The 144179-nt window shown below is 38.5% G+C and overlaps 1 protein-coding gene across 1 annotated transcript; it reads left to right on the plus strand.

The window, feature by feature from the left end:
* Positions 1-17547: 17547 nt before the first annotated feature.
* OTOL1 (otolin 1) lies at positions 17548-76674 on the plus strand. The gene is made up of 6 exons (XM_003358658.3): positions 17548-17687; positions 23314-23382; positions 67306-67677; positions 71620-71709; positions 74880-74951; positions 75631-76674. Exons 3-6 carry the CDS (start codon positions 67314-67316, stop codon positions 76527-76529), a joined length of 1425 nt encoding a protein of 474 aa, XP_003358706.2. The 5' UTR covers positions 17548-17687; positions 23314-23382; positions 67306-67313; the 3' UTR covers positions 76530-76674.
* The last annotated feature ends 67505 nt before the right edge of the window (positions 76675-144179 follow it).

Raw genomic sequence — 144179 nt, forward strand, 5'->3', positions numbered from 1 at the left:
TGTTTTTCCATTTATGGCCTCTTAGAGCACAGAAACAAGGGTATTTTACTATAGTCGCAATTTATCCCAGGGACTCCAAAGTCTACTCTCTTCCCCTGGGGGTGGGGGAGGGGCCCACATGGGTATCCTGAAATGCTGACAGTGAGGTTACTTAGATGTGGACTGAGCAGTCTCAGGGCACCTTATTTCAGTCTTGGCAGAAGCTGTTGAGTAGGCTATTTCATAGGTCAACTGTGAAAGGAACCAGCAGGATTTCAACTCTGACTGGTGAGACATAAAAAGAGACTTTGGGTTCAAAGATGGATGTTCATTTACCTGTAGGACTGAAACGCATCCTCTTCTAAAATCTTGGAAGGTAAGATTTGTGGGGCTGGGTGGGGGAATTATAAGAGCCAGAGAGAGCCCATCATTAAGTTGCAGCAGGCAGTGGCAGACCCTCCTGTGATGGTGAAGGAGCAGTCTGGAGAAGATAATGTGAAATGTCATTAATAAAGAAATTTCTGATAACCCTGGTGACACCTAGAGTGGCAGAGGGCAGTGCAAGCTCCTTGCATGGCTTTAATAAGGGAGGAAGAGAAGAGGCAATGCAAAAGAGACTAGGAATGTGTACAACCATCATCTTCCTAAAATCTTAAGGTCAAAATTTCATTTGCTTGGAGTTCCTGTCCTGGTTCAGTGGTAAAAAACCTGACTAGTTTGATTGGATATTAAGACTAGTGTTCTTTCCCTGGCCTTGCCTTGCTCAGTGGATTAAGGATATGGCATTGCCGTGAGCTGTGGCATGGCTTGGATCCTGCATGGCCGTGGCTATGGTGTAGGCTTGCAGCCGAAGCTCCAATGTGACCCTCAGGCTGGGAACTTTCATATGCCATGGGTGAGGCCCTAAAAAGATAAAAAAAAAATTTTCATCTGCTACTAATAATCAAGGTATGTTAGTATTTTATAAATGGAAACAAAGGTTATTTTATTCTTTTTGATATGATGGTAAGTGGGATTGTTAATGTCTCTTCCTGATGGTTCATTATTAGGGTATAGAAATAACAGATTTCTGTATATTAATTTTGTATCTTGCAATTTTACCAAATTCAATGATGAGCTTCAATAGCTTTTGGTGGCTTCTTTAGGATTTTCTATGTATAGTATCATGTCATCTGCAAACAGTGACAGTTTTACCTCTTCCTTTCCAATTTAGATTCCTTTTGTTTCTTTTTCGTATCTGATTGCTGTGAAGAGGACTTCAAATACTATGTGGAATAAAAGTGGAGAGTGGAATCCTTGTCCATTTCTTGATCCTGGAAGAAATTCTTTCCATTTTCACCATTGAGAATGATGTTAGTTATGGGTTTGTCACATATGACCTTTATTATGTTGAGGTATGCTGCCTCTATACCAACTTTGTTGAGCTTTTTTGTCAAATGTGTGTTGAGTTTTGTCAAATATTTTTCTGCATCTACTGAGGTGGTCATGTGGTTTTGATTCTTCAGTTAGTTAATGTGGTGTATCACATTGATTGATTTATGGATACTGAACCACTCTTGCATCCATGGGATAAATCCCACTTGATCATGGTGTATGATCTCTTTAATGTATTGTTGAATTTGGTTTGATAGTATTTTGTTGAGGGTTTTTGCATTTATGTTCATCAGTAATATTGGCCTACAATTTTCTTTTTTCCTGTGATATCTGGGTGTGGTTTTACAATCAAGATGATGGTAGCCTCATAGAACAAGTTTGGAAACATTTCTTCCTCTGCAATTTTTTGGAATAGTTTGAGAAGGATAAGTGTTAACTCATCTTCAAATGTTTGGTAAAATTCATTTGTGAATCCATCTTGCCCTGGACTTTCGTTTGTTGTTGTTTTAATATTTATTTATTTATTTATATCACTTATTTATTTATTTATTTTGTCTTTTTAGGGCTGTACCTGCAGCATAAGGAGGTTCCCAGGCTAGGGGTAAAATCAGAGCTGTAGCTGCCGGCCTACACCACAGCCACAGCAAAGCAAGATCTGAGTCACGTCTGCAACCTACACCACAGCTCACAGCAATGCCAGATCCTTAACCCACTGAGCAAGGCCAGGGATCAAACCTGCATCCTCATGGATACTAGTCAGATTCCTTTCTGCTGAGCTACCATGGGAACTCCTTGTTTTTTTTTTGTTTTTTTAATTACTGATTCAGTTTCATTACTAGTAATTGCTCTGTTCATTTTTCTATATCTTTCTAGTTTAGTCTTGGCAGATTATACATTTCTAGCAATTTGTCAGTTTCTTCTAGCTTATCCACCTTATTGATATATACTTGTAGTAATCTCTTATGATCCTTTGTATATCTGTGTTGTCAATTGTAAGCTCTTTTAAAAAATATTTTATTTTAATAATGATTTTTATTTTTTCCATTATAGCTGGTTTACAGTGTTCTGTCAATTTTCTACTGTACAGCAGGGTGGCCAAGTTACACATGCATGTTTACATTCTTTTTTCTCACATTATCATGCTCAATCATGAGTGACTAGACATAGTTCCCAGTGCTATACAGCAGAATATCATTGCTTATCCATTCCAAAGGCAATAGTTTGCATCTATTAACCCCCAAATCCCAGTCCATCCCACACCCTCCCCTCCCCTTTGGCAACCACAAGTCTGTTCTACAAGTCCATGATTTTCTTTTCTGTGGAAAGGTTCATTTGTGCCATATATTAGATTCCAGATATGAGTGACATCATATGGTATTTGTCTTTCTCTTTCTGACTTACTTCACTCAGGATGAGAATCTCTAGTTCCATCCATGTTGCTGCAAATGGTATTATGTTGTTCTTTTTTATGAATGAGTAGTATTCCATTGTGTATATGTACCACATCTTAATCCAATCATCTGTCCATGGACATTTGGGTTGTTTCCATGTCTTGGTGATTGTGAATAGTGCTGCAATGTGGGTACATGTGTCTTTTTTAAGGAAAGTTTTGTCCAGATATATGCCCAAGGGTGGGATTGCTGGGTCATGTGGTAGTTCCTATGTTTAGTGTTCTAAGGTACCTCCATACTGTTTTCCATAGTGGTTGTACCAATTTACATTCCCACCAGCAGTGCAGGAGGGTTCCCTTTTCTCCACACCCCCTCTAGTATTTGTTATTTGTGGACTTATTAATGATGGCCATTCTGACTGGTGTGAGGTGGTACCTCATAGCAGTTTTGATCTGCATTTCTCTAATAATCAGTGATGTTGAGGCATTTTTTCATGTGTTTGTTGGCTATCTCTTTTTTATTTCTGATTGTACTGATTTGGGCCCTCTCTCTTTTTTTCTTGATGAGTCTGTCTAAAGGTTTATCAATTTTATTTTTCTTCTCAAAGAACCAGCTCTTAGTTTCATTGGTCTTTTCTATATTTTAGTCTTTATTTCATTTATTTCTGCTCTGATATTTGTAAATTATTTTCTTCTACTAATTTTGGGCTTCTTTTTCTAGTTCCTTTAGTTATAAGTTTAGGTTGTTTATTTGAGATTTTCCTTGTTTCCTGAGGAAAGTTTGTATTGCTATAAACTTCTCTCTTAGAACTGCCTTTGCTGTGACTTATAGATTTTTTTATTTTTTACTTTTTTTTTTTTTTGTCTTTTTAGGGCTATACCCATGGCATATGGAGGTTCCCATGCTACAGGTCAAATTGGAGCTGTAGCTGCCAGCCTATACCACAGCCACAGCAAAGCGGGATCCAAGCTACAACTGCAACCTATACCACAACTCACAGCAATGCCAGATCCTTAACCCACCGAGCAAAGCCAGGGATCAAACCTGCATCCTCATAGATCCTAGTCAGATTTGTTTCCACTGAGCCATGACAGGAACTCCTGACTTATAGATTTTTTTGACTCAAGCTATTTTTTTTTTTTATTTCTTCAGTGATCCATTCGTTAATGCCATATTCTTTAACCTCCACATGTTTGTGTTTTTGCAGTTTTTTCTCTTGTAGTTTATTTCTAGCCTTATAGAGTTGCAGTTGGAGAAGATGCTTGATATGATTTCAATTTTCTTATATTTATCAAGGCTTGTTTTGTAACTTAGCGTGTGATCTTCCCTAGAGAATCTTCCATGTCTGCTTGAAAATAATATGTTTTCTGCTGCTTCTGGATAGAATGTTCTATGTATATCTATCAAGTTCATCTGGTGCTTGAAGGCCACTGTTTCCTTGTTGATTTTTTTGTCAGGATGATCTGTCCATTGATGTAAGTGTGGTGTTAAAGTTTTCTATTGCTATTGCGTTACTATCAGGATCTCCCTTTATATCTGTTGGTATTTACTTTATTTAAGTGCTCCTATGTTGGATGCATATATATTTAAAATTGTTAAGTCTTCTTGGATTGATCCCTTGCTCACTATGTAATGTCTATCTTTGTTCTTGAAACAATCTTTGTTTTAAAGTCGATTTTGTTTGATATAAATATTGCTACCTTAGTTTCTTTTGATTTCCATTTGCATATAATACCTTTTTCCATCCTTTCACTTTCAGTCTCTGTGTCTTTAGATCTAAAGTGAATCTCTTGTAGGCAGCATATATATAGGTCTTACTTTTATACCCATTTAGCTGTTATATGTCTTTTGATTGAAGCATTTAGTCCATTTATATTTAAAGTAATTATTGATATGTATGTACCTATTGCCATTTTATTACTTGTTTTGAGGTTATTTTGCAGTTCTTTTCAGTTATTTTTCTTCTTTTTCTGTTTTCTTCCCTTGTGATTTGATTAATCTTGCTAGTGTTAGGTTTATATTCCTTTTTCTTTTTTGTATGTGTATGTATTCCAGATTTTTGGTTTGTGATGGTTTATATATAGCAATGTGTATATATATGTGATTGTTTTAAGTTGCTGATCTCTCAATTTCAAATGTATTTTCACAGCCCTGCATTTTTATTCTCCTCCTCTCATGATTACTGCATTTGATATCATATTTTACATTTGTCTTATGTATCTCTTAAATGCTTATTGTGGATATTGATGATTTCACTACTTTTGTCTTTTAACCTTCCTACCAGCTTTGTATGTGGTTGATTAACTACCTTTACTGTAGGTTTGCCTTTACTGATGAGCTTTTTTCCTTTCATAATTTTTATGTTTCTAGTTGTGGTCTTTTTTGATTAGAGGGGTCCCTTTAACATTTCTTATAAAGCTGGTTTGGTGGTACTGAATGATTTTAACTTTTGCCTCTCTGTAAAACTTTTGATCTCTCTGTCAAATATAGATGAGAGCCTTGCAGGAGTAGAGTGTTCTTGGCTATAAGTTTTCCCCTTTTATCACTTTAAATATATTGTGCCACTCCCTTCTGGCCTGCACAGTTTCTGCTGAAAAGTCAACTGATAGTCTTATAAGACTTGCCTTGTAGGTAACTTATTGCTTTTCCCTTTCTGCTTTTAAGATTCTCTCTTTAATTTTTGCCATTTTAGTTATAATATGTCTTGATATGTTCCTCTTAGGGTTGATCCTGTTTAGGACTCTGTGTTTTTTGAACTTGGATGTCTATTTTCTTTTTCAGATTAGAAAAGTTTTCAGCTATTATGTTTCCAAATATGACTTCTGCCCCTGTCTCTTTTCTCCTCATATCCCTGTAATGTGAATGTTATTGTTCCAAAAGTCTCTTAAACTGTCCTCATTTCTTTTTATTCTTTTCTTTTTTATGCTAATCTTCAGTGATTTACACTACTCTATCTTCAACTCACTGATTAATTCCCGTATATCATTCAGTCTATTGTTGATTCCTTCTAGTGTATTTTTCATTTCAGTTATTGTATTTTTCATCTCTGTTTTTTTCTTTATATTTTCTAACTCTTTGTTAAAAAGTTTTAAATTCTCACTCTGTTCATCCAAAGTTATTTGATTATCTTTATGATTATTACCTTGAACTCTTCCTCAAGTCAGTTGCCTAACTCCACTTCACTTAGTTCTTCTGGGATTTTTATCTTGTTCCTTCATTTGTAAAATAGTCCTCTGACACCTCATTCTGCCTAACTTGGTGGTTTTATTTTATGTATCTGATAGGTTTGTTACATCTCTTGATCTTGGAGAAGCTGCCTTTTGTAGGAGTCATCCTATAACCGTAGCAGTGCTCTCTCCTCTGGTCACCAGAGCTGTGTTCTCTACGTGTGCCCAGTATGTAGGCTCTGTGGGTCCTTCTGTTTTGGTGGACTGACTACTGTGGGCAGTCTGGTATGCATGCCTAGGCTGGTTGGTTGCCAGGTCTTGCCTTGTGTGGAGGCTGCAGGCCACTGGTAGGTGCTGGGTCATGGAGTGGCTGGCTGCAGAGCCCTGAGGGGCCTTAGACTGGTATTGTCTCCCTGGTGGGCAGAGCTGGGGTCCAGGAGATCCCGGGGCTTGTGTCTTCCCTCTGGTAGGTGATGCCAGGTCCTGGGGCTAGTGCTAGTCCACTGGCAGGCAGAGTCAGGTTCTGGGGTCTGGTTTCAGGACCCAGGGGTCCCAGAGCTGTTGTTGGACTGCTGGGAAATGGGACCAATTCACCATACTGGGCCCAGTTTCTGCCACAGCTGGCTTTGGGTTTTGGGTTGTCCTGAAGCTTGTATTGGCCTATTGGTAGGCAGGGCTCGGCCCAGCTAGTCCCAAAATGGTGCTAGCCATTGGTGTGTTGTCTAGGTTCTGTTATGAGGCTACATTTGTCCTGGGTATGCTGTCTGCCTGTTGGTTGGTCAGGCTGGTTCTGATGCTAGTGCAGATTTATTGGTGGGTGGGTGTGGGACCCAAGGGGTTCTGGGACTGGTGCCTGACCCTTGGTGGATGAAGCTGGGTCCCAAGGTCTCTGGCTGCAGGACCCTTGGTGGATGAAGCTGGGTCCCAAGGTCTCTGGGGGTTTCATGTCTAGTGCCTGTGCACAGGTGTGTGGGGACAGCCTCACTAGAGGCTGGGCCCTCTATTGGGTATGGCCATGTTTAGGAGCAAATGTGGTCTCAGGGGTTCTTGTTGCAACCTGTCTGCTGGTGGATAGGTCTGTGTCACTTCCCAGTTAGTTGCTTAGCCTGTGGCATCCCAGTTTTGATGCCTGCAGGCTGGTGGGAGGGATCGGAGCTAGGTTCTCAGGCTAGTAAGCTAGAAGAAGGATTCCAAAATGGCAGTTGCCAGCACTATTATCCATGTGGTAGAATGAGCTACCCCAAATGGCTGCTTCCAGTGTCTACGTCCCCAGGGTGAGCTCCAGTTGCTTCTCGCCACTCTGGGAGACTCCAAGATCAATACATGGGTCTGACCCAGGCTCTTTTCAAATTAGTTCTTCTGACTGGGTCCTGGAGCGCATGGTATGTTGTGCACACCCTTTAGGAGTGGAGTTTCTGTTTTTTGGTTTTTTTTTGTCTTTTTTCTTTTCTCTTTTTAGGGCCACACCCACGGCACATGGAGGTTCCCAGGCTAGGGGTTGAATCAGAACTGTAGCCGCTGGACTACACCACAGACACAATAATGCTGGATCCAAGCTGTGCATGTGATCTACACCTCAGCTCAAAACAATGCTGGATCCTTAACCCACTAAGCAAGGCCAGGGATCAAACCCAGATCCTTATGGATACTAATTGGGTTTGTTAACCACTGAGCCATGACGGGAACTCCTGGAGTCTCTGTTTTCCTCAGCCCTCTGGGGCTCCAGAAAGCCCCACCGGCTTTCAAAGCCAAATGTTCTAAGGGTTCATTTTTCACATGACCTCAGGTGGGGCATCCCAGTGTGGGGCTTGGACCCCTATTCCTTGGGGAGAACTTCTGCAATTATAATTATTCTCCTGTTTTTGAGTTGCCTAACTACCTTGTGTAGGTCTTGATTATACTGTAACTCTGCCTCTCTTACTCATCTTTTTGTTGTTCCATCTTTGTTTCTTTAGTTGTAGAAGATCTTTTCTGATAGACTCAGATCTTTTTCTTTGATGGTTGTTTTGTAAATCATAATTCTGGTGTGAGAGGAGGTGAGCTCAGGGTCTTTCTACTCCATCATTTTCCAATTACAATGATTTTAAGTGGTGTATTTTTAGAGTATTTCCTTGACTACCTTATCTGATTATACCTTTGCTTCTCTTGTAGTTCTGTTTATCTCCTTTCCAGCATCTCTCAAAATCTGTAATTTTTGTATCTACACATTTTTTTCCTTGCTTTCTATCTGTCTGTTCCATTGGAATATAATCCTTATGAGGGCAAAGATCTTGTCTTTTTTGTTCAACTTTGTCTTTAGTTCTTATCAAAGTGCTTGAACTTGGAATTTATGAAGAGAAGAATTGTCAATTGATGAACAAATGTAAATCTGGTATATTTATACATTTAGTGGTGTTATAAATGTTGGAAGGAAATTATTGAAAAGTTACCATTGTCTCAGTGGTTTCAAGAAACCGACCTCTTGATGCAAAATTCTTAGAGAGATTCTAACATTATTCTACTGGTGTACTTCCTTTCCAAATGAATTAGTCAATAGAAGAAACCTCACTTAGGTCCAGACATTTTATTATCTTTCCTCCTTGAGAACTAATAATTAAAAAAAGATAGTAGTCTGTTTTAATGTTTGTCACCCAAGTAATTTTTAACATTGATCTGTTTATTTGGCTGAATGGGAGGGTAGCTGCTTACTTAGTAAAGGAGCAACTTTCACAGGTGAAGGAAATTTTTCTTTGGTTACAGGTAGTGGTTTCCTAATACTTTTCCTAGTGTTGTTTCAAAAATCTATTGGTTGGGGGAAGAGGCAAGATGGTGGAAGAGTAGGGGACGTGCTCACCCTCTCCCACAAACACAACCAAAAAAACACATCTACACCTTAAACAATTTGCACAGAACAGCAACTGAATACTGGCAGAAGAACTTAAACCTCCAAAAATGGAAAGAATCTCTTGACACACCTGGGTAAAACAAGAGAAAAGAGGATAGAGAGAGAGAGAAGGCAAATCAGGACCGGACTGGTGCTCCCTAGAGGTAACTGTGAAGGAGAAAGGGAACCCACACCCTAGAAAGTCACCTAACCAATGGAAAGATCAACCAAGTCGGAGGGATCCCCAGACGCCAAGAAAAGTGCAGCAGTAAGTGTGAGATCTGAAAGGCAGAGTGAGAACTGCACAGATCATCTAAACCACTGGCTGGGGTTGGTGGGGTGCAGACAGCCTTAGGGACTAGGAAACGGTGTGTCATGGATGGAGGGAGATATATGATAAGGGCTGGGGAGTGGAAAACCACAACAGGGGGAACCTGGGAGAAGATCTGGACCCACAGGAGAGACAAGGCACCAGTGTTGGGGAGGGGAGAGGAGGAGGGGTGGGCCACCATAGAATACTCCTTGCACCCCAGTGAGCATGCTTTCCCACCAGCTAGCAGATAGCAGAGCTTCCTAGTGCATTCCCCCTCCCCCACCCCATGTGTGCCTGGCCAGAAGCTGCCTGCTATCCCAGCAGACTGGCCTCACCACCTGTGGGAAGCCAACTACCTCCATGGCTTTCCCCGGCCTGGCCTGCCCACACTTGGGAGGGGCTGCACTCCTGTGGAGCAGCCGCTCAGTGCCGCCTGCCCTCAGGAAGAGCTCTGTGGCCCAGGAGCACTGGGGCAAGTCCTGCCCAGCCACAGGAAGTGCGCCTCTACCGTCATGCGGACCTGCCAGTCCTGCCCACCCTCAGGAAGTGCTCTTTGGCCTCAGAGTGAGCTGGCTACCCCACTTGCCCTTGGGAAACACCCCATTGCCTTAAAGAAGGCCTGCCAATGCCACCAGCCCTTCGGAAGCACTCTGCAGCAGCACCAGGGCAAACACTGCCTGGCCATGGGGAGTTCATCTCCACCACAAAAAAGAAAAACACAAGCAAGATGAAGAAGCTCAGAAACCATTCCCAGTTATATAAACAGGAAAACTCACCTAAAGCAGTCAACAATGAAACAGACCTCTGCAGTTTGACAGACTTGGAGTTCAAAAGGGAGATAGTGAAATACTGAAGGAATTAAGAGATGCTATGAACAGTAATGCGGACTCCCTCAGAAAGGAACTAGAAAATATAAGGAGGAGCTAAGAAAAACTAGAAAATTCATTTGCAGAAATACAAACTGAGCTAAGGGTAGTAAAAACCAGAATGAATAATGCAGAGGGACATATTAGTGATGTGGAAGATAGAATAATGGAAATCACCCAAACAGAACAGCAGACAGAAAACCAAATGAAGAAACATGAAAGCAATATAAGAGACCTATGGGATAATATAAAATGGGCCAATCTATGCATAATAGGAATTCCAGAAGGAGAAGAAAAAGAAAAGGGGATTGAACATGTATCTGAAGAAATTATCACTGGAAACATTCCAAATCTAAAGGATACAGATTTCAAGATACAGGAAGCACAGAGGGCCCCAAAAAATTTGAACCCAAATAGACCCACACCAAGACATATTATAATAAAAATGGCAAAAGTTAATGATAGAAGATTCTAAAGGCAGCAAGAGAAAAGCAAAGTGTCAATTATAAGGGAAACTTCATAAGGCTATCAGCTGATTTCTCTACAGAAACACTACAGGCCAGAAGGGAGTTGCAAGATATATTTAAAGTGCTGAAATGGAAAAATATGAAACCTAGAATACTCTAGCGAGCAAGAATATCATTTAAAATAGAAGGGGAAATAAAAAATTTTTCCAACAAACAAAAACTAAAAAAATGCAGCAATACAAAACCCATTCTAAAAGAAATATTGAAAGGGCTTCTCTAAATAAAAAAAAAAAAAAAAAAAAAAGAGGAAGAACTAGGATGGAGGAAACCACAATCAGAGAGCCATCACTCAAATAATCCAGCATACAGATCTAATCATGAAGATGTTTAAAATAAAATAAAATTAAAAAAAAGAGACATCAAAATCATAAAATGTGGGCAAGGGAAGTAAGGAAATAAGTAGATTCTTTTTTTTAAACTTTATTATGGTAATGAAGTGTTTGAACCTTCAGGACTATCAGGCTAAAACACACAATTATAGGAAGGGGTTAACATACTTAAAAAATAGGGCAAGTGCAAATCAAAACTTAACATTACATTCACAAAAAGTACTCAAGCAGAAAATAATTGGAGACCATCCAACCAAAGAAACAAAGGAAGAAAAGAGACTCATAGAATCTACTGGAAAATGAGGATTAAAATGGCAATAAATAATCGCCTATCAATTATCACCTTAAATGTCAATGGACTGAATGCTCCAATCAAAAGACAGAGTGGTGGATTGGATAAAAAAACAAAAACCTTCAATCTGCTGCCTACAAGAAACTCACCTTAGAACAAAGGACACATATAGATTGAAAGTGAGGAGGTGGGTAAAGATATTTCATGCCAATGGATAAGACAGGAAAGCAGGAGATGCAATACTCATATCAGACAAAATAGACTTTAAAATGAAGGCCATAAAGAAAAAGAAGGGGAGTTCCCGTCGTGGTGCAGTGGTTAACGAATCCGACTAGGAACTATGAGGTTGCGGGTTCGGTCCCTGCCCTTGCTCAGTGGGTTAAGGATCCAGCATTGCCGTGAGCTGTGGTGTAGGTTGCAGACGCGGCTCGGATCCCGCGTTGCTGTGGCTCTGGCATAGGCCAGTGGCTACAGCTCCAATTCGACCCCTAGCCTGGGAACCTCCATATGCCACGGAGCGGCCCAAGAAATAGCAAAAAGCCAAAAAGCCAAAAAAAAAAAGAAAAAGAAGGACACTATTTAATGGTTAAAGGATCCATTCAAGAAGAGGATATTACAATCATCAAAATATATGCCCCAAATATAGGAGCACCCCGATACATATAACAAATATTAACAGATATAAAAGGAGAAATTGATGGGAATACAATCATAGTAGGAGACTTCAATACCCCACTCACATCAATGGGCAGATCCTCTAGACAGAAAACCAACAAAGCAACAAAGATCCTAAAGGAAACAATAGAAAAGTTAGACCTTATTGACATTTTCAGGACACTACATCCAAAAAAATCAGAACACACATTCTTCTCAAGTGCACATGGAACATTCTCAAGAATTGATCACATATTGAGGCACAAAGCTGACCTCAACAAATTTAAGAATATAGAAATTATTTCAAGTATCTTCTCTGACCACAATGGCATGAAACTAGAAATCAACCACAGGAAAAGAAATGAGAAAAAACTTACTACATGGAGACCAAACAATATGCTACTAAAAAGACAATGAGTCAATGAGGAAATCAAGAAGGAAATCAAAAAATACCTTGAGACAAATGATAACGAAGACAGAAACACTCAAAATCCATGGGACAAAAGCAGTGCTCAGAGGGAAATTCATAGCAATACAGGCCTTCCTCAAAAAAGAAGAAAAAAATCTCAAATTGACAACTTAACCCACCACCTAAATGAATTAGAAAAAGAAGAACAAGAAAACCTAAAGGCAGCAGAAGGAAGGAAATCATAAAGATCAAAGAGGAAATCAATAAAATAGAGATTCAAAAAAGAATAGAAAATATTAATAAAACCAAGAGCTGGTTCTTTGAAAAGGTAAACAAAATTGACAGACCTCTGGCTAGACTCACTAGGAAGAGGAGAGAAAGAACCCAAATAAACAAAATTGGAAATGAAAAAGGAGAAATCACAGCAGATACTGCAGAAATACAAAAAAAATGTGAGAATATTATGAACAATGATATGCCAACAAATTTGACAATCTGGAAGAGGTGGACAACTTTCTAGAATCTTATAGCCTGCCAAAACTGAAAACAGACCAAGTGAACACACCGATCACTAGAAATGAAATTGAATACATCATAAAAACACTTCCTACAAAAAAAAAAGTCCAGAACCAGATGGCTTCACAGGTGAATTCTACCAAACATACAAAGAGGATCTGGTGCACACATCTTCCTTAAACTTTTCCAAAATGTTGAAGAAGAAGGAACACTCCCCAAAACCTTCTATGATGCCACCATCACCCTAATTCCAAAACCAGACAAAGATATCACCAAAAGGAGTTCCTGTCATGGCAGTGGTTAACGAATCCGACTAAGAACCATGAGGTTGCGGGTTCGATCCTTGGCCTTGCTCAGTGGGTTAAGGATCTGGTGTTGCCGTGAGCTGTAGTGTAGGTTGCAGATGCAGCTCGGATCTCATGTTGCTGTGGCTCTGGCGTAGGCTGGTGGCTACAGCTCCGATTCAACCCCTAGCCTGGGAATCTCCACATGCCATGGGAGCTGGCCAAGAAATGGCAAAAAAAAAAAAAAAAGATAACACCAAAAAAGAAAACTCTCGGCCAATATCTTTGATGAATATACATGCAAAAATTCTCAACAGAATTTTAGCCAACCAAATCCAACAACGTATCAAAAAGATCGTACACCATGACCAGGCGGGATTCATCCCAGGTTCACAAGGATGGTTCAACATACACAAATCAATGTCATATAGCACATTAACAAAAGAAAAGTCAAAAACCACATGATCATCTCAATAGATGCAGAAAAAGCACTTGACAAAGTCCAACATCCATTTATGATAAAAACTCTCACCAAAGTGGGTGTAGAGGGAACATTCCTTAACATAATCAAAGCCATTTATGGCAAACCTACAGCAGATATAATACTTAATGGAGAAAAGCTGAAAGCCTTTCCACTAAAAACTGGAGCAAGACAGGGATGCCCACATTCACCACTGCTATTCAACATAGTATTGGAAGTCCTAGCCACAGCAATTAGACAATAGAAGAAATTAGACAATTAGAAATAGAAGGCATCCAAATAGGAAGAGAAGAGATAAAACTGTCACTGTATGTAGATGACATGATTCCATACATAGAAAATCCTAAGGACTCAACCCAAAAACTACTTGAATTGATCAACAAATTTAGCAAAGTAGCAGGATGTAAGATTAACATTCAGAAATCAGTCGCATTTCTGTATACTAACAATGAAATATTAGAAAAGGAATACAAAAATACAATACCTTTTAAAATTTCACCACAAAAAAATCAAATACCTGGGAATACACCTGACCAAGGAGGTAAAGGATTTATATGCTGAGAACTATAAAACATTAATCAAGGAAGTTAAAGAAGATGTACAGAAATGGAAAGATATTCCATGCTCCTGGATTGGAAAAATTAATATTGTAAAAATGGCCATAATACCCAAAGCAATCTACATGGTCAATGCAATCCCTATCAAATTACCCATGACATTTTTCACAGAACTAGAACAAACAATCCAAAAATTTATATGGAACCACAAAAGACCCAGAATCACCAAAGCAATCCTGAGAAAGAAAAACCGAGCAGGAGGCATAACTCTTCCAGACTTCAGACAATATTACAGAGCCACAATCATCAAGACAGTGTGGTACTGGTACCAAAATAGACATACAGACCAATGGAACAGAATAGAGAACCTGGAAATAAACCCTGACACCTATAGTCAATTAATCTTTGACAAAGGAGGCAAGAGCATAAAATGGGAAAAAGACAGTATTTTCAGCAAGCATTTCTGGGATACCTGGACAGCTGCATGCAAATCAATGAAACTAGAACACACCCTCACACCATGCATGAAAATAAACTCAAAATGGCTTAAAGACATATATAAGACAGGACACCATCAAACTCCTGGAAGAGAACATAGGCAAAACATTCTCTGACATCAACCTTATGAATATTTTCTAAGGTCAGTCTCCCAAAGCAACAGAAATAAGAACAAAAATACACCAATGGGACTGAATCAAACTGACAAGCTTTTGCACAGCAAAGGAAACCCAAAAGAAAACAAAAAGACAACTTACAGAATGGGAGAAAATAGTTTCAAATAATACAACCAACAAGGGCTTAATCTCTAGAATATACCAGCAACTTATACAACTCAACAGCAAAAAAGCCAACAACCCAATGGAAAAATAGGCAAGAGACCTGAATAGACTGTTCTCCAAGGAAGATATACAGATGGGCAACAAGCACATGAAAAAATGCTCAACATCACTGATTATTAGAGAAATGCAAATCAAAACTGCTATGAGATACCACCTCACACCAGTCAGAATGGCCATCATTAATAAGTCCACAAATAACAAATGCTGGAGGGTGTGTGGGGGAAAGGGAACTCTCCTGCACTGTTGGTGGGAATGTAAGCTGGTACAGCCACTATGGAGAACAATGTGGAGGTACCTTAGAAATCTATACATAGAACTACCATATGACTCAGCAGTCCCACTCTTGGGCATATATCCAGACAAAACTTTCCTTAAAAAAGACACATGCACCCACATGTCCATTGCAGCTCTATTCACAATAGCTAAGACGTGGAAACAACTCAAATGTCCATCAACAGATGAATGGAGTAAGAATTTGTGGTATGTATACACAATAGAATACTATTCAGCCATAAAAAAGAACAATATAATGCCATTTGCAGCAACATGGATGGAACTAGAGACTCTCATCCTGAGTGAAGTAAGTCAGAAAGAGAAAGACAAATACCACATGATGTCACTCATATCTGGAATCTAATATATAGCACAAATGAACCTTTCCACAGAAAAGAAAATCATGGACTTGGAGAACAGACTTGTGGTTGCCTGGGGGGAGGGAGTGGGATGGACTGGGATTTGGGGGTTAATGGAAGCAAACTATTGCTCTTGGAATGGATTTACAATGAGATCCTGCTGTGTAGCACTGAGAACTATGTCTATATAATTTACAGCACGACAATGGGAGAAAAAATTATGTATGCATGTATGTGTAACTGGATCCCTATGTTGTACAGTGGAAAAAAAATTAAAAAATCTATTGGTTGACATTGTGAGAGATAATTCCTCATGGATATCTTGATTTCTGCCTGATTTGCATCAGTTTTTGTTCCCAACTATTTCTTCAAGAATATTTTATGGCAAGTCATTTTGGATTATAACAATAGTGTCTATCATGGGGTACATGGCAGATTTTTTTTTTTTTTCTTTTTATGATAATAAAGATAATATCTCCCTCTGGAGCAATGGGCAGATTTGCTAGCAGTTCCCTTTGAAAGTTTGGTATTTTCTAAGCTTGGGGCTCCTAAACTGGGACACAAACTCATTGTGTGCATGGCATCCAACATGGGCCATTAGGAGCTTGGGAGGGGGGGTTGCAGTACAGAGAACAGAGGTAAACATGAACATCATACTTCCTGCTGTGCTATGAGTAATAAAGTCCTTTATTTTTGATGCATGGGACTTATATCTTATTATCTGGCTATATTCACTTCTGTACTTGTCTTATCCTATTGAGGAGAAAGCTTGGGAACTACATTTTCTAGCTTGACAGCTGGTTTCCAGTTAGGTTCTTCCAATGGGAGGGACTCTGCTGTGATAAGAAGGTGGAGGTAAGCAGAAGCCCTTTGACATCTGGCTTTAGCATGATGGGTAACTTGCAGCTGTGAGTGCCTGCACGGTGTCAGTGGCAGCAGTAGTGTATGCATCAGCCCCTGTGAATGTGGTCCCACTGCATAGAGAAGACTAGCATTGCTTCCTGTAGGTCCTAATCTCTGCATACCTCCTTCTCCTCTGGTTTCCTCTAGGCCTTCCATTGATGTAGCCTAATTCCCTGAATTTATTTCTTTTGTTTTAAGTGACTATAATGCTTTATTTTTTTCTGACTGAACCCTTGTCTGATTCCCCCCACCCCCGCAACCCCATTTAAAGCCCTTCTGGCAAGCTCAGTGAGAGGACAGGAGAGCCCTCAAGGCCAGAAGGTTTTAATAAGCTTTTTAAAAAACTAAGATAGGTAGGTCTGAGGAGAAGATTTTGAGCAGACTTATCTTCCCAGCTTCAGGAGTTGCTACTGGAACATGGAAAATGTTGTGGATTTACTCCAAAGAGTCAGAACCACATCCATGTACTAATGAGAAATGAAATGGAAGTGAAATACTCAGAACATGGCTGCAAGGCTCAAAGAAAAGGCTACTTCATCTGCTAATAATATGTGAGCCAATGGATAATCCTTAATTCTCTTCCCCTCCTTGTGGGAGGAAGGGGTAAGGGGAGTGGATGGAGCACCCAGACTGCATGGGGAGCTGGACACATCTGCTGCTGCTGCAGTGTGGTGGACCCCTGCTCCCCCCACAAAATTTGACTCACTTGTATGAGAAGGAGAGACTCATGTTTTGTAACTGAGACACTCACATGGGTAAAATGATGAGATGTCTCTTTCACTTCTTTCTCCTTTTTATCTCCAACACAAAAGCTGGTGTGCTTCTTGTGTGGCTGAATTTTGCCAATGAGATCCTGGAAAAACCAGAGGATACTTCATGTCTCTCCGTTTGAAAACTCATAGGAACATCTCAGGGAAAAGTCTTGATTTGAAAAGATTATATTTTATGAACACTTGGATTTGACCCCAAACAAAATTCTTGAATCTCACTAGAATGCTGATTGCATGAGAAAAGGAAAGATGCTATGTACATCCAGAGAGGAGTTAATGAAACCAAGGAATGGTTAAGTTGGGAGGAGCTTGGAGCCGGGGAGGGTAACTGAAGTAGCATCTGTCCTGAATTATGTGACTCACCATGTAACTGTTGACATTTCTCCTGATATTTCACAGCTGATCATGGATCTGCCACCACTAGTTTCTTCAACAAAACGAGTGATGTTTTTCAGTGAAGACAGCTCCTGTTTTCCATCTGTTACGTGGATGCTGATGCCATCAAAGAAAAAGTCCAACTTCTTTTTTGGAAACTGAAAAGGTTGTTAACAGCTTCAAAATGGTGCAGTGTATCTTAGCCAAGCAAAACTTTGCCTGAAAGAAAAATCATGATATCCTGTGTACAGATGGGGTCCCTGGATGCTTTGGCACTGCACTTGACTTTCCTGCCTGGTGACATGTTGCAGTGATTCACTGTCTTTGACACAATGTGTGTTGGCATCAAAACCTCATCAGAAGTCCTGAAAGAAGTCCTGCTTACTGCTCTGAGGAGTGTTAAATTTATAACTAGCACATTTCAAGAGATTTTGTCAAAAAATGGGAGCCAGTTACAGAGTTCTTCTCTACTACACAATTTACTGGTTTCCCAAGAACAAATCTTGAAACAAGTGGTTGGATGTCAGATGGAAATTTCTTTTATTTGAGAGAAAAAGAAAGTAAATCTACTCAGTTTTGGCATAAGAGCAGCTCATTCACAGCCTGACTTACCTGGCAAATATTTTTGGTCACATACTTGAGTAAATCTTTTGATTCAAGGTTCTGCAGTGATAATTATGGGTTCCATTGAAAAATTATAAGCTCTTTGACCAAGCTGCCACTAGAGGTGGTCAAGTATGTGAATTTTCTGGTACTGGATGAAATACTTTTGTATTCTTAAGATGGGGATGCTCAGAAGGTAGCATTGTATGTAGACTCATGGCAATAAAGTAGGGTTTGTTTGAAAGTTATTTTGCTCAGATAACCTTAAAATAGGAGTATGGATTAGAATTCCTTCCTTATTGACAAAGATAGCACCAAAGATTCAGACTTTTCTAAAGATACGGTGATGGTTAATTTTATGATTCAACTTGATTAGACCATGGGGTGCCCAGATATTTGATCAAGTATTCTGAGTGTTTGGTCAAATATTCCAAGGGTGTTTTTTTTTTTTTTTTTTTTTTTTTTTTTTTTGCTTTTTTGCCTTTTTGCCCTTTCTAGGGCCGCTCCTGCGGCATATGGAGGTTCCCAGGCTAGGGGTCGAATTGGAGCTGTAGATGCCATTCTACACCACAGCCACAGCAATGTGGGATCCGAGCCACGTCTGCGACCTATGTCACAGCTCACGGCAACACTGGATCCTTAACCCACTGAGCAAGGCCAGGGATCGAACCCGCAACCTCATGGTTCCTAGTTGGATTTGTTAACCACTGAGCCAGGACGGGAACTCTCAAGGGTGTTTTTTGATGAGTTTAATACAACAGGTACATAGCAAGGTGGTTCAGCTACACACACTCACACACACCCACACACTTTTTCAGATTATTTTTCTGTATAGGTTATTACAAAATATTGAATGTAATCCCCTGTGCTATATAGTAGGTCCTTGTTGGTTATCTATTTTATATTTAGTAGTGTGTATATTTTAATCCCAAACTCCCAATTTATCCCTCCCCCATTCCCCCTTTAGTAATCATAAATTTGTATTCTTTGTCTGTGATTCTATTTCTAGATTCACATTTATCTCATTTGTATCACTTTCTAAGATTCCACATATAAACAATGTTATATGATATTTGTCTTTCTTGGACATATATCCTGAGAAAGCCATAATTCGAAAAGATACATGCACCCCAGTGTTCATTACAGCACTATTCACAATAGCCGAGACAGAGAAATAAGTGGTACAAATATACAATGGACTACTACTCAGCCATAGAAAAGGATGAAACAATGCCATTTGCAGCAACATGGATGGAACTAGAGATTATCTTACTAAGTGAAGTAAGCCAGACTGGAATGAGTTTCCATTTAAATTAATAGGTTGAGTAAAGCAGATTTCCCTCCCTAATGTGGGTGGACTTCAGCTAATCACGTGAAAGTCTGAATAGAACAAAAATTCGACTTTTTTTTTTTTTGCTTTTTAGAGTTTCACTCACAGCACATGGAGGTTCCCAGGCTAGGGGTCCAATCGGCGCTACAGCTGCTGGCCAATGCCACAGCCACAGCAACGCAGGGTTTGAGCTGCATCTGCAACCTACACCACAGCCTATGAAAATGACAGATCCCCAACCCACTGGGCAATGCCAGGGATTGAGCCCGCAACCTCATGGTTCCTAGTTGGATTTGTTTCCACTGCTCCATGATGGGAATTCCAAGGTTGACCCTTTTTGGAGTAAGACAAAATTATTTCTGCTTTTGATCTGGGATATTGAGTTTTTCGTCTTGCCTTTGAACACAAATTGAACCACTGTTTTTTCCTGGGTCTTAAACCTGCTAGCCTTTAGATTGGAACTACATGGTTGGACCTCCTGGGACTTGCAAGCCTCCATAATCATGTGAGCCAATTTCTTATTATCTCTGTATCATCTATACCTGTGTATCTATATATATATATATCTATGTCTATATCCTCTTGGTGCATTCCTTTGGAGAATCCTGACTATTACGAGATACCATCTTTGATGTGAGGTCAAAAGAGGTGACGATTTATGATTAGTTCAGAGAACTGGAGAATCCTAGTGTTGCTTGACACAAGAGTATTTTAATCTGGCAAATCAAGTGATGGTATTTTTTAGTTGCATTTACTGCAGAGAAATTGTTGTCCCTTAAGAGTTGTCCCCCAAATTCCTCCTTGAGAGAACAGTCTATGTTGGAAACCATACTCTGTTACATGTGTAACTGGGTTAGATTTTGTCACTGCTCAGTTTTGCCCCAATTCTGGAACTGGTCAGTTGTCCCTCTAGACCTCTAACTCCCTCTCCAGGGGACTTTTGCAAATCTTGGACTTTTGAGAAATGGAATGCTATATGATACATTTTGTAGAGTCCAGATAAGTGTGTCCTTCTGGTGGATAATCCATGAGTGAAAAACCCTCCCCCATCAGCAATGGAAAGAAAATTATCATAGCCCTTCAGTCAGTTACTGAGCTGTGACTCTCACTGAAGTGGCCATGGGCATTGGCTCAGTTTCCATCAGGCTCCTTGCAGAAGATATTTTAGGAGTCTGGCTGTCCTTGGTGGTGACTCTACTCTTTCATTTGCTGCTCCCCACCCCCATCTTTGTGACTTAGCTCTTCCTTCCCCCTCCCCTCAGGTGATGAACTCTTCTCCCCATCACCTCCGTGCCCAGATAACCCTCACTTAGGTCCCATGGAGATTTGAGGGTGAAACTATCTGCCTCTCCTTTAATTTTCTTTCTAATAAATTATGATGATTAAATTCCATGCCCTGTTTCCCTCAAGACCTTCTTTTCTATTTGCCCCTTAACAGCCCATTGTAGATGTAAAACTGAAATCAAAAGGTGAATAAAGCCTAGAAATCCAACAAAACCCTACACTTACGTCTTTGGTTTTTGTATGCCTCCATTTACAATTCCAGTCCTTTTCAAGGCCTCTTACAGACTGGAGAAGGGCAGTACAAAGAAATGGTACAAGAACAACAAAAAGAAGATATACCGTTCTCACTGGGTAAACACCATTATCACTTCGTGTCTGGGTATCAGTGAGCACCAAAGCTTCAGAGAATGGCCACAATGCTTTGTCTAATAGAAATAAATATTTAGAGTCAGTAAAATGGTACATTACTTGGTGTGACCCACCTCTCCCCAAAAGAGATTCATTCAAATCTATCAGTATCACCAAAGCTTGTATGGGAGAAGGGGCTGAGATAGAGTCAGTGTTGGATGGAATAAGGCAAGATGTAAGGACATCAGAGCTTAGAAGTGAGGCTGGGCAAATGCCAGTTGTTGCAGGATTAGCAGAAACCTTGGGATGGAGCTTTGGATTCCATGAGCCGTGAAATTACTGAGTACAAGAAAATTTTACCTAAAGATCAAGGAGGCAGCGAGGCCTCTGACTGTCTTGAAGGTTATGATAATTTACATCTTTGTGATTAAGCACTTATTAGAAACCACAAATGGAAATAAGTTGGATATTAAGGCTGACAAGTATGTTATGTCAAAGATCACTGTAATTTAACTTCTCATTCTTGCCAAATAATGTCAGAATTCTCATTTCTGAGCAGTCATCAAGCTAATTTTCATTTCATTTGAATAATTTGATTTATTTCACATTTCCAGGAAGTTGCCGCTACTTTCTGCAAGGGCAAAAATGTACCAGTCAGGGTCGATAAAGCAGAAAAGTGTTTTATTGAAAGAATAAGGGACTTCTTCCAGAGTTTCAGGGAGGGCTGGCAGACGAGCCTTGTGAAGCCAGCAGGAGCAGTGGCAGATGAGATAGCCAGAGCCATGGCCAGAGGAACCAAACTCGGGGAGGCACATAGATGCCTCTAGAGGGCCCTGGACACCTCACTTTTCACCACTGTTGCCAAGGCACTGAACATCACACCCAGCTGCTGCTGGCCCTGCCACCGTAATGGATTTTGTGCTATTCCTGCTTCTTATTCCAAATTGAGAATGCCAAGTTTCTGTATTTAACTGGCCACATCTAAAATGTCAGGGGTGTTGGGGAATAAATATCTGGGTTTTGTGGCTTCCATGATGGGAAGTAAACTTGAACAGTGAATGAGGTTAATATGGAGATAATATGTGAGGAAGTCATAAGAAAGATAGAAATTATAATCATACAATATCGAGGGAAATTTTTTTGTAATAAAAAGTGTTTCTTTTTCTATATCACCTATGTAAAAGTAACAAATACTTAAAGCAATAATATAAATTGTGTATAAAGATGACTGTGGGTATTTTTAGATAAAATTATTTTGGGGAACAGATCCATAGATTTCATGAACTTTTAAAAAAATCAGTGCCTCTTATATTTTCCCTAGTGCCAAATTTTCTTTCTTATCTCAATCATCTAAAGAGTTTGAATGCGTTACACTCAAAGCTCATTAAGAACATCTCTTAATCATGTGAAAAAATGCTTAAATTCTCTCATAATAAGAAAAATACGAATTTAAATTATAGTAAGATACCATTTGTTACCAATTAGATTGGCAAAACCAAAAAGTTGGACATCATACTCTCTTAGTGAAGCTGACATTTTCTTACATTGCTGATCGAAATGCAAAGTTGTCTAACTCCTATGGAGGAAACTTTGGCCATACAGAAAAAAATTACATATTCATAATCTTTCTTCTAGGAATCCATCTCAAAGATATACTGGGAAAAATGCAAAATAATATATGCACAGAGCTTTTCATTGAGGGTGTATTTGTAATGCTAAATGTGGTAGACAGAATTCTAAGACCCATCTCTTCTCAAGTACCCCTTCTCCCCCAGTGCATATTTTGTATAGTTCTCTCCTCTTAAGTGCAGACAGAAGCTATGAATACAATAGGATAGCTCTCTCAGATTAGGCTACATTATATGACAAAGGTAAAGGAATTTTTCAGAAGTAATTAGTGTCCCTAATCAGTTGACTTTGAGTTACTCAAAAGGAGGATTATACTGAGTGGGTCTGACCTAATCAGGTGAGTCATTGAAACAGAGATTCTCTTGATGGCTTTGGAAAATAAAACTCCACGTGTGAGAGGACCTCTGGAGGGGGTCCTGTGGTTAGAACCTGAGGGAGGCTTCTAGGTTCTGAGAGTCATCCCAGAGGATAGTAGCAAAGAAAATGGGGATTTCACTTTATAAATATAAGGAATTGACTTCTGACAATACTAGCGAACTTGAAAGGGGACTCCAAGCTTCACAATGAGACAAAAACTTTGGCCAATATTTGTTTTCAGCCTGGTGGGATGCTGAGCAGAGAGCCCAGAAAACCTGTGTGCAGACTCCTGACCCGCAGAAACTGTGAGGTAATGTATTTGTGTTGTTTTAAGTTATTAAATTTGTGGTAATTTGTTATATAGTAGTAGAAAACTAATATACTGACAAATAAAATATTACCAAAATGTTCATCAAGAGGGGACAGATTGAATAGACTGGTATATTCACACAATTGAGTACTTTGTAGCTGTAAAAAGGATAACAAAGATCTAGCTGGGCAATGATACTCTCCTGTGTAACCTTTGTGTAAGAAAATTGAACATATACACCAATGCTTCTATTTACAAAAAGAAACAGTGGCATGATTAGCCAAAATAAATAACTATGGTTACTTGGAGGGGGAGTTGGGGACCAAGGAGGAGGGGATGGGACTCATGAGAAGCTTTTGCAAATATACCTTATTGTATTTTTGACCTTGTTACTTTGCTTTACATAGTTAAAAACAAAGTTAAAGAATAAAGAGGAGCTATTAAACATTAAAAACTAACAGAAATAACCAAATCTAGCTGCATATCAACTTGGTAGCACACACATAAATGAATTGTTTAAAGTAACTCTAAAGCACAGTGTTTTGACTGTTACTTCTAAGGATAGATTTATATTTTATGCTCTAGGAAGCCACTCACCTTGTCCAGGATGGTAAACACGAGGGGTCCGTACTTAGTAAAGGGGTCCATACTTACTTATAGTAAAAAGAGGAAAAGCCAAAGACAAAGAGAAAATCTCAAAAGGAGTGACAGAAAATTGACTCTTCACAAACAAGGGAACTTCATTAAGATTAATAGATGACTTCTTATCCAAAACAATGTAGGCCAGAAGATAGTGGGATGACATATTCAAAGATCTGAAAGAAAAAATTGTCAATTAAGAATCTTAAATTCTGCAAAAAAGGTGAAATAGAGACATTCCCATATAAACAAAAATGGAGAGAATTAATTGCTAGGAGATCACCTTATCTGATATACTAAAGAATTATTCAGGCTAAAAGCAAGGACCCCCAGACTTTAATTCAACTGCACACTCCAAACCAAAAAGTAGTGGTAAAAGTAATTACATAATTACAAAAGATGCATAATTCTTCTCTAAACTACAATTTAAAAACAATTGTATGAAATTATGTATATAAACAAATTTTTGGTCCTATAACACATAGCAATGCAACATATTTGAGCAGCACCAAGGAAGTAGATAGGAGCAAAGCTAGACTGGAGTAAGGAAATGACACCAGATGGTAACCTGAATCTGTGGGAATGAAGGGAGGGAACCAGAAATAGTAATTAAGGAAGTTAATTTAACAAGCTAAAGATACATAACTTCTGTAAAAGACAAAATTATATAAATTAATAATTAGAACAATGTATTATTGGGTTTGTAACATATATAGATGTAATAATATATATTACAATTATAGATCAAAAAAAGGAGAAAAAATAGAGCTATACCTAAAAAATTGAAAACATTTCATTCACACAAAAACTCATACACAAATGTTCACAGCAGCATTATTTCATAACACCCCCAAATTGGAATCAACTCAAATGTCCATCAGCTAGTCAATGGACAAATGAAATGTTGTATAGCTGTACAGTAGAATATTGTTCTGCCATTAAAAGGAATAAAGTACTGATAAATGTTGCAATAGGGATGGACCTTGAAAACATGTTAAGTGAAAGAAGGCAGACAGAAAAGACTTCATACTGTATGATTCCATTTATATAAAATGTCCTTGAAGACAGTTCTATAGATTCAGGAAGTAGATTAGAAATTGTCTAGGGCAGGGGTTGGACTGGGGGGTGGGAGAAATAGGGAGTTACTACTGATAGATGTGGAATTTCTTTGTAGGGGAATGAAATGTTCTAAAATTCATTTTAGTGATGATTGTACAATTTTGTGAACAAACTAAAAACAATTGATTTATGTACCTTAAATGGGTGAATTATGTTTTAATAAAACTATTAAAAATGTCTAATAAAGTCATGCCAACAGTGCAGAGCAGCTAAGAGAAAAAGAGCTTGCGGTGCACAGGACATTTGAGCATCAAAAAGACTGGGAGTTCCCATTGTGGTGCAGTGGTTAATGGATCTGACTAGGAACCACGAGGTTGCAGATTCGATCCCCAGCCTTGCTCAGTGGGTTAAGGATCCGGCATTGCTGTGAGCTGTGGTGTAGGTTGCAGACACGGGCTTGGATCCCACGTTGCTGTGGCTCAGGTGTATGCTGGTGGCTGCAGCTCTGATTAGACCCCCTAGCCTGGGAACCTCCATGTTTCGTGAGAGTGGCCCTAGAAAAGCCAAAAAAAAAAAAAAAAAAAAAAAGAAGAAAAGAAATACTGGCTGCCATCGGGGAGGAGGGATGGAGTGGAAGGACAAGGAGTTTGGGGTTGGTAGATGCAAACTATTACACATAGAATGGATAAGCAGTGGGATCCCTGTGAATAGCACAGGGAACTATGTCCAATCTCTTGGGTTAGAAAATGATGGTATGATAGAATAGTATAAAAAAAAAAAGGATGTATGTATATGTATGACTAGGTCACTTTGCTGCACAGTAGAAATTGAAGGAACATTGTAAATCAACTATACTTTAATAAAAAATTAATAAAACATTAATAACAACAAAAAAGACTGCATTGAATCAAAACATAGTGTGTGCTATATGTATGTAACTTATAGGTATGTAAATTTGTAGATAGCAAAACAAAGGAAATATCTCACCATTTACCACTGAAGGTTGCAAAAACACCAGTCATTTCTGTGAAAATCTGCAAAAGGAAAAGAACCAAGCTTATCTTGCCTTACCTATATGAATTATATATTTATGTAACTGAAGAGCTGATGCAGGAAAATTCTTTAAAAAATTTCAGCTAGAAGGTGCAGAGAGAATGATAGAAAATCACTCTTTTGCAATTTCTAATGAAATAATGTTTATGGGCAACAATCAAGTATAAATGATAAAGACATGAGGTAAAAAGTTGATGGGGGAATCTTACAATGGAGGGGTCACAGCAATATAACCTGAACCCTCTGATTTCATCCTTTCAGAAAAAAATAACAGAAATAATCAACATATAATAAAATTCACCCTTTAAAGTATACATTTTTTTTTGTTGTTGTTGTTGCTTTTTAGGGCAGTTTTGAGTATGGTCAGAGTGATGCATCTAGCATCACTATCTAATTCCAACATTTTTTTTTAACATTTCTAACAGAAATATGATGCCTATTAGCAATAATTCCCCCCTCCTCCTCCCACCAGTCTTTGGCAAGCACAATGGAATTGCTTATTCTGGACATTTCATTTAAACAGAATCATATAATATGGGTTTTTTGCTCACCATAATGTTTTTATGGTCACCTATGTAATAGCATGTATCAATATTTTGTTCCTTTTTTTTTTCTTTTTTTTTTAGATTTTTATTTGTTTTATTCATTAATGTATATCCCCCAAATCTAACAGTTCGAGTATAAAGAATGTGGTTAATAAATATTTCAGAATAAACTTATCCTAATTTATTTCTGGTTGTGTTCAGTGAAATCAAGAGTAAAAGTGCCAATTGGTTCCAACATTAAAATTAACTGGGGAATTCCCATCATGGCTCAGTGGTTAATGAACCTGACTAGCATCCATGAAGACGCGGGTTTGATCCCTGGCCTCACTCAGTGGGTTAAGGATCTGGTGTTGCCGTGAGCTATGGTGTAGGTCACAGACGTGGCTCAGATCCTATGTTGCTGTGGCTGTGGCGTGAGCCAGCAGCTACAGCTCCAATTCAACCCCTAGCCTGGGAACCTCCATGTGCCATGGGTGCAGCCCTAAAACGACCAAAAAAAAAAAAATGCATAGATGGTTAGTATATTTTTTGCTAAATCTTGTCAAGAAATTTCTGAACCATTAGAATTTTTTTTCCTTATTTTTGAATTTACCATAATGAAAAGCCTAGTATGTTGAACAATTAAACCCTACAGTTGTATATATACCAAACTGCTATAATTTAAAACAATTAAAAGAAGGAAAGAAACATGTATATTTTGTGCTGATAACCAAGATAAGTATCACAGAAATTTAAAATAAATTCTTTGCGGTTATTACAGGAATCATGACTTTTTTAGATAACAGATCAATCATAAGTGCTTAAGTATATGACTACAGACTGTTACAGAACAGTGGAACAAATTATTACAAATTATTGCTAGTGGTGTGCATTCAATTCTATCAATCAGCATAGGTATGGGTGTGTGTCATATATTCCTTACCAAGCATAATAAATGATACAGAGACCATAACTAAAGCAGCATATCCAGATAACTGCACAATATTGTTTCAGAATACCACAATTGCCTTTAAAACCAGGGCTGCTTCTTATAAAGTGTTTTCTCTTTCTCTCTTAAAAAATTTTTTTTATTTAGTTGATTTACATTGTTCTGTCAATTTTTGCCATATGGCAAGGTGACCCAGTCATACATCTATTTACACTCTCTTTCTCATATTATCTTTCATCATGTTTCATCACAAGTGATTGGACATAGTTCCCTGGGCTCTACATAAGGACCTCATTGTCTATCCATTCTAAATGTAACAGCATCTATTAATGTGAACTCCCAGTCCACCACACTCCCTCCACCTCCCCCCTGGCAACCACAAATCTGTTCTCCATGTCTGTGAGTCTGTTTCTGTTCTATAGATAGGTTCATTTGTGCCATATTTTAGATTCCATATATAAGTGATATCATAAGGTATCTTTGTCCTTCTGACCTCCTTCACTTAGTATGAGAATCTCTAGTTTCATCCATGTTGCTGCAAATGGCATTATTTTGTTCTTTTTTATGGCTGAGAGTATTCCATTGTGTATATGTACCACATTTAATCCATTCATCTGTTGTTGGACATTTGGGTTGCTTCCATGTCTTGGCTATTGTGAACAGTGCTGCAATGAACATAGGGGTGTGTGTATTTTTTCCAATGAAAATTTTGTCTGGGTATATGCCCAGGCGTGGGATTGCTGGGTCATGTGGTAGTTCTATATTTAGTTTTCTTAGGAACCTCCATATTGTTTTACATAGTGGTTATATCAATTTTCATTCCCACCAACTGTGTAGGAGGGTTCTCTTTTCTCCACACCCTCTCCGGCATTTATTTGTAGTCTTATTAATGATAGCCACTCTGACTGGTGTGAGGTGGTACATCATTGTAGTTTTCATTTGATTTTCTCTAATATTTAGTAATGTTGAGCATTTTTTCATGTGCCTGTTAGCCATCTGTATGTCTTCATTGGAGAAATGTCTCTTTAGGTCTTCTGCCCATTTTTCAATTGGTTTGTTTATTTTTTTTGCTGTTGAGTTGTATGAGTTATTTGTATATTTTAGAGATTAAACCCTTGTTGGTTGCATCTTTTGCAACTATTTTCTCCCACTCCATAGGTTGTATTTCCCTTTTTTAAAAAAATGGTTTCCTTTACTGTGCAAAAGCTTGTAAGTTTGCTTAGGTCCTATTGGTTTATTTTTATTTTTACTTCTATTGCCTTGGGTGGTTGGCCTAAGAAAACATTCATAGGGTTGATGTCAGAGAATGTTTTGCCTATATTCTCTCCTAGGAATTTTATGGTGTCTTGTCTTACATTTAAGTCTTTAAGCCATATTGAGTTTAATTTTGTGCATGGTGAGAGGGTGTGTTTTAGTGTCATTGATAGTACTTTGTTCCTTTTAATTGTTGAATAGTTTTTCTTTTTTGTCTTTTTGCCATTTCTTGGGCCGCTCCTGCGGCATATGGAGGTTCCCAGGCTAGGGGTCTAATCGGAGCTGTAGCCGCCGGCCTACGCCAAAGCCACAGCAACGCGGGATCCGAGCCACGTCTGCAACCTACACCACAGCTCACGGCAATGCCGGATCCTTAACCCGCTGAGCAAGGGCAGGGATTGAACCCGCAACCTCATGGTTCCTAGTTGGATTCGTTAACTGCTGCAACACGACGGGAACTCCTTGAATAGTTTTTCATTGTATGGATGTACCACATTTATTTAGTTATTCATTAGTTCATTAAAATTAGGTTGTTTCTACTTCTGGCTGTTGTGAGTAAGATTGCTAAGAGCATTTATGTACAAGTCTTTGGACTACATTTTCAGTTCATTTCTTTATATACCTAGGATTAAAATTGCTGGGTCATATGGTCACTTATGTTTAACTTTTTGAGGTGGTTCCATCTTATCACTAAAAGTAGGAGCATAAAGTACTATGTGCCTCATAACATGATGCAAAAAATTACACAACATACATATAGAGTATTCTGATCTAAACAATTCAATCTAAATATAATCACACATTCAGATCAGGAATATATAAATTTTTCTATAAAGGGGCAAGACGGTAAATATTTTAGGCTTTGTGGACCTACAATCTCTGTCACAGCTTCTCAACTCTACTCGTGTAGCACAAAAGGTGATACAGACAATATGTAAATAAATCATATGGCTTTGTTCCAATAAAAATTTACTTCAGAGCTGGCAGCAGGTCACATTTGACTTACGAGCTGTAATTATAGTTTGAGGTTTTATAGAAGACTTGGCAGAGATAGAAACCCATTAAACTAGCCAAACCTGGGACTGAGATAAGTGACTTGGTTTTTTTTTTTTTTTTTTTTTTTTTTTTTTTTTTTTTTTTTAAACTAATGGCATGAAAAAGGCTTACATTCTATTTTTTCCCATAAATATTCTCTTTTGATCTCATGCCACATGTTTCTTGAGTGAGTAATAACAAGAAGCATGGATGTGTGGGAAAGAGCTCACTGGCTTATGGTGTATCTTCCAGTGACTTTATTGCGCTGCTCCACTTGTAGTTGGTAAAAGACCCCTCTGTTTGGACTAACTATAATTCTTCATTCCTGTGGTGACAATCATCTCTCCAAGATGTGAACATTTAATCTAAGGCAGACCAGTCAGGAATTTCCCCTCAATCTTTATCTTTTCAAAGTGAGGCTGGGAGAGAAGAGCTATCTCTTCTCTTTGGTTGTGAGAGTACAAGGATGCAAACCCCAAGATGACTCTAGTCAGAGTTTCAGGTTTGAGTAGCCATTGATATTTAGGGAATGAAACCATCCTGAAAGGAGCAGGAAAAGTGTGTGTGTGTGTGTGTGTGTGTGTGTGTGTGTGTGTGTGTGTGTGATAGAGAGAGAGAGAGACAGAGGCAGAGACGGGAAGAGAGAGAATGACATGGGAGGGAGAGACTTATTTGCAATCAAAGAATTCTGTTTAATACACTCATCCTAAAAGATTTTCAAGAGGATTAGTCATAATATCTGTAAAATTGCTTACACAGTAGACCTTTATAAATGGCACAATTTTTAAGAACTAAATCTCACTCTTCTTGTATATTCCACATTATTATTTAACTTCCTATATTTATATGCCTTGTCTCACAACCAGCTTATCAGTTCCATGAAGGGAGGAAAGGTGTATTATACTTCCTTGCTTTCCAAAGGGTCTAACATGAGCTAAGTTGATTTCTGTAAAAAAGATATGCTTCATTGATAAATAAGAATATGAAATTGTATAATTTGGTTATTGCAGTAGAATGACCTTCATATCTTTCAATGAAGGTTGACTTGTTTTCTGTGAATCTGTCCCAGGTTAGAAGTGGAATTTTAATGGAAGTGTCTTCTCAGGTGTATTACTGTTTTTTTTTCAGGTAGTAGAAGAAGTATGGTTAGTTGGTTAAATTATAAAAAAATTTTTTCTTGGAAATTCATGGATGAGATGTTATTGCTCATGTAATTTAGGTTTTAATGTTGAGTATTTAAGGCACATTTTACCTTTATTGATGGGAAGGAATATCACCACACAGGTTGAAATAGTTTTAAAATACAGAAAGACTTAAAATTATGGTAAACATGTCATTTGGAATAATTGGCATCCTAAACAAAGTCTGAAAGAAGTCATTAGAAGTATTCAGAGAAATTAGCTGATGGTTCTTAAAAGACTCATATAAGTTGAATCTATTTACCTTATATATTTAAAGGCTTTACATATATACTCTTAAAATCGTTGTCCTAGTTTTTAAATAAGTGAAATTCTTTTATTTTTTCTAAAAACAAAATCATTTAGAACCCTGAAATTGTCTGTTGCTGTGGTGAATACAAAGCTTTCTAACCAAATATGATGTCAGTCCCACATTTCAAAAATTTTAAATAAATATGAATATGTTCTAGTTATAATGTCTAGGTGAGGCATATCCTATAGCTTCCATTTTGAAGCTAATGGTAATTCTTAACAACTTTCTCATTCTCAGGAAATAGTAGAGTTAAGAGTTTGTCATTTCAATGATAATAGATATTTCTTTATTTATGCTTACATATGAAATTTCTTTTCAAAAACTATTGTCCTGAGATAATATTTTCCTCTTGTGGTTCATGTAACATATGAGCAAATTTGATTTACAAAAGTTATAGGAAAAAATAAACTGTGATACTTTCACTTGAGATTGAATCAATATTTGATTTTATATAAACAAATATTTAAAAATTGCATTTTTGGAGTTCCCATCATGGCACAGCGGAAATGAATCTGACTAGGAACCAAGAAGTGGTAGGTTCAATCTCTGGCCTCGCTCATTGGGGTAAGGTGTTGCTGTGAGCTGTGGTGTAGGTCGCAGATGTGGCTTGGATCCAGCATTGCTGTGCCTCTGGTATAGGCCACCGGCTACAGCTCTGATTCAACCCCTAGCCTGGGAACACCCATATGCCCTGGGTGCAGCCCTAAAAAGACTAAATAAATAAATATTAAAAATTGCATTCATGATTGCCATTTCTGCCCAGGATTAGCAGGCACAGTATTTATTGTAAACAACTAAATAACCACACACAGCATGTGAAACAATGGTTTTCAGATATTGGAAAACAGGCAGTACCTGAGAATGATCTCTCAGAAAAGGGAACAAACAAGGGGAGCACTATGCTTGCTCAAGCTACAGGCTAAAGAGATTTGTGGGTTCAGTGCATGGTGGGGGAGTCCATGCAGAACTTGGCAGTCTCCCTTAGTTGAGAGACAGAATGCAGTGTTCATGGGGGCCAAGATGCTTATGATGGAAAGAGCACAGCTAGAGAGTTCCGAGTCCTGGCCCTCAAATGTTTATACTAGTTTGTGTTTCTAGCAGCTAGCATGGAAAGGCCTCTCTCTGTTCATAGGGCATTGAGAAGAGAGTCAAATAGCCCTGGATGAAGGGTAGAAAACTATGAAATGTAGGTCACATCTGGCCTTTTTTGGGTATAACTCACAAGCTAGGAATGGTTTTTATTATATTATTTTAAAGTTTTTTGCTCTTTATGGCTGTACCTGTGGCATATGGATGTTCCCAGGCTAGGGGTTGAATTGGAGATATAGCTACCAGCCTAGACCACAGCCAGAGCAATGTAGGATCCAAGCTATGTCTGCCACCTATACCACAGCTCATGGCAACATGAGATCCTTAACTCACTGACCAAGGCCAGTGATTGAACCTGCAAACTCATGGTTCCTAGTAAGATTCATTTCTGCTGCACCACAACAGGAACTCCTGGTTTTTATATTTTTAAAGGGTTAGTGAAAGCAAATAAAGAAGAGTATGCAATAGATTATATGTGGCCCATATGCAATAGATTATATGTGGCCCATAAAGCCTAACTAGTAACTATCTAGTCCTTTACAAAAAAAGTTTGCTGAGCCCTACCCTTGACTAACTGCTGTTCAAAACATGCCTAATAAAAGTTAAAAACAAATCTCAAATGAATCTGATTCCAAGAAATTTAAAAACATTCTAAAACATAGCCTAAAATATTTAAAGGGAAAACGTTAGTATCCATTTCCAAGAAAATTTCTGCATCCCTGAACAATGTCCTAAAATATTTAAAGGACTATAAAGCACTCAGCATCTAGCAATTTAAAAATCACAGTGTCTGGGGAATTCCCATTTTGGTGCAGTGGAAATGAATCCAACTAGTATCCATGAGGATGCAGTTTCGATCCCTGTCTTGCTCAGCGGGTTAAAGATCTGGCATTGCTGTGAGCTGTGGTGCACATTGCAGAAGCAGCTTGGATCCTGCATTGCTGTGCTTGTGTCATAGGCTGGGAGCTACAGCTCCAATTTGACCTCTAGCCTCCTAACTTGCATATGCCATGGGTGCAGCCCTGAAAAAAAAAATCACAATGTCTGGCATCTAGTAAAAAATTACCAGGTTCAAAGAGGCAGTAAAATATGACCCATATGAAGAAAGAAAAGTCAATTAATAGAAATAAATGACATTGATAGTAGAATTAGTAAGAAAGGACAATAAATCAGCTATTAGAAGCATGATGAAGAGAGAAATGGAAGGTAAAACTGACACCTAAACTGAGTTTGTAGGGATGAAACATATGAAGTTTGAGATAAAAAATGCTGAATGAAATTAATAGGCTATTAGACACTATAGGAGGAAAGATTGGTGAATTTGCAGACATAGTAATGGACACTATCTTAAATGAAACAAAAAAGACGACAGAAAAATTAATGGAGCATCCGTGCACTGTGGGAAACCTTCACGTATCCTCATATACATGCCACAGGAATCTGAGAAGGAGTGGAGAAAGATGGGATGAGGGCAGAAAAAATATCTGAAGAAATAATGGGTGAAATATTACCACATTTGATGAAGACTATAAATCACAAAGATATAAGAAGCTCAACAAACCCCAGTCAGAAGACATAAGAATAAAACAGCACGAGGCAAATAAACAAATTGCTTATAAGCCAGAATACAGAGAAAGTAATTAAATCAGTCAAAGGAAAATGACACATTACATACAGAATAAAGATAAGAATGACAAAAAAGAATGCAAGCTAGAATATAGTAGAGCAACAGAGTTAAAGTACCAAAAGACATAATACCCCACCATTCTAGAAATCTATACCCAGCTAAATAAATTTATAAAATTAGGGTGAAATAAAGATTTTTTAAAAGACATACAAAAGCTCATTGAATTTATTACCAGCAGAGCAGTGCAACAAGAAATGCCATAGAAATTCTTTCAAGGAAGAAGAAAATAATATCAGATGGAAATTTGTACCTACTTGAAGAAATGAGGAGAGTCAGTAGAAAAACTATTTGTGTCAAAATAAGAGATTGTTCCTTATCTTAAAAAAAAAAACTTGTTAAAGGATAATTGGCTGTTTAAAGCAAAAATAGTAACAATGTATTGCACAGTTTTTAACATAACTTTATGACAAAAGTAGCACTAGATCCAGGATGGTGAAGTGGAAGTAGATTGCTATGGGGGTTTAATGCTGTATGTAAAGTGGTGTAATATTTGTTGAAGGTAGACTGTTATAACTTAAATATTTATACTGTCATCCTAGAGCAAATCCTACAGATGTTAAAAGGACATTTATTATTAATATACTATGAACAACTTTATGCTAATTCATTCAGTAATGCTGATAAACAAACTCTTTGAAAGATACAAACTGCTGAAGCTCAACTAAAAAGAAATAGATCACTTGAGTAGCTTATGTCTATTAAAGAAATTGAATTTGTAGTTACGAATCTCCCCACAAAGAAAATTCCAGGCCCAGAAGTTTTCATGGTGACTTCTACCACATATTGGAGGAAGAAATATCAATTTTACACATTTTTTTTTCTAGAAAATAGGTGAGGAGAGAAAAATTTCCAATTCATTTTAGGACTACAGAATATTCCTGATCAAAGCTAGAGAGAAACATGGCAAGAAAACTAGAGACTAATATCTCTAAAATAAACATGAATGCAAAAATTCATTAAGAAATTAGCAATTTGAATCTAGCAATAGAGTAAAAGGATAGTATATCAAGACCAAGTGGTGTTTGTCCCAGGAATGCAAATTTGGTTTAACTTTCTAAAAAATCAATCATGTAATTTTAATATTAACAGAGTAAAAAAAGGAAAACATGATTTTCTTGTAAGATACGAAAAAGCATTTGACAAAATTCAACATTGAATCCTGATAAAATAGAAATAAAAGGGAATTTTCCCAACCTAGTAAAGAGCATCTATGAAAAACTTACAGCTAATATTATATTTAAGGATGAAAGGCTGAGTGATTTCCCTTTAACATTGGCAATAAGGCAAGAGTGTTTACTCTCTTTAATTCTATATGGCATTATAATGAAGGTTTTAGCCAGCACAAAAAGGCAAGTAAAATAAATAAAAGTCAAACAGACTGGAATGAAAAATAAACATGTCTTTATTCACAGAAAACATGACATTCTATGGAGAGAATTCCAAGGAATCTGTAAAAAGCAACTAGAAGTAATAAATGAATAGAAAGGGATGAAGGGAGAAACTGATTAGGCTAGAACTCAAAGATGTAAAAATTTTTCAGTTGTGAAATAAGACAATACTTAAGCACATTTTAAAATGTTAAGCCAAAGATTGTTCAATTGGATTGCTTTCTAATTTGAGCTAATCTATTTTACTTACTAAGAATTTGGATGGTATATATTTAATTATGGTGTGTTACGTAATGAAGAAGAAAGTACTGGTAATTCTGAATATTTTTAACATATATCTATTTAGCAAAATTTTTGAGGTGAAATCAACTGCTCCGTAAATTTATATATAATATGTAAATTGTTTATGTAATTCTAACCACCCCCAAAAACTTTAGGTAAAAATGTAAAAATTTCTGGGGTTGGGAGTTCCCGTCGTGGCGCAGTGGTTAACGAATCCGACTAGGAACCATGAGGTTGCAGGTTCGGTCCCTGACCTTGCTCAGTGGGTTAACAATCCGGCGTTGCTGTGAGCTGTGGTGTAGGTTGCAGACGTGGCTTGGATCCAGCGTTGCTGTGGCTCTGGCGTAGGCTGGTGGCTGCAGCTCCGTTCCTAGCCTGGGAACCTCCATATGCCGCGGAGGTTTATTTTTATTATTTTTATTCTCTTATTTATTATTTTCTTTTTTAACAACTCACTGAAAGATAGTTGACATATGGACAAAGTGCACATATTTAAAGTGTATAATTTGAGGGGTTTTAACATATGGATATACCCATAAAGTCATCACCACACTCAAGATAATAACATTTTCTCCCAAAAGTTTCCTTACATCCTTTTATAATTCCCCACTCCAGCAGAGTGAAAAGATAATTTATGGAATGGGAGAAAATATTTGCAAATCATGTATCTGATAAGGGGTTCAATAATCAAAATATGTAAGTCCCAAAACTCAATAGCAAAAATAAACAACCCAATTAAGAAATGGGTAAATGACTTAAGTAGACATTTCTCCAAAGACATACAGATGGCCCGCAAATATATGAAAAGATGCTCAACTTCACTAATCATGAGAGAAATGCAAACAAAAACTACACTGAGTTATCATCTCACATCTGTCAAGGTGACTATTATCCAGAAAAAAACATAAGAAAATAAGTGAGGCAGAGGATGTGAAGAAATTGGAACCCTTGTACATTGCTGGCAGGGATATAAAATGGAGCAACCACTACGGAAAATAATATGCATATTCCAAAAAGAAAGTTCAAAAATAGAATTACCATATGATCGAGAAATTCTTCTTATGGTTATTTATCTAAACGGATTGAAATCAGGCTCTCAAAGAGATATTTACACACCTACGTTCAATACAGCATTATTCACAATAGCCAAGAGGTAGAAGCAACCTAAATGGGCATCAATAAATACATAAAATGTGGTATATGTAGACAAAAGCAAACAGTGGAATATTATTCAAGCATAAAGAAGAAAGAAGTCCTGTCATATGCTACAATAAGGATGAACCTTAAGGACATCAAGCTAAACGAAACAAGCCAGTTAAAAAAGGACAAATTATGTGTGAGGTATCTAAAGTAGTCAAACTCACAGAAACAGAAAGAAAAACGATAGTTTCCAGAGGCCAGAGGGTGGGGAAAATGCAGAATGGCTCTTCAATAGGTATAGACTGCATGCAGGTCATGCCAAATGGAAAATTTCTAGCCATACGACGTGTGCTTAGGGTTAGCAGTACTCTGCTGTACATTTAAAAATTTGTGAAGAAGAAAGATTTCATGTTATCTGATTTTTTTTAGCCACAGTAAAAATAATTCAATGGGGAGAGATAGATAATTATCAAATAAATATCTGAAATGTCAGAAAAGGATGAATGCTATGGAAAAGAATAAAACCGGGGCAAAAGGATAAAAAAAAATCCAATTGCACATGTTTGGGTGGATCTGCTTCCAGACTCTCCATTCTGTTCTGCTGGGTTATGGATAACTAGCAGGGTTGCAGGATACTAAGTCAATATGTAAAATACAAAAATTTAAATTAAACAATTAATACATTAGCGCTAGCATATGAAATATTTAGTAAAGTATTTGACAATAAAGTTCAAAAACTGTATACTAAATATTACAAAACATTTTTGAGAAAATTTAAAGGAGACATAAATAAATGGAGGGATAAACCAGGTTCATAGGTTGGAAGAGTCTATATTAAAGTGTCAATTCTATCCCAACTGATTTATATTTAACATAGTTCCCAAATCCCTGAAGACATTTTTAGTAGAAATTGATAAGCTGATTCTAAAATTTATGTGGACATGCAATGACCCTAGATAGGCAAAACAATTTTGAATAAAGCTTTTTTACACTATTAGATTTCAAGTGTTTCTATATGCCTACTATAGTCAAATAGTGTCTAATCCTGTCTTGTTAATTATAGCCACTATGTTGTAAGGTAGACCTCTAGAATTTATTCAATTTGCAGAACTGCAACTTTGTATTCTTTCCCAAATACCTCTTTTCCACTTCCTTCCTGGCCCTGGCAACCACAGGGCCTGCTATGTGTTTGCTTTTATTCTCTATTCTCTGTTATTGTATTCTCAGCTTCTATGAGTTTGATTGTTTCAGATTCCTCATATAGTTAACAATATTACAGAATTAAATTTTTGCAAAGAGGATAGATATTATGTTGTGTTCTTATTACTCACACACAAATAAAGTGGGTGGGATAAGACTTTTATAGATGATGGATATGTTTTTAAAATTATTTGTAGATGAGATGTTTATAGCATAGATTGTGGTGATGGTTTAATGGATGTACACTTATCTCTAAATTCATCGAGTTGTATACATAAAATATGCACAGATTTTTTTGTCCAAATACCATTCTTCTTATTTTTCATTGAATTCTTCAATTACTGTTTTTTTTCCCTCCAACTTTATTGAGGTATGGCTGATAAATAAAATTGTAAGATATTTAAAGTGAAATACATGTAGATTTTTGTATAAAAAATGGCTAAAAAGAGACAGTGTCATATTGACATAATGATAGATACATAACCCAGCGGAACAGAATGGAGAGTCTGGAAGCAGATCCACCCAAACATGTGCAATTGGATTTTTTTTTATCCTTTTGCCCCGGTTTTATTCTTTTCCATAGCATTCATCCTTTTCTGACATTTCAGATATTTATTTGATAATTATCTATCTCTCCCCATTGAATTATTTTTACTGTGGCTAAAAAAAATCAGATAACATGAAATCTTTCTTCTTCACAAATTTTTAAATGTACAGCAGAGTACTGCTAACCCTAAGCACACGTCGTATGGCTAGAAATTTTCCATTTGGCATGACCTGCATGCAGTCTATACCTATTGAAGAGCCATTCTGCATTTTCCCCACCCTCTGGCCTCTGGAAACTATCGTTTTTCTTTCTGTTTCTGTGAGTTTGACTACTTTAGATACCTCACACATAATTTGTCCTTTTTTAACTGGCTTGTTTCGTTTAGCTTGATGTCCTTAAGGTTCATCCTTATTGTAGCATATGACAGGACTTCTTTCTTCTTTATGCTTGAATAATATTCCACTGTTTGCTTTTGTCTACATATACCACATTTTATGTATTTATTGATGCCCATTTAGGTTGCTTCTACCTCTTGGCTATTGTGAATAATGCTGTATTGAACGTAGGTGTGTAAATATCTCTTTGAGAGCCTGATTTCAATCCGTTTAGATAAATAACCATAAGAAGAATTTCTCGATCATATGGTAATTCTATTTTTGAACTTTCTTTTTGGAATATGCATATTATTTTCCGTAGTGGTTGCTCCATTTTATATCCCTGCCAGCAATGTACAAGGGTTCCAATTTCTTCACATCCTCTGCCTCACTTATTTTCTTATGTTTTTTTCTGGATAATAGTCACCTTGACAGATGTGAGATGATAACTCAGTGTAGTTTTTGTTTGCATTTCTCTCATGATTAGTGAAGTTGAGCATCTTTTCATATATTTGCGGGCCATCTGTATGTCTTTGGAGAAATGTCTACTTAAGTCATTTACCCATTTCTTAATTGGGTTGTTTATTTTTGCTATTGAGTTTTGGGACTTACATATTTTGATTATTGAACCCCTTATCAGATACATGATTTGCAAATATTTTCTCCCATTCCATAAATTATCTTTTCACTCTGCTGGAGTGGGGAATTATAAAAGGATATAAGGAAACTTTTGGGAGAAAATGTTATTATCTTGAGTGTTGTGATGACTTTATGGGTATATCCATATGTTAAAACCCCTCAAATTATACACTTTAAATATGTGCACTTTGTCCATATGTCAACTATCTTTCAGTGAGTTGTTAAAAAAGAAAATAATAAATAAGAGAATAAAAATAATAAAAATAAACCAACCCCAGGAATTTTTACATTTTTACCTAAAGTTTTTGGGGGTGGTTAGAATTACATAAACAATTTACATATTATATATAAATTTACGGAGCAGTTGATTTCACCTCAAAAATTTTGCTAAATAGATATATGTTAAAAATATTCAGAATTACCAGTACTTTCTTTTTCATTACGTAATACACCATAATTAAATATATACCATCCAAATTCTTAGTAAGTAAAATAGATTAGCTCAAATTAGAAAGCAATCCAATTGAACAATCTTTGGCTTAACATTTTAAAATGTGCTTAAGTATTGTCTGATTTCACAACTGAAAAATTTTTACATCTTTGAGTTCTAGCCTAATCAGTTTCTCCCTTCATCCCTTTATGAAAGGAGATTGAATGCCTTGGGAAGGCTGGCTATGAGCAGAGAGGAGCCAGTCTGCTTTATGCAGAGGAAACCAGGCTCTGAGACTTTAGTATTCTGACTCCTACCATAAACCCCAATTTGGAAGTAAAGGACCAGTATAGACATTGGAAGATAACCAGCAAAAGCAATGTACATAATACTTGCTATTGGCAAATACTAAAAAGATAAAGCAACTAATAGGAGAAATAGCTAATGCTTATCTCACTAGTTTTATTTTTTAATTTTTTAATGGTTTTTTGCTATTTCTTGGGCCGCTCCCACGGCAAATGGAGGTTCCCAGGCTAGGGCTCCAATCGGAGCTGTAGCCACCCCGGCCTACGCCAGAGCCACAGCAACGCGGGATCCGAGCCGCATCTGCAACCTACACCACAGCTCACAGCAACGCCGGATCGTTAACCCACTGAGCAAGGGCAGGGACCGAACCCGCAACCTCAGAGTTCCTAGTCGGATTCGTTAACCACTGCGCCACGACGGGAACTCCGTCACTAGTTTTAAAAATTCCTTCTCATATGTTATTTCCTTTAATGGACACCAGTCATGGTTCCTGGAATAAAGCAAGTGCTCAATAAAAGCTTGGTGTATGAATGGACTGAAATTCCTACCAGTGCAGATTGTAGGCACTGTATATTTGGAGATAATTCCCCATAATATCTTGTATCTACACATCTTGAGAGTGGAGGAACTGACTACCTTTGTTATGAACTGTCTTTTAGAGGATATTTATGTAGTAAATAGCCTTGAAAGATGGAGATAGTATCTTTCTCCAGTCCCTCCAGAGCAATGGGCAGGTTTATTACTGTCCAGTATAATAAAGTCGTCTTTCTTTTTTTTTTTTTTTTTTTTTTTTTTACCAAAATTAAGACAATTTACTTCCCATTATAGAAGGTTTAGGATCCTTATGCAGAAGGTTCCTCTCCTATAATACATCATACTTCATATACAAGTATCATTTCATCTTCTGGATGTCACATTGTGGGAACTGAGGCTTGGGGACTGGCACAAATGATGGTGTTCTGGCTGTTGCTATTGTTCTGAGGGATAAACTCATTTGTCTCTGACCCATGAATCTCATGTTTTCTACTAACTTCTGTTGGACTGTGGGGGGCTAAATTAGTTTTCAATTTGGTTAAAATCTCAAGCCCTTCATAGTTCTTGACACTTTGCATGCCTTTTGCACTAACTTGTATAATCTCAGGAAAGCTTAAAAACAAACCAGAATAAGTAGCCAACTGCATTGGATAAAGAAAACAAATAAGAAAGCAAAAATGTAACCATAAATATGATTTTTCCACTTTGCAGAACAAAGCTGCTATTAAGGGGCAAAACAGCCACCATCTTGCACTGGGGAAGAATCAGTGAAAGAGCTATTTGATGATATGGTTAAAACAATTGTATGGGCCAGATAGTACAGAAGTTGGAACACGATGGAATTATAATGTATGGAAAGTTGAAAATCAAGGAGAAGTTGACTCAGGAAGCTTCCAATAGGTGTTATGCCATTATGCTAGCATCAATTCTTCTGCAACATCTAGCAAGAATAAAAAAAATATTGCTAAGAGTGGTTGTTTCTGAAAGGCCAAAGAAGGCAGGAGAGGGATCTAATTTGTGTATTTTGAATTTTGTACCATCTTCACGTAGCACTTATTTAGGTAAGAAAGTACCAATAATTTTTAAGAAAAAACTCAATTTAAACAGCAGGTAGTTTACTTTTTAAAATATTTACTGTGGAAACTTTTTTTTTTTTTTTTCTCTTCAGGTTGTGGGGCAATTTGGTTTTATAGAGATAAAAATGTCTTTACCTTTGGAACACTACCTTTGTTAAGGAAATTCTTCAGAATAGGCACTTTCATTCTAGGTTTGTAAGAAAAAAAATAGGCACTCATTGCTCTCAAATACGGTATGAGGTTACCTTGCATCTAACAATGCACACATTGTGTTCTATTTAGTAATGCCAATTAGATGTACATATTTTAGTTCTGAAAGAGGGAATAGAAATAGTTTTTCTAAAAGATCTTCAGTTGGGACTATTAGTGCCTTGTGTTTGGGTTTTTTAAGGACTGAAAAGCTAAGAATTTGAGATGGGCTCTTTAGGAGCATAGAGCTTGCTTTTTAGCTGTTCTTCTGGGAAGTCAAGAGGGTGTATTGACCCAGCTTGGAGCAATTGCGAGAGAGGCTGCTTTTGGCCTCAAAGTGTTGTTCCTGCTTGAACTTCTCTGGCCCAGCACCAACAGGACAACTTCAGTAGCAATGGCAGATGGGGCACTTGTCTGGGTGACTCCACTGTCATTGGCAGAAAGTGCGGGGGATGCTGGGTTGTCTAAGGAGGCTCAAATAGCTATAATTAGGAATCTGCTCTTTAGATTAAGTAAACAATGCTGGAGGTCCTTGGACATATCTCAGGAACAGACCCCTGGGATAAAGATGGGGTCTCTTGCAAATTGTAGAATAGGGCATGGAATTATACTAGTTGTGAAAAGACCTCCTTTACTCTAAAGTGTTGAAATGGAGATTATTTTTTATTTTTATTTTTTTGCTTTTTAGGGCCACACTTGTGGCATATAGAAGTTCCAGGCTAGGGGTCGAATTGGAGCAGTAGTTGCTAACTTATGCCATAACCACAGCAATGTAGGATCCGAGCTGCATCTGCAACCTACACCACAGCTCATGGCAATGCCCAATCCTTAACCCACTGAGTGAGGCCAGGGATTGAACTTGCATCCTCATGGATACTAGTCAGATACTTTTCTGCTGTGTCACAATGGGAACTCCTGAAATGGAGAATTTTGATTTGATTATTTACTTAAACATGCTTAGGTATATGCAATCTTTAATAATTTAATCATCCAAAATATTCATAAAGCAGGAACTCCAGCTTGGGTCTAAGTGGGATTTGCCTAGATTGAAATTAAGTGTTGGGCCCACTGCACACCTATTTGCAGGAGGCCTGGGGAATCTTATTTGGGGAAGAATGAACCAGTTTTGCTGAAAACACCCCATGAAAAAAACTTATTCATCAGTCAGGAGAACATACGCTATGTGTAGTTGCCATTGGATTTACGCTTGAATCCCATTTACTTCAGAAAGGCTGTGAGAAATGTAGAAAAAGTGGTTTCACTGAAAGCTTCATATAACATTGAGGCCAATACCAGGAGTGCTTTGGAATCCTGCTAACAAAGGCAAACAGCAAGGAGAGACTCTGTCTCACTTTGCCATGGATCCCTGCGTAGATTAAGTCTCTGAGAAGCTGGGCAGCTTTTTCACTAAGCCTCACCAACAAGTTGGATTGTGTTCAGAGTCTCCCTCCTCAAGTTGCTCACTTCCAAACTGAAGCCTTGCTGAATGCACCTTATTGGTAGTGTCTAGGTCACATATCTGAATTTCCTGGGTTCTACCTTGAAGGTGCAGGACACTTGAGCTTGAAAATTTGCCTCCCCCCCAAAAAAAAGTGAGAGAGAAGCTTGTCAGAAAACCTGCAATTGTCCAATACAGCATGTGCCTCCAAAATTAAGCTATGAAATTTGGATATTCCTATTTTAATATGCAAATAGAAAGTTTTGAAAATGTTTTTGTGATAGCTACACATTACTTTAGACATAGATAATCACCTGAACTGGGGTCTTAAATTTAAAATGAGATCAAGATATTTTGGGGATTGTGTGGAAAATGTTGAGCTAGCATTAAGGAATTGGAAAGCTGATAAGTGTAAGGATTAAGAACTCTCCTGGGGGAGGAATTTATTCTTGAGATATATTTTGTCATTGATCATATGTCCAGAGTAAACTCTAATTCAAAAAGATACATGCACCCCAATGTTCACTGAAGCACTATTTATGATAGCCAAGACATGGAAGCAACCTAAATGTCTATTGACAGATGAATGGATTAAGAAGTTGTGGGGTATGTGTGTGTGTGTGTTTGTGTGTGTATACTACTCAGCCATAAGAAAGAATGAAATAATGCCATTTGCAGAAACACAGATAGACTTAGAGATTATCATATTAAGTGAAGTAAGTCAGACAAAGACAAGTATCATATGATATCACTTATAAGTGGAATAATCTAAAAAAGTGATAAAAATGAACTTACAAAACAGAAATAGACTCACAGACAGAAAATAAACACAGTTACCAAAGGAAGAAGCACAAGGAGGTGGGGGGACATGAAATAGGAGTTTGGGATTAATATATACATACTACAAAATATAAAATAGATAAGAACAAGGACCTACTGTATAGCCCAGGGAACTATACTCAATATCTTTAAAAAATTTTATTGAGGTGTAATTGATTCACGCTCGATATCTTGTAATAACCTATAATGGAAAAGAATCTGAAAGAGAATATGTTTATATGTATAACTGAATCACTGTGCTATACAACTGAAATTAGCACAACACTGTAAATTAACTTTACTTCAATAAAAAAGAAATAGTTGCCACAGAGAAAGGAGAATTCTAATGCAACCTATCCATGTTATTTAGATTTATCCCCGAGGCTAGCCCTCTTTGATTTCATGTTTTAGTTCTTTGTGAAGCAGTAGAGAGAAAGAGGAAATGGTTTCTACTTACATCTATCCAAGACATCAAGAGAATAAGCCAATATCCAAGTGGGGGCTACACAGCGTGGAGTAGTATCTCCCTAGCCTCACAGTGCATGTCAGCCCCATTGCTGCAGGAGGAGAAGAGGTGGGGTCCCAGAGAGCCTTGGGGAGGGTGGGGTGCATTGTAGGGCCTGGGGGGCCACCTGGCAAGATACCCATGAGGAATCTTAGAAATACTTACCAGAGGGCCTTGGAACATAGGTGTGGAAGTAAGTAAAATACGAGTAGTTTTTTTCTTTGGTCTTTTTGCCATTTCTTGGGCCGCTCCCGCGGCATATGGAGGTTCCCAGGCTAGGAGTCTAATCAGAGCTATAGCCACCGGCCTAGGCCAGAGCCACAGCAACGCGGGATAGCCACCGGCCTACGCCAGAGCCACAGCAACGCGGGATCCAATCTGCGTCTGCAACCTACGCCACAGCTCACGGCAATGCCGGATCGTTAACCCACTGAGCAAGGACAGGGACCGAACCCGCAACCTCATGGTTCCTAGTCGGATTCGTTAACCACTGTGCCACGACAGGAACTCCATGAGTAGTTACTTTTTAGGCAACCTGAAGCTGGAGAAAAATTGGGTTGTATAAGTATTTCATTTTTGATTCACTGGTACAATGTTGGGGTTGTTTTGTGGTTGACCAAGACTGTGTTCATATGCAGAGAGTCACTGCTCTGATGGAATACAAATAATGGAAAAAAGTTTTGATTTTAATTGTCACCTTATCATGTATTTATTTATTTTGATTTTGTTTTTGCTTTTGGTCACACCCACGGTATATGAAAGTTTCTGGGCCAGGAACTGAACCTGCGTCATAGCAGCAACCCAAGCCACTGCAGTAACAGTGCTGGACCTTAACCCACTGCACTACAAGAGAACTTATTTCCTTATATTTCCTTATATTTAAAAATGAAATAAAATAAAATAAACACTTAGGGAATTCCTATCGTAGCTCAATGGAAACAAATCCGACTACTATCCATGAAGACATGGGTTTGATCCCCGGCCCTGCTCAGTGGGTTAAGGATCCAGCATTGCTGTAGCTGTGGTGTAGGCTGGCAGCTGTAGCTCTGATTCTATCTGTAGCCTGGGAATTTCTGTATGCCTTGGGCATGGCCCTAAAAAAAATGAAATAAACACAGATATTAATGTAAATTAGTGATGGATGCATATTAGCAAACATTAATTGGTCTATAGAAGGAAAGTATGTATCCGTCAGACCTTAAGAATTTATATGATATAAAAGAAACTATTTTTAGTGTTTAAATTGATTGCTGGTGTATTGCAATATTTCAAAAGTCCCTGGTGAGAGATTTGCCTATATTCTTGAACTCTACTTTATTGAAAAAAATTCCAGTGTTATAAAACTTGAATATTTTCAAGAAGTAAAAAGCATTTTCAAATGTAAGTTGTTCAAGGAACATTAGACCTCTTATTGCTTGAATCAATGGGAAAGAAGCTAAATGGTGTTAGAAAAAGGTTTGAAGCAACCAAAAGATAATCTTTCTTTTTTCCTGGTAGTCAATTTGAATGATTAACAAGTGTAGGGAAATGTCTAGCTGTTAAAGTTTGACTTTATTTACACATTAAATTACAAAATAGAAGGAAGCTTTCTGCCATTTACATTTTCCACTATAAAGTTTATAATTTTACCAGAGTTTAAAATAAATTAATATTTTTGCAATGAGATTTTTAATAAGAGGGAGGGTGAAACAAAACTTCATAGCAATGAATATCTTATTAAGTATAAAATTAATTTTAACTTGTTGGGTACTTTCAGAGCTCCATGCTACAGATGGAATTTTAATTTTTAAATAGGTAAGTTTAAGGGAAAATTATGTTATTAAAGAAGGCTCTGAAATAGGGAGATTTTTTTGCTGTCCACTTACCAAGGTGAGCTTTCTCCTTGAACTCCTTTCTCTTTTGTGTTCTATCAAAGGAGTAGGGTGAAGTGTACAGACCTGTTACATGAGATACACATCTGAGAAGTAAAGGTCAGTGAGAGATGCAGTGAGTTAAGCCGAGAGGCTTTCTGGACTGAAGCCCAACAGGGCCAGTTTACTTGGAAAGAAAGAAAGCTGACAAGCTCCTTCAGGACAGGATTGGGAATATAATCTACTTGGTGATGTAGCTGTTTTACAAAAGGAGCTTTATTCTAGATCTTCATTGTTTTCCTCCTAATAAAATATCTTGAGTACAAATGTACCCTGAAGAGGAACATAAAACATTTTATGAAGTCATTTGGTTTTATGTATACCTATCTATAATGCCTATATTATAAAAATGTATGATGATATGTATTTTATACAGGTGTGTATGTGCAACATACAAGTATATTTATATATTTTCCTATTGCTCAGAATGTAAATTTCACCTTGACACAATTTCTTTTTTAAAATTTAATACATGAAAAGTGTCCTTTAGGTGACTATGACTGCCATTAAAGAGAAGGTGGTATTTAGAGACTAGTATGAGTGTAAAATTGCCAATTCTTAAGTTAAGATGCTTGGTTACAGGGAAAGTACAGTTTACTGTGAAATAGGTCAGAAGTCAAAGGCACAGCTCAGGGCTGAAATTTATCCCTGCGTTCCTCATGGGTATCTGACTGCAGGGATGGTGACTAGACTTTGAATGGCTGGAAAGCTGGTGGTATTCAAGGAGACACCTCCTTGTGAAATTCATCTACTTCACTAACATATCCAGCATCAAGCACAGTGAAAAAGTGTTTATACATCTTTTTGCCTCCATGTGCTTCATAACATGATTTATTCAATGAGGCTTCCTTTGATTACTTACATTGACTTTGAAAAATTGACTGTATGTTGTGTTGGATATAAATACTTTTCTTATCTTCCTCTGATGTTTGTCCCCATAAACCCTTTTGATATTGATGAAATGTTTCCCCTGTGATAGACTGTATCATCAACAATTCTTCCCCCCCCTCCCCCACTCGCTATGTTCACTGTGGGAATAACATGCTTTATCAACCTACAGATGTTGAGCTTGACCATGTGCGTTGCTCTAGCTGGTGGAATATAGGAGGAAATAACTGTATTGATTCCAGTCTGAAGAGACATTGTAGGTTTCTCTTGCCCTCTTGGACTCTGCTGACTGCTGCAAGATGAGCACAGACCGCCTAGCAACTGGTCTCAGTATAAGGAATAAGTAGAGCAGAAATAAACCTGACCTACAGCTTGAAGCAGAGCTGCCTAGCCCATTTGTAAACCTGTGAATGATAAATACATTAAATAATAAATTAATATGTATTTATTAAATAAATTTTTGTTGTAAGCCCTTGAGATTTTAGGTAGGTTTGCTATATAACAGTATCACAGCTGAATCTTAGTATACCTTCAGCTTTCTATTTTTCAAAATTTGAAAATGACATAACAATGAAAGAAAGAAAGGTAGAATGAGTACTGTAGTATACCTGCAGCTTTCTATTTTTCAAAATTTGAAAATGACATAACAATGAAAGAAAGAAAGGTAGAATGAGTACTGTATGTTCATCACTTAGACTCAACAACTGTTAACATTTTATCATTTTTGTTTTATCTTTCTACAAGTTTTTGGGGACCATGGAAAGTTATAGTCATCATGATACTTCACTAGAGCTAAACACTTAAACTTAGAGCTCTAAGAATAAGGACATTCTTGCCTTCAACTAAGTTTGAACTAGGTTATAAATGACTAAAAAATCTTATTAATTTTATCTTAAAAGAAATGCAAAAAAATGACCTAAAGTAATCCAATACTATTGTCTTGGTCAGTTTGGACTGCCATAACAAAATATGACATAGCTTAAACAACAGAAATTAAATTTTCTCACAGTTCTGGAGGCTGAAAGTTGAGGGTGTCCGAGGATGGCAGGGTTCTGGGGAGAGCTCTTTCCTTGATTTGTAGATAGTTGCCCTCTTTCTGGGTCTTCATGGGGCAGAAGAGAGTAAGCTCTAAGGGTGTTTTTTCTTATACAGGCTCTAGTCCCATCATGAGGGCCCTACCTTCATGACCTTATGTGACCTAATTACTTCCCAAAAGTCTTGTCCTCAAATATCATTACGTTGAGGGGTAGGGCTTCAGTATAGGAATTTTGTGGGGAGGAGCATAATTAAGTTCACAGTAACTACACAAAAGGTGATAAGAATATAGAGATATGGTGCCTACAACACAATCACAACCAATCCATAATGAGTTGAAGCTGTCCAACAACTTCTTGGAAAATGTTATGTTCAATTTTTAAAATGTAAGTAAATGTAATGATTTATAAATGCAGCTACATATATTTTATCAGCACTCCTGAGGGCTTAGGCAATGAAGTATTTTAAGCTACCTACATTTAGTGGTACATAAATCCATCCGGTGCCAGCATGTCAGAGAAGGCAAAGAATTATAGGCTGGCATGAATTCCTAATGTGACTCGGCATAATGTGTGATGCCTGCTGAATACTTTCAAATGAATTGATGAAGTTTATGTGGTCCATGCTCTTTTAAACTTCATGCTCAAGGTTGTTTCTTCTACTTCAATAATGATGTTCTATGTAAATACCCAAAAAGAGGAAGGAAAAAATTCACAGACACATGGGGACTAGACATGGAAAATAGTATAAAAGAGGCTTATGAGCTGGGTTCTGGCACCAGACAGACTTGGGTTTGAATGCTGGGTCTGCCTCTCCCTGGTTAGTTCTCTTGAGCACATGTCTTATCTTCTCTGTACTCAGTTTTCTCATATACAAAATGGGGGTATAAGAAATATTTCACAAAGTTTGTTATTAGTATGCTAATAATTAAATACAATTATCAATATAGTATAATTGCAGCTTTCTGCAATTACATTTGCAGCTTTCTGTTAATATTCGCAGCTTTCTCTGTAACTTTTTTAACCACAATGAATGTGGGTAAATTTTAATAGACAAAAATCTGGATTGGAATCTGGATTTAACTGCAGCCCAGCTCTAGACCATGGGAGTTATGATTCAACAGGAAGCATGTGTAAAGCTCTTAATGCAGTGTCTTATACATAGAGGTGGTTGCTAGATGGACATTTCAGTATATTTTTAGAAATCTGAGAGCCACCTATGCTACTAGTTCTTTAACTTCACTCTGAAAACCACCTAAAGTGGTTGTATAAAACATAGGTCCTGGCTCCCATACCCAAGGTTTCTGGCTCAAGGTCTGAGGTAGGACCAAGAAAGCTGCCTTCTTCTTTCAGTCTTCTGCATTTCTTTATTTTTACTAAACATACCTATGATCCAGGTGGTCTATAGACTGTGGCATGAACCCAGGCCCAGATGCTGTCATTTGGTAGTTCCCCTTCCTGAAGCCCTTATATACCCTCTTTTATATGCACAATGAAGAACGTACAAGGACATTTTTGTGAAATTTTGTAGAGGTTAAAAATTGGAATAAGTCTAAGTAGCCCCTAGCTGATGAATAGTGCAGCAAAGTGTATCATACTCATATAATGGAATGTTATGCAGCAATTAAAGAGACTAAAGGAGAGCCATGTGTTCTCATGTGGAAAAATCTAAGTTTACATTTACTTCACTTATTTTGTGAAGAAAATATCTATTTCTTTTTCTGTCTAGGAGAGCTAAACAAAACTGTTACAATTTTGTTAGGCAAAGATATTTTTAACTCCAAGCAGCATAATGGTTTTAGGTATTTTTAGAGAGAAAAATAAATGTAGGTAATCTGAGAAATGACTTTGTGAAGGTCATGGAACCCTTACTTTGACTTTAAACCATCTACCCCTGTTATTCACACACTGCCTGTGAAGATGAGTCCAACTGCAAGATATATTGCTTGATGAAAGCAAGTTACAGAGAAAGATGTACCATGTGGAAGTAGGCATTAAACATAAAGCAAATGATACTATTCTGTATGGGTGGATATATATATATATGTATATAGAAGATGGAGATGCTTAAAAAGGTTTGGAAGGATGCATAGGTGGTAACAATGCTTGTCTTGGGATGGTGGGAATAGCAGACAGCAACTGGAGTGCTGTTCCTTGTAATGTTTTATACATTTACAGGGCAAATGTATTTATATATTACTTGTGTATTTAAAAATTTTGAAAAAAACCTGGAGTAGACCAACTCTTCCATCTTACAGAGAAGAAACATAATTTGCTTGCCAAGGATCTCAGAGAGCATAGTAAATTCAAAGGGAGACGTCAATGTGCTTGATTGCTTATTTCATGGGAATAGCTTTCTTCATCATGCCCAGCTGAGCTCATCAGGCATTTTAGATGATGTGGTAGACAGAGACATATATTCCTCAGCACCAGGAGGCAGTGGCTACTAAGGAAAGGCCAGCTGGGGCTGAGCTGGGATTCTCTAGGTTGTGACTTGATTAAACTTGCCATTGCCAATGTCCAGTTATCATTAGGATCTCAGAAACACGAAAATGAGGAGGAGACAGGTAGCTTTCAGACTTATTTTATAAGGAGAAATATAACTACATGGGCTGGAGGTTAAGGACCCCAAAGTAGTCTCTATGAGGTTGTGGGTTCAATCCCTGGCCTCACTCAGTGGGTTAAGGATCTGGCATTGCTGCAAGCTGCGGCATAGGTCACAGATGTGCATAGGATCTGGCATTGCTATGGGTGGCATAGGCCTGCAGCTGCAGCTCTGATTCCACCCCTAGCCTGGGAACTTCCATATGCTGTGGGTGTGGCTGTAAAAAGAAAAAAGAAAAGAGAAAAAACAAAACAAAACAAAACAAAAAAACAACCAACAACACATGGGCTACTCTGTTTGTATCAGCTTGACCACAGCATCCTCTCTAAGCCAGCAAGGTACAGGGGAAGCCAAATGTTAAATAGATACCCACTTTGGAACTTACTGCAAGCAATAACCATGTCGAATTGGTTGAAGTGTTATGATCAGCACATTCTCTCTGAGGGCAGAATGGGGAAGCACTTGGTGAGTGTGAAATCAGAACAAGAGGATTTACATTAATCAAACAGTCCATGGCTTCTGGGTAGGTTAATTAGCTGCATCCAACTCACAATGGGGATCAGGTTACTTTTGGGACTGGAATATTGTAGTCCCATTGGCTCAGGCTCCTTGGGCCTGTCTGGTTGGCTTCTAATCCTTCTTGTACCTCACAAACTCCTTTTTCTTTTTTCTTTTTTTCTTTTTGTCCTTTTTAGGGCCACACCTGTGGCATATGGAAGTTCCCAGGCTAGGGGTCTAATTGGAGCTGTAGCCCCCAGCCTATGCAACACCCACAGCAATGCCAGATCAGAGCTGTGTCGGCGACTTACACCACAGCTCACGTAAATGCTGGATCCTTAAACCCATTAAGCAAGGCCAGGGATGGAACCCCCAACCTCATGTTTCCTAGTCGGATTCGTTAACCATTGAGCCACAACAGGAACTCCTACAAACTCCTTTTTCTATGTTCTGATGGTTGATTAGTCCTCTTCTAGAGCTCCTGTCTTAGATATGTTAATATATTCAATCATATTACCATTTTTCTAGACTGAGATTTGGTTTGGTCTTCTTTGTATTTCTATACTGATTGATTTTATGTTGCTCCTACTGTCTAATGCTTGTTGCCATCTCAGAGTCTCTGCACTTGGGATGCTCTTGCATTATCCTTAGATTTCCTCCTTTTTCATAGTTCCTTTGTCATTCAAATTGCAGCAGCTTAACTGTCAGCTCCTTAGAAGGGCCGTCCCTGAGCACCCAATCTCAAGACCCACCCATCACTTCACTTTATTATAATTTTTGTGTGATGCTCATTAGATTATTAATATTGATGTTTACTGTGTGCATCTTTGTGTTTTAAGTCTTTGTTGTTTCTCCCATTAAACTCCATGAAAGTAGGGATCTTATCAATTTTTCTCCTGTTCTATTCCCAGCATCTAGAATAGGGTGTGACACTGGATAGGTTCTCATGAGGGGCTGCTTGCTTGTTTGCTAAATGAATGAATGCTCTATCCAAAAACCAGTAGTGCTTTTGTAATTTGTAAGTTTTGAGGGAGCATCTTATTGAAGTCCCAGAAAATTTAACAAAGCTACTTTCTTAGAAATGAACTTGGCCAAGAATCTCTAATTCCTGGTCAATCCTCAGTGGATGTCAGACTCATGCAGTAAAGGGGAAGGTGAGGGGGAATGTGTTTGTTCAGAAATGTCACCCAAGTGACCTTGTCCTGCAGTGAGGGCTTCACTCAACAGCAGAAGCAGATGCCTCTGGATCCTGAAATGCTGCCTGAATAACACACTCCAGTGGCGATCATCCAGAAAGCTATGGCATCTATTTTTTTTTTTTTTGTCTTTTTAGGGCCGCACCCATGACAAATGGAGGTTCCCAGGCTAGAGGTCAAATCAGACCTGCAGCTGCCAGCCTAGACCACAGCCGTAGCAACACGGGATCCCAGGTGCATCTTTGACCTACACCACAGCTCACGGCGATGCTGGATCCTTAACCTGCTGAGCAAGGCAAGGGATCAAACTTACATCCTCATGGATGCTAGTCAGATTCGTTTCCGCTGTGCCACAATGGAAATTCCACATGGCATCTGTTAAACAGGAAAATTGTTTCAAACATTGGTGCCATGACCTCAAAAGTATCAGGATGAAAGATAATCCTGTAAACCAAGGGGAATGGCAGACCAGTGAAGAGCTAAGGCTTTAATATTCCCAAGATATTTGCATTTCATCAGATTTCAGAGCCTTTCTTTAGAATCAGAAAAAGTCACCACTCCCCTCATCACAGGATACTCACCTCTCATTGGGTAGGGCCAGACCTGGAAAGGCATAAAGCAGACCCCTGTCTAATGGTGAATGAGATTAAATTTTCCAATGTGCCATCTAGGAGAGGGATTACTGCTAAGGAAACATCCATAAGGTAGGTGACGATTACAAACACTGATTTATTTTACCTTCCATCAGGCTTTTTACAGTAAGATCTCAGGCTTAAAAAAGTCCTGTTGATGTAATTTGCCTCAAGGAAATAAGAATATAAATAGACATGATAAAAGCAGGAAATTGATAGAGGGCAGCCTTCCCTCTGTTGTATTAAATCTGTGTTTTTGTACTGATTTTTGAAATGTGGAATGTTGTGGCATGGAATATAGAATTTTCTGAAAGTCACTAAGTTAATGAATACCTGTGAGATAAGTAGAATAAATAAATTCTAAAGGGAGATGATAATATATTGATACTACTGGGATGGAGCTACATATTTTCAAAGATGAAGGTTTTAAAAACCAGGCTTTGTTTAGATTATAATACTGTGGTGTGTCTTCAGTTAAGATGATGCAGGTAGTTGTATAAAAAATGTGGTTTCTATCATAATAATATCTGTTAAGGAGGAAAGATAGTTTGCTTTTAAAAATGTTATGCCTGTGGTATTTTAGGGAAAAATTGTGAATAATAATAAAAATTTAATATGCATTTAGCTTCTTCTGAGAGAATCAGTGGCACATTATAGTTATAGATCTAATGGTCATTTTATTTTCCCTTTCTTCTATAAAGGATTTATAATTCATGACTAAAAATTAATGGCTGGCTTAAACTTGAATTGAGGGCTTTTAGGATAGAAACTCATTTTTATATATTATGTTCTTTTACCAGTGTTTAGGGCAAATCATTGTGGCCATCTATCTGGATGCTAAATATTATTTGCACTTTTGAAATTTCATAAAGAATTTTGTCATCTATTTTTCCGTTTTGAGGGAGTCAGTTTTTCTAATGACATAGCCACACTTAAAGGAAATGGTGTGCTTCTGTGAAAATGAAGTCAGGCTGCTCATTAAACAGAAGAAATCTTATCTAAAGATATTTCTAAGAAATAATTTTCTTTCTGAAATTCACATTTTATTCATTCCTCTTCTCTTCTTCCTCCTAAATTCCATTGGCAGAAATACAAAATGAAATTGTTATATATTTTTAATCTTTAAAAAAACCAATTAACTAGAGGAATTCCCATTGTGGTGCAGTGGAAACAAATCCAACTAGTATTCATGAGGATGCAGGTTCAATCCCTTACCCCACTCAGTGGGTTGAGGATCTGGTCACTGATCTGGTGAGCTGTGGTGTATGTCGCAAATGCAGCTTGGATCTTGTGTTGCTGCTGTGACTAAGGTGTAGCCTGACAGCTATAACTCCGATTCAATCTCTAGCCTGGGAACTAGAGTGCAGGTGCAGCACTAAAGAGCAAAAAATAAAGAAAGAAAAGAAAAGAAACAATTAACTAAAAATATGTAAAATGTTACTTAGAAATTAATTAGAAATATACAAAATAATACTTAATATACCTTAATTAGGTGAAAAGTAGGAAAGAAGATATGCAATTAAAAATAACATCATTTATCCCATAACCTTAATTGTCAAATGAAAACTAGACACTTGGCTGTTTTTTTTTCAATTCCTGGGATGGATGAGATGTTGAGTCCAAACTAGAAAAGAAAGTTTATTTTCATTTATGTGATACCTATTAGAGTGATATGACATTTACTATAATTTAGTCTTATTGGGTAGTTTATAAGATTTGAAATCTAAGGGCTTTGCATAATCTCCTTCCAAGTGTTTTAATTGACATTCTGCTATAATGAACCCCACAGACCATTACCTGGCTAATTGCTTGAGTTACAGTGCTTATACAATGCCATTCTTTGTCCTTGGTCTTTTGGGGTATTAAATAGCTCAGTTGTCCTGAAGGAGGAAGTGACTGCTGGTTGTCATGTGAAGCATTAACCTCTTGGTAGCTTTTTCAAAATGACAGACTCCCTTCTGTTCTTCTCTAGGCTGATACCAAACCTGATGCTTATCAGAGATCTCTGTTATTCTGGGATTCTCAGCTCTCCCTGGGAGAACCCTTGACCTCTAAAGGCTCTTTCCAGAGCCACTGCCACAAACAGCTTTCCATGACCTGATTCTCAAAGAAAGAATGAGGCCCCAGAGCAGGTGACAGAATGAGGGCATAACAATATTTAATTCTCGAGGGGTATGATTAGCGAGGATTTGTTGGGAAAATAACCTTCATACTTTAGAATTAGAGAAGGGTCTATTGCTGGCTCATCTGGTCCAGAATCCCTGTTTTTAATGTAAAGACATTAAACCCTCGTGGTGATCTGATCTGCCCAGGTCTCTTGCAGCTGTTGGTGACCCAGGCTCTTCGTTCCCTTTTTATGCACTTACCAGAAGCCAGATCATGATGAAATCTTGGAAACTAATGCCAAATTATAGAGCAAAGCAGGAAGGTGCTAGAATCAGCATGTCACTAAACCCCGAAAAATACAGCATGGCTGATATCCTTGTTTATTGCCTTTTTTTCTTTGTTTGATCAATGGTATGGGTCAGAGACAGTGGCCTTACTAGTGATGATGAGTAATTAAGGGTTCTTCAAGAATTTTTTGAACTGTTTTAGGGGCAGTGTAGGAGCCAACTCCATTGCCTGTAGCCCTAGATTGATTTCTCTTGATAACTTGTGATTGAAATGTTTCTATGGGGTCTGCTCTAGCCTTGATCTAAGATGCTAAAGAGCTCTGATGTTAGTTCAGATTCCAGTGGGCAGGATAAGGACTGATATCTTTTGGGATATAGGTAACATCTGTTGACATCCTCAAACTTCTGACTTTCTTAATGTTTGTTTTTAAGACATTCAGAGCACAGGAATAGGTTTGGAACTAGATTTTACAAAAGGGAGTTCTTAAAACACTGCAGTGATTGAAGACACATGGAGGTTTGGTAACTGGAAATTTTTTTTTATAATAAAGCATTTATTTCATGCCATACCTTTAGTAGCTTTGCTTCATACCTGAGTTGCTTAGGTATGCAGGGTAAGCTCATAAAATGATCAATACAAATCTTTCAACACTGAGAAGCAAGGATCTTAACAGAAGATAAACTGCTAGTGATGAAAACTGTCATCTATCATGTTATCTGAAAAATACCTTTTGCTTCACAAACTTCTTTTCTTTATTATTTTTATTTTTATTTTATTGAAGGATAGTTGATTTACAAAGTTGTGTTAGTTTCAGTTATATAGCAAAGTGCTTCAGTTATATGTACTTACACGTTATTTTCCAGATTCTTTTCTGTTATAGGTTATTACAAACTTCTCTTCTTTAAAACCCTCCATTTGCTTGAGTCTGTATTCTGAAGCTTCTCTAGAACCTCCCCAACAGGGAACCTCTGACTAACTTCTGGGTCGACCCGGTGGAGCAGGAGGTAGCTGGCTCTTACTCCTATCCATAATAATTCCCTACAGAGGAACATCCCACGTCAGGCATTCTGCCTGGTCTCTAGAAAGATGAAACAATTTGTTTAGGTTTAGTTATATTTATTTTGATGGATATATAAATAATTTATTCAAGGAAGTTGAAAAGTTCAGTGAAATCTCTGCTTTGTGAAGACAGTTTCTAACATGGAACCCAATTTGGCTCTACCATAAATTTTTGTTAATATGCCAACACTTAACAAAAATGTATTATGGTATAGATATATTTCTTCTTTTCTTTTTTTCTTTTTAGCATGACACCTGAAGCATATTGAAGTTCCCAGGTTAGGGGTTGAATCAGAGCTACAGCTGCTGGCCTACACCACAGCCACAGCAACAGTGGATCTGAGCTATATTTGCAACCTATGCAGCAGCTTGTGGCCATGACACCAGATCTTTAATGCACTGACTGAGGCCAGGGATAGAACCCACATCCTCATAGATATTATTTGGGTTCTTATCCCTCTGAGCCATAATGGGAACTCCTAAGTAGAGGTAAAATTTAAACTCAATTTTTTAACAGCAACTTTGATAGATTATTAACTGCCACCAGGACCAACTAATAAACAAGTAAGTGAACAAATCAATTATGCTAGGACACCATTGCTTTTTTCTTTTTTTAATCAATGGACTTTATGTCCATTTTAGAGGAGTTTTAGCTTTATAGGAAATTGAGCAGAAAGTACATGTCCCATGTAACCCCATCCCCCACCTCTCATACACAGTTACTCTCTGCCTTTTACAATCAGTGGAAGGTATCAGCCTGCAAAGCTGGTTCCTTGTCCACCTACTCATTCACACTGTCCCTTTTCCCACTTCCTCTCTCCCTCCCCCTGAAATAGGAAACTGCTACAGAAGACATACTTGGAATCTCTGTGAGGGAAATAAAGATGAAACAGACTAGCAAGAATTTCATTCTTGCCTTTGCCTAATCCCATCCTTAAAGGTTTCTTTTAGGTTATGCAGATGTAGAGCCAGGGCTTCTTTTCACGCGTAAATTTAATGTACATTTATAACTGCTCTACTTAACCCATCTGTGTGGGTGAGTTTGCTTTCCCACCAACCAGTCACCTGAGTGATTATTTTGTCCTGCCTTAGCTTGATTGCTCCCAGCTCTTCTGAATGCGATTCCTTCTTGGCACCCAATTCTGTGCTGGGGGCCTTACCTGCCACTCTGCTTCCTGTCACACTACCTGGATTTAAGACAGAGTAGGAGGAAGAGAGAGGGGTAAAAAAGAGATGGCATGCACAGAGGGGAAAAAAGTATCCACATTGGCTGCTGGACTTTTCTTCTTTTTTTTAAAATGGTGTTAAACTGAACCAAAGCTAATCCCTTTTATCCAACTGAAAAATGCTGAGAATATGTTTTTATTTTACTGCATACTTATTAAATACAAGAAGCATTTAACTTGGTACAATGTAATGTTATATTCAATGTGCTTAATAAAATTGTAATGGATTCACTTATTTTGACACTCTGGGAGAAATAGCCTCCCCCTGGATAATGGAAATTATGATGCTTTTGCTGCATCTCTCAACACAAAGGGATGAGTGAGGCTTATCAGAGCTGATTATAGTCCCTCTGGAGTTGCCCTTAAAAACTGAAGTGGATAATAGGAATCTGTATTTACAAAGTTTCTCCTCCTTCCTTTTGATGGGGTTATATTTGCATACAAACTCCAACTCTGAGCTTGAGAACGTTTTTCTGAGTTTGCTAGAAGCATCAGGACAGGGGAAAACAGCTTCTCAGAAATTCTCCTTAATTCACCCTCATGAGTGAATAGCACTGAGAGTTCAACACCAGGTACTTTGTAAAGTAAAACAGGGGATTGTTTGATGGATGTGGCCCTCGGGGAAGGAGAAGGAAGTGGCAGCAACTGGCCCTCCCCATTTCCCTTTTCCTGACATCTTTATATATTATGGTCCTTCTACCTTGGGGTAAACATGCCTAAAATGAGTGTGATGTTAGTCATCCTTCTTGCCTGCCACTCCTGACTCTCACCTCCATTCTTGGTTACTTGTTTAAGTGGGAAGGTCAAAGGGGACATCTTGAGAAAAAGCCCTGGAGTCATCCCGTCTGGGGCTCAGCCCTCTTATAACACTTGCTCTTTTCTTCTATTCCTCAATGCAGGGGAAGCCCCTCAGACCAACTTCTCAAGCTATTATATCTGATGTTGGGTCTGAGATCTTGCTTTGCTCAGCAAATCCATTCCGAGAAGCTGGAGATTACTTTGGTCTTAGGGTGACAAAATTTAACAAGCATCATTTCCACGAAAACACATCTTGTCTAGGTTGTGCTAAGTATATGCAAACTTATTTCTGATTAGTTATATATTTTAAACTCAAACCTTGACCAATAACTAAACCTCACCTGGTATTTCTAAAGGAAAATAATAATGATAATTATTTTTTGTCTTTTATCTTTTCTAGGGCCACGTCCACAGCATATGGAGGTTCCAAGGCTAGGAGTCCAATCGGAGCTGTAGCTGCCTGCCTATGCCAGAGCCACAGCAACGCCAGATCCGAGCCTCATCTGTGACCTACATCACAGCTCATGACAATGCCGGATCCTTAACCCACTGAGCGAGGCCAGGGATCGAACCCGCAACCCTATGTTCCTAGTCAGATTCATTAACCACCAAGCCACAATGGGAACTCCCGGAAAATAATTATTAATGGTATTCTTCAGGGGTTTACCCTCACAGAGGTTGAGCCTCCGATTGCTTTCTTCTTATCCTCATTTTCTCAAAATGGTGTTTTAAAACCACAATGCTAAGAAACCTCCTCGAGTCAAAATATGAAGTTAAATTCTAATTGAACTAAGTTGAAGATGTACTTTTCAGAGAGAAAGTAAAGTAGCGATTGTCTTCCAGAAGGAATTGATCTTTTTGTTGTGAGTTAATGTCAGCCAGCTCTTGTAAGCCACCCTCATGCCTTATTGCCTGGACCAGAGCAGCTCCTGTGTCCTTTCACTGCCTATTCTGACACACCTGCAGCCACCTCTATACCATGGCCAGGGACTCTCCTCTGCTTTCACTTTCAGTGACTTCTTATGGCTTGTAAATAAACCCCACATCTTCACAAAGGTCCACATCACCATGCAGATTGCATCATGGGTGATCATACTAGTCTCTCTCTCTCAGCCCCTACAGTTAGGGTCTCCTGGCTTCCTTCTTTCTCTTGTACAAAGGCTCCTGCTGCCTGGAAAGCTCTTCTCCTTGCTCTTCCTGACACTGGCTGCTCTGATTTGTCAGTGTTCCTTCCTTAGGCCTTTCTGTTGGCTTAAGTACCACTTTCACCAGCCACCTGTCTGAAACAATCTTTCTATGTCACTCTTTATCAACTACCCCATTTATTTTCTCCACAGACTTATTACAGTCTGAAATGCTGATTTTTCTTTTTTACCCTCAGATGTTTGCTACTCCCAATAGAATGTAAGTTATATGACAGCAGATATTTTGTTCTATAAGTCCTGCACATGATATTATGTCTACACGGAATGGTGTTTAATAAGCATTTGTTGACTGAATGAAAGAACAAATGAATGTGAAACATGGGTACAAGAAGGGGCACCACATGGAATATTGGTCATAATGAAATATGAGAAATTAGAATTAACTATTTGCATTGGAAAGGAATGCTATATATGTAAAAATTCATCTTATGATCTTACATAACTATACAAGTGTCAGAGTGGGAGAATGCTCTACACAAGGTCAAAGAAGTGCATCACGGTTGCAGCCCAACAACATATCCACACTTAATCCATGTGCTTTCAGTTGTTTCAAAAGTCTCTATACTAGTATTAGCATTCAGAAATGAAACTGGGCTATAAGACTGGGGTGGATGATTTACTTGCAGGCTCAGAATACTGTGGGAGGATTTTTTTGACAAAACTTTTTGGTATATTATTGGATCCAGCTAGTTTCTAAGAGATTACAATGCTGTGGCTAGATGAGGGTTAAGAAAAAAGAGAATGTAGGATTGGATATAAGACAGGCTAAAGCAGGCAGCCTGGAGTTTACAATAAGATAAGTGGAAGTAAAAGTAAATGGAGAAGAAGGATTTAGCAAGATTTAGTCTGGGACCACTGTAGGTATGTCAGGAAGAAAGGGATTGATACAGGTAATTGAGTGCTTATGCAGTCATTGAAGGGAAAGGAGCCCATGGCAGAAAGTGCTATCACTAGCCGTCAGATATGCCACCAGCCTTTAGAGAATCTGGATTTTGCTGCTGATGGTCACAGCCACCTACACAAGAAAGGCAGGAAATCATGTTGTTGTGCCAGAGAACATTGCAAAACTTTTAATCTGCCAAAGTCCAGGCAGTCACCATCTGCTTCTCACAGAACTAAAATGGCTTCTGCTTTCTTTCTGTCTTCAATATCCCATGCAACTGTTTCTTACCAGCAGAAACTAAACTGGAGCCCTGATGGCAAGAGATTCTGGGAAAAGTAGTTCTTAGGCTTTGAGTCTGTAGGATGAAGGGGACAGAATTACAAAGGATGGAAATTGTGCCAAATGCCAATCTGACACAATATGAAAACAGGAAATACTTGTTACTGCTTTAAAATACTATTTTTTGGCTAGTTAATTTCATTAGCTCTAATCCTTACTAAAAATAATAGCCAGCAGTTACTAACAGCTTTTCATGCATTATATCATTAAATTTCACAACCCTACAAATGTATCTACTATGATTACCTCCATTTTAGAACTAAGGGACCAAGACTTTGAGAGGTAACTTGCTCCTAAACAAATCACTCATAAATAGAAGATCTGAATCTTGTACTTGGGACTCACTTTCTACAAAGCCAGTGGCTTTTAGTTCTAATACTATATTATTTGCTAGTCAGTTATTAAATTTATTTATGATCCATGGCCCTGGCCTCAATATAAAACTTGCCAGTCATCTGACAAATATACATTATTATATCTCACTTTTTTGGGGAAAAGAACCAGTAATTCTTTAAAGAACATTATCTTAAGCAGGGGAACTAACTTAATGAGAGAGAAGAGTACAGAATTAGAAGAAATATAATGTGTCCAGTATTTAGAATGTGATTTTAGGGTATGAACTCATTTACATATATTGATAAAATATTGGCTGTTATAAAACCACATTGTAGACTTTCAACATTAGAAGGGCCATTCAAGTTTGAAGAATCTTCAAGATCTTTTATAATAGCATCTCAAGAAGGGGTGGCCCAGTTTCTGCTTAAGGACTTACAGTGAGTGCAACTTCCAGGACTTTGGGGGCCTGATGGATGAGGGGGAGGGGCACTTAGAGTGCTCTTGCTGCAGGGTAAAGATAAGACTGGGGTGCCTGGAGTCTCCTTAGTCATTTTGGTGTCAATGGCAGCAGATACAGTGTTAGGATAGATGCTGGAACTATTTATTGCTAATAGTTAGCTTTTGCTGCCTAATATTTCCCAAACTCACTCCATGACTTACAAACTATAGTTTGAGTGTCTGTAGTGGATTCAAGATGGCCGAAGAGTATTGGGATCTTCTTCCATTGAAAGATGGAGTGTGTACCCCTTCTCTTGGAGCCTGGCTGGACTCTGTGACTGCTGTAGCTAATGGAATTTAATAAACTATTGCTGTTCCAGTTCTCAGGTATAGCCTAAGTAGATTGGTAGCTTCCATGTTCTTGGAACACTGTCTTTGGGAAACCCAGTGTCTGACTGAAGAAATTTGACAGTTTTGAGACTAGTGTGTTAGGGATACTATTGAGAATTGATGAGATCAGCTTTTTTCCACTTTTATCAAGACACTGGATTTGCAGTGAGGCCTCTTCAGACTAGCCCATGGACCAACTGAATACTGCTAAATGACCTTAGTTGATGCCTCAAGGAGCAGAACAATCACCTAAATAATCCAGGCCCAACTTCCTGACCTGTGACATCATGAGCTACAATAAAATTGTTATATATTTATTTTCTGGCCATGTTCAGAGCATGCAGAAATTCCTTCCTGGGCCAAGGATCTCAACTGCATCATAGCAACAACCCAAGCCACTGCTGTGGTAACAACAGATCCTCAACTACTGAGCCACATGGGAAGTCCTAAAATGATTTTTTTAGGTCGTTGAGTTTGAGGTACTTGGTTACACAGTAATAGATAACTGGAACATGTCTGTGGGATTGGTGAGGGCTGTCTCATTTAGATTGGTCTCAGCTGTTCTGACCAGGGCTCACTCATGTGTCTGTGGGTCAGTTTGGGGACTTTCATCTAGATCGTGTTGGGCTAGGGCAGCTTATCTGGGGCTGCTCTGCTCCACACATCTCTCAGCCTCTTCTGTGACCACAAGCTTGGCCATGTATATCCTTAACCTGGCAATGACCAAAGTGCAAGAGAGCAAGTGAAAACATGGACGTACTCTCAAGATCTAGGCACCCTGTCACTTCCATTTCATTCTTTGGCTAAAGTCACATGGCTGAATTTAAAGTCAAGGGATTGGGATATAGACATCATTTCTTTTGTGGAAGACAATGCAAACCCCACATATCAAAGAGTGTGAGTACAGGGAAGGGTGGAAAAGTGCAGACAATAACGCAATCTACTACATTTACTTCATTTCAGTTTGGCAGACATTTATGGGATGTGTATTACTCTAGGCACTGGAAACCTGGAAACAAAAGAGCCCTAACTTTCTATTCTTGAAATGTGTACTGGGTAAAAGAATTTTACTGTATTTAGTTGATTGGGGACCTCAATCTCCTTTTAGATCTTTACTTACAACCCCTCTGTTAACATTTATATTGTGTTAAACTTCACACTTACTATTTGAGTTATCTTTATTGTTCTAGTGACTTAAAATTTGGTCAGAAGCCCTTACTTGCTTGACCCATTGTGGAGATTGTTTGGCTAGGTTTTTATGTTTTTACACAAACCTTAAAAAATCTAATTCAAAAGAAATAATACCTCTATACCATCAGTCAGATTGCTATCAACTCTCACACTAATGTTTTTCAAAGGGCTTCCTGTTTTCCTCATCTCAAGTTCTTGGGGAGCCTCATCATAGTCTTCAAGTTCTGACTGCTATCCTTTAAATTTTTTTATTTTATTTATTTATTTATTTTTTTTAGGGCTGCACCACGGCATATGGAGATTCCCAGGCTAGGGGTCCAATCAGAGCTGCAGCTGTGGGCCACAGCCACAGCCACAGCAATGCAGGATCCAAGCGGCGTCTGCGACCTACACCACAGCTCACAGCAATGCCAAATCCTTAACCCATTGAATAAGTCCAGTGATTGAACCCCCAACCTTATGGTTCCTAGTCAGATTCATTTCCACTGCACCATGATGGGAACTCCATATCCTTTAACATCTGTATTTAAATTGGGAGCAAGAAGCCACGATGCAAGGAAAACATTTATGAGGACAATTCACATTCTCAAATAGGAACACTGAGCATTTTCCTAATAACAGTTAGCTCTCATTCTTTTCTGCAGTCCTTTCACATCTTGTCAGATGAGCTGTGTTTCCCTCTGCAAATTTGTTTGCCTCACACTAATATGTTCCAGGGTCAGAGCCAGACTTCTTACCTCTCCTCTTCCTCATTTCTTCCCTTAAGTTCCCATTTCCTGTCTTTGGGAAACCCCATTTCTTCCACTGAGGGTTGAGCTCTGTGAAGGGTCTAACTCAGTTTATTCTGCAGCATCTCTGACCTCTCATTAACCCCAGCAGTATGGCACATGGGCTGACTTAAGAGTCAAATGGATTTAGGTTTTAATCCCAGCTCCATTGCTTATTAATATTGTGATCTTGGGAAGACACATATCTGTGTCTCAGTTTTACAATCCATTAAGTGGGCACAGTAAATCTTACCTTGCATTATTGCAGTAACAATTATAAAGTGCCTGGACAGTGCCTGTCATGATCTCAGTGTCAGTTCCCTTCCCCTCCTTGTCTCAACAGCTATCTCTTATTTGTCATGTCAGGACTGATTTAACAAAGGGCTATCACAACATGTTTTCAGGGTGAAAAGTACTTTGTATGCATAGAAGAATAACCCAGGTATGTTTAGGAGAAAAAAAGGGTTATTTTCCCTCTGACTTCATGTGTTTAAGATAACATTAGCCACATCTTAGAGCATTAATACTCAGCATTCTGCAAACTCAAATTATTTTTATAGCAAAATGGTAAGAAAATTGAAAGTTACCAATATTTCTCTTTGCATAATTTTGCAGTTTGGATAGTTGCCACAATTGTATGTTTACTGCAGAGAAGATCCTTAGGGATGGGCTTGCATTTTACTTGTCTTTATATGCTGTGACCCAGCAAGGACCTGACACTTCTTAGATGCTCAAATAAATGTTGAACAAATGAATGTTTCACTGAATGCAATAGTATGAACTAATGAAAATTGAATTATTTTATATTTAAACACTAGGGCTGAATTTAGTGCACTGATACATAGTAACAATATTTATGTACTCAGTCCTGCAGGGGTGGGGGAGTGGGAGGGCAGGATCTATATTTGGAGGGCTGCATTATAATCACCTTTCCTTCACACTTTTTTTTTTTTGCTTTTGTTATTTCTCATCTTTTTTACTAGATTGTCAGTTCCCTGAGGACAGAGACTGTGACTTATTATATATTATTATATGTCACCACATATAATTTTTCAGTGCTTGTGACACTGTTGATATCCAGTAAATATCAGTTGAATGGATGAATATGGTAGCAAAGGCATCTTGAAGTGAAGTTAGCATTTTGGGATCTTTAGAAGATTTTGGAAATGTAGCATCCTTTGTCCCTTCTCATCTGCTTTGATTTATATGTCTCCTCCATAGCTCTTCCGCTGATCCTACCCTTGGATTTATTGTTCTTTAATCTCATCCTTATAAATGCCACATGATTTGTGGGAAAGGGTTGAGGCTTTGAAATTAAACAGACGTGGGTTAAGTTCTGAATTAATAACATAGGTTGTATGATCTTGAACAAGGTTTGTAACCACTTAGCTCCTGTTTCCTCATCTGTGAAGGTGAGTGACATTGTGTCACTACCTGGCAGAGCTGTTTTGAGAGCAGATTGGATTGATGTAATGTAAGGCACTTACTTAGTCGGGAATTCTATAAATAATGGGTGTTATTACTATCCTTATTTCCATTCTCTTTATGCTCTTACTATTTGTCCTAATCACTCCTTCCATTTCCAGAGACAAATCATGCATTTCCAATCCTGGCTATCTTTTAGCAGCCCCTGGACTGCTGGGAGTTGCTAGAGAATGGAATACTGTGGGCTATCAAAATTTTACTTCATCAGGAACCTTATTTCGTATATCCCTTTGAACACTGATAAAAGCCTTAATAAGAATAACTACTATTTGGCTCATTAAAATACTACAAAGATAAATGTGAGTTTTAAGAAAACCCACTCAAATTATAAAGCAAAGAATTGGAGAGTTAAATGACGTGAAGAATCTAAAGACATAGCATATATTTAAATTTATGATTTTTTATTCTCTCTCTGTCTCCATTTATTGCACAGATTCTAAAAGATTGGTCTCACAACAAGACCATTATCCTGAATAGATTTTAAGACTCTTTTATTAGTGTTTTTTCTTGAAATAATTGAGTTTGCTGAAATAAACTATTCAGCTCAATATTTTTCATCTCCCTCTCATACAAATGTATTTGATTCCTATAAATCTGCATGAGGTCAGTCAGGATTTTATACCTATTTTTTTCCTCAGGGTAAATGAGCTATTAAGTCATGTTGCATTTATTATAGATCATGTTTGCTATTTAGCAAGATAATTTAAATGATGGCGAACAATATCTTTGTACATGTAACAGTAGGAAAACAACCAGAAAGGAGAATTGAAGTAAAATTTTCCTTAAAATAAATACTTTAAATAAAATACTATGTTGTGATTCGAGTTACATTTACATATAGAATACATTAAAGAGTTATTTAATATTATGCATATTGTCCATTCTTATGGTTCATGTATGTGTATATGTTTCTCTCATATAAGTATATATCTATATCACTTAGTCTTTCTGTTTGGTTCTCCTGTAATATGTGTATATATTCCTATTATACCTTTCTTCTAGCCTCAAATATGTGGATGTTTTCTTGGTTTTGTGCCATTTTAATTATTTTGGCTATTGCTGGTATGGATGCAATAGCAAAGACCACACCTTTTACCAAATTCACGAAGAAATCTGAGAGAAAAGAGATGCTGAAGGGTCCAAAGCCATCTAGTGGCCTACCTCCAGAAGAAGACAAAAGCCCTGTCACAGAAGTGGCCAAAATGGCAAAACCAACCCCTAGTCCTTCAGCCCTCGATTCTGCCTTTGGTGATGCCACCCTCTTTCCCTTTGAAAACTTCACTCTGGACACGGCTGATTTCCTCTTGAACTGCTGTGATTGTTGTTCATCTGGACCAGGGCAAAAAGGAGAATTCGGACAGACTGGAAAGCCAGGTATTTAAAAATACACAAAGTCCTCTATTTCTCACTTGTGCCTCTTTAGAGTGAGAGGTGGTGGATTGGTGGTGGAATCGCTTCAAGGTTTCTACACTGCCATGTGAATGGGACAAGCCTAGGTGTAACGCGGTGATCATTACAAATGGGTTCTCTTGCCCAAGGTGGTAGCCAAAGCCACATGTGTGGCTAGTAATATGAAAATTAAATGAGATGAGACATTTAGTCCCTCATACACTGGTCCCATTTCAAGAGCTCAGTGGCCACTCGTGACCAATGGCTACCATACTGGGCAACACAGATACAGAGCATTTCCATCACTGCAGAAAGTCCTACTGGATGGTGCTGGTTAGAGCAGAGACTGCACCTACGAGCCCAGCCCTGGTGTGGAGTCTTTCCAGTTATATAGTCTTTTCATTAATGGCTGATATAAAAGGGTAAATGAACATTCTGTGGTCTGGTAAGAATGTGTACTGATGGATTTTTGGAGTGCTATTTGTAGTGAGGATTAGAAATGGAATGCCTGTGAGATGGAGAATAAAGGCAGGATTCAGTTTGCTTCTCATTGAAATTCTGAGGCAACACTGTACCCTTGCCCAGCAATTTTCTCTATTGAATATCTTGGTTAAATATTTCAAAATTTCAGATTGCTTTAATGTATTATAGTATGAATATACTCTTACTTTTATTGTAATACATTTCAGCTTTTACATGTCCTACAGCAGAGAATTCAAGGTAAAAGTGAGATCAGACTATAATAGCAAATCTACTATTCCCTGAAAAAATTACATGTAAATATTTGTCTTGCGTGAAGAATTTAAAGTTATAAAGTCAGGAATTCTCCATTCTCATGAAGCTTTTCATTCATTTCATCCCATTGCAGGAAATTTTGGGGGAATGTGATTGGTGTTTATGTGGATGTGGAATTGAAGGGTAAAGGAGGTGGGCAGGGATCTGGGGCACCAAGATTTCAGAGTTGCTAAAACATGACTGGAAATGTAATGAGACTGAGAAAAAATCGTATTTACTAGCATTTTTCTTAGTATCATGCCTGGCTGGCAAGCTGCTTGGGGAGAGGAGGAAGGGGTCAAGTAAACACAGCTTTGGGTAAACTGTCTTCTAGGGTCATGGGCCTATAGGATAAGAGCTTTTGTTTTATCAAGTGGTGGGTTTAGCTGGGCTGTTCTCAGAGCTCAGCCTCTCCCCTAAATACACGGATATTTTGAAGGTGTGCCAAGTTATTAGCCTGCCTGACATGCTCATATATCTTTGTCTGACTGAGTCTGCCACAGAGCAGAGTGTTTGGGAGTTCAGAATGTCAAGTCTATCATGGTCTGACCTTGGGGAAGCTCCATTACCTCTCCAAGTCTCAGTTTCCAAAATAATCATATGGCGTAAGAAATAGTACCAGCTTCATGGAGCCGTCAAGAGAACTGAATGAGATCATACATATAAGGTCTCAGTGGATGCCTGGAGTAGAATAAATGCTCAATAAAGTGTGTATATTTTTCCAGTTAGCTGGAGCAGGAGTCTTTCCGTATCTCTTCTGAAATACTCTGAGCCTGAAAGGATCCTATTTTTACTATTCAAAGATACTTGTTCTAGCTTTACCAGTGTTTCAACAACATTGTTTTATTTCATCTTTTATTTATGTATTAATTTTTAAATTGATGTATATTTGATTTACAACATCATGTTAATTTCTGGTGTACAGCAATCTGAATCAGATATACATACACACACATATATTTTTAATATTCTTTTTCCATTATGGTTTATAAGATATTGCATATAGTTCCTAGTACTATACAGTAGGACTTTTTTGTTTATCTGTTTTATATAGTTTATTTGCCTATCCCCAGCTCCTAATTCATCCCTCTCCTATCCCCTTTTCCCTTTGGTAACCACAAGTTTATGAAAAATATTATTTTAAGTTAGAAGTCTAGTATAAGAGCAACATTAAACAAATTTTAAAACAAAAATAAATCTGCTCAAAGCCAACGCTTTAAATTTTTCTTCGTTTTCTCTTGGTTCTTGGCCACATGAACAACACACACCTTGCATACATCACATTTGTATTATCTACTTAATGTAAATAATATAGACTTTAAAAATCATAAGCCTAATTTTATGGAGTTTCTGAATGAAAGTATTTTAGAGCATATAGCTATATCTAATAGCTCGCAAGGGTAAAATTCCGTTTGAAATTTTATTTCCAGATTCTCTGATTAGTTCAGTTATAATAATAGCCACTTACTATGTGCCAAAAACTGTTAAGCACTTGATGTTGTTTCTAATCTTTGTAGAAAATGTTTAAAATATTATTATATTTCAGTGGATGATTTAATCACATTTCAAAGAGTTTTAGGTAACTCTAGAGGCTGTACCACCGGAGTGTAGGATCTGGAGTCAAACTTGGTTTGTATACTTTCAAGACCCTCCTAGTCTATGATGCCCAGACTTCCGGTATTTATGGTAAACTCACCAAGATGTAGGCCTTACCTGGACAGAAGGGGCAGCCTTACAGGCAGTGACTATGTGCCCCCTGTGCTAACCTGGCCTTTGGGGGTCAAGAAGAAGGGGAAACATCACAGTGAATTATAATTTACCATAGCTCTTGCTTTGGTTTCCTCTGCCTGTTTCTGCTCCATTCCTTTCCTCTCTGCTCTTCTTTCTTTCCTAGACATAGGAGCTTCACCACCACCTTTGGCTACTTAAGCTTACCTTCAGCCTTAATCTCCATTGCAAGCAATTTATTAAAGTTTTTCATCCAAACAAATACAGTGTTCTTTCAAAGAGGAAATTCAACAGATTAAATATAATTTTCTCCTTAATTATAATAACTACTATGAAATATTAGTTTAATTGAGTGCATGTATCTATATGGTTAACTTTCAAAGAACTGGCTATAAATTATTCCAGTCAGGGGTTGTAAAGCAATTCCTATGCTTGAACATGGCTAGGGTTGCATGAAGGGTTATTCTTCCTAGGCCTGGGTCTCTGGGTGGCCCAGGTAAGTGAACAGGACCTGGACTTCTGGGATGGGTGAGGACACCCACTGAGGTCTAAGCACTGTACCATCTGACCCTCTCCTGTCCCTCAGCCTTCTTTACCCTAATGGCTAGCTCTGCCCACATTGCTCTTTTATCAGTTTCCTAAAAAATGCCATGGTCTTTTCTACTCTTGTTTTTCCCTGAAATCCTCACCTATGGTTTTTGTTTGTTTGTTTTAGTCTCAGAAAATTCTAATTTGTTCATTGGGTCTTAGCTTAATTCCATTCCCTCCCCACCCCACTCTGCCATGGGTCTCCTCTGATCCCATAAATTAGTTTTTTTTTTTTAATCACAATCTAGAATAGGAACTTCCTTTTTTCCTTTATGTCACTAACGACAGTGTGGACATTTCTATTTATTTGTGTGGTTATTTGTTTCATGTTTCTCTTTCATGGACTCTCAGCTCCATTAGGGGAGGGACTGCCAGAATGTTGGTGGCTGATTCCTGACACCTGGCAGAATGCTTGGTGTGTCAGAGGCCTCAGCAGCAGTTCCTAAATTAACACCTTAAGTGAAGGAATGGGAAAACCCAAAGTGCTAGGTATCATGGTTTTACTTCCAGTTTGAAAGTGTGGTTCATCTGAGGTGAAGAGTCAAATAATCATTTTATTCTTGTTGTTTAATATAGCAATGCTTCTCCGAATCCTTTGATCACTTCCATGAATTCAGTGACAAGTACTAATGGGCTCAATTTATCTATTCAGGTAGTACAAAATTGCAAATAAGACAAAAATATTGTCCTTAGAACTTTGTAATAGTTTATTCTCACCCAGATTTTATCATTAGGAAACTGACAGTCATTGGTCTCAATAAAATGACTGCTTTTTTGAACTAATGAATTTCAAAAGATAATTTTTCTACTCTGATGGTTTTTAAATCTCATTTCCAGGTTTTAAGGGAGAGGCTGATGTTATAGGGATCCCAGGGCCACCAGGAGTTGTTGGACCCCAAGGTCCAAAAGGCCAGAAAGGAGAGAAGGGTAGGTAATTATGTTCATTTCATGTCAAAACTCAAAGAGATGTTCTGCATCATTTTTAAGAAGAGCAGCTTGCTAAGTAAATACCAGATTCTGATAGGTGAATCAATTTTTTAAAATGTAAAAACTTGGTAAACTACATTGTGGGTGAAATTTGATATAAAAATGTTAACTTAGGTTGGGAGTGGGGGATGGGCTAGGGGTTTGGGGATGGAAATGCTATAAAATTGAGTTGTGGTGATCATTGTACAACTATAAATGTAATAAAATTCATTGAATAATTAGAAAAAAGTTAACTTTATAAATAGCTAATTGAGAAATTTTTAAACTTGCCTTTAAACTTGCCTGGTAACCTCTCTCTTTCTCCTTCTCTCTCTCTCTCTCACACACACACACACATACACACACACCCCATATATCTTTTCTATTTCTCGTAGGCTACCCAGCTGACCTGGTGACTGGGAGCCTCAGGGCATAGACTCTGGGGAAGTCCTTTCCTCTATACTCCAGTTTGAATTATTCCTTATGATGCAGATTATTTGCATGCTAGATAACACTAACCAGAGCAGCCATTCCTCTGAGAGCCTACTTGCTAAGGAAAATATGATATATCCTTTGGCTTACTCTCAAATCAGGGGCAGCGTCCATGGTGGGAAGAGAGCTGAGTTAACATGAAAGAAATCAAGCTTATTCTAGTAAACTGGGCCATTCACTTGACCTCATGTGGAAAATGAGGGAAATGGACTATTTAGACTATAGTCTAGTTATACTTGTTTGAAGAAGATTTGCAGTTATGTGTGCTTTCATAGATCTTTTCCAGCTCAGAAATTCTCTAATTCCGTAAGCATATGAGCAAAGAGGGTGTTCTGCTCTGGGAAATCCCTGATTCTGATAAGTGCTTCAAGGTATTTGGGGAAGGTTATAGATTCACTGGGATATTTAGAAATTCCTCAGTGAATACCACCAGCCTGTAGAAATACCATCTATCCATCAAGTTAAATGTTGTAGCCTCAGTGTCACATGTCAAAAGACCTAATATCATCTATACATCACCCTCCACATAGCTCAGGAACTGCCTAACTCATTTCTAGTAGAACATTCAGTGAAGTAATTACTCAAAAAAAGATGCTAAGGTAAGAGAGAGCTACTTCACACTTGTCAGTTATGCGATTTTCATTCTCGGAAACATTTAATCCTTTTGTGGCTGAATTATGTTAGCAGAAAGGCCTGTGAAATAAAGATGAGTGATGAACCTCCCCAGTGACTCATACATTTTGGAAGTTAGACTTCTGGAAGTAGAAGAAAAAAACAGGGAAGTATTATAAAATAAGATTCTTAAGAATATGCTTTGATGAAGGATCAAAAGTAGAAATCCATTTAGACAGTCTCTATAAAGTGGCAAGTGTACTTTCCTTTTCCTTCTTCTTAGCTTAGACTCTTGGTTAAGATTGGAAGTTAAAAAAAACGAGTCAAATGACTGCATTCTGGTTCATCATTAAGTTAATTGTAAGCAGTTAAATTCTTTAAAGGAACTTGAGAGTCAGAATCACTGTGCAGTGAAGGTCAGTATATGAATACTGACAAAGACTAGGAATAGAATTGATCCTTCAGTTCCATTTGCAGTTGTGTTCTCTTCAAAGGCCTACAGACGTTTTCCTGATGGCCTATAGGTTAACTTCCAAATTTTAAATTTTATTTGGAATGATAATGGAGGGGTTAGCTACTTAGAAAATGCTGCTGAGCTGCTGGTGGTAGGATTTCTCTAGCTGGTCATATGAAATCTGGCTGAGTCTCTTATGACTTTGAATTTGATTTAGGATTTCTTTTTCCCTGGCAAAAGTAAAAAAAAAAAAAAATGTTTGCTATAAGTCAAAGATTGTAAATTAATGCCAACCAATATTATATGAATTCCTGTTTGTACAACTTTCTAAACTTTTTCTTTTTGGTCTTTTTTTAGGGCCATAACTGTGGCATATGGAAGTTCCCAGGCTAGGGGTCGAATTGGAGCTACAGCTGCCAGCCTATGCCACAGTCACAGCAACTCAGGATCCAAGCCATGGTCTGCAACCCATACCACAGCTCGTAGTAACGCAGGATCCTTAACCCACTGAGCAAGGACCGGGATCGAACCCACGTCCTTATGGATACTAGTCGGGTTTGTTACTGCTGAGCTATAATGGGAACTCCTCTAAACATTTTCATACCTCAGCTACTTCTGAGATAAAGTGGTGACAAAAATATCTACTCTACCTTTCTTGATGGGAGATACTACAAACTTTTGTAAATGAAAAATGTTATAATCAATGAAATGTGTTATGTGGGCCTCCCTGTTATGTTAGAGGCTGCTTTAATATCAAATACAAATTAATATTAAATAACAATATTGATTAAATTAAAAATTCATGTTAAGAGCTTGGAACATTAGCTAGTGCAAAGTAAATGCTCAAAAAGAATGAGCTATTATCATTATTGTTATTTTTGCTATTATTACTTACAATTAAAATAAATCTAGAGTGGTTGCACTGTATAAAAATCCCAATATAAAAATCCATTTTCTGGTAATATGGCAAATATCTAAAAGCCCAGATATTTTTTTATTTTTTTTCAAACATGAATTTTCAGTTTTACTTGTCCAAAGATAAACAAAAATTCCAAATGAAATGAAAATTAGCTTTTCTTTGATGCTATGTGTATGTCAAGGACAATATATTTTTTTCCTGGGTAGGTTTTTATTATGAATGATTTTAGCTAACTGTGGTGTTGTACTCTGTTTCAACTTATGTGGTGATGGCACTATTTCTCAGACATTGTGGGGAATGTGAAAAAGAGGACTTTTAACTATCATTCAAAATTCATAATAGAAAAGGCACAAACAGACACATGAAGCAGAATGTCATGAGTTTTGTGAGAGATTTGAAGAGCTACGGAATGCTGAGGGAAAAGCTGAATTCTGCTTGAAGAGATTGACTCTTCCCCCAAATATCCTTTAAATGGTTTACTATCAGTTGGAATAAAATATTCCCAATGATGTTCAATAAATTCTTTTTCCAGATTGTTTTATCTTTATGCATTTTAGTAAAGGAAGTATTGAAATATGACACAATTGTGAAATGGGTGTTGGTTATATCATAGCTCATATAGTTGGAAAAAAGTTAATTTTGATATCATTTTAGGACTTAAGGGAGAACGTGGGGACCAAGGAACAAACGGAGTTCCAGGGTACCCAGGAAAACCTGGAGAACCAGGTAGAGTATGACATATCTATTGTGTATAGTCACATGTGCAGTATAGCCTTAATTTTCTTTCTGTTTGTGTTTAAAGTTATCAGGAGTGTACAATGGAAATATAAATGTATTTAACATTATCCGGGATGTAAGATGGAAATATAAATTGCTATTAATCTTTTAATAATTCAGTGTTCTGATTGAATGGAGTGTCATGAACACTAGTCTAGGAGTCTGGAGGTGGTAAAATATCTGAGCTATGCTCCTTTCTAGCTGTCCTGGGAGAAAAAAATCCCTAAATCTTTCTGGACTGCAGTTTCTTTGCCTGCAAGATTTAGATTTGGATGGGCAACACATAGATTTAGGAGAATATCTAGGTTGGGCCAAAATGCAAAGAGTAATGTAATACAATGGGCAACGATAGTTCTAATACTTTTTAATCATCTTAAAAGTGAAACCAACCAACTGGCTATATGAGATATAAGCTATTTTGGGTAGCGTTATCTCTTCCCCTTATGACCCACTAGCTTTGTATGAGTGGCTCAACTAAGAGTCTCCTAGTCACTGCAATTTTTGAGGCAAGAATCAGGCTTCCAGCACCAGTTAGGAGGTTTTGCTTGCTTTTTACGAGCTCTCTGATAATAGCCCACTGGTCCTGCCCTATGCAAGCCTTAAGTGTTATTTTAATTTTTCTTTTCAGGTGGACTTGGTCCTAAGGGGGATAGAGGCAACATCGGACTGGCAGGAGTGAAAGGACAGAAAGGCTCAAAGGGGGACACATGTGCCAACGGTACCAAAGGAGATAAAGGAGATGGAGGGGCTATGGGTGCACCAGGCTTGAACGGAGAGCCTGGGGCCAAGGGAGAGAAGGGTGAGGTGGGAGATAAGGGCTACTGTGGAGATTCTGGGGAGAGGGGGGGGAAAGGAGAAAAAGGTGAAGTGGGCATGAAAGGAGAAAAAGGTAGTAAAGGAGATACTGGAACAGAAGGCAAAAGAGGCCTAGAGGGCCCGCCTGGGGCCAAAGGTGATCTGGGAATTAAGGGAGAAAAGGGAGAGTTGGGTCCTCCTGGCCTTGTGGGACCTGCAGGGCCGAAGGGTGAGCTCGGGAGCAAAGGTGTCCGCGGGTCTATTGGGAAGAAGGGCTCCCGGGGGCTCAAGGGCTCCAAGGGGGAGGTGGCCAGAGTTCCCCGGTCGGCTTTCAGTGCCACTTTATCCAAGCCTTTCCCTCCCCCCAACACCCCTATCAAATTTGACAAGGTTCTCTATAATGACCAAGGGAATTACAGCCCTGTTACTGGGAAATTTAACTGTAGTGTTCCTGGGGCATATGTTTTTTCCTACCATGTCACTGTGAGGGGCCGACCCGCTCAGATCAGCCTAGTGGCTTGGAATAGGAAGCAGTTCAAGTCTAGAGAAACGCTCTATGGTCATGAGATAGACCAGACCTCTCTCCTTATCATCCTGAAATTAAGAGCAGGGGACCAAGTCTGGCTGGAAGTTTCAAAAGATTGGAATGGGGTATATGTCAGTGCTGAGGATGACAGCATTTTTACTGGGTTCCTTTTGTACCCAGAGGAAAATCCTGGAATTTCACCATAAACTTGTGTCTTCAACACTGTAGTTAGGGTTCAGTGGAATGAGTCAGATAACACTGGGTAGTGCTACTGAAAAACAAAAAAACTTCATTTTTTTCATGATTATAAAATACAGAAAAATAAAAAATTATATCAGCTAGAATCAAAAATTCCTGTTTTAATCACCTTTAAAAATATTAATATGTATTTGAGGGCACATGCCTATTAATTTTGCAGCCAGCTTTTTTTCATTTAGCATTATGATGGCATTTCTCGTGCCCTTTAAATAATATTTGTATACAAAATATGAATGAGATTTGTAATAAATATATTCTTACTAAAGATTTCCTGTGTGCCGTAAAAATGTGTGCAAATCTTTTCCATGTGAATGTGAGGCTAATAGCTGATATGATTGGCAAGTGTTTTTCAAATGTTTCTAATTCTGTTGGAGGTTTGTTTCCTAACAAAATGGAACTATTCCCATGTTTGTTTAATTCAGGGAGAACACAGAGAAAGAATAGTAAAGACTAGCTAAAATAGCTTTAAAAATTAATCATTTTGTAAGTGTTTGCTCATTAAAAAAACCTGTATTATATGGACTTGTGTGTTGAATAAAAGGTGGAGAGTTGATAGATACTGCTTCATCATAGCAAAGATCCATCCATTCATCTAATTATTGTGCTTAGACGAACTGAATGTCCCCCAAAGATTCAAGAGTAAAATTAAAGCATTTTTGATCTAAAGTTTTAGCCCTTTCTCAATGGATAAACATTTAATTTGGATAAATTCTTTGGCTTCATTATCATCATCTCTAAAATAATTAATTCTAGTTATTCAGTGATAACACTGCTGGAACAGGTGGGTATTTGGGAATTCACTTGCAATGTGGATATTTAAAACTGTGAATATAGAATAACTCAGCAGCCTTATTTTTTAAGAAGTGAATTTATTGACTCTAAATTGAATTTAGTTTAATGAAGGCATATAGTTATGCAGATTTGCAAATCTTGTTGAGTCAAATCAGAGAGTGGATGATGGGGAAATGGTCTTGCTCTGCCAGATAAACTCTGAAAAACATAACTCATTTTTGATCTCCATCTATATTAAAATAGTGTTTCTCAAACTATGTTCAGAGGAAAACCATTACTGGAAGTTGTTAATATGAGTTACTACAAAGAGTGGGTTTTGTGTCTCCCTCTTAAAGATTTATAAAGCATGTTAGTGTAGTCCTTGACATTCCCACAGATAATAAATTTTCTTAATTTTGTTTTATCCAATGATCCTATATTTATTTTAAGTATAGAACTCATCAGGCAACATCCCTTGGAACAGCTTTCGGTAAGATGCCAGTTTTGGAAATGCTGTATTAGTTTCTCATCTGAAGATTACCCAGCAGGCTAGGGTAAAATTTACTTCTGACATTTCCCCTTTCCTTCAGCAATTCTTCTCTATTTAGATAGTAATATTGCTTTAACTGTGGCTTTGCATGTATTTGTCAGAGGGAGAATATGCTCTTATGGATATATTTGTCTCTCAGTATGCTCTTATGGATATATTTTTAAATTTATGCCTTCTCCATCATTGGGTTAGAGGGATTTCAGGAGGCTGAGAGCCAACTAACCTAGGAAGATGGAGAGAAACCACACCAAAGGACATGATATAAAGGGCAGCTGTCAGAGGACCAGTAAGGAAGGAATAATTTACATGGAGGATTTATGATATCTAGCAGTGTCTTACATGTGTTTGTGGTAAACATTTATTTTATTTTATTTTATTTTATATTATTTTATTTATTTTAGAGTATGGTTGACTTACAATGTTGTGTTAGTTTCAGGAAGCAACCTAAATGTCTACCAACAGAGGAATGGATAAAAAAGATGTGATAGACATATACAATAAAATGTTATTCAGCCATAAAAAAGAATGTGGTAAATGTTTTATAGGAAGTCTGAAGTTAAGAGTTTTGGTTTAGGATCCAGGAATGGTGCTTAATTAGGAACTTTTTCAAGGGCATCCAAACTGAGGAAGTTCTTAGCCTTTGGGAGGTGGCTTCTAGGTTCTTAAGCCATTTTTTGCTGCAAGGGCGGAGAATTGATGCAACTGTGTCCCCTTCTTTCAACTATACCATGTCTTCCATCATGTTAAAATCACAGAGTGGATTTCTTTCATCCTAAGGATCTGAATGCAAGGCCTACCCTGCTGCTACCCTAATGACTGTCACATATCCTGACCTCTCCCCATAATGCCTGCCCAGAATATTAAACTGCTGAGCACTAAACTACATCTCAAGTGTCACATGAAAAAACGAGTTTCTAAAATTCTCCCAAGCTGCTCCTCCCATGTCTTTCCCTAACTCACGTAATAACAAATTTTTCAGGCCAAAAACTTGGTGTCACTTGATTTTTCCCTTTCATACTTAAGTCCAGTCTGTCAGGATGCCTTTTTGGTGCTTCCTTCAGAAAGTAGCCAGAATTTGATGACTTTTCACATTTCTATTGCCAGCACGCTGATCAAGCCACCATCATTCATTGCCTGGATTTTTTTAATTGCATTTACATCCAGATTGCATTTCCATAATATCCAAGGGGTTCGGGACCAAAATTCAAGAGGACCCAACATAATAAATATCTAAATATTTAAAACTTATGAATTAGTCTAACAAAATTAAATATGTTCTATCCTCCTACTTTAATGTTTACTTTTATGTTGAACAAGTAAAAGAAAATTAATGATTTTTATATGACTAACAAACAATATATCACAGATGATTAAATTACTATTGCGTGTGTCTGGGTGTTCTGTTAATGGGTAGGTGATATCTGGATGAGTTAAGAAAAACTTTATGAATTACTCTATGTTTATCCTATAGATGTTATTTTTAAAACTTAATTTCAGCAAAATAGATTTTTCATACTCAAGATTTCCCCATAATTCATGTTCTATTGACAGTTTTCTCAGGTTAAACCACTTTTGTTGACTCATTGGATTTTAAAAAATAATTTAAAAAAATTAATTTCAATTCAATTTGGAGAAATTTGCTCAGCTGAACTAGCAATAAGGTTTAGAAATGAACCATGACTTCTACATTCATGATCAAATATTGTAATTGGGGTTGCATATGATACATTATCACTGTTATAAACAGTATTTCAAAATATTTATATTTCTTTGTATAAACTATGATCACTTGTATTGCCTTTTTCATCATCTCTTGAAACAACATTCTAGAATCTAGCTCCAACATGAATTTTCTGTTTGGACCTGCATAGATACAAATTTAAAGAGATATTTAATATTTCTAGCTATAAGTATGCAACTGTTGCAAACTATGTGCAATTTGTATCCTGGCTTGAACACAAAGAGAAGCAGGGAAACTGATGCTCAGCACAGCTGAGACATAATACTTGTTATCTACGGCATTTATACTCTTCTCTCTTAATTAGGCACATCCATTGCTCACATTCTCCCCACACAAATAAGCAGGGTCTATCTCCCATGTTTGCAGCAGTCCACCCACTACCTTGATGGCGTTTGGAGGCAGTCATCTTTTGTTGATGCACATATAGCAAGATGTATGGTGAAGAGTCTAAAAATGTCTAAAAGATGGTAGGCATAGGAGTACATATTTATGACTGCAGGCTGTGCTGTGCAGGAATTGAGCCTGATTTCTAAGAAGGATGCCCTGGGTACTATCATAAATACACATGTTGTGTGTTTGTTTTATGCGGGATCCCATATAACATGGGGCCCAGGGCAGGGGGCCCTCCTGCTTGAGTCTAAAGGCAGTAACACTGTTTTTGCCCCCAGCTCTTTCAATCAAATCAATCCTGTTAAAAAGGAAATGGGATCATCTTATTCCTCCACTCAAAGCCTCTTGAAGCTCCTATCTCATTGGGAATAGAAAGCTGAATTTTTACTATGACCAGGGAGGCCCCAAGTGATCTGGTCTCTGCTTTCCCTCTGACTCTATCTCCTTCCATTTCCTCCATGCTCACTCTGGGCACTGCTTTCAGTGCTCTTCCTCAAATTCACCAAGAATATTTCCACTTAGGGCTTTGCATGTACCACTCTACCAATTTAAATCGCTCTTCTCCTTGGTAACTATATGACTGGCCCCTTCTTTTCGCTCAAGGCTTTATTCAAATATCACCTTTTCAGTAAGGCCTTCTTTGACCACTTGATTTAGAATTGCAATCCCAGACCCTGACCCTCTTCCTTGCTTTACTTTTCTCCAAAGCACTCACTACATTTAATATGGTATATATTTCACTTACTGATCTTGTTTATTTTGTCCTCCCATTAGAAAGTAAGTTCCGGGAGGCCAAGGCTTTTTGTCTGTTTATAGCTTTCTCCCCAGCACCAGCACACGAAACATGTTCAGTGGATAAAGATTGATGGGGTCCATACCGATGTGGTGGTTATAGATCTCTCCACAAGGTGGTGCTCACAGATTGTCTTGCTTTTGGTTTTCTATCTTAATTTAAAACAATGGCAAATTACTAGTTTGTCGTAAAGTAAATAAAATGGTGACAAATTTCATAATTAAGAAATTGGCTTTATGAAATTACATGTTTTATGTTTTATTGTATTTCAAAGAGCTACATATTTTCCCCCACCCTCTGGGGACACAGGACTACGGATCAGTTCCCCAGGGTTGCAGGAAGAACTTTACAACTATGACAGGGGAATGTGTCTCCTGTTGCTGGACATGATGCTCCTTCTGAGTGGGGACCCAGTACATTTTTATCTCTCACCCCAGCCCCAAATGGGGCATCCCGAGTCCTGGGAATTACAACTATATTCTCTACCTGTAAACCCACTTACAAATAGGTCTTAAAATGAGACAAGAAGACTGTAAGACTTTAAGATTTAAGAATGCTGTAAAACTTGAAAGAAGAACTTAGGGAAAAGGAAAAATTAAGAACAATCCAGTTGCCAATGACAAAGTTTGGGGTGAGGCAGGAAGGAGAGATCTTGGGAATTATGGAGTCATAATAATTATTATCTTTTAGGGCCCAACAGTGTGCAGGGCACAGAGCTTTATGTCTAAAGTGCTTTAAGTGATGGATCACAGGAGGAGACTGAAGCATGGGGCAGTTAGGCTATGTGCCAAAGGATAGACTACTGGTAGGTGGGGGAGCCATGAACTCACACTCCTAACCAGTAGAATAATGACAAGAGAGACTTTACTAAAAATCTTGACTGGTGAAAACCTGGTATAATGGGAAAAAGAATGGTAGTAGCCCAGTTTCTCAAGGCTATCATCCCAAGTGGGAAAGGGAATGAGAAGGGGATAAGAATCCACTGATACCTCAGCAAGAGTGGGTTACATGTAGAACTGCAGCTGAAACCCATGGGGTTTCCTGATAATGCAGTCTGTAGTTGGGTGCTCTGATCAACTTGGCACATGATTCGTGTGAATTTGGTGGCAGTGTTTAGTAGGAATGTTTGATTGTTTTACGAACTAGAATTAAAGCATATTTATTGTTGGTTGAATTATAAGAATTACCTTACCTCTCATAGAGATGACATGAGAGATTTGCATGTTTAGGGTTCCTTTCCTCTGAGGTAGGAAATCCATGGAAGTCATGTCTCTCTCTCTCTTTTTTTTTTCCTTTTGCTTTTTTAAGGTCCACCCCTGTGGCATATGGAAGTTTCCAGGCTAGGGGTTAAATTGGAGTTGTAGTTGCTAGCCTACACCACAGCCACAGCAATGCAAGGTCTGAGCCAAGTCTGTGACCTATGCCATAGTTCATGGAAATTCTGGATCCTTAACCCACTGAGTGAAGCCAGGGATTGAACCTGTGTCCTCATGGATACTAGTTGGGTTCATTACTACTCATCCTCATGGATACTAGTTTGGTTCATTACTACTCAGCCACAAGGTGTACTCTGGAAGACAGCTCTCTTGTCTTGAGCTTGTGGAGGGAGCTGAGGAGGCAGAATCTTCCTTGTTTTACTTTCTGTGTAATCATTCGTTTCTTCAGGGTTACTGTATGCCAGGCATTGTTCTTGGTACTGAGAATAAATCAGTGAGCAACAACAGGGGAAAAAAAAAATCCTCTGTCTTCAAAGAGCTTATGAAAAGAAAGAAAAAAAACCCCATTAGTTATATAGTATGTCAGAAGGTGCTAAATGGTATAGGGAGAAATAGCAGGAAGGAGAATTGGGTATAGCAGGGTAGCATTGTAGGGGTGGTGAGAGGGATTTAAAGTTTTATTGAAATGTAATATCTGAGCCAAGATATGAAGAAGGCAAAAGAGCAAATCGTGTGGACACTTGAGCAAACAGAGGGAACACGAGAACAAAAATCCCTCAGGGAGAGTGTTACCTGACAAGGAGACCAGGGGGTCTGCAGGAAGAGGGTGAGGACAGAGAGGCAATGGGGTCACAGATTGTGTCTGTCTTTAGGGCTATTGTAAAACCTTGACTTTCCTCTGAGTTTGGTAGACTCAGAGGTGGGGCACCCAGACCCCTTACAAGGAAAAATCTAGATGCAAAAGAATGGTAGTAGGCCAGTTCCTTCAAGGTCTGTCTTAGCTGCAGAGCTGCCTTTTTTGAGCTTATGCCCTTCCCAGGACAGCCCTGAACTGGTAACCCAGCAAGGTGAGTAGATGAAAGCCTGGCCGCCTCAGCCCCTTGTGGCACTTGGATGGGCCATAGACACTCCAGACTCTGCTGCCTGACTGAGGCTCTGTTGGCCTTCCTTGCAGTTAGGCTCTTCCCTGCCCAGTCCTGCCTCCTTTCCCACCCCTTCATTCTCCCTGAATACCTGCTTCTGGAGACCCAGCTAGTGGCTGTGAGGTAGAAAATGTGAGAAATGGTGCTAGAAGCACAATTTTGTGGGCCACTTGCTCATTGTGCACTCACACATGTACACAATGGGCTTGACATTTGGGTTGAAAGACCCTCTGTTGTCTGACTGTAGTGCCTAAGTGTGTGGATTCAGAAACAGGATGCACTGGGTCAGAGTTTCGTTTACTAGCCATGCGACCTTGGTCAAGACACTTAGTCTACCTATGCCTTAGTTTTTTCATCCATAAAGTGAGATTTTGGTGTTACAAATGAGTCTACATGTTTGCAAAACTCTTAGAATTGTATCTGGCATGTAGTAAATGCTAGACAGATATTTGTTAAATAGGAAAGCCAACTCTCGGGAGTTCCTGTTGTGGTTCAGTGGGTTAAGAACCTGACGTAGTCTCCTTCAGGGTATAGGTTCTATCCCTGGCCTTGCTCAGTGGGCTAAGGATCTGATGTTGCTATGCCTATGGCATAGGCTGGCAGGCATAGCTCCAATTTGACCCCTAGCCTGAGAACTTCTATATAGCTCAGGTGTGGCTTTAAAAAAATAAAAGCCAGCTCTATTCCAATCAAATGTGAGAGGATACATTTGCTTGTGGTTCAGACTCCTTTTGGGAGTTAGATATGTATTAGTTTTTCAGCTTATTTGTTGGGGGGCGGAATAAAACCAGTACTGTTTTGGGCTCAGTGCAGTATCCCAGGTGACAGCAATGGTTGAATTGGACCTTTACATTTAATCAAGGTCTGTCCACAGAATATGTGCATCATTAAAAAAAATGCAAAAATGTGTTTAAAAAGGACACATAAAAATAAAATGCTACTCCTTTGAAATGAGACTGAGGCTCACCCTTTTCTCAAAATCACTATTAATAGAGTTAATACATCAAAGTGCATGAATCCACCTTTGTATTGAGGCACCGAGGACCCCTGTCCTGGATTGCAGTGCTCACCATGAGCAAGGGACCTGAACAAGGCACTGAAGGAGGGCCCAACGAAAGATGGATGTTTTGCTGATCTGAAATGTAATGACAGTGACAAATGAGACCTCCCAGTGGACCATGGCGGGGGTTAGCGGCAGGAAATTGCTTCGGCTCAGTGATTAAGGTAACATCAGCAGTCAGAAGACAGCAGGGCAGGTGGCCTTGGTCTTGCTGCTGCCTCATCTGAGCTGTCACGCAGGGTGATGCGTTTGAGATGTGTCTACCAGGCCCACAAACACAATCCTCCCCTGCTTCCCTTTTTTTTTCCCCTGAGGATAAATGAGCAACAAGAAATTTGGAACATCCAGATTATTCAATGTCAGAGCTGGTGCCAGAGCAGCATGCCCACTCTCCTTGGATGTTGAATGCAAGTTAAAATTGCCTCTGGCAAAAGGTTTTGTGAAGGTCTTATTCATTCATTTTAATTCAAGAAAATTAATGAGCACCTACTATGTACCAGGCTCTAGACTTGACGCCAGGAATACGAAGATGAATGAGATAATTTCTTGTCTTCAAGGAAGTCACAGTCTAATAGAAGATGCAACTGAGTAAATACAGTTGTTGTTCCATCTTTTTTTTTTGTCTCAGGGATGACCAAGGACCTAAATGCCATAACTATTCTATGAGAACTTGAGAAAACACTTAATCCAGCAAGTTGGTTCATTGATGTTCTTAGTTAACTGCCCCATGAAGTACTAGGTAAGCAGTTTATTTCAAAAGGTTCAGTCTCCGCAGAAGAAAAATGTTAAACAGGAGTTCTCGTCATGGCTCAGTGGTTAACAAATCTGACTAGGAACCGTGAGATTGCGGGTTCAATCCTTGGCCTTGCTCAGTGCGTTAAGGATCCGGCCTTGCTGTGAGCTGTGCTGTAGGTTGCAGATGTGGCTTGGATCCCATGTTGCTGTGGTGTAGGCTGGCAGCTACAGCTCTGATTAGACCTCTAGCCTGGGAACCTCCATATGCCATGGGTGCGGCCCTAAAAAGACAGAAAGAAAAAAAAAAGAAAAATGTTAAACAAAAAAATCCAAGAACAACATTTTCATATTTGGGTATTACCTCCTGGGACCCTAAATCTGTTTCTAAGACCTTGGATTGACAAGCAGGAGAGGTCTCAAGAACTCTGTGGGAAAATCAGAAGCTGACCGGCAAAGTTAAGGACCAAAGGAGGCAGAAGCTTTCACCTGGGCCTGCAAAGGATCTCCTCACCAGCAACTCTGCAGGGAAGGGTCCAAATCCTGGATTCTGTAACTCAAAATATGTGACCAAGGACCTGCAGTATTCACATTCCAATCATAGGATTCTGATTTGAAAAAGGAAACAAAAATTTAGGATATGATATTCCTACAGAAAAGTGCAGATATGTTGAATATACAGCTTGGTGGCTTTAAACAGATGGTGATATCCATGAAGTCATCACCACATCATGACATGGACTGTTTCCAGTACCTGGAAGGCTTCCTTGTGCCAACTTCCAGCCAAATCACCCCACCTCACAAATGTGATCACTACTCTAATGTCTAACCGTGGATTTATTTTGCATGTTCTTGAACTTCATATAAATGGAATCATACAGTGTATAATATTTCCTGTGTCCTTAACATCTGTCTGGAACATCATCCATGCTCTTGTGTGCATCAGTTGTACTTAAAATGTTGAACATCTTTTCATATAATGATTAACCATTGGGAGTTTTCTGTGGTGTAGCAAGTTAAGGATCTGGTGTTGTCATTGTGGCAGCTGGGGCTGGGGTTGCTGCTGTGGCATGGGTTCAGTCCCTGGCCCAGGAATTTCCCCATGAAGCAGATGTGACCAAAAAAAAAAGAATAAGAATATCCTCTTTTGCAATGTGCTTGTTTCAATTTTTTGAACAAATTTCAGTGGATTGTCTTTTTCGTATTGATTTATAGGAGTTCTTTGGACTGTTTGCATACAAGACTCTTGAGTTTTAACCCACTTCTCTTTTTCAGCAAGTGAATCAGTTTGTTTTCTGAGCCCCTTCCTCCTTTTCATTCCTTCATCTTAGATTTACAAGACTCTCAAATGTAAGTTCCCCTGATGGTTCTCTATCTTTTTAGGAGTAAAGTTGCTTCCAAAAAAGTGAATTAATGCTTAGATGTAAGTGACTGAAAATCCTTTCTTACTTTAACTCCTGAATATTTACCTTTTAAAAGGAAACAAACAAACTAAGAGAATATCTGATGGTGGAATTACAGAAACTAGGAAACTGATGGGAATTTTTTTGAGGTGGATCTGGAGAATGACCAATGAGAGGCTATTTTTTATATCCCTGAAATACAACATTGCTAACATTTCTTAAACTTTTCTTGAAATTTGGGCCAATTCAGTGTTGGACAAAGGAAAAAGAAAACTTATTCATCAGTAAACAATTGCTTCATTTAAAAAAAGGAAAGGAGGAGTTCTCTTTGTGGCTCAGCAGTTAACGAACCTGACTAGGATCCATGAGGATGTGGGTTCAATCCCCTGCCCTGCATAGATGGTCAAGGATCTGGCTTTGCTGTAAGCTGTGGTGTACATTAAAGATGTGGCTTGGATCCCACGTTTCTGTGGCTGTGGCGTAGGCCGGCAGTTGTAGCTCCAATTTCACCCCTAGCCTGGGAACTTCCAGGCACCGCACTCCCCCCTGCCCCCATCAAAAAAGGGGAAAGGATTAAAGAATACAGCGCTATAACTGGATCACTGGTTTCAAGACTATTTTCAAAGATTACCCCATCAGTGGTTAATGCCAGCCTGGGAACATTATGCTGTGATGTTCCAGGGAGGTTTATTGTCTTAGAAACTGGGGTTCATGTTGCAGCAGTGACTTGCCAGGAGATTACAAAGCATGCTTATGGAGTTAGTGAGTGGTGTTACATTGGGAAGTGGAGTCTCGTATCTTATAGGTAAGAAAATGATCTAAGATGAATTTAAAATGAGGGAAAAATATTCAAAAAAATAAGAAGTGTCATTGAAGGCAATTTAAATGATGACAAAGAAGGCCAAAAATAGTGAAAAAAAATTAAAATAGGTGCATGTGCGTGCGCATGCTCATGCATGCCTAGCAGGACCCAAGCAGTCTCTGCTCATCATCAACTTGAGACTGTGCCAGAAAAGAAAACATAGTTTAGAGATGACCTAAGCAAATTGGATTGTTGAATCTCTCACTGTAAAACCACTTCTCAGTTATATGTGCTAAAAAAACCCCCCACAGGCAGGGATTTGAAAATCCCAGTTTTTTTTTCTGTCATAAATACTCCACTCCTCATATACTTATCGGCCACTTACTATTCGGTACTGTCATAGATAACATCATACAATTTTGTACATTTTTTCATTATGGTATTTAGGTATTTATTAATTATAAGAGGAGAACAGAAGAGAGGTTAAAAGCAGTCTGGGAGGATTAGGGAAGCTTTTGAATTAATTTCTTCTCAAGTATTCATTTAATAAATATTCATTGAACATCTACCTCATACCGGGCATCATGCTAGATGCTGCAGATACAGCTTTGAACAAGAAAGATGAGTCTTTGTTTTTATGGAGCTGGCAGTTTAGTGGGAAAGAGGAGATGACATTAAACTGTCTGGAAGAGCTTTTCTGGTGAAGAGGAAGGAAGGCCACTCCTGGCAGGGGCTCCTATAGATAGAATTACACTTTGGAAAGAGGTGGGTGAATTTGCAGAACTACAAATAGTGAAATATGGCTGACATCATGTGGGATGCATTTGGTGAGAATCCAGTGAAGCAGATTTTTCCAAAAATGTTGCAGTTTACCCTGGCCTGGAATAGCTAGATCCATCTATCTGTCTATCTGTTTACTCCTCTCTATGGAAGGCCTATTCTGTCGCTGGTACTGATAAACACTGGGGGAATTAATACAAAAATGAATATGACATCATCCCTATCTTACCCTTTAAAGTTCTTAGAAGGTAAGAATGTCATATCCCAATGACATGAAGGTGAGAGAAACTGAGAGGTGGATTAAAATGGAAGGAGCCAGATTCAGGGTTCAATTTAACTCCATTTATCCTCATCAAGTTAGAATTTTACACTCCTTAATAGGGATTTCCCATCCTGTACCCTCAGGTGTTCAAAGACTTGTCAAGCAGTTTTGGGCTATTCAGCTCTACCAAGAAGTGTCAGAGCAGACAAAAGATAAAGCTATTAAAGTGTCAAGAAGAAAGTGGCCCTTTGGGTTTCCAGTTGACTGTATTCTGGTCAAATCCTTTTAAAAGGATCAACTTGGGGTTATACTTATTATATCTTCTTAAATGCCCTTTGGAAGCACTGGGTATATATTAGCTTTTTCTGTAGTAATAACCCCCCAAATTTCAATGGCTTATATTATTTATTTCTCACTCTGTGTTTACAGGTTGGTTGTAGCTTTAATCAGCTTTGCTTGGCTCTCCTGGGCTGGGCTCTGGGCTGTGGATAGGGTTCAAGTCGGTTTTATATATCCCTTCATTCTGGAATCTAAGTGGAAGGAGCAGGCATTATCTAGGGTGGAAGGCTGAAGCACAATGAATGATAGAAACTTTTACTAAGAGTTTCTGCTTGCATGCAGTGGAAGTCAAATTCACTCAGTTTCCATTTGCAAAGGAAAATCTGACCAAACGCCTAATTGGGCTGAGAAATACACTCTTCCTGTGGAGCAAGGGAGAGAGAAGTTGGTGTGAATGTTTGCTGATCAGTACATTCTACCGTGATGTACATATGCATTCATGTACTTGTTTTACAAAATAACATCTGCAAATAAACTGAAATCTCTTTCAGAAGTGTTGTGATCAGAAGTTGTTAGAAAACACTACAGTTCAAAGGAAATAGTCTAAGATTTTGTTCCATGCTTTACCAGGAGAGGTGATGTTAGAAGGGGATACATGGTAATAAACTGAAATACTTGACTGTGCAAGATTGCTGTAGCAAAAAAATTCAAATTCAGGTGACCATTTGTGAGAAGTATCTGAGCAGTTATTCATGCATTTAGAACTGATAATACTAATCACCCAGTCAGAGTGGCACATAGGTCTTTAAACACAGGAACATATTTTCTAAGGGAGGAAAGCTGGGATGGAGTGAGGGAGGTGGTGAATGTTTTATTGTGTAGATTAAGGTACATGTAATTGCAATGCTACTGATATAGTCTTGGAGTAAATGCCTTACAACTGATTTCCCCCTGTAAAACCACTTGGCATGTTGTCATGATTTCTGCTCTACCAAGTGACAGAAGTAGTCATTTTCCCTGTGTGTGGGAAAAGCATAAATTAGTCCTTGCAATGGAACTGTAAATATGGCTTTGGCTGAGGTATGAATTTATGAGTTAAACTTAGTTATAGAATTATGGATTAAAACTTAGAATAGTTTAACTGCAGCGTATTTTGGGCAGACATTTAAGTAACTGTAGGACACTACATAGCATGATGAAAGCACATCTTCCATTTCTTCTTGTACTTTTATGCATTAAGCTGATATTAGGTGTTGTTCTTGGTGTGCAATGAGGATGATTTTAGATGATTATTCACACTTCTGCAGCTTCACTGAACACTACTTACAACGGAGCCGTTGAGCAATTTCAATTGACTTAGAGGTCACAATGAACCTCTCTAATTAAGATGTATCACTGTGAACCACACTTAGAGACTTGCAATTCAGCACAAGGAAGCCCATCCTATCAGATGCATCGAATTAGTTCTGTTTTTAAATACAGATGCCATAAAGCCTTTCAGTAGAAAAGGAAGAATAGAGGATAGAGTAAAAAGCAGTAAGAAAGTTTGATCTATCTAAAATGAAAAATTAAGCCCTCATTAATTATGATGAGGTCATTGGGTTCAGCTGCTTCTTTCCTGCCCTTCTCCTTTTGTTTGTGTTTTGGCTATTGTAGTAGTTAGGCTCCTTTCAGCTGCAGTTAATAAGAAACCTAATTCAGCCAATCAAGAAATTCATCATCTCACCTAATAGGTGCTTGAGAGGTTGCATGGCCCCCCATCACGAGGAAACCAGGACGCTTGCTCTGTTTCTCTGCTGTTCTCTTGGCTCTTTTCTCTGCATTGCTTTTATTCTCAGGCTGGCTTCTCCCTTGTGTTGACATGGTTGCCAGAAAAGTCCAAGGAAGCTTGCTTTCCTTGGCCATGTCCAGAAGAAAGTAGCTCTTCCTCAATACATCAGACTCCTTTGTCGTTATCCAATATCTATTCTTCCTTGTGATGGCTAATTTTATGTGCCAGCTTGGCTAGGCTAAATGATACCCAGATATCTGGGAAAACATGTGTCTCAAGGCTGTTTCTAGAAGAGATTGGCATTTGAATCAGTAGACTGAGTGAAGCAGAGCTGCTCATCCATGCAGGTGGGCATCATTCAATCAGCTGAAGGTCTGGATAGAACAAAAGCAGGAGGAAGGGTGAATTTGCTCTCTGCCTGAGCTGAGGTGCCCTCGGACGTAAATTCTCCTGGTTCTTGGGCCTTAAAACTTGGACCAGAGCTTACAATTCTGCCACCTCCTTCCTTTCTCAGGCTTTTGGATTCTAATGTGATTACACCATTAACTACCCTGGTCCTCAGGCCTTTGGACTTGTACTCAAACACTTGGCTTTCCTTGCTCTCCAGCCTGCAGATGGCAGCTTGTGGGACTTCATGGCTTCCATAATCACGTGAGCCAATTACTATAATTCTTAGTCTCTCTCTCTGTGTGTGTGTGTGTGTGTGTGTGTGTGTGTATATGATGGAATGAGGGGTTGTTTGTGGTTTAGTCCTTGAGATGGAAGTCAGGTATAGAAAAAGGCAAAGCCGTAAGGTGAAAGTAGCTGGGACACGTGACAGTTTTTTGGAGGAGAGCTACCTTACCAGTTTGAATTGTATATTAAAGAATGATAAACTATTGGTTTTACTTTAAATTCTTGTTCTCTGATCAAGTTATTTGTTGTCTGAACAAGTTTGTTCTTTCAGTTTTGTTTATCTCTTTAGGTCATGGGCTCATCCTTGGGCCAGGATTGGTTTCCAAGGGTATCTATGAAGTGTTTTAATTGGCTTAAACCTAGGTTGCTAAATAGATCACTGGCAAGAAGGATGGTATTATAAAGACTGGTTAAGATTATCCAGCACCCACTGTGGCAGCAGGAGCCTACTGGGATCAGTAGAAGTTGGGACATGTTGGAGTTTCTATTAGGAGGAAATGAGGAATGGGTTTATCCAACAACGACCATTAGAAGCCTGTCTCTCAGGAGTTCCCTTCGTGGCTCAGTGATTAACGAACCCCACTAGGATCCATGAGGATGCAGGTTCAATCCCTGGCCTCCCTCAGTGGGTTAAGGATCAGGTGTTGCTCTGAGCTGTGGCATAGGTTGAAGATTTGGCTTGGATCCCGTGTTGCTGTGGCTGTGGCATAGGCTGGTAGCTGTAGCTCTGATTAGACTCCTAGCCTGGGAACTTCCACACGCCTCTGGTACAGCCCTAAAATTAAAATAAATAAATAAAATAAAGAACCCTTATCATTGGCAGAGATAAGAGATAACCATCTTCGGTCTGAGAAAAAACAAGTTGACTGATTTAGTCCACTCTTATGATAAAATCGTGGCGCCATTCTACTTCTAGGGTTGCCTGGGCTATAGACAGCATAGTCTGAGTGATAGAAGTGATTTCAGGTTTAGCATGTTTCACTTTTATTTATTCTCATGTGTGAATGAATGTTTGTTTGCATGTGGGGGTTGAGGGGGTGATCCATGTTGCTGTGGGTGAGGTGGGGAAGGTTCTTCTTCCTCTAGATCTCATCATCTGAGAAAAGCTTGCTTGGTTTGCTATCTGAGAATTAGTTAACATTGCTTCCACTGGTCTTCAAGAATATGAAAGAAATCATCTCCAAACAGTTCATCATTCTATAATGTCCTAAATAGTTTGAGTGGAACAACCGATCAGCTTCTTATTAGTACTCTAACTACCCTCACCCTCTGAGAGTAAGGTGGGGAGTGTTATCTAGATGGAGAGAAGACAAGATGAATTTTGCAATTTTACTTGGCATAGGCACCATCTATACTGCTGGAAACCATCTGGAGCTCCTGTCCTGGATGTCACATGCCCTGGACCAAGACCTTAAAATTTACATAGTTTATGAAAGACAGGAATGAAGAACTTAAGTAGGTTACTGATTGCATAGATGCTCTCTGAAGAAAAAAACAAAATACTGGCTAGGCATTCTGCATTAAATTGTTTGGGTAACTAAATGGCACAGAGGTGAAGAGATTGGGCTATAGGATTGGACTCATGGTGTAAAAATCCTGCCTTCTTTACTGATTAGTTGTGTGGATTTGGACAATTGCTTTCTTTCTTTGCCTCAGTTTCCTCAGTCTTAAAGGCAAAGATGATAGTCCCTACCATGGCTGACTGATAGTTGAAATGGGAACAGAGCATTTATCACAGGGCCTATTACATAGCAAAGCTACAGTCACAAAAGTCACTGCTTGTCACATGATCCTCCAGCTTTTTTTCCTAGCAGTTTCTTCATTTTGAAGAACATTCAGGTGATAAAGAAAAAAGGATTTTATTTTCTTTGATAAGCTGAAGACACCATTTTTTAAAGGTACCATCTTGCAGCAACTCTGATCAGGAACTTTATCTCAGATTTTACTCATAAACAAATTAAACACACACACATACACATCACAGCCTTAAAAGGGATCAATTTTGATGCTATTAGAAACAATTATCAACTAGCTTAACTGCAGCACACCTGCAGCTGGGCAGCATTCATCTTCGATGTCATTTGAGCTGAGATCTCTGGGCAGATAAAACTGTGGTGGCTCTGTATGTAGGTATTAGATGGCAGAGACTGGAGAGATCTCTGGTAAGGAGCCAGTTGATTTCAGTTCAATAGAAGGAAATGCTCTAAAACTTACACCTGTCAAAATGTAATGAGATGCTCATGGTCATAGTGAATTGTTTTATTGGAGGTTTCTTTCCATTCTGGGGGAATGGCGGGAGACAGTCATTTATCAGAGATATGATTGAGAGGTTTATGCACAGAATGCATGGTTAGACTAGGTAACTGCTTTGCTGCGAGCTGCTTTGACTATGTCTTAATTCCCAGTCATGTCAACATAAATACAGCCTTCATTTAGAATTTGATCTATCAACAAGCCATTGTAACTCTTCTGTTGATGAGCTGTCAACACCAGTCAAGAACATGTAATTCCTTGGAAAAACCAGCAGTTAAAACTACTCATTCAACAACAAAGCTTAATCACCCTGAAGCTATAGTTATTGAAGTAGTCGTTGAAAAGGACCTTAATATGACAGTAAAAAAAAAAAAAAAAAAAAAATTAAAAATTGATGAGGCCAAGTAAAAGGTAAAGACATTCCTTTAGAGAGAATTTAAAATTTTCATGCATTTACTTTTACTCACTGCAAAAACAAGGCAATTACAAGACTTTTGACTTTTTAATTATGCTGTTGCCACATATTTTAACTTTAATGTTTTGAAGAGTCTTGGATGAAATTGTTTTAATTGAGGCCAGCTCAATTTTTGGTTATTATTTTATAATTAGGTGGAATTTTCCCTTAATGTAATTTTACTAAAGGCTTCAAAACAGTTAGAAGAAAAGCTATCAGTATATGCAATGAACAGTTATTTATACAAACCTATTTTCTCATCTAATGGACTTAGTAATGAAAATAAAGAGGAGAAAGGAAGCTAATATTCACTGGGCCATCACTCTGTGCTAGGTGCACACAATCTCTTATTTAACATCTAAGTGACTGATGAGATAGACATCTAATATATTTTATAGATAAGTCTTTTCAGAAGCATTAAATATCTTGTCTGTGGTCACTAAGCCAATATGTTCTGAAGCCAAGATTTTGACTTAGATTTGCTTGAATTTACATAAAATCCATCTCTGTCACTCTAAGGTGGAGACCTTCCCACCTCAAACTCCAGTGCCTTCATCAACTAGCCAGGGACATAAATGAGGGACTCTGAAGGGTAGATGGGAGGGGATGCAAGCCATGTAGAGCTAAACTGGAGGGTGCATGTTTCACCTAAAGGTATTCTTATTAAATTAAAAAAATCATTACAGCAGCTAAATACACTCTTTTGCTAGCCTTACCAGGCATGCATGCCAACAGCTTTCAACCTAAGAAACATTATTAAATTTTCATGCTGTAAACTGAACATATAGATCGAACAAATAGTGTGAGAGACACGATCAAAATGCAATTTTGTTTTAGTCTCCCCTGATCTCTCTAAAGTTGCATTTCATGGAAGAGGCTTTTCCACTAAAAAAAAGGTAGGCAGGTTCAGCAGACCTAAGTAAAAGAACTGCCCACAGTGGAGTTAAGTCACGAACACTATCAGTTCAGAAATTAGAGTCTTCAGTCTTCCACAGTGATCAAAATTTACTGGCTTGTCATCCATCCTGTCCTTTCCCTCTGCTGTGAGAGGGAGTGTTATGGACCTTCTTTTCTTTATTCCTCCCCTCTTCTCTCAACACAGCTTGTTATTTCTGGCAGGGAAAAGAGGACAGAAGAGGGGTACAGATGAAGGGGTAAAGGCTATAATAAAGTTCTTACTTGAAATAGTGGTGGTGAGCTGGCTCAGGCAGATAAAATTCACTTTCTTTGAGGTTCTCTCAAGGCTCCTGCCATGATTCCCATCAGTAGAGATTTCTCACCTGCAGCTTCTTTGGGCAGGAGGGGGGATGCACATTGATGTTAGTGAATGTATGAACCTCCATCTGCAAGCCCTAGGATTTCTGACTTCCACCTCAGCTTTTTGTTGCTGAGTCTTTTTTTTTTTTTTTTTCCTTTCTTTTTATGGTTGCACCTGTGGCATATGGAAGTTCATGGGATAAGGGTGGAATTGGAGCTGCAGCTGCTAGCCTATGCCACAGCAACACCAGATCTGAGCCATATCTCTGACCTGTGTTGCAGCTTGTGGCAATGCTGGATCCTTAACACACTGGGTGAGGCCAGGGATCAAATCTGCTTCCTTAGAGACTCTATGTCAGGTTCTTAACCTGCTGAACCACGATGGGAACTCCCGTTATTCGGTCTTTTCTCATCTACTGGATAGGACTGATGCTGACCCACATTGGCTCTTAGTCGTGTAGGGCAAAGCAGGTACATAAAAACACCTTTGTGTTCTTTCCTCTGATAAGTTCTGGGAGTACAGGCTGATTCTAAATCCTGAGTAATCCCTTTTTGAAGAAGTTGGTCACATCTCTGCCCTTCTGGATCTCCCAGGTTAGAAGTCAGCTCCAGGTTCATGCTGCCTCCCAACAGAGGAGACACAAATCACACACTCTCCAAATGTCACATTGAAGCTGCCTGCCCTGCTTACTAGGCTTCAGGTAAGGGTGCAGTTAGAAGATGGGTATTTGGGTCTGAGTATGTGGTATATCCAGAAAAAAATCTTTATACAAAAATCCTTTATCTGGCTAACTGGTCCAGGAGTCAGGGGACCAGGTCTCATAATTTTCTCTGTAAATCCTGCCTTTTGATCTATTGCATCTTGGTGCCTCAGGTGAAATGTCGATTTGGTAACACTGAATTGGCATTCTAGGTAAGGCTGATGTAGCACCAAAGAGAACATAGTTTCATAGATTTATTAATCTAGTGGGATCTTAGAAAACATGATCTAGAAGAGATTCAGTGAGGACACTTGGGTGGGCTTTGTGGAATCTGTAAACCTCCTGGAATGATGTGCAAAATTTCAATCTGTGCCCACAAATGTATGTTTTTAGGGGGGTTATGACCCCAGGCATATTAGGAACCTCTGAGGAAAAACACTGGAGTTTGACCATATAAAGTTTTTTTTTTTTTTTTTTTTTTTTTTTTTTTTTTTTTAGGGCCACACCTGAGGCATATAGAAGTTCCTGGGCTAGGTGTTGAATCAGAGCTGAAGCTGCTGGTCTACAACACAGCCGCAGCAACTCGGGATCTGAGCAGCATCTGCGATCTATGCTGCAGCTTGTGGCATTGCCGGATCCTTAACCTACTGAGGGAGGACAGGGATCAAATCTGCATCCTCATGGATACTAGCTGGGTTCTGTAACCCACTGAGCTGAGGAGGGGAAAACATCCACACATGAGCACAGAAGTAACCAAACTGCTTCCTTAAGTTAACCTGTAACTGGATGAAGTCAAGGAAAATATGGATGTCAGTAATTTTGTACCCCAGTCTATTATGTTTTGCAGAATTCATAACTTTTAATTCTTTGGTTGTCAAAGTAAAACTAGTTTTTAAATTATTTGTATCAGCTTCATTCTGCATGCTGTTAAAAAAAAAAGCAATATGGCAGCAGTAGGGGAGGGAAATGAAATTATAGTTTTCACTGAAACATCATGATCTCTTATATGTTATTTTTGACTAGATCCATTTTTTTTGGTTATTTTATTTCCAAAATGTTACTAAGGAATTTACAACCACAGAATCTTTTAAAGCAGATTAGGGCAGAAACTGTTAAGGCAGCAAAAATAGAAATGAGGGGAAAACCCTTTTAGCTTCATCCCCATCTCATTCTCTTCACCCTTAGTAGATAATTTTGCTACGTTGAGGCTTAAAGTGCAGCCCTTGAAGTAGCAGCTTTATCACTTTCTACAGTTAAAAGCACATAAAACTCTCCCATCCTCTCTCCCTGTTTTAGAGACAGAGATGAACTCTTCCTTCCAGTTCAGCCCTGAATTATGCTGGGTGTCCTGTGTCCCCCTGCCCATCCTCACTGTATCAGCTATCCTATATCATCTCTCCTAATGCTCTGTCTTTTCTGGTGCTTTCACTTGAACCTACAAACGTGTTTTCATATTCTTTATCCCCAAAAGGACTGATTAATCATCCCAATGTCTCCTTACCCATTTATACATCATTCTTGTAGTTCACTCAATTGTTTGATGTTTGTTTTTTAGGGCCCAGGCTAGGGGTTATCGAATTAGAGCTGTAGCTGCTGGCCTACATTATAGCCACTGTAAAGTGGGATCTGAGTGGCATCTGCAACCTACACCACTGCTCACAGCAACGCCAGATCCTTAACCCACTGAGTGAGGCCAGGGGTTGAACACATGTCCTCATGGATACTGGTCGGGTTCATTACCACTGAGCCATGACAGGAACTCTCAACTCTTTCAATTTACATTTCCTCCTCCATCCTTTGCATGTCACAGACCTATACCCATGGCACATGAAAGGCCATTTTAAAGGAAAGTCACAACAAACAAAGACAACATATGGCCTTAGCATCCTTCCTGACTTTTCCCATATATGTCATATTGTTTACAACTTTGTCCTCATAGAGTAGTACAATTCTTTTACTTCTTTTTGCTGAATGTAATGCCTGGTATATTGTAGATGAGCTTTGAATATTAAATGGATGAATACATATTTTATAAAATTATTTTTTTGCATTATATCAGTTACCTATTGCCACATAAATACTGTGAATCAATCACAAAGCCTCTTGTGACATGCAATAGTAATGTTTCATGAGTCTATAGAATTCAGCTTATCTGCAGTAGGCTCAGTTGATCTTGTCTGGGCTTCCACACGTGGCAGCTGCAGGCTATCTAGGGCAGCTCTCCTGAACTTGGCAGGGCTTCCTTATGTGTATGAGAGTTGCCTGGCTGTCAGATAGCTTAGAATGGCCTCAGCTCAGACAACTAGGGAGACTTGGCACCACTCACATGTGTTGGCCTCCACCAGGCTCACCTGGATTTATTTTCCTGGTGATGGCGGAGGTGCTACTGTTTGGACAAGCACACTGAAGAAGTACTTTTCAAGACAACTTGTGCCATGGTTGCTAAAGTCCCCTTGCTCAAGGCAAGTCCCATTGCTGAACTCAGAATCACAAGTGGAAAAATTGTCCTGCCTCCTTGTTGAGAGTAACTGCAAAGTGTCACGTCCAAAGTGTGAATCTAGGAAAGGATAAAAAAATTGGGGTCATTAATACAATCAATCCACCAAACACATGATCTTCAGGTGGATCATTTGATTTGTTTGCATTGCTATTCCTAAAAATCTTCCAATTAGTAGGTGAATGGTTGCTTTCCTTTTTTCACTCTTACAGAAAAATGTTGAAAGAAGCAGTCAGAAGCATATTAGGCAATACTTTTTATTAAATTTATTCCTTCATATGTCATTAAATGACTCAAACAAACCAGAATTTATTTCTCCTGTATTGAACATTTGTAGGTTATGTGGTTTTTGTTGGCATTGGTTCAGTGGTTCATGAAATTCAAGGCCAGTGTCTCTATGATGTTTTTGATCTTTTATATGGCGGCTCCAGCTTCAACTACCACATTCCCATGTAAAGTAGGAAGAAAGAAGAATGAAAGGGGGAGTTCCCATTGTGGCACAGCAGAAACAAATCTGACTAGTATTCATGAGGACATGGGCTTGACTCCTGGCCTCAGTCGGTGGGTCAGAGATTGGGTGTTGCTGTGAGCTGTGGCTGTGGCATAGGTTGGCAGCTGTAGCTCCAATTCGACCTGGGAACTTTGATCCTGGCCTGGGAGCTTCTATATGCTGTGGGCACAGCCCTAAAAAGCAAAAAAAGGGGAAAGTGCACCCAGAAGACTTGCTCTTACTTCTTACTTTCCTTAACTAGAACTGCGAAACAGGGCCAAGCCTGGCCAGAAAATGGTATTGAGGAGAGGGTTAGGGATGTCAGTGATGCTGCAGTATCTCTTATACCAGTGTACCATTCCAGGAGGGGGATGATCAGGTCAGGTGTCAGGAAGTTTTTTTTTTTTTTCTTCTTCTTCTCACTACATATTTTTATATTCCTTTTTTAAAGGACTTTTCCAGTTCACAATACCAATGCAGCACATCCGTCATACTTTCATCACAGCCTTGCCAGCCTTCTTTGCACATTAATGAAGTTGAACATTTTCAATGTGCTATTCAATAATTATTTTCTGAAAAATTTCCACATAAATTCTTTTTCTTTTAGAAATTCTTCTACACTTAAATATGCTCTTCAAAAATTAAAGGTATTAACTCTTTGCAACATCTGTTACCTGTTTCCCTTTTTCCTTCTAGTTTTGAAAGCTCTTATTTTGGACATATTTAAAGATTTTTAAAGAGTTGCCCTGTGAGGCTAGTATTTCATAGGTATTTGATATCAGCAGGACCCCTGCTAGCCCATTTAGATGTCTTTCTGTGAATTGAGAAAGTCATCTTTCTGCAAGACATTTTATTTCCATCTGTTAGAAAATTATCAAGTCATAATGATTTTGTTAGAGCAAGCCATTGGAGTGCCATCTTTTAGAAACATTTCCTAATAAACACACAACTCGACAATTGCTGTGAGTGGTACCTCCATATATGCGCTGTCCTTTGTATCTATGCATGTAAACTTCCTCCAACTGAGAAAACAGGCTTAGTTTCTAAAAAGTCAGAGAAGATTCATGCAAATGGTTAAGTTGCAACAAAAGGAAGATTATTAAGAATTGGGCTCTGTGGGAGACTAAAAATAAGGCATAATTGGCTTCGGAATCAATTAAAGTCATTAAAAAGGTGTCTGCTCAAAGATTTTCTACTTTGAATTAATTAAAGATAAATTTAAGATTATATTGCTGTTACTGACAGTAATAACAGCATATGGGGTTATCTAACTGGAATTTAAAAAGGAAGTAAATGATGTATGCTATGAATTTCTGTGTTTTAATTCAAAAACATTTTTTTTCAAATTAAACTTTAAAATGTAATTGTAAATGGCGCTTTTCTGAGTAAGCACAGTGAAGGTGAAAGAAAACTATACACTAAATTTTTATTGTTAATTAGTTGTATAATTTTGGAAAATCATTTAATTTCTATAAACCTCAGTTTCTTCATCTGTAAAACAGAGACAATGATATTGGCCCTTTGTAGCTTATAATAACGCTGTTACTATAATTATTTTAAAAGAATTTGATGAAGTCAAAAGGACCTAACTTTTTTAGAATTTAAGTGGGAACTATTCTTCTTGCAATGTATTTAATGTTGTAGTTTGTTAAATTTGCTTATTTGATTTAAAATGATTGGAGGAAAAAGAAGAAAATGTATATATATATTAAATTAAAAAATGTATAAGCAAGAAAGGAAAGTGAATTTTGTAGCCAATTTATTGTAAGGCCAATTTGGCATGATCATATATTGGTTTGGTGAACAAAGCTAAATATGGAGGAGGAAAGTTTCCACTCTAATATTAACTCTGTGTCTTCTCAAAAAATTATTTAATTTGACTATAAAGTTAAGGATACAAACCTACTGCCAATTTTCCCTCTGGTTTGGTTTAGATCTGGATATTTTTTTCTTCTACTCTTAGCTTTTTGCACACATCATCCATTGGCTGGTAGACATGAATATGAAGAAAAGATATTGGTTGAAGTATCTTGGCTTATTAGCATAAACAGCTTGGCTGAATTGATGCAGAGAATCCACCTCGAAAAAAAATTTAGTAACTTAGTTAAAAAAGTGAAAACCTTATCTATCTAAACTTGTTTAGTCAGAGATTTTAATTCTTCTATGATTTTTCTCAGGGATGATCTCTGTGAGTTACTTAAAATTACAAACATACCCTTTAGAAACATTTCTACTTTGATTTTTACAGAAATCATTTTAATAATCCGAGTAACTGTGATGGGCTGGGATATATAGTGTAGTTTGGGATGCTTATCTTTTCTGTCCTTTCCCAGCCAGCCATGAAAATGGTCCAGGTTGTCCTGGTATTCTGTGTTCCACAGAGAGAGGTGAGTAACTGATTCAGGAGTGGAATACATGCAGCTGAGGAGAAAAAGGGCCATGCTCTGACTGGAGCTTGACAAGTAACTTACAGAATCCTGCTTTTTAAAGGCTATTAGCATTATAAACTTATCAGTTGCTTTCAGTTGCTATAATACATAAAAGCTTAACTCTTAATTCTACTTTGAGCAGTAACAGTCATTGTGGAGATAAACTCTAAGCTGATAAATGCTCTGCTTAAAACAAGAGGATCTGATTCATTATCTAGTTCCAAACCACAGGGTGATAGCATAACGTTTTAGCTTTAGGGGTAGTGTTGTTGCAGCTTTATTGGGTATGGTGTATTATTTGTAATCTTAGCTATTATACCCCTTTTCTCTAACTATCCATCAACTTTTATGTACAGCTAAAGAGAGTAGAAGTCAACTTTCATGAAATTAAGCCTAAATCCCTTAAATTTATTGCATGCATTCTAGAGCATGGTAGGACTTCAATATGATCAACTAAATATTAGGTAAACAGAACACTACATAAGAAAATTGGATTTTGTTATGAGTTAGAGCTAATAAAAAAAAACCCTACTGTTTTTTGTTTTAGATAGGTTGGAATTTAAATGAGAACTTACTAAATTTTATTGTGTCTTCAGAGTAGATTCTGACATTTCTAGTGATCTCCATAAACTTTCATTGCCAAATAGAAGTTTATTAAGCTACTGAGTCTTCATAAATATGCAAACTAGCTTAATAAGATTGTTTTCCATGATTGCTCATCAACTTGGTATTGAAAGGGCACTAACCCAGTCAATGAAAATATCTGGTGGTGGAATGATCTGTAGCATTTCTAATCCTGAAGCTTATTTCTCTTAAAGGGGGCCATAAACTGTTAAAATAATAGAGTCACATTATTTGAATGAGTAGCATGACTATTCTGTTCATGAGATTTGATATCTTTTGTATAGTTACATTTCACAAACCTGTAAACAGTCTTAATAGATGTAGGTTTGCTTCCTGGTAATTTTATTTTATTACACAGGCAGTCATTGTTTCAGAAATAAATTGTGGTAAATTAAATGGACAAAAAAATTGGTCTTAGAGTGGATCAGGAAAAATGCGTCTTGACTAAAGAAACTCTAGAATAAAGAATTTATTTAGAATAAGGTCTAATTTCCTATAGAGTGAAAGTTTATATAACTATTAAAAAAACAGGTGTTCCATTATTTTTTTAAACTTTTAATTTGAAGTAATTATAGATTGATAGAAGTTCACAGAGATGTACAGGGAAGTCTCCTGTAACCCTTCTTTTTTTTTTTTTTTTTTTTTTTTTGTCTTTTTGCTATTTCTTTGGGCCGCTTCTGCGGCATATGGAGGTTCCCAGGCTAGGGGTCAAATCGGAGCTGTAGCCCCCGGCCTACGCCAGAGCCACAGCAAGGCGGGATCCAAGCCGCGTCTGCAACCTACACCACAGCTCATGGCAACGCCGGATCGTTAACCCACTGAGCAAGGGCAGGGACTGAACCCATAACCTCATGGTTCCTAGTCGGATTCGTTAACCACTGCGCCACGACGGGAACTCCCCTGTAACCCTTCTTATATGTCCAGGGCCAATATCCCACACAACCATAGGACAATATTGCAACCCAGAATATGACACTGGCACAATCCATAAGGATTATTCAGATTTGACCAGCTGTACATGCACCATATGTATATGTGTGTGTGTATGTAGCTCTATGTAATTTTGTCACACGTATAACCTGTATAATCACCACCACAAATAAGATACGCAACTAACATCACCACAAGACTGCTTTGTGTTCCATCTTAATAGCATACCCACCTCCTCCCCTTTTCCTATACCCGGCAACCACTAATCTGCTCTCCATTTCACTAATTATGTAACTTCATGATTGTTATAGAGATGGCCTCTTGAAATATGAATCATTTGGAGATTTATTTTATTCACTCAGCATCATTTTTTTTTTGGAGGTTCATCCAGGTTGTTGCATATAGTAGTTCACTGCTTTTTGTTGCTGAGTGTTTGCCATGGTGTGGATGCACCAGTTTACTGAGCCATTCATCCTTTGAAACCATCTGGGTAGTTGCCAGTTTTTGACTTATATGAATGAACCTGCTATGAACATTTGTGTAAGTTCTTCTGTGTAAATAAATGTTGATTTCTCTGGGATAAATGATCAAGAGTACAATTACTGGATCATGTAATAGTCCATTTTCAGTATGAAAAAGAATGGCCAAACTATTTCTGAGTGTTTGTGCTGTTTTACATTATCACCAGTTGTGTATGAGTGATCCAATTTCTCTGCATCCCTACCAGTGTTTGGCATTTTCTGTTTTGGCTATTCTGATAGGTCTGTGATGATATCTCATTATAGTTTTAACTTACATTTCTGCTGGCTACTAATGTTGAACACACTATCTTTTTTTTTAAAGGCTCTGCTTTTCTTTTCTTTTTTTTTGTATTAAGACTTTGAAATTCAGTGTGTATTTTTTTTTATTATTATTTTCCCACTGTACAGCAAGGGGGTCAGGTTATCCTTACATGTATACATTGCAATTACAGTTTTTCCCCCCACCCTTTCTTCTGTTGCAACATGAGTATCTAGACATAGTTCTCAATGCTATTCAGCGGGATCTCCTTATAAATCTATTCTAGGTTGTGTCTGATAAGCCCAAGCTCCCGATCCCTCCCACTCCCTCCCCCTCCCATCAGGCAGCCACAAGTCTCTTCTCCAAGTCCATGATTTTCTTTTCTGAGGTGATGTTCATTTGTGCTGGATATTAGATTCCAGTTATAAGTGATATCATATGGTATTTGTCTTTGTCTTTCTGGCTCATTTCACTCAGTATGAGATTCTCTAGTTCCATCCATGTTGCTACAAATGGCATTATGTCATCCTTTTTTATGGCTGAGTAGTATTCCATTGTGTATATATACCACCTCATCTGAATCCAATCATCTGTCGATGGACATTTGGATTGTTTCCATGTCCTGGCTATTGTGAACAGTGCTGCAATGAACATGCGGGTGCAAGTGTCTCTTTTAAGTAGAGCTTTGTCCGGATAGATGCCCAAGAGTGGGATTGCAGGGTCATATGGAAGTTCTATGTATAGATTTCTAAGGTATCTCCAAACTGTTCTCCATAGTGGCTGTACCAGTTTACATTCCCACCAGCAGTGCAGGAGGGTTCCCTTTTCTCCACAGCCCCTCCAGCACTTGTTATTTGTGGATTTATTAATGATGGCCATTCTGACTGGTGTGAGGTGATATCTCATGGTAGTTTTGATTTGCATTTCTCTTATAATCAGCGATGTTGAGCATTTTTTCATGTGTTTGTTGGCCATCTGTATATCTTCTTTGGAGAAATGTCTATTCAGGTCTTTTGCCCATTTTTCCATTGATTGATTGGCTTTTTTGCTGTTGGGTTGTATAAGTTGCTTATATATTCTAGAGATTAAGCCCTTGTTGGTTGCATCATTTGAAACTATTTTCTCCCATTCTGTAAGTTGTCTTTTTGTTTTCTTTTGGGTTTCCTTTGCTGTGCAAAAGCTTTTCAGTTTGATGAGGTCCCATGGGTTTATTTTTGCTCTAATTTCTATTGCTTTGGGAGACTGCCCTGAGAAAATATTCATGATGTTGATGTCAGAGAGTGTTTTGCCTATGTTTTCTTCTAGGAGTTTGATGGTGTCCTGTCGTATATTTAAGTCTTTCAGCCATTTGGAGTTTATTTTTGTGCATGGTGTGAGGGTGTGTTCTAGTTTCATTGCTTTGCATGCAGCTGTCCAGGTTTCCCAGCAATGCTTGCTGAATAGACTTTCCTTTTCCCATTTTATGTTCTTGCCTCCCTTGTCAAAGATTAATTGACCATAGGTGTCAGGGTTTATTTCCAGATTCTCTATTCTGTTCCATTGGTCTGTCTGTCTGTTTTGATACCAGTACCACACTGTTTTGATGACTGTGGCTTTGTAGTATTTCTTGAAGTCTGGGAGAGTTGTGCCTCCTGCTTGGTTTTTGTTTCTCAGGATTGCTTTGGCAATTCTGGGTCTTTTGTGGTTCCATATAAATGTTTGGATTGTTTGTTCTAGTTCTGTGAAAAATGTCATGGGTAATTTGATAGGGATTGCACTGAATCTGTAGATTGCTTTGGGTAGTATGGCCATTTTTACAATATTGATTTTCCCAATCCAGGAACATGGAATATCTTTCCATTTCTTTACATCTTCTTTGATTTCTTTGATTAAAGTTTTATAGTTCTCAGCATATAGGTCCTTTACCTCCTTGGTCAGGTGTATTCTGAGGTATTTGATTTTGTGTGGTACAATTTAAAAAGGTATCGTATTTTTGTATTCCTTTTCTAATGTTTCATTGCTGGTATACAGAAATGCAACTGACTTCTGAATGTTAATCTTATATCCTGCCACTTTGCTGAATTTATTAATCATTTCAAGGAGTTTTGGGGTTGAGTCCTTAGGGTTTTCTAGGTATAGAATCATGTCATCTGCATACAATGACAGTTTTATCTCTTCTCTTCCTATATGGATGCCTTTTATTTCTTTTGTTTGTCTAATTGCTGTGGCTAAGACTTCCAAAACGATGTTGAAGAGCAGTGGTGAGAGTGGGCATCCCTGTCTTGTTCGAGATTTGAGTGAGAAGGCTTTCAGTTTTTCCCCATTGAGTATTATATTTTCTGTGGGTTTATCATAAATGGCTTTGATTATATTCAGGAATGTTCCCTCTATACCCACTTTGGCGAGGGTCCTGATCATGAATGGATGTTGAACTTTGTCAAATGCTTTTTCTGCGTCTATTGAGATGATCATATGATTTTTGACTTTTTTTTTTGTTAATGTGGTGTATGATGCTGATTGATTTGCGTATGTTGAACGATCCTTGTGAACCTGGGATGAACCCAACCTGGTCATGGTGTATAATTTTTTTGGTATGTTGTTGGATTCGGTTGGCTAAGATTTTGTTGAGAATTTTTGCATCTATATTCATCAATGATATTGGCCGATAGTTTTCTTTTTTGGTGGTATCTCTGCCTGGTTTTGGAATGAGGGTGATGGTGGCCTCATAGAATGTCTTTGGGAGTATTCCTTCTTCTTCAACCTTTTGAAAGAGTTTAAGGAGGATGGGCACCAATTCCTCTTTATATGTTTGATAAAATTCACCTGTGAAGCCATCTGGTCCTGGACTTTTATTTGTAGGGAGTGATTTTATGACCTCTTCAATTTCATTTCTAGTGATCAGTGTGTTCAGTTGGTCTGTTTCTGCTTGATTCAGTTTTGGCAGGCTGTAAGATTCTAGAAAATTGTCCATTTCTTCCAGATTGTCAAACTTGTTGCCATATAGTTGTTCATAGTATTCTCTTATGGTTTTTTGTATTTCTGCTGTATCCGTTGTGATTTCTCCTTTTTCATTTATAATTTTGGTGATTTGGGTTCTTTCTCTCCTCTTTTTAGTGAGTCTGGCCAGGGGTTTGTCAATTTTGTTCACCTTTTCAAAGAACCAGCTCTTGATTTTATTAATTTTCTCTATTGTTTTTTGAATCTCTATTTTATTGATTTCTTCTTTGATCTTTATAATTTCCTTCCTTCTGCTGACTTTAGGACTTTTTTGTTATTCTTTTTCTAATTCATTTATGTGGAGGGTTAAGTTGTCAATTTGGGATCTTTCTTCTTTTTGGAGAAAGGCCTGTATTGCTATAAATTTCCCTCTGAGCACTGCTTTTGCAGCATCCCATAGATTTTGAGAGGTTGTGTCTTCATTATCATTTGTTTCAAGGTAGTTTTTAATTTCCTTCTTGATTTCCTCATTGACCCATTGGTTTTTTAGTAGCATGTTGTTTAGTCTCCATGGAGTAGGTTTTTTCTCTTTGCTTTTCCCATGGTTGATTTCTAATTTCATGGCATTGTGGTCAGAGAAGATACTTGAGATAATTTCTATGCTCCTAAATTTATTGAGATTCGCTTTATGTCCCAATATGTGGTCGATTCTTGAGAATGTTCCATGAGCATTTGAGAAGAATGTGTATTCTGATTTTTTTGGATGTAGTGTCCTGAAGATATCAATTAAGTCTAACTTTTCTATTGTTTCCTTTAGGATCTCTGTTGCTTTATCGGTTTTCTGTCTAGAGGATCTGTCCATTGATGTGAGGGGGGTATTTAGGTCTCCTACTATGATTGTGTTCTCATCAATATCTCCCTTTATGTCTGTTAATATTTGTTGTATGTATCTGGGTGCTCCTATGTTTGGGGCATATATGTTGATGATAGTAACATCCTCTCCTTGGATGGATCCCTTAATCATTAAATAGTGTCCTTCTTTGTCTTTCTTTATGTCTTTTGTTTTAAAGTCTATTTTGTCTGATATGAGCATTGTGACTCCTGCTTTTCTGTCATGTCTATTGGCGTGAAATACTTTTCCCCACCCTTTCACTTTCAATGTATATGTATCTTTTGTCCTAAGGTGAGTTTCTTGTAGGCAGCATATTGAAGGTTTTTGACTTTTTATCCCCTCAGCCACTCTGTGTCTTTTGGTTGGGGCATTCAGTCCATTGACATTTAAGGTGATAACTGATAGATGATTACTTATTGCCATTTGAACCTCGTGTTCCAGTTGATTCTATGGTTCTCCATTCTTCCTTTCTTTTTTTTTTTTTTGGTTGGATGGTCTCCTGTTATTATCTGCTTGAGTATATTTTTTTTTTCATTTTTTGAAAATGCAATATTTGGTTTTGGCTTGTGGTTGCCCTGTTTTTTAAGTATGCTAACCCCTTCCCATAATTGTGTGTTTTAGCCTGATGGTCCTGTAGGTTCAGACACTTCATTACTATATTAAAATTAAGAAGAGAGACATACATACAAACAAAAAGGGTTATTTACCTCCTAACATCCCTTGCCCACATTTTATGGTTTTGATGACTCTTTTATTTTTTTCCTTTTAATTTTATTTTGTTTGAAGCACGTTCATGATTAAATCTGTATGCTGGCTTATTTGCGTGACTGCTCTCTGATTGCAGTTTCCTCAGTCCTAGTTCTTCTTCTTCTTCTTCTTCTTCTTTTTTTTTTTTTCCTTTTCTTTTTTCTTCCCTTTCCTTCCTTTCTTTTTGGTTTAGAGAAGCCCTTTCAATATTTCCTTTAACCTGGGTTTTGTGTTGCTGTATTCTTTAAGTTTTTGTTTGTTGGGAAAAATTTTTATTTCCCCTTCTATTTTAAATGATATTCTTGCTGGATAGAGTATTCTAGGTTGCATATTTTTTCCTTTGAGCACTTTAAATATCTCTTGCCATTCCCTCCTGGCCTGTAGTGTTTCTGTAGAGAAATCAGCTGATATTCTTATGGGGGTTCCCTTGTAGGTAACATTCTGTTTTTCTCTTGCTGCCTTTAGGATCCTCTCTTTATCACTAACTTTTGCCATTTTTATTATGATGTGTCTTGGTGTGGGTCTGTTTGGGTTCAGTTTGTTTGGGGCCCTCTGTGCTTCTTGTATCTTGAATCCAGTATCCTTTAGATTTGGGAAGTTTCCAGCGATAATTTCTTCAAATATATTTTCCATCCCCTTATCTTTTTCTACTCCTTCTGGAATTCCTATTCGTAGATTGGCCCACTTTATATTATCCCATAGGTCTCTTATATTGCTTTCCAGTTTTTTGATTCGGTTTTCTGTCTGTTGACCAGATTGAGTGATTTCCATTATTCTATCTTCCATATCACTGATTTGTTCTTCTGCATTATTCATTCTGGTTTTTACTGCCCCTAGTTCAGTTTGCATCTCTGCAAGTGAATGTTCTAGTTTTTCTTGGCTCCTCCTTATATTTTCTAGCTCCTTTCTGAGGGTATCTGCATTACTGTTCGTATCTTCTCTTAATTCCTTCAGTATTTTCAGTATTTCTCTTTTGAACTCCAGGTCTGTCTGACTGCAGAGATCTGTTTCATTGTTGACTGTTTTAGGTGAGTTCTCCTGTTGGTTTGACTGGGGGTGGTTTCTCAGCTTCTTCATCTTGCTTGTTGTTTTCTTTCTCCTGAGGGAGTTGTACTCTCCGTTATCGGGTAGTGTTTGCCTTGTCACTGCCGTGGAATATTTCCTGAGGGCTGGCGTTGTTGGTCAATCTTTTTTGAGGCAGTGTGGCTTTTCTGGAGTGTTGATGGGGCCAACAGTGTTTCTTTGAAGAAAAGGAGGACTTCCTGAGGGCAGACAGGACTGGGAGGTCCACCCCACAATGGTAGCAGATTTCACTTGGTCATGCAGAGCTTGCTCTGGTGTTTTTAGGCTGTGGGGTTCTTGCAGGGAGTTGGCAATGTTGGGCAGCTGCTCTTCAGGGGTGCATCACCCCCTGGGGGCTGGAGCAGCTATCTGGGTCACTGAGAACCTAAGAGGCTCTTCCCTAGGGCAGCCCAACTCAGAAGGACAGCCTGAGAATGTAGGCGGATCTTTTCACAGTCTGGCTGAGCTTGTTGCAGCTTTTCTGGGCTGCAGGGGCTCTTCCAGGGGGCTGGTGGTGCTGAGCAGTTATTTCACGGGAGTGGGGCACCCCCTGGGAGCTTGGGCGGGTAGCAGGGCCCTTGGAGACCCAAGAGGCTCCTCCCCAGGCAGCCCAACTCAGAAAAACCATCTGAGATCTTTTCCCAACTCGGCCAGGCTTGTTGCAGCTTTTCTGGTCTGCAGGGGGTCCTGCCTGGAGCTGGCAGTCCTATGCAGCTGGTCCACTAGGTCTCAGCACCCCCTGGGGCCTTGGGCGGGTAGCAGGGCCCTTGGAGACCCAAGAGGCTCCTCCCCAGGGCAGCCCGACTCAGAAAGACCGTCTGAGATCTTTTCCTGACTCGGCCAGGCTTGTTGCAGCTTTTCTGGGCTGCAGGCCTTTTCTAGGGGGCTGGTGGTGTTTGGTGCTGCTCTGCGGAAGTGTAGCCCCTCCAAAGGGCAAGCAGGCCTGTGCAGGGACAGCCCCTGCGGTGGTAGGCTTCAGGCAATTGTTGAGGCCAGCCCTCCTGGATGGCAGGCAGCCCCAGGTTTGGCGAGAGCATAGGGGGTGGTGGGGGTGGGGGGAGGGAATGCACTGGGAAACACAGCTTTCAGCTAGCTAGTGGGCCTGTAAGCTTGCTGTGGCGTGGGGGGTATTCTATGGGGACCCACCCCTTCTTCTCTCCCCTCCCCAGCACGGGTGCAGACCAGGCTCTTCTCCCAGGTTCCCTCTGAGGCGGCTTTCCACTTCCCTGCCCCTAGAGTATTGTTCCCTTCCTCTGCGACAGCTTTGTTTTCTAGTCTCCCAGGCAGTCTCTGCCCCGTCAAATGGTTTAGAGACCTCCCAAGCAGTTTCCGCTCTGCCCCGCCCCCCTAGCCCGGGGACTAATCTCTGGAGCCGAGGTCTCGGTGCCCAGCCCCCCCCCCCCAGGCGTCCCCCGGCCCTTTCTCAGGGATTAACCTTCAGAGGCGAGGTCTCGGTGCCCAGCCCCCACCCAGGCGTCCCCTGGCCCTTTCCCGGGGACTAACCTCTGGAGCCGAGGATTTGGTGCCCAGCCTACACCCAGGCGGCTCAATTTTTGGTGACTGTGCCCGTAGTTCAGATGGTCCGTTGGGTTCTTGATCGGTTTTTCCATACTCCGACTTACTGCTACACTCTTCTCTGCATCTGGGGATTCCTCCGGTTCGTTTGCTTTTTCCCCCGGTAGGTGAATTTCCAGGGTGCGGGATCCCTTTCTCCTCCGCAGTTCCCTTTCAGGAGCGCCCATCCTGCTCGGATTCACCTTCTCTCACTCTCCTCTTTTCTCCCGTTCTGCCCAATAATGTCACGAACTTCTTGCCGTTATTGGAGTTTAGGTTCCTCTGCCAGCGATTGGTTGCTGTTCTGTGCGAGTCATTTATTCTGTAGATGTGCTTTTTTTGTTGTGTTTGTGGGAGAGGGCGAGCGTGTCCCCCTACTCCTCCGCCATCTTGTCCCTCCAGTCGGCTGTGCTTTTCTTTAAGATTTTTAGATACTATATTAATCAAGGATGTGTGGAGAAATAGAGCCAATAGGATATCAGAGGTTGAGAGGGAGGGAGGGAAGGAAGGAGAGGTGTTTAGTTTAAGGAATTGGCTATGCAAATGTGGGGGTGGGCAAGTGTGAAATCCATGGGACAACCTGTAGGTTGGAGACTCAGGTGAGAGCTGATGTAGTAGTCTTCTTGAGTCTGAAGTTTGAAAATTCAGGCAGAATTTCCATGTTGCAATTTGGAAGCAGAATTTTTTCTTCTTTGGGAAACCTCCATTTTGCTCTTCAAGTCTTTAACTGATTGGACAAGGCCCACCCACTTTACATAGGATAATCTTACTGAAAGTCAAGGGATTGTAAATGTTAATTACATCTAAAAAAATACTTTTACATTAACCTCTAGACTAGTATTTGACCAAACTGGTCTAACCACCATGGTCTAGCCAAGTTGAAGGATCCAGGTACTTAACCATCACAGATACTTTTCATTGAATGGATATGTTATTTAAAAGTTTCTTTATTTAAAAAGTATGAAAGATAAACATAACAAAAACTTTACCAGGTACCATTTTAACCATTTTTATGTATGCAGTTCGGTGACATTAGGTAAGTTTACATTGCTGTGCAACTGGGCACCATCCTCTATCTCCAGGACCCTTTTCTTGCAAAACTGAAAGTGTCTTCATTAAACAATAACTCCCTATTTTCCCCCCTGTCCTCAGTCTCTAGTAACCACTATCCTATTTTTTGTCTCTATGAATTGGACCACTCTGGGCAGCTCAAGTTGAATCACATAGCGTTTGGCCTTTTGTGACTGGTTTAGTGAAATGTCTTCAAAGTTCACCCAATTGCAGAAGAATTTCCTTCTTTTCTACCTGCATGATATATATACCACATTTTGTTTATCCCTTCATCTGTCGATGGACACTTGGATTGCTACTACTTCTGGCCATTATGAATAAGGCTACCATGAATGTGGGTGTGAAAATGTCTATGCATCTCAGCTTTCAATTCAGAAGTGGAACATCTGGATCATATGGTAATGCTATGTTTAATTTTTTTTTTTTCTTTTTGGTCATAGTTGTGGCATGTGGAAATTCCTGGGCCAGGGATTGAACACATGCCACAGCAGTGATCCGAACTGAAGCAGTGACAATGCTGGCTGGGTCTTTAACCTGCTGAGCCACAAAATAACTTTTTTTTTTTTTTTTAATTTTTTGAGGAAACACAATACTCTTTTCCTTAGTGGCTGTACCACATTATTCCTACCAGGAGCATACAAGGATTTTAATTTCTAAATCTTCAGCAACACTTGTTATTTTCTGTGTTATTTTTCCTTTTCTTTTCTTTTTTGTCTTTTTAGGGCTGCACCCGAGGCATATGGAAGTTCCCAGGCTAGGGGTTGAATTGGAGCTGTAGCCACGGGCCTACTCCAGAGACACAGCAATGCTGGATCCAAGCCATGTGTGTCTGTAACCTACATCACAACTCAGGGCAACGCCAGCCTTAACTCACTGAGCAAGGCCAGGGATTGGACCTGCAACCTCATGGTTCCTAGTCAGATTTGTTTCCACTGTGCCAAGATGGTTCCTATTTTTCCTTAAAAACTTGAATTTGGTCATTTGATAGCAGCATTTAGTTTCATTGGCAAATATACTCGTTAAAAAGCTCTTGAAATGAGCATGTGAGCTGGTATCAGGGGACTGGGTCTCAGCTTTAGCATTGCAGTTTTGAGCTGAGCTACCTTGGGCAAGTTGCTTAATGTTTTTCTTAATTATAAAATAGGAATAATAATATCCACATTGGGAAGGTAAAATGAAGTTTAAGTTGTAAGTTAGCATATGGATGCAAAGCTTATTATTATTATTATTATTACTACAGTTATTGTTATTACTGTATTTCCTGAAACATTCCACTAAATAGAGTGCTTTGTCTTGGTTTTTAAATAAATGTTAATATGACAAAAATGTAGCCTCTATAAATCCTTGCTCCTTTGTTTCATTTTCTTTCCCAGTATTTAATAAACCTGCATATCAAGAAGGCTTTTTATCTTTGATAATCATATTAATAAATAATAAATAGTGACATATAAATTTCAAAATTTGTAAACACTTTCTTACTAAACTATTTTATTTAAAACTTTAAAAAAACTTTTTGTTTTTAGGGCTGCAGGTGCAGCATATGGAGGTTCCTAGGCTAGGGGTTGAATTGGAGCTATAGCTGCCAGCCTATACCACAGCCACAGCAATGTCAGATCCAAGCTGCATCTGCAACCTAAACCACAGCTCACCACAATGCTGGATCCTTAACCCAGTGAGTGAGGCCAGGGATTGGATACGCATCCTCGTGGATGCTAGTCTGGTTCGTTTCCACTGAGCCTAAACTATTTTATTTTTAACCTCATGCCAGTCCTAGGAATTATCCTGAGTTGCTCTGTGACTGTACAAATGAAGACAGCAGCCTCCACCCAGTACAGCATTGTGTCTGAGGGAGGGGAGCCAGGCAGGGGTGGCTCTGGACTGGGTTGCTCTCCTCTGTCTCCCCAGTTTCAGCACATTCAGTTTCATGTTTGCTGTTCTGTATCATCCTGATCTTATTAAATTTTTATTCTGGTTTTATTCATACTGATTTTTAGAACAATTTCTATTAGGGGCTACCTTTGCAAGATGTCCCATTTCATTCAGCTAACTGCTTTCTGGAGAATTTTTGACCATACCATAAAATCATATAATGTGAAAACATTTACTGCTGTCAGAATATATCCCAGGAATCCATATTTTATTTTTCATGGCCACTCAATATATTTGTGTTATATTTATAATATATCCACCTAAATATCTTGTTCATAAAAATGTAAGGGGCAACTTAAAGGTGTTTTAAATGTTTAATCGATATAAAATTAAAGCAAAACCGGAAGAAACCAACCATACTAAAACAATTATCACTGTCACCAGTACTCTCTTTTCTTCCCCCACAGACGTTAGGACAAACTCCACAAATCTAACTTCCTAGGAAGATTTTTTTTTTTTTTTTTTTTGATGGGGTGGGGTGCTGTAGGTAACTCAATGAAATATGATGGAGCTGTCAAAAGTATCAGGAGTCAGCTTTGTACCCTGGGAAATGTGCTACATTTCTATTTCGTTTCGGCAGAAGATTATAAGAGAAATTCTGCATACCATTAGCATCCACCCTTCTGTACCCTGAGGTTCTCGTCTCTTCTTTCTTCCTTTCTGTACTCCATCTCTTCTCCTTAGTTTGTGGGCACAGGAGCATGTAGTATTAATGAAGTCAATCGACAATGAAGGTTTTTTATCAATGGACAAGGAGGCGTCTTAGTTCTTTACTTGCCCACCGAGAGCAGCTCTATGACAGGCCATCCATCAGGCAAATGCAGGCTGCTCTTTACTAGTAGACTGTGAGAATATACAGCTTCAGCACAAGTCAATCACCTCTCAAGGGAAAAATAACCAAAGGGTCTAGGTTAGGTGGGTCAGGACAACACTAAAGGGGAAAACCTTTTCTGATCATGTTTCTTCATTCCTGTTTTTTTTTTTAATTTTTATTAAATCCATTTATTTCTATCCTCTCCTAGTCTGAACTGTTCTTTGTTTCCTCAGGAAAAAAATGAAAAATTTGTGTTTATATTTATTGCCGTCAACTGAAAAACAAATGGAAAAACAGTTGGGCATCTATTGGTGAGAATTTTTACTTAGTATCAAAATAAAATTTGGCCCATTTATTCAGAAAGTATATTGTGTTATCAACATGCTTTGTTGAGTTTTCCATCAACTTTCTTTCTCCTTGTGGTTATATATTATAAGCAGTGTTGTAGATGCCATTATAAACAATCTGATCTTTAGTCCCACCGTGACTCTTGGGAGGTGACTATGATCTGGTGGTTATAAAATCCATTTTTTTTCTTCTCTCCCAAAGGAGAAGCAACTGGTGAGTGATTACCTCAGCTGAAGACTGGAGCGTCTTGATATAATATTTTGTTAGTACTTTTAAAATCTGCTATAAGAATGTGACGGTCAGATTTTTACTGACAAAATCTGAAAAACCCTGAAGTAGAAGACTGGGCACCATTCCTATTTACCCTAGCCAAGTGACCTTGGCTAGTCATTCAAACTTTCTCCTTTTTGTTCGTAAGATCAGGCTAAGTATATCTGCCCTATCAGTTTCTTATAACATTTTTCAAAAAAAGGATCATAAGAAAAAATTACTTGGAAGCAATTTGGAAAGTAATTATAAAGTGTACTGCCTGTATAAAATAGCACACTAATATTCTTGAGAAGTAAACAATTAATTTACTTTTACTGTTACCAATGCTAAATAGATTTATACTGCACATTAGAAGATTATTTTGGAAAATATTCATTTCTTTAATAATGCTAAGGAAAGACTGAAAGTGATATGTTCCAGAACTGAATGTGTTTGCATGTGGAAAAAGGTGAATTAACCGGGATGTCTCTTCTACTTCAAAAACCAATGAAAAATGCTTCTTTTTAGAAGTTTCTTTATGGAAAATATAATGGGTCAGGATTTCTTTATATTCTTTCTTTTAAAAATGTTACTTTATTTTGAAACCTATTAAAGTAACGAGAAATCTGAGATAAAAATCGCCCATTGAAACCTAGTCAATATTTTTTTTCCCAAATTTTTAAGAGTTTATTTGACCAGACAAAGCTTGGAATCTGGCAGGGCCAAACTGGAAGTGGTTCGGAGCACTCCACAGATAAGATATAAGGAGAAGTTTGCTTTTTTGTTTGTTTGTTTGTTTTTACTCAATGAATTTATTACATTTATAGTTGTACAATGATCATCACAAGCCAATTTTATAGGATTTCAATCCCAAACCCCCAGCGCATCCCCACACCTCCCAACCTGTCTCCTTTGTAAACCATAAGTTTTTCAAAGTCTGTGAGTCAATATCTGTTCTGCAAAGAGTTCATTTTGTCCTTTTTTTCAGATTCCACATGTCAGTGATAGCATTTGATGTTAGTGTCTCATTGTACGGCTCACTTCACTTAGCATGGTAATTTCTAGGTCCATCCATGTTGCTAAAAATGTCATTATTTTGTTCCTTTTAATGGCCGAGTAATATTCCATTGTGTATATGTACCACATCTTCTGCTCCACTCCTCTGTCGATGGACATTTAGGTTGTTTCCATGTCTTGGCTATTGCAAATAGTGCTGCAATGAACACTGGAGTACATGTGTCTTTTCAAGTCATGGTTTTCTCTGGATAGATGCACAGGAGTGGGATTGCTGGATCACATGGTAGTTCTATTTTTCATTTTCTGAGGCATCTCCATACTGTTTTCCACAGTGATTGCACCAATTTACAATCCCACCAACAGTGTACTAGGGTTCCTTTTTCTCCACACCCTCTCTAGCACTTATTGTTTGTAGATTTTTTGATGATGACCATTCTGGCTGGTGTAAGGTGGTACCTCATCGTGGTTTTGATTTGCATTTCTCTAATAATAAGTGATGTTGAAAATTTTTTCATGTGTTTTTTGGCCATCCATATGTCTTCTTTGGAGAATTGTCTGTTGAGAACTTCTGCCCATTTTTTGATGGGGTTGTTTGTTATTTTGGTTTGGAGCTGCAGAAGGTGTTTATAAGTTTTGGAGATGAATCCCTTGTCAGTTGATTCATTGGCAAAGATTTTCTCCCATTCTGTGGGTTGTCTTTTCGTGTTGTTTAGGGTTTCCTTTGCTGTGCAGAAACTTTTAAGTTTAATGAAGTCCCAATTGTTTATTGTTGTTTTTATTGTCATTGATCTGAGAAGATGTTGCTATCATTTATGTCAGAGAGTGTTTGGCCTATGTTTTCCTCTAAGCATTTTATAGTGTCTGGTCTCATATCAAGGTCTTTAATCCATTTTGAGTTTATTTTTGCATATGGTGTTAGGGAGTGTTCTAATTTCATTCTTTTACATGAGGCTGTCCAGTTTTCCCAGCATCCCTTATTGAAGGGGCTCTTTCCTCCATTGTATATTCTTGCCCACTTTGTCACAGATTAGTTGGCTGTAGGTGCGTAGGTTTAATTCTGGGCTTTCTATCGTGTTCCACTGATCTATATTTCTGCCTTTGTGCCAGTACCATATGGTTTTGATGATTGTTGCTTTGTAGTATAGCCTGACGTCCAGGAGCCTGATTCCTCCAGCTCCATTTTTCTTTTTCAGTTTGTCTTTGGCTCTTCTGGGTCTTCTGTGCTTCCAAACACATTTTGAAATATTTTGTTCAAGTTCTGTGAAACATGTCCTTGGTAATTTGATAGGGATTGCATTGAATCTGTATATTGCCTTAGGTAGTATAGTCTTTGGGATAATATTGACATTTGCAATCCAAGAGCATGGTTATGTCTTTCCATCTATTTGTGTCATCTTTGATTTCTTTCATCAGTGTCTTATAGTTTTCAGAGTACAGGTCTTTTGTCTCTTTAGGTAGCTTTACTCCTAGGTATTTTATTCTTTTGGATGTGATGGTAAATGGGATTGCTCCCCTAATTTCTTTTTCAGCTCTTTCATTGTTAGTGTATAGAAATGATGTCGATTTCTGTCTGTTAATTTTGTATCTCGCGACTTTGCCAAATTCGTGGATGAGCTCTAATAATTTTCTGGTAGAGTCTTTAGGATTCTCTAGGTATAGTATCATGTCATCTGCAAAGAGTGATAGTTTTACTTCTTCCTTTCCAATTTGGATTCCTTTTATCTCTTTTACTTCTCTGATTGCTGTGGCTAGGACTTCCAAAACTATGTTGAATAGTAGTAGCAAGAGCTGACATCCTTGTCTTGTTCCTGATCTCAGTGGGAATTCTTTCAGCTTTTCACCATTGAGAATGATGTTATCTCTGTATTTGTCATATTTGGCCTTTATCATGTTGAGGTAGGTTCCCTCTATGCCCCCTTTCTGAAGGGTTTTTATCAGAAATGGGTGTTGGATTTTGTCCAAGGCTTTTTCTGCATCTATTGAGAGGATCATATGGTTTTTATTCTTCAGTTTGTTAATGTGGTGTATCACACTGATGGATTTGTGGATATTGGAGAACCCTTGCATCCCTGGGATAAATCCCACTTGTCATGAGGTACAATTCTTTTAATGTATTGTTGGATGCGGTTTGCTAGTATTTTGCTGAGGATTTTTGCATCAATGTTCATCAGTGAAATTGGCCTGTAGATTACTTTTTTTGTGGTATCTTTGTCTGGTTTTGGTATCAGGGTGATGGTGGCCTCATAGAATGAGTTTGGAAGTATCCCTTCCTCTGTAATTTTTTGAAATATTTTCAGAAGGATAGATGTTAGTTCTTCTCTAAATGTTTGATAGAATTCGCCTGTGAAGCCTTCTGGTCCTGGACTTTTGTTTGTTGGAAGTTTTTTAATCACAGTTTCAATTTCATTTCTTGTGATTGGTCCATTCATCTTTTCTATTTCATCTTGGTTTAGTCTTGGAAGATTGTACCTTTCTAAGAATTTGTTCATTTCTTCTAGGTTTTCTATTTTATTGGTGTATAGTTGCATATAGTATTCTCTTATGGTCCTTTGTATTTCTGTGATATCAGCTGTTACTTCTCCTTTTTCATTTCTAATTTTATTGATATGAGTCCTCTCTCTTCTTTTCTTGATAAGTCTGGCTAGGAGTTTATCAATTTTGTTGATCTTTTCAAAGAACCAGCTTTTCGTTTCATTGATCTTTTCTGTGGTTTTCTTGGTTTCTATTTCATTGATTTCTGCTCTGTTCTTTATAATTTCTTTCCTTCTACTAACTTTAGGTCTTGTCTGTTATTCTCTGTTGAGCTGCTTTAGATGTAAAGTTAGCTTGTTTATTTGAGCTTTTTCTTGTTTCCTGAGGTGCCCTTGAATTGCTATAAACTTTCCTCTTAGAATGGCTTTTGCTGCATCCCATAGGTTTTGGAGTGTCATAACTTTGTTGTCATTTGCTTCTAGGTATTTTTTAATTTCCTCTTTGATTTCTTCAGTGATCCATTGGTTGTTTAGTAGCATGTTGTTGAGTCTCCACGTGTTTGTGTTTTTGCAGTTTTTTCTTGTTGTTGATTTCCAGCCATATAGCATTGTGGTCAGAAAAGAAAATCATGGACTTGGAGAAGAGACTTGTGGTTGCCTGATGGGAGGGGGAGGGAGTGGGAGGGATCGGGAGCTTGGGCTTATCAGACACAACCTAGAATAGATTTACAAGGAGATCCTGCTGAATAGCATTGAGAACTATGTCTAGATACTCATGTTGCAACAGAAGAAAGGGTGGGGAAAAAAAACTGTAACTGCAATGTATACATGTAAGGATAACCTGACCCCCTTGCTGTACAGTGGGAAAATAAAAAAAAAAAAAAAAGAAAGAAATGCAAAAAAAATGCAAAAACAAAAAAAAATGCAAAAAAAAAAAAAAAAAGATGCTTGATAGGATTTCAATTTTCTTAAAGGTACTGAGGTTGGATTTGTACCCCAGGATGTGATCAATCTTAGAGAATGTTCCATGTGCACTTGAGAAGAATGTGTATTCTGTTGCTTTTGGATGGAATGTCCTATAAATATCTATGAAGTCCATCTGGTCTAAAGTTTCATTCAGGGACTGTGTTTCCTCATTGATTTTCTGTCTGGATGATCTGTCCATTGCTGTAAGTGGGGTGTTCAAGTCCACCACTGTGATTGTGTTATTGTTGATTTGTCCTTTTAAGGTTGTTAGCAGTTGCCTTAGGTATTGTGGTGAACCTATGTTGGGTACATTGATATTTAAAATTGCTTTATCTTCTTCTTGGATTAATCCTTTGATCATTAGGTAATGACCTTCCTTGTCCCTTAAAATATTCTTCATTTTGTCTGATATAAGTATTGCTACTCCAGCTTTCTTTTGATTCCCGTTTGCATGGAATATTTTCTTCCATCCTCTCACTTTGAATTTGTATGTGTCCCTAGAACTGAAGTGGGTATCCTGAAGGCCGGATATATATGGATCTTGTTTTTGTATCCTTTAGGCCAGTCTATGTCTTTTGGTTGGGGCATTTAGTCCATTAACATTTAAGGTTGTTATTTATATGTATGTTCTTATTGCCATTTTTTAAATTGCTTTGGATTTGTTTTTGTTGCTCTTTTTTCTTCCCTTCTTCTCTTGTTCTCTCCTGTTCTGGTTTGATGACTATCTTTAGTGTTGTATTTGAGTTGATTTTTCTTATTCCTTTGTGTATCAATTGTAGATTTTTGGTTTGCAGTTATTCTGAAGTTTTGATATAAGAGTCTATATATATATATATATATAAAATTTTAAGATTATTTTAAGTTGTTGGTCTCTTAATTGCAAGTGCATCTCCATTGTCCTGCATTTGTACTCTCCTCTTCTCATGATTTCCTATTTTAGTGGCATAATTGTGTGTGGATGTTTTCATATCTTTACTGTAAATATACATTTACTGGTGAGCCTTGTCATTTGTGGTATTTTTGTTTCTGGTTGCAGCCTTTTCTTTTCTGTCTAGAGAAGTTCCTTTAGTATTTGTTGTAAAGCTGGTTTAGTGTTGCTGTCTTAGCTTTTGCTTGTCTGTGAAGCTTTTGATTTCTCCTTCAAATCTGAATGAGAGCCTTGCTGGGTAAAGTAATCTTGGTTGGAGGTCTTTTCCTTTCATCATGTTAAGTATATCAAGCCACTCCCTTCCTGCCTGCAGAGTTTCTGCTGAAAAATCTTCCAATAACCCTATTGGGGTTCCCTTGTATGTTATTTGTTTCTTTTCCCTAGCTGCTTTCAAGATTTTCTCCTTGTCTTTAATTTTGGTCAGTTTGATTAATATGTATCTTGGTATATTCCTCCTTGGGTTTATTTTATATGGTACTCATTGTGATTCCTGGATTTGAGTGTGCAGTTCCTTTCCCATGTTAGGGAATTTTTTGGCTATTATCTCTTGGAATAGTTTTCTGTTCCCATCTCTCTCTCTTCTCCTTCTGGCACCCCTATAATATGGTTGTTGGTGCATTTAATGTTTTCCCAGAGTTCTCTGAGACTCTCTTCATTTGTTTTCAATCTTTTTTCTCTTTTCTGTTCTGTACCTGTAATTTCTACTATTCTGTCCTCCACCTCGCTTATTCGTTCTTCTGCCCCCTTTATTCTGCTATTGGCTGCTTCTAATGAATTTTTTATTTCAGTTATTGTATTTTGCATCTCCTCTTGCTTAAGTTTTATGTATTGTATTTCTTTGCTCAGTGTTTCCTGTAAGTTATCCATCTTTGCCTCCAGTTTGTTTCCGATGTCTTGCATCATCTTCAGCATCAACAGTCTAAAGTCTTTTTCCTGGAGGCTGAGAATTTCCTCATTGCTTAGCTGATTTTCTGGGATTTTTTCTTTCTCCCTTATCTGAGTTATAGTTCTCTCTCTTTTCATTTTATAGGTTTTTGGTGTGGCGACCTTTTTACAGAAAATAGAGTTGTAGCCTCTCTTTTGGTGTCTGCCCCCTTTGTGGCTGAAGTTGGTAAACAGGCTTGCTGTAGGCTTCCTGATGGGAGGGGCCAATGCCTGCCCACTGGTACGTGGAGCTGATTCCTATCCCTCTGGTGGGTGAGATTAGAGGCAGCTATGTGCCTGGGGGTTCTTTAGGCAGCTTGTTTACTGATGGGTGGGCTGTGATCCCACCTGGATTGTTGTTTGGCCTGGGGCTTCTCAGCACTGATGGGTGGAGCCAGATTTTCCCCAGTTGGCCACCTCCAGAGAAAGGCACCCTGCTGAATATTCCCAAGAGCTTTGCTTCCAATGTCCTTCCCCCACAAAAAGCCACATTCACCCTTGTTTTCCCAGGAGGTCCTCCAAGAACTGCAGTCAGGTTTGACTCAGATTCCTATGGAGATTTTGCTTTGCCCTGGGACCCAGTACATGTGAAAGTCCGTGTGCACCTTTTAAGAATGGGGTCTCTGTTTTCTGTAGTCCCGTGGAGCTCCTGTGCCCAAGCCCTACTGGCCTACAATGCTAGATGCTCTGGGGGCTCTTTCTCCCAGTGCCAGATCCCCACACATGGGAGTTTGATATGGGGCTCAGAACTCTCACTCCTGTAGGTGAGTCTCTGTGAACCAGTTACTTTCCAGTCTGTGGGGCTTCCCACCCAGGAGGTATGGGATTGCTTATATTGTGTAATCACCCCTCCTATCTCTTGACGTGGCCTCCTCTTTGTCTTCTGGGGTGGGATATCTTTTTGAAGGTTTCCGGTCCATTTGGTTGAAGATCACTCAGCATTTAGTTGTAAATTTTGTTGTTTTTAGGAGAGAAGTTGAGCTCCAGTCCTTGTATTCCTCCATCTTAATCAAGAGTTCTAGTCAAAATTTATATGTGGCCAAGTTATTTTCTTATCATTAATCATACATATTTAAAATTTTTACATACTGCCGCAATAATATAGCTAGAACCATATAGTATATATTTTTATTTAACACTACATCATAAAATTTTTTTCTGTTTTATGAATTTTTAAATTATTACTTAGAATTTTTTTATCTTCTCTTCCTTGAGGTAACCAATGTACCAAGGCTGGTACATACCACCCTAGACTTTCTCTGTTATGAATCTCTTTGGAATTGGCAGATACAGAACTAACTCATGCTTTTTAAATAGCTTCACTGTATTTCATATTAAAGAATTTATTCTATCATTTCCCTACTGCTGGCATTCAATATTTCTAAAATTTGGGGGGGGTGCACCACTACAACAATGCTGCAATAAATATTGTATTCATTTGTTTAGTAGGTATTTATTGAGCGTCTGCTATGTGTCAGACACTGTTCTAGCACTTAGGAAATACCTGTGGACAAAACAAAATTCCAGCCCTCATGGAGCTTATGGAAGACCTGAGGAGACAGACAGTAAACAATAAACACAATAAAAATTGGATTATAGTGTGTGTTTGAAAGTGATGAGTGCTATGGAAAAAAAAGAAAGTGGAAGAGGCAAAGGGATTTGGGAGTATCAGGGAGTGAGCTGCAATTGTAATTTGAGTGGTTAGGACAGGCATCATTGATTAGAAGGAAACTGACCAAAAATTTGAAGATGAAGGAATTAGGGGGAGAAGAGAATTCTAGGCAGAAGGAACTTCCAGTGTAAAAGCTCAAAGGTAAGAGTGTGCCTAAGGGCTGCCAAGGGGCTAGTGTGGCTGGAGCAAGCTGCATGGTGAACATGGTCAGGAAGTAAAAGAAGTGGTGCATCTTGGGGCCTTATAGGCCATTGTAGAGTCTTTTGCTGTTTTGAATGAAATAAGGAGATATTTCCCAATTGTTCCCCACCCCTGCCCTCCACACACCCAGGTATGTGGAAGTTCCTGGTCCAGGATAACATTGGAGGCACAGTGCCTGGCCAGGATCAAACCTGTGCCTTAGCAGCAAACTGAGCAGCTGCAGAGACAATGCTGGATCCTTAACTGGCCACAGCAGGAACTCCCATTTCTGGACTTTGAACAGAAGGATTAAATGCTTTTTTTTTTTTTTTTTTCATACAACATTGTTTTGAAGAACTAGTTATATAAAGTTATTTTAAAAACTGTAATTACTGTAGAATATTTTATCATGTTTAGTGTATACATATCTATACATATGCTATATATACATATACTATACACATACACATATATATACATATTTTAATAACACATATACATATTTACTATTTTATTTGTATAGAGGTAAGATTTTTGGAACAAGAGAGGTGTATATTTATAATTTTAATAAATATTTCTAAATCTCTTTCCAAAATTGGTATAGCAATTCACACTTCCACTGAAATGTGCTACACTGACACTAGATATTATTTTATTAATTTTTTCTGGTCTTATGCTGGGAACTAATGTTTCAATTGAGCTTAAATTTGCATTTCTTGTTGACTAGTGAAACTGAATATCTTTTAAACATTTGTGGGTCATTCGAATGTCCTCTATGTGACTATTCATAACTTTTGTCCATTTAAAAAAATTATCCTTTTGTTATAAATGGGTAGGAACTCTTTGTACTTTGTAGTTGATCCTTAACCTATTCTATGGGTTGCCAATATTTTTCTCTGTTTATTTATTCTCTTTTAATGCTAGGTTTGATTTTTTTCACCTAGAAAATTATTTTAACTCTTGTATAATCAGAAATGCTCATCTTTCCCTCTAATTTCTTGGTTTCCTCTCTTGCTTTTATTTTGATGTAGAAAAGAGACTCATTTACCTTATGACCCCTTTCTAGTTAAAAAGTAAGGACAACAGTGTTGTTGGAGAAGTATTATGTTTAATGTGAAAGGCAAAGCTTCTGTGATTATTTTCAGTCTCTCTCAAAGCCCTATTCAGGTTTTGTAGTTTTGAGAGAGTATATCTGAGGTTGAATTCTAGAAAACAGTATGGAATTTCCTTAAAAAACTAAAAATTGAGCTACCATATAATCCAGCAATTTCAGTCCTGGGTGAATATACAGAAAAGGCAAAAATTCTAATTCGATGGTTTAAGTAAATGTGGTATACATACACAATGGACTATTACTCAGCCGTAAAAAGATTGAAATATTGCCATTTGCAGCAATATGGGTGGATCTATGGATTAGCACATTAAGTAAAATAACTCAGAGAAAAAGAAATATCATATGATATCACATATAGGGAATCTAAAAAAAATACAAATGAATCTATCATTTGTATGTATCTAATAGGGACAGACTCACAGACAGAAAACAAACTTATGGTTACCAAAGGGGAAAAGGATGTAGGTGAGGGATAAATCAGAGTATGGGATTAATAGATATAAACTACTATACATAAAATAGATAATCAATAAAGATTTACTGTATAGCATGGGGAACTATACTCAACCTCATATGTTCAATATCTAGAATGGAAAATAATATGAAAAAATATTGAATCACTCTGCTGTCCATCTGAAACTGACACAATATTGTAAATTAACTGTACTTCAATTAAAAAAAGTTGTTCTCATGAGTATTTGAGAGCAATGTTAAAGTACTATAGGAAGTTTAGACCATTGCTATTTTTCTTTGTGTATGAATGGAATAGTTCATTTTTACTAGCTGTATTATTGGTCAAACTAGTCAGATTCTAGTCAGATTATCTGGAAACACACATCATGATTTAAATTATCAGTCTGACAATTGATGTAATTTTTTTTGCTGGACCACCTTTTTTTCTTTGCTTTGACACGTCTAGTCAAGTCAGTTAAGGCAGTTAAAAAGGTTTGCTTTGAGTATGATATAGTTTTATTGCATCTATTGGGATATGTGGCTATGAAATATGGAAGAATCTGACTCTTAGGACTCTGTTTTGAGATCAATGCTTCTGCCATATAAGAAGGCGATAATAACAATTTAAATGATGGCTGATACCCACTGATTACCTATCCTGGGCCAGTTACGGTTTGAAGAACTTTGCAGAAAACTATCCATTAAGTCCTGCAACAGCTTTACACAGTAGATATTATGATAATCCTCATTTTACAAATGTGGAGCACAGAGAAGTTAGATAACTTCTTCAAAGTCACACAGCTCTACTGTGGTAGTGGCAGGATTTACAGGTAGGAAGTCTGGCTCTAGGCTTTGTGCTCTTAACCACTACACTGTACTTCATTAATTTGTTTTCCTGTCTGCTTGACAACTCTCCTGAATCTGTTTCCATTTCTTTAACATTAGGAAAGAAAAAGTTTGGGTCAGCATTTTTCAGGCAGTTTCTCTATTCAGCCATAGAAAGTAATTTGAAGTTCTTTCTGTGGTAATAGATGTGAGAATTGGGCTGGGTTTTGCCTTGCATAAGCAACGTGTGTAATTAGGGAATCTTTCAGACATAGGGGTTTTACAAGGAAGTAGAAGTCAGACTGCCACTGCCAGTACTGTGATGAAAAGGTAATTAACTCCATTATGACTAATTTTGCTGCTTTTATTTGGCTAAAGAAATGAGCGATATTAAAATCATTTTTAATTGATTTTGTTTCTGGTCAAGAGCTAACAGTGATAGCAATTTGAGCCATTATTAGTGCACCTTTTAATATTCCAGATTTAAAGCTATATCTCCATATTTTGCATTCCTGATATGCAATTCTGGATACATCCATTAAAGCTATTTAAAATAATACAATGGTGTATCATATACATACTATTGCGTTTTTTGGTCCTTGATTCTCCAGATCTCATTCTTTTTTTCCTTATTTTAATATGTGGTTAGGTCAGGCAATATGCCCAAGAGGCTCTTTCAATCCTGACAGCAAAGAGACAGATGACTCATCACATGCACCTGCTTGGGAGCAACTGTGGGCCAGTTCTAGTCCTTCTTTTTTTTTTTTTTTTTTAGTAAAAAACCGCTTTATTGAGGTCTGATGGACATGTAAAAAACTTTGTCCACATTTAATGTATATGACTCTGTGAGTTTTGGGGAATGTATACAACCTCGAAACCATTATCACCATCAAGTCCATAGACATAATCATTACTTCCTAACTTTTCCTCCTGCCCCTTTATTATTATTATTATTTTTGGTAAAAACACCTAGTGTAAGAGCTACCCTCTTAGCAAATTTTCAGTATGCAATACAGTATTTTTAGCTATAGGCACTATGATGCATAGCAGATCTCTGAAACTTATTCATCATGCATGATTGGAACTTTGTATCCTTCGACCATCACTTCTCCTCTCCCCCTCCCTGCCCCTCCAGGCATCCACCATTCCACTCTCTTCTGTGAGTCTGATGATTTAGATTCCACATGTAAGTAAGATCTTAAGTATTTGCCTTTTTGTGTCTGTTGTGGGCCAATTCAACAGACACAAAAAGGGTATTTTTCTTAATTATATATATTATATTCTTATTTTTCTGTTTTAGTTAAAATTTTTTTTTTCCTTTTTAAAATTTTAAACAGGAATTCCCACTGTGGCTCAGCAGGGTAATAACCCACCATAGTGTCTGTGAGAAAGTGGGTTTGATCCCTAGCCTTGCTCAGTGGGTTAAGTCTCTGGCATTGCCAAGAGCTGCTGCGTAGGTCACAGATGTGGCTCGGATCCCATATTACTGTGGCTGTGATGTATGCTGGCAGCTGCAGCTTTGATTTGACCCCTAGCCTGAGAACTTCCACATGCCAAGGTGCAGCCATAAAAAGAGAAAAAAGAGTAAAATAATTTCAAACCTAGAGAATTAAGAAGCATTTTTTCCTTCAACCCTTTCAGAGTAAGTTGCTAACATGGTGCTTCACCATCCTAAAATACTTTAGTGTGTAATCTCTATGAAAAGGACAGTCTTCTACATAACCACCATACAAAAGTCAAAATCTGGAAAATTATATTAATATATTACTGACATTTGATTCTCTGACTCTCTTTGAAGTTTCACCAATTGTCCTAATAGTGTCCGTTATAACAACGGGATCTAGTTCAGAATCATACATTGCATTTAATGGTCATATTCCTTTAGTCTACTTTCATCCAGACTCCTCAGCTGTTCCATACCCTTGACACTTTAAGATTATAGGCAGGTTGTTTTTTAGAGTATCTCTTTTGGGTTTGTTTGATGGTTCTTTTTGAAAAAGTTCAGTTCATGTATTTTTGGCAGGAATATCACAGACATGATTCTGTGTTCTTTTCATTGCATCTAGTCAGGTGTTATGTGGTTTTTATTTGCTGCTTTACTGGTGATGTTAACTTCAATCACTTCACTGAGCTAGTGTTTGTTAAGTCTATCCACTGTGGAATTCCTCCTTTTTTCTTTATACTTACTATGTACTTGGAAGGGTGGTACTTTGAGACTTTGTAAATATCCTATTCCTTATTAAATTTCACCTACTTACTTAGCATCCATTTTGTTTTTTGTTTTTTTTTTTGTTTTTTTGTTTTTGCTTTTTATGGCTGCACCCATGGCATATGGAAATTCCCAGGCTATGGAAGCTCAAATCGAAGCTATAGCTGCCAGCCTACACCACAACCACAGTAGCTTGGGATCTGAGCCATATCTGCAAACTAGACCTCAGCTCACAGCAACACCAGATCCTTAACCCACTTAGTGAGGCCAGGGATTGAACCCACATCCTCATGGATGCTAGTTGGGTTCGTTTCTGCTGTGCCACAGTGGGAACCCCTGTATTTTGATCTTTTCCTCAGTTAGCAGTATGCAGTATGATACTCTCTTGTGATGGTGGGAAGGGTAGTGAGCTGAAAAGTTCCCAGTCAGCCACATAATCATGAGGGTAAATAACCAATACACTTAAACCACTCAGTGCCCATACAACCACTCTCTTTTTCACTTTCAGTACAGTATTCAATAAATTATATGGGATATTCAACACATTATAATAAAATAGTCTTTGTGTTAGATGATTTTGTAGGCTAATATAAATGTTCTGAATATGTTTAAGTCAGGCTAGTCTAAGCTGTGATACTTGGTGGGTTAGATGTATTAAATGCATTTTTGACTTACAATATTTTCAACTTATGATGGGTTTATTGGGATGTAAGCCCATTGTAAGTCAAGGAAGATCTGTACTTCCAATTCTAATCTAACAGTACAAGGTTGATTCTAGTTTTGTTTCCTTCCATATTGTAACTTCCTTCTGCAGCCGTGAAAAACTTTGCTTTCATTGTGTTCAATATATATTGTTTCTTCGATTAATCTTTTATATAGAATCATTGTTATCCCACTCCCTGCCCTGCATAAATGCACTCCCCACTCCACTCAGCCTCCATACCTCAGAATGGGTCACTGCTATCACCTGCTGGAGCATTTTTTCTACTCTCTGCCATGCCTCATGTTCTCCCACCTCACCACTCTGGCTTTAACACTCTGAGTAGGGCTGTGCCCACCTTCACTCTTCCCTGCCCCAACCCCGTCACACCTTGCTTGGCCCTACCTAATTTGTCTTTAGTTTGAATTACCTAGAAGGAAAGAAGATCATTATATTCTTTTGATATTTTATCTGTTCTCTATGATACAGGGATTATTAACACCTCTTATAGAGATAAGGACATACAGAAATTGTTTACTCAAAGTCCTAAGCCTTTAGGAGCTCAGACTAAATTTAGGTTGTTCTGACACCAACTCCAGTGCCTTTTGTTAGGAGTAGCCATGATATTTAAACAGGATGCTCCAGTTTTATCATCAGTGGTTCCCCTCCAGCAGCTCAGAAGTGACTCACAGGTCTGAACAATTCTGCTTGAAGGATGGATATTCACCTCCAAGTATCAGGATCACCCTAGCAGTAGCCACCTGAATTGCCCTAAGTGTCAAGGAAATAGCTGAGAGTACAAGGAACACAAGGACCGACCAAAGTGTGGACACTGGAGCAAGAATCCTGTACCACCCAATGATCCCCCATTGAAAAACCTTGTTTTATTTCTTGGGAGGTTCAGAGGGTTTATTGTGGAGAGGCTGGGGCTGACAAGGTGGCAGTGACAAAAATGGTTGCCTTGGAGAGCCTCTATTTACCAACTAAAATGGAACAATTCCAATATTTTAACAATCAGTATAACATGTCCAGGGCTTACTGGATGGAAATCAGGCCTCCAGGGCTCAGGTAGATATTATTATGAATCTTTTCACTTGGCAGGGTCTGGGAAGGAAGGAAATAGACAAACTCACCCAAGTATATCCAGAGTAAAGCCAATAAACTTGATATTAGGATGGGAATGTTTGAGATATCAGTTCATGAGTTTTCTGTTGTTTTCTGTTCCTTTCTGTCTGATCGACAGATATCCATCACCTTTGTTACAGATGTTGTAGCAGAAACAGAGAAATTCCAGGCTCTGAGGGGCCTCAGGGTGGAGACAACCTGAGTGCAGATAAAGCTTTCCTGAATTAGAGGGAGTGAGAGGAGGGGAAGAGAAATGATTCGATTTAGATGTGTTCCTGAAGAGGAGCCCTATGCCCTTTGCCATCCTTCTTCACTTCCAGGGTGGGCACAGGGCAGACATTCAGAGAGGACTGGGAGCCTGGGAGGAGTGAGGCTTGTAGCTGCTTACTCACAGGGACCCTTGGTTTTCCCTCATGCCTCAGTGATAGTGGAATAGTAGAAGGATTCCTTTATTCCTAAATGATGCCTGGGAGAGGTGAAAAGCTTCAGACAGCCTTCAGAACTGCTTGTAACAGCAGAGTGATGTGTGTTAATGCCCCAGAGGGACATGGGATTACAAGGAGCCAGGCATTAAGGAACAAGGGACAATTCAACAATGACCGCCTGTAATACATAACAGGAAACCTGATGTCATGGTGGATGCCAACACACAGAGAGGGTGACTCAGACATAAGGGCTCTCCCAATGCCTTGTTGCAAGCAATGGAAGCAATCTGATGATTAAATGGCTTCACAAGGAGAAGGGGGATAGTCCTGAAAACTGCCCTCTTCTTTTCTTTGGGGAATAGGGATTTTAATAGGAATTAAGTTTAGTTGTAGGCAAATAAAGTTCCATTTTTCTTGCACATCTGAGAAGGTGGCCTCCCATTCTTTCCCTCTATGCCTGGTTTCTGATCAGTATAGATAAGCCAGGATTTTATACTTTTCTTTCCAAGATGGCCCAAAGTAAAATGCCCAATGTGCGAGAGGCAGTTGAGACCCAGCCGTGGAACAGCTCAAAGATTCTCAGTGCAGCCAGGAACTTTTGAACTCCACTATTTTGCCAGTGACAATGACTTGGGGGAATATAATTATCCAGGAAAGTTCTCCCCACATATAGCATCTGTTTTTCAGTCAGCTCCTGCTGCTTGAACACACTTTGGCAGCAGGCTTCACTGAGGCACAAAGGAGTCAAGTGGCTTGACCGGGCCACACAGAGGAGGCGGCTGCTCGGTCCACCTTGGGATCTGGGACCATTATGGCATTCAATTATCAGCTGTCAACACTGGGTCTTCCTGCCTTATGAGGTGCAGCTGCAGTCTCTTGCTGAAAAATTCGCCTCCTTTCACATAGAAGGCGTAATTAAGAACACAGCTGCAAATTGGCTCTTCTCAACAATTTTCCCTGCTGTCCCATAAAATGTGAAAAATACGGGCCAGTACATTGATTAGACAGACTCTTAGGGCTGAATTGTGTGTAATCTATCCACTTCTGGCACTTTGAAATAGTTTTTTTGCTCCTCCACTGGAATTTAAAGGAAAGAACAGAAAATAACTGTAGCCTGGGTGTTTCTTGGTTGGACAATTCACGGATACAGAGTGAGAAGATATTAATCAGCTCACATCCGCATGTAAGTAACACACACACACACACACACACACACACACACACACACGCACACACTTCTTGATGACCCAGAGTGTATGTTTCTTGGCGAATATTGATCTATTTATCGCCTCTGAATTTTTTTTGAGTGAACAAACTTTGAAGCAGCTAGTCATTTATTATGGCTCTGAGATGAAGAGGAGGAAATCTAGGTGGGTGTACCATACTTCCCAGGGGTCTATTTTAGTGGTGTTGTATAGAGGAGTGGACTTACTATATATATTGGAATCAAGTTCAATTTCTGGACCCACCACTTAAGCTCTGGGAGTTTAAGCAACTAGTTTAACTTCTAGGAGCCTCAGTTTCACCACATGTGCAGTTCAGTGATTGTGCTTGTCTTATAGAATTGTAGTACATTAAATGCAATTGCAAATTTATGTTTTCTTGGCTATTGCTCGGCCTATAGAATGTGCTCAATAAATTGCATGATTGTCTGAATCTTCGTGGAGATTTAGAAACAAGAAACAAGCTTGTTAAATGGAAAGAGGGTACTTAGCTTTATTTTCATTGAATCATCATGACATTTATACAAAATAATTTGGACTAGAGTGGGGCCAATAAATTCAAAGAAACTATGGAGAATATCATTTTAATGTAAGTTCTCTGAACAACCTGTATTGTGGAAAGAAATTCCAATGATGAAACCACTTATAACCTAGTTCTGAAAGAAAAAAGATAAATGGTACTGCTGCTCTGACATTTAAAGCAAGCCACCTGGGGAGGACAAGGTATGGAGAAGCACCATAAAGACACATGCTACATTTTCCTGGATCTTTATTCACTTCACTCTGGTTTTTTCCCAAATAATGAGTTCAAGAGCATTCTTGGCAGTTTCACAGCAAGCTCCCAATTGAATGTTCCCACTTGGATTCAGTGTTCGCTACAGACAACGCACAGCTGCCTTCTGTGCAGATGTGCCCTGATAAATGGCTAGGCCCCCACAGAACACATGGCCTAAGATTGTGGAATGAAACGACTGTCAGTGAGGGAGTGCTTGGTCTTTACACAGCCCCCAAAAGAAAAAAAAAAAAAATGGCAAGTGTATAACAGCAACTGGGAATGGAGGGAATTTAACACTTCCCACCAGGCTGCTGCCCTCCTTTTGCTCCTCGGGAAGATTCGGCAGGAAGAAAAGCCAAGGTTCGGTGGTTTGCTCAGGCATAGTTAATGCACCTGTATCCTCCTGCAGATGTTAAGTCAGATGTGAAATCCATGGAGGACAACTCAAATCAGAAAGTAATGCATTCCATTAGGTGCTTTCTCAGCTTTTCTCTACCCTTTCAATCATGCCCTCTGGTCCTCCCCCATTTGTCATAAAGAAATGGGCTCAAGAAATAAAAGGACAAGCACTAAATAACAGTCTTTGTAGAATAAAACAAATGTGTAAATCTCTTTGCTGGTACTTATTCTAATGAAGAAGATTAAATTCATCTTAAGTATTCACCTGTATAAAAGAGGAGAGCTTTTAAGATGTGAAGGAGCACAGACGCTGTAGTAAGAAAAGGTGGCTAGTTCTGCCAACTACGAAATTTAAGTCTCCGCAGATGTCATTCAGAGCCACCGTACTTATATCAGAGACAGTGGTTCGTAGGATGCCTGGACGGTGGGGGTGGCACTGTCTGACCTTTGTTCTTCATATCCCTCAGGAGAGCAGACAACACCTCTATTTTCAATGTTTCTTCTGAATGATTTCCTGCCTGGTGGATTGACAGGTACTCTGATTATCTGCCTAAGGAAAATGAAGGGATAAACAGCCGAGAGATGAAGATTGACTTGAAAGGAGGACAGCAAGGAGTGTATGTCACACTTGGATAAAGAAGAGTATAAAAAGGGGACTTGCAGAGAAATGTCAGATTTTTAGCACCTAAATAGACTTGAGAGAAAAACACAGCATTTTGCCAAACTGGTTTTTACTTGAATAGTAATGATTTCAGATTGTCACTATTGTAGCTTAGAGATTTATTTGAGAAAGACAAATGCTTGTCTCTTTTATCATGTAGAACAAGGTTCCATAATGGAGATCTTGAGATATTTCATTCAGTTATCTGGGGTGGAGGCTGGGAACAATTATTTTAGAACCTTCTCCTTTTAGGTGGATCTGATGGCAGGCAGGGTGGGGAATTATACTGGTAGAGGTGGGTGGCATGTTCTGGAAATGATTTCTTTGCTGCATTTGATTTTCTCCTGCTATAAATTGACTTATCCCACCCATGTTCTCACTCTTAACTCAACTTTGAATGGTCTTTAGGGCAGATGCTATGCAGCTGAATATCATTACTTAGAAATGGATTTTCTCCCAAGCGGATAGTTAACTGATGAGGGGTAAACTTAAAGACAAGGAAGATGAGGTTAGAAAGAGATTATTACTTAACCTTCTGGTTCCAACAGGTACTTATCATGGTATAAGACTGACTTGTGCTTTCCTTGAACAGAACAATATTGGGGCATATTTTCTAATGTTATGTTAGGGTTTTTGAAAAGAAAAGCAGACAAGAATTGTGGAAAGAAATTATACTATGGCCATGGTAACCAAAAAGAACAGCCAAAGCAAGTGGTCCAAGACTATGTAAAATCAATGTTTATCTGCTCTGTTTTCATCCCACAGAGTTCAGTGATCTAGTGGGTTGCAGGAGAATTTTTTGTCAAAACCAGTTTTACAATGGAGTGATGAAGCCTTTGGAAACATCCTTGTGTTATCTCCTCACTGAATTAGAAAACAGAGCCATGAGCAAAGGCTATTTTTATGAACTTCCAGCCATGTGATCTCTGGTTTGCCCACATATATTGAGACTGAGGCGTGGTAGGGTAGGGGAATTCCCCTGTGTCTAAGACAAATGAGGTCGTTAGTCCTTTATCTCTTTATTCTTGGCCATGACTTACACTGCTTTAGTCCCCAGGCTCACATTGCAACTGAGGGAGGGCATAATTCTTGTCTTTAGGAGGGTGCACAATTTTTTCATGTGTTTTTGAATGTGAATTTGCATTCTCCCAGCTTCACTTATTTTTTATTTTTTATTTTTTTTGAGAACAAAATAACCCGAGTCCCTGATGACTGAATATGAAAAATGCTCTGGGTAGGCTTTGCTTCCAAATCTGCTCCCCAGGCTGTGTTTGTATCTATCCTAGTCCTATGCACATGTCTCCTCTTCACGGGGCCAGGAAAATGCCATGGACAAAGCACAGTGGAAACAGGAGTTCCCAGAGCTTGATCTCTGGCCCCAGTGAACACATTCAGCCCCTCCCTAGCCCAGCTCACATTCACAGCCTGCCCAAATTCATTTATATACTTTTTTTCATTGCAATTTTCTTCTTTCCACATCCCTTTTGCAGGCAGCGGGGTATTCTTGTCATCTTTCACCATGGGGAGGATTTGGAATAGCCAGTAATGTAAATGCTAAGCACCAAACCTCAGAAGAACTTGGTGTCCTATTCGGCAGTTTGTTATTTTCAGCTGCACTAGTCAGAAGGGAAGGATTTTTAAAGATCTGAATAGCTACTATTGTCTTTTGTGCTGGAAACAATGCTGATAAACTTGCTAGCTCATGGCTATATCTGGGTGTCTGTGGGGAGTGATGGGCACACCCCACCTAGCACAGGGGCCCCCATAGAGCAGCTGTTCTGCACAGAGCTTGGCCACTTCTGCCTTCTGCCTCATATGGGTGACACAGCTGGCCAGCTGCCTTGGCTCAGAAAGAGCTTCTCTCAGCTGCCCTGAACGATGCTCCTCGGTTATTCTACCCAGTGTTGCTGAGGTTGTGGCTCAGGGCTCCTTGGAGCTTGCCTTCTGGCCTCCTGCACTGCTCCACTCAACAGCCTGCCTCACTCACTTCCGCCTCCTGCTGGCCCCATTCTCACTGGTTAGATCCAGGAGGGCTGAATGGCAGTGGAACAGTGTATCTAGCCTGGCTTCATTCCAGAAAGGAGGATTTTCTGAGGGGGGACAACACCACTTCAGTGTTGCACATTCTCCCTAACCTTCCAGATGCTGGCTTGACTGTACGTGGGGAAGCTACAATGATAGTGACTTTATCCCAGCCTCTTAAGAGGCCATCACCACACTCAGAGTATGGGGCCCTGATGGCCTTTCAACAGGGAGCAAAGAATGAATGATCCAGACATCTGCATGAGGCTCCTTCAGGTACTGAATGCTTAGGACAAAGCCCCAGATTTTCACAATGCCACAGTTTCCCCCTTCACCCTACTTCCTGCTCTTAGAAAAGGGAAAGCTGAGTACAGTAGTAGCTTTGCTTGTTGGCCAGATCCTTGGCAGAGATCTGAGCTGATAGGAGCCTGGACCAGGTGTGGCTATGTGTGTGTGTGTGGCTTCAGGACTAGCTAGGTGGATTTATGGTGTGGCTGCATGCAGCCCAGGTTCTTGTTGTGGCTCCAGACACCACAGGCACGTGCCATTAGCAAGACCTCTGTTTCCTGCTGTTGATTCCAAGCACACTGCTTTCTGGAGTGTGGCCAAGGTCCACTTTGGTGGGCCAGGCTATGCCAGAGTTGTTGTAATAGCCAGCTCATGACTGATTTATTAGGAAGTCCCTTCAATGTGCAATGGTGGAAAATCACCTCAGTGTCCTTAAGACAACCAGGCAGCCTGCTGCGTGGGCTGTACTCCTCGAGTGAACACAAGATTGTCAGCAGATTCTTTCCTGAGCTGTCACCACTGAAAATTTATGCTGCACATTAGATTCCCCCTTGCTTAGAATGCTGATGATGGATGCAGGCTCTTGATTTCTCCTCATTTTGCAGATGAGTTGGTTTGAAGACTGGAATGAAAACAGGATTGGCTTATCAGATAGCAGCAGTGAATGTGGCATGAAGCCTAGAACCTGGATCTCATTTTCTTCTTTTCCTTTCTTCTTCCATTTGGATTTTCAAGTTGTTCTTTGCATGGTTCACCCTGATCAAATTGGTCTCAAAAACTTTTTTTTTTTTTTTTTTTTTTTTGCTAGAAGCATGTAGTTTCTCAATGTGAGAGGTGACCTAAAAATTAGCTATGCCTACGCTGCCCATAAGGACTTTCTGCTGTGATGCACATGTTCTCTGTCTGCTCTGTTCAGTTTAGTATCCACCAGCCCCATGTGGCTATTGAGCATTTGAAATAAGGCTAATATCACTAAGGAACTGAATTTTAAATTTTATTCAACTTTAATTCATCTAAATTTGAATTTAAATAACCATTTGTGACTATTGACTACTGTAGCGACATGTGTAAATTTATAGACCAACCCACCCATTATAGAGATGGAAAAGTGAGACCCAGGGAGGTTACTTGCCCTAGAAGAGCATGTAGTGAATAGCTGACTCAAGCCATCTAGATTAGTCAGTACCTTTTGTTTGACATCTCAGCATAATTATTTTAAACATTTAATACCTTAAAATATAAAATAAATAGGCTACTACTAAAATACCACTATAATTTGTGCCAGGTTAACCCTTTGCATAATTGTCTTGGATTACACCTAGGGGGAAATAGGGCTGGGAAAGCTTGGAGTGTTATTCCACCAAAGGCCCTAGAGTGGAGCTGTTGTATAACTTCTGAGACTTGCAGCCTCCAAAATCAAAAACCCAGACCAATGAAACATCCACCTCGTTCACTCTTCCTATTCCTGCCCTGTCCACCCCTAACCGCTTATTCTTTTATGTTCAGATCTTTGAATATTTTACTTCCCAGTATAAAGAGAAATAAAATACTCTCTGTGAGCCTACAAAAATAGAATTCCATATGTAGGAGAGCCAAGTCTGAAGTTTGGTTCTTTTTTAAAAAATGCATTGAGAATACTATGTGGACTAACTCCTATAGGAAGTTCAAATACATATTTATCTATTTTTTCAACAGATAAGGTTAAGGTGGTATAAAGTCATAACTCACCACTACTCTGAGGTCATGTTCTTTGAGGACAGTTTTTTTTCTTTTCTTTTTATGGTGGCACTCGAGGCATATGGAAATTCCTAGCTATGGGTCAAATCGGTGCCATAGCCACTGGCCTATGCCACAGCCACAGCCAAAACAGATCTGAGCCGAATCTATGTTCTACCTACACCTCAACTTGCGGCAATGATAGATCCTTAACTCTCTGAGCAGTCCAGGGATGGGACCCACATCCTCAGGACACTATGTCGGGTTCTTAACCCACTGAGCCACAATGGGAACTTTTGAGGACACATTTTAAAATGACATCTCAGAACACTTAAACGTGTCTTGGTCAGAATATCATTTCTGGGAAAGGTGGGACAGCACGTATTTGCAGACTGTGGCAGGATAAGCACATTTGGCAGCTAATGTGAAGGTTTCAGTCTAAGTTTTCTAAAGATCTGATTAAAGGGCAGTGTAATAATATTCTGGATAAGCCACCAAGTGCTTGAGCTCTGAGGCCCCCATATTCGGTGCCTCCCATCCTATTAATGTTGTTCTCTCTCCTGAAAAGAACACTTCATGTAGACATCCAATAATGCTGTGTGCCTTGTAATTCCCTTAAAAGTTAATGAACGTGTTAGAATTAATTTTAATAAATGTTGATTAATTGCAGTTTGACTTGTGTTTTGAAGAACAAAGGCATCCCACAGTATTTGGCAGCTTTTCCTTCAGTTACTTTGAAGATGCCCACAGCAGGTGGCAGTGTGGCCCTGCAGATGCCACCAGGCAGACCCAGAGGGAGAATGCCCACCAGATTTCTCAATCCAGGCCCCACCACAAGAGCTGCCCCACAAAAATTATTGTGTGGGCAGAGACAGAATCAAGGGCTCAAGGAAAATTTAGAAGAAGCACTAAGACTGCCATGAATTCAAAACATGGGATTCACTTGAGAATTCCATAATTTTATTCAATCAAGTTCTATTGAGTTCCTGATAGGTTTGGAATCACATCTGTGAAGAGAATAATCACTCCCTTCAAAAAATTTCAAATAATGGTTCGCCGTGTGTGTATGTAACTGTGTATGTATGTATGTATGTGGAGTGTGGTGTGTAAGTCTCGTGTTTGTGTATGCATGTATGATATTTGTGTGTGTATGTCTCTCTGTGCATATATGTAACTGTGTATATGTGTGTGTGTGTGGTGTATGTAAGTGTGGTGTTTGTATGTGTGAGGGAGAGTGGGTCGAATGAGGGAGGAAAGATGTGTAGATGATACCAATAACATGCTGCATATAGACAAATACATTACAGATACCCTGGAGGCCAAAACTTGCTGCTACAAGGTTAAAGATTTCACGTCGCAGGTGAAGAGAGAGGGAGCATGACTAAATATTTTTTTGTCTGGAGAATGAAAAAACAGAAATAGTGATCTTCCAAGGTCACTTCCAGCTCTAACATTCTAGAGGTCTGCGAATAGTTTCATATACCCTGGCACTTCCTAAATCTTCAGGGTTTACAAGACAGACTATTGTCCTTCAAATCACACTGGGATAAGAGGCATTATGGAGCTGGGTTACTCTCAATGTCACGTCTTATTTGGCCTTTGGATGCCATTTAGCAGGACTCCTGTCCAAATGGCATGTGATGGTGACCAAGGCAATTAGGGAGATTGATTTGGCACAGGCGATTTCATTTTCGGCTTCTTACAATGGGAGATGGAGAGGCCCATCAGGGTCCAAGATAACCAGATTTGATTTTGCCCAAATTAGGACATTAATTTTCCAAGTTGTCTTGGAAGCTGTTATATTTAACTTAAATCTTATTATTTTTTTAGGAATAAGTGTCCCAGAAAGAGGATTTTCAAAATTATATTAAATTTGCTTGTCTTTTCTAAAGGTCTTTTTGTCCCTTTTATATTAGTTTATGGTTTCAAAAGAAAAAAAAAACAGTAATTTTTCAAATTAATGTTATGGTGTTATTTTCTGAGCCTCTATGAGTATTATGTACTATGTTACATCAATCTGTTCATTAATTTTAGGTTGCTTATTTTATTACTATTGCCTTTTTTTTTTTTTGGCCATTTGAAGGCATTAAAATGCCACAGAATAATAACCTTGAACAAAAAAGCCATGGCTAAAACAGCTCTGATATTTTCTGGATATTGATTCCCTAATTGGATTAGAGTCTCCCTTTGACAGAATTCCAACAAGGTAAAGGGCCAGGCCTTGATTCACAACTGGCTGGACCTTGTCCCAGCGACCATGAGTGAAGCTCATTCATTCAACAAACACTGATTAAGGGTCTAGAGTGGGCTTGGCTCTGGGCGCTGCTAGTCTTGCCCATAATTCACTGCATTCCTGATGTCAATGATGAGGTGAATAGGCAGAAAAGGCAGCATGAGTTTTGGAGTTGGTCCCAGTCTGTTTTCATGTCTGCCTCAGAGGAGAAGCATCTTTGGGAATGATGAGGAGGAAGGAAAAGGCAGGTGACTGGAGAAGGGTGACTGAGACTTTTCTCTCTATATATCTGCAAATCTAGGTGGCTCCTTGCTGACAGTCTAGACATTATGTGAAGCTCTTGGACCAGGCTCAAAGCACTTGTGGCTGCCCCAAGAGCTCAGAGCACAAAGGTCAGATTAGTTTTCCAGTGGGGATATAAGCCTGTGACTCAGGCAGTTAGCTTCTGAAATTGCAGCTGCTGGGGAAATGCATTTTGTGAGATTTTGAGAGATCTTGGGAGCCTTGTGGATCTTTGATGGAAATGTTCACCACAGATATTCATGCAGAACAGATGTTGAGATGGCTATTTAAAAAATATTAATTGGTTGATTTTACTCTCTTTCAATGGAGTTTTCTGGACTTTTGTGATTAGATTTGCACGTTGAGCAAGTCAAGTTATCCTGAAAGCTGCATAAGTCCTACCATGCTGTCCTGTTCTTCTACCCTCACCCTGGCTCCCTGGGAGTAAACTGGGCCTTTTGCACTTTGAAACTAAAAATTATGATCCCATATTTACTATGGATTAAGTGTTTTTAGATGCCTTAATTTATTTAATCCTTGCACCCATACTCTGAATTAGATACTATGCTCGTTACATTTTATTGAGGATCAGAGAAATTTCTCTCTCAGAGGTAGTATTTAAATCTAATTGTGTGGGAGTTCCCATCACTGCTCAGTGGTAATGAACCCAGCTAGTATCCATGAGGACCCAAGTTTGATCCCTGGATTTGCTCAGTGGGTTAGGGATCTGGCATTGCCATGAGCTGTGGTGTAACTCCTGGATGTGGCTTGGATCCTGCATTGCTGTGGCTGTGGTGTAGGCTGGCAGCTTCAGCTGTGATTCAGCCTTTAGCCTGGGAACTTCCATATGCTGTGGGTGTGGGTTTAAAAAGACAAAAATAAAATAAAATAAAAATAAATCCAATTGTGTGAAATTCCAAAGTGCATGTTGCTGCCACCAAAAGCAACTGTCTTCCCAGGGACTTCAAAACAAGGGTAAGAGGTCGGCTGACCTGTTCTCTACAATATTTACTGAAGCTTCAGCCTGGTTTCCATGGATATAACCATTGAAAGATGCCAAACTGGGCAATAAGGATTATTTAGCATCTTCATCCATCCTACAGTATTGTGAGACTATTGCAGGTTTCCTAATTTTTGGGAAGCAGCAGCAACACTGGATCTGGTTACCTCAGCCTTTCTCACTGTTGTACAACTTCCTCGTTCTTCACCTTTTTTTTAAATTTAATTAATTAATTAATTTTTTATTTCCCCAATACATTATTTTTTTCTACTCTACAGCATGGTGACCCAGTTACACATACATGTATACATTATTTTTTCTCACATTATCATGCTCCGTCATAAGTGACTAGACATAGTTTCCAGTGAAGTGCACAGCTGGTGGCTTGGCAGTGAGCTCATTGGAGAAGACAGTGGAGGAACTGAGTGAGGGCACCATTACAGCAGATGCAGGATGGATGGACTGATAGCTTTCAGCTCAACTCTGATTTTCCCATGTATGGAATTTTAAAGAGATGTCTAGGATTTCAGTTCTTTAATTTAAAAACGGAAGTTGAAATGTATATTCCTTTTCAAAAGAGGAAAAAAAAAAAACCCATTTTAGACTAAGTCTTGGTGATATAGGGAAAATACTAGAGTTAACCCAGGGTCTACTTCATAACTAGAAATAGCAATTAAATGGAGCTGGGCTTTGTGAGAATTACAGTGAAATAAAATGAAATTGTGCCCAATGGGGCCTGCTGACTTCTGTTCTTTATCTGATAACCATGAAAGAATTGAGCGAGAAGAGTAAAATTGTATTCTAACAATGGCTCATTAATTCATACACGCCTTCTAATATTTTATCTATCCAGTTGTGTCCTTGAATATTCCACAAATCATTGTGACCTCACAGCTGGCAAATAAAGTACATTAGTTGGATCTGCTAAAAAGTTCTGTAATGTGGCTCAGCTGTACTTTAGTGATGTACAGAATACCTTACAGTTCGTTTTCAAGACCTACCTTGCAGACTTGTACTTTCTTCATGAGCAGTCTTCATTTGAGGTATATACAACAGTAATGAACTCCTTTGCGAAGGGAAAATGCTTTGACCAATATCTTGGCAATTGTCTAAAAATATGCAAATACTCTCTAGAAGAAAATTATTTCTTAGGTGTATCGATGTTAGTAAAAATATTTCCCATCTTCATGACAATTGAATTTTGGTGGCTTTTTTTTCCCCACCCAATTGATACCTTTGACTTTTTTTCTGAAATAAGACCCCAAATTAATATTAAACTTGGCATATAAAATTTATATTGGCTCTATCATATAACTATTAAATCTTAGGCTGGCTGCTAAGAATGGCCTGAATTCCCTCATATTTTTCAAAATAGGATTGCCGAAATGATGTTCCTGATAGTCGTATCTTTGTGTTTAAACAAAATGGGGACTAATTTGAAAGTGAAGCTCTATAAATATTAGTAGATGCTTTATTATGGTTTCTGATTGATATATATAAAAGATAAAGAGAATTTATTAGTTTTTTTTCTTCTCATATATACCACAAATTTATTAACTCAAGTAAACGCCAGGCACTTACAAAACTCCAAATGATGATTTTATAATTTATAAAATGCTTTCATGTACATTATGAACTTTATTTTAAAACTCCAGATGTTCATGAAATAATAGTGAATGCCAATGACCCCAAAAAGTATATAGCTAATTAGATGATATTTTGCTTAATTTTTAAAATTTTTATTTCTAGTTTCATTTGTTTCTTAATTTTTAACTACATCATGGCTAGTTTTCACATCTGAACACCTGCTGGGTTGGGTATTTGGACATGACCATGGTAAGTTTTAGAGTTGACAATTTAAAGATTGATTTAAAAATGAATAGGATTTCCTCAAGAAGAGGATTAGGATTTTGCCTGAGGGAAATTGGTATTTTCTCAGTCTGTGATTGCACTGGTGAAGCTTAGAAAGTAATTCTAGGCTCCTGAATATATTTCTATATAATTCTTGCTCTAAGGAATGAGAAGACTTTTGTGGGTCCAGATGTTTTGTACGAGTGACACTCTGATGTGCACCTTCAAGTAAGTAGAGAGGTAGCTGTGGAAAGTGCCTTGAGGACTACGGTGGAGACAGAGACCCCCAGACAAGGCCAGAGACAAGGTAGTGAGGCAAGCTGGTCAGACTATGCAATATTCCAGAATAATGTTTTTTTACCTCTCTGAAGAATTTTTATTTTATATCTAAAATAAAGAACAGGAGAAAAAATGATGTCAAACTTTTTTCCCCTCTGAAATTGTGAAGGGAGCATCTCCTTTATATGAAAATCATAATAAAGCAAACTTTTGCAACAAATAACAATCTAATAAGGAAAAAAGCTTTGCTAGCTGGCAGCCCTGCTAGTTTGGTTTAACTATGCTAAATATTCAGGTAGGGATATTTATTTCTTTATGGTGGATAAAGAAATGCATTTGTGTGTGTTATTTCCTTGAATTCATAAACTAAATATACAAAATGTAACTGTTTTCAAGATGTATGTTGGATTCTGAAGGAATGCCAAATATATTTATTTTTCAAATCTGGTAAGGTGCCTATGGCCACATTAAGTACCAGTGGGAGAGAACACTGCTATTTCAATGTTGGGGGACATCTCTGATAGCTATTAACTTAAGACTAACTTGGTATATATTTTTTTTCAAGGAGGTGGAGAAAAAATGAATAGCCTAGAACTTCTGTAACTCTTTCTTGCCTTGGCACAATGCGAACGAGGTCATCACTGAATGACTACAATGGTTTAAAGGGAGTGGCTAAGTCTCGCATGATGCTACAGGAATAAAAACATTTGGGATTATCTGCTCTAATTTAACTGTAAGAGCAAAACTAGTGTTTCCATAAGAAATGTTTAAGTATGTTTCTCTCTTCCTAAAATTCATGACAAGGTGTGCAATAAAAAGAATGTCTGTTAGCACATGGACAGACACAAGGGACAGGAGAGAGTACTACAGCACAGGTGATAATAGAGACACACAACAGTGTTCCCCCAAACAATAAAACTCTCTTGAAAAAATTCCTGTTGCATTGAACCAATCATAACTATTACTTATACTATTATTTTCTCTTAGAAATAGATTCCTAATGGAAAATATGTTCTTTTTTTTGATGCATCTACTTGCTGTCCAATAAATATCATCCAGTGTTATTAGGTACAGTTTTGATTCAGGAGAAGTGGTACTAAATCTTGACATTTAATTTTATCCAGAGCTAAGTTAAGTTTTTCTCAACAGAAGATTCTGGGGGAAGTGTAATTAATAAAAACCAATAAATAAAAAGATGATTAAATTAATCATATCCGGAGAAGCAGTAGGAAGTATTCAGAATGATTGTAGCCCATAGGTGGCAGGAAAATTAAAAAAGGAAATGAAACATCAAGAAGATAATATGAAAGAGAGAGACTTGTGACCTTATCTATTAAGTGGCCTCATATATTAAATTTTTTAATTTAAAATGAAAAAAATCTGGGAGGGGGTATATTTTTGCAGGTGTATTTTGTAGCAGTGTGGAATACAATAGAAGTGTTTGGTTTTAGATATGTGTGAGAGATATAAACATAAGTGTCAGTGTGAATAGAAA

The sequence above is a fragment of the Sus scrofa genome, chromosome 13, assembly GCF_054392235.1.
Source record: "Sus scrofa isolate SSC_HxYL_T2T_F1_AM1 chromosome 13, Sscrofa_HxYL_maternal_Yorkshire_Landrace_v2.0, whole genome shotgun sequence".
Classification (NCBI taxonomy): Eukaryota; Metazoa; Chordata; class Mammalia; order Artiodactyla; family Suidae; genus Sus; species Sus scrofa.

Excerpts from the sequence above, each read along its gene's own strand:
- OTOL1 (XM_003358658.3), top strand. The coding sequence starts at position 67,314 with ATGTGGATGTTTTCTTGGTTTTGTGCCATTTTAATTATTTTGGCTATT. Across the intron at positions 67,678-71,619 it reads CGGACAGACTGGAAAGCCAG|GTTTTAAGGGAGAGGCTGAT; the intron begins GTATTTAAAAAT and ends TCTCATTTCCAG. Across the intron at positions 71,710-74,879 it reads AGGCCAGAAAGGAGAGAAGG|GACTTAAGGGAGAACGTGGG; the intron begins GTAGGTAATTAT and ends ATATCATTTTAG.